This window comes from Panthera onca, chromosome X (genome assembly GCF_046562875.1).
Source record: "Panthera onca isolate mPanOnc1 chromosome X, mPanOnc1 haplotype 2, whole genome shotgun sequence".
NCBI lineage: Eukaryota > Metazoa > Chordata > Mammalia > Carnivora > Felidae > Panthera > Panthera onca.
This window is the reverse complement of record NC_138357.1, coordinates 39,509,498-39,631,393: the sequence shown is the minus strand read 5'-3', so window position 1 is coordinate 39,631,393 and position 121,896 is coordinate 39,509,498. Positions and strand designations below refer to the sequence as shown.

General features: G+C 41.1%; 3 protein-coding genes across 7 annotated transcripts; all 3 read right to left on the bottom strand.

Moving 5' to 3' along the window:
• Positions 1-4,949: 4,949 nt before the first annotated feature.
• Positions 4,950-6,362, bottom strand: KCNE5 (potassium voltage-gated channel subfamily E regulatory subunit 5). Its single transcript, XM_081794315.1, has one exon. It carries the CDS (start codon positions 6,253-6,255, stop codon positions 5,842-5,844), a length of 414 nt encoding a protein of 137 aa, XP_081650441.1. The 5' UTR covers positions 6,256-6,362; the 3' UTR covers positions 4,950-5,841.
• On the bottom strand, positions 4,950-13,819 carry LOC145714641 (uncharacterized). Of its 2 annotated transcripts, none has more exons than XR_014136916.1 (3): positions 11,178-13,819; positions 10,469-10,583; positions 4,950-5,573 (listed from the first exon to the last, which is right to left on the bottom strand). XR_014136916.1 is itself a non-coding variant. In XM_081794314.1 (3 exons), the coding sequence occupies exons 1-3, from the start codon at positions 11,254-11,256 to the stop codon at positions 9,356-9,358; spliced, it is 441 nt and encodes a 146-aa protein (XP_081650440.1). In that variant the 5' UTR covers positions 11,257-13,819; the 3' UTR covers positions 6,621-9,355. The 2 variants fall into 2 exon arrangements, 1 of the variants encoding a protein (XP_081650440.1); XM_081794314.1 differs by lacking the exon at positions 4,950-5,573 and adding an exon at positions 6,621-9,602.
• Positions 13,820-16,567: 2,748 nt separating this feature from the next.
• ACSL4 (acyl-CoA synthetase long chain family member 4) lies at positions 16,568-116,348 on the bottom strand. Of its 4 annotated transcripts, XR_014136864.1 has the most exons (18): positions 116,036-116,348; positions 84,613-84,663; positions 71,075-71,602; positions 70,654-70,831; positions 69,193-69,302; positions 68,935-69,073; positions 66,694-66,844; positions 66,415-66,538; positions 63,163-63,234; positions 59,248-59,387; positions 57,695-57,867; positions 55,625-55,699; positions 52,050-52,241; positions 50,806-50,920; positions 47,616-47,773; positions 32,501-32,680; positions 20,957-21,236; positions 16,568-17,656 (listed from the first exon to the last, which is right to left on the bottom strand). XR_014136864.1 is itself a non-coding variant. In XM_081793982.1 (16 exons), exons 3-16 carry the CDS (start codon positions 71,423-71,425, stop codon positions 32,523-32,525), a joined length of 2,136 nt encoding a protein of 711 aa, XP_081650108.1. In that variant the 5' UTR covers positions 71,426-71,602; positions 84,613-84,663; positions 116,036-116,348; the 3' UTR covers positions 29,759-32,522. The 4 variants fall into 4 exon arrangements, 3 of the variants coding, with proteins under 3 accessions (XP_081650108.1, XP_081650109.1, XP_081650110.1); XM_081793982.1 differs by lacking the exons at positions 16,568-17,656; positions 20,957-21,236 and having other exon boundaries at positions 29,759-32,680; XM_081793983.1 differs by lacking the exons at positions 16,568-17,656; positions 20,957-21,236 and having other exon boundaries at positions 29,759-32,680; positions 71,075-71,314; positions 116,036-116,093.
• Between the last annotated feature and the right edge of the window lie 5,548 nt (positions 116,349-121,896).

Here is a 121,896-nt window from a genome sequence, read left to right as displayed (position 1 = left end):
CATGTCCTACAACACAGATGTCACTATACTACTCTGAAGAGACAGCATACTTAGCAGGGGAAGGAAGAGGCCACAGAATATACTAAGCTTTTGGCCAAGGGAATGAAAGAGGCCAAAGAAAAATGCCAGGAACAGATTGCCAAGAGATGGGGGCTATCCTCTTGGAGAGCTCCTTCCCCTGAGATTGGGGTCAGTCGAAATGGAGATTTTCTAAGCGTAACAAATAAGATCAGACCTCAAAACAGATGATTCTTGGGGCACCTGGGTGGCTCAGTTGGTTAGGTGTCTGGCTCTTGATTTCAGCTCAGGTCTTGATCTCATGGTGATTTGTGGGTTCGAGCCCCGCGTCAGGTTCTGTGCTGACAGCACGGAGCCTACGTGGGATTTTCTTTTTCTCCCTCGTATTCTCTCTCTCTGCCCCTCCCCACCTTGTGCTCTCTCTCTCTCTCTCTCTCTCAAAATAAATAAAAATTTAAAAAAAAGATGATTCTTTGGATCATCACTGAGATGAATAGCAGATTAGACATAAATGAATATCATTAGCCCTTGGCAGCAGGGAAGGAACAGTTTTGGAGGACTGGCATGGCAAGTGATGATGACACGTGGAACAGGAAGGGACAATATAAGATAAATACCAATCCCATAGTTTTGCCAAGGGCTGGTCCTGACCACAGTGCCCCCAGAGAAGCTGTGCGTGAGAAAAGGAGTGAAATTAGCGTGCCTCTTGTCTCCATTCTTTCTCTTCCAGGCCTGCTGGAGCTGCAACCCCTCCCTGCTAGATCACACTGAGATCCTAGAAGAGCCAAAGGGAGGCCCCCTGTTTCCTCAGGGACCTGAGGTATTTTCATGAATGGACATCTTGTGGGTCAGGTATGTGGGAATTCAGCAAATTCACAGTAGAAGCCACCTAGTGGCTCCCTACTGACCACCCTAGTCTTCCCCAGGGTTCTGAGAGCATCTGGCAGTAAGAGGAGGATGTGGCTTGAGACGCCGTGGGAAGTACCGTATAGCCCTCCCCCAAGCACCTTCTGCAACACACATAAACATTTCAAGATATTGCCCTTTTCCGATTTCAACAAAATCCACAACTAGGGATTCTTTCCTTGGGCTTCACCTTTATCTTGTCCTGAGTGATCTATTATAAAATCTTTTTTTAATGTCTACTTATTTTGAGAGAGACACAGAGAGAGTGCAAGAGCAGGGGAGGGACAGAGAGAAGAGAGAGAGAGAATCCCAAGCAGGCTCTGCACTGTCAGCATGGAGCCTGATGTGGGGCTCGAACCCACGAACTGGGAAATAATGACCTGAGCCGAAGTCAGACGCTTACTGGACTGAGCCACTCAGGTGCCCCTACCTTATGTATATTTTACCACAATTTTTAAAAAATGTAACTGAGGTATCTCCCTGTCTGCTCTGAGTGTATTCTCTTCAGAGGAGGAGGCCCAGGTCACAGTTTTTACCAAGACCCTGCCCTCCATCAAAACATAGCTGATTGAGGGACTGGTGGGGTCACCTAGGACCTAAGTGTGCAAACTTCTGTGTCTCGGTATGCCATGTATCCTGCAACATGAATATGGGTGTACTATTCTGAAGAAACAGTGTACTAAGACAAATAAGGAAGAGGCTAAAGAAAGAATATGCCAAACATTTGGCCAAGAGAAAGAGGTCATAGACAAACACCAGGGACAGATTGCCAAAAGACAGAGGCTGCCTTCTCTGAGAGCTTGGTATGCCTCATGTACTATGCTCTGAGGTCTAGCACAGAAGGAAGAGTTGCTTTAATCACTTTGTCTTCCTGCGTAGGCTGTAGGTTGTGGTAAGTAACAATAGGGGTTGAAAAGTGACTTCTCATCCAGCTTCTTCTCCCAAAGCCACTTTGATAGGTGATTCAAGTTCACCTAGGGTTGGCCATTGACCACCATAACCCATTCACCCTGGTGGTCCTCAGTCATGCTCCCTTACCTTCATAGAGCATTCTAGATTGCTCTTCCTCCTAGCTCCCTCATGAAGCCTGTGATTCCTTCCCTTCCTTCTCTTCTCTTCTGCCCTCTCTCAGTCCTTGACCTGTTGTCTTCAAGGTCTACATTCCAGTCTTGGTGGAACCCTGAAAATACACAGTATTAATTGTCGCATTTCTTTTTTAAAGAGGGCACTGTGGGCCTATGAGTAAAGGGAATGAATAGGATGGGGAGACAGTTATGCACAGATCCCTAGTCATCCAAGATTCTGAGAATGGGGGAGATCGGCTGAGAAATTTAGGAACCAGTGGCCAAGTCCCTACAATCCTCTTCTTTGAGCAATAAGAGCAGACGGTACATGGTGGAGAATTTTCTCTCCCCTGCCCCACCTTCCACCCACACAACTATCCAAAGGCACTGACTGCCCCAAGGAAGGAAAGGGAAAATATAAACTTAACGCCTTATGCTTCGATAGCTGTTATAGGTCTAGCTTTTTCCCATACATGATCTTACTTGATCCTCAAATCCCCACAGCTGTGGAGACAGGCCCAGGAAGGTTAAGCAGCTCTTTCTGAGAAATGAAGCCATCTAATTGGCAAAGCCAGGGCTGGGCCTCAGTCCTTCTGATTCTGGTCCTGTGCTCTCCACCACACTGTGGGACATTTGCTTTAGCCATCAGGCAAGATAGTTTGGAAAGCTGCCCAGTCCCTTTTCTCTTTGTTGGTACAAATCATGTGCAGATCCTTGCTTTCCAAAAGAGATGGCAAATTGAAAAGGAGAAGATGGTAATTACAAACTAATGAAAGACCCCATTTATATCCCTCTAGAAAAGTCAATCAGTCGACAACACAGAACTATGTGCATAATGGAAGAAAAGTTTCCGTTTATTTTTGCGCTGTCAATGAGCACTTCCAGACATCGGAACTCAAAACATCTCCTAGTCGTGCTCTGTTGGAAGCCTCGAGTTACAATTAAGGAAGCATGGGTCTTTCTTCATTATTGTTATGGAGCAACGATCTGACCTGACCTAAAACAGGTTCTGCTTACACAGAAGAAATAGACTTGCCGGGTGGGTTGATAAAAGAAGTCACTCCAATTTATTAGAATCACATTCAGGAGAAGGCTAACATTTTCCCAACTTGTACAGTCAGCTCAGGCTATTCAGGTTGTCCTTTCTGCCAAGCCCTGGTTGTCCTTTCTTCTGTCTTTTGCCGACCACAATATGATCCCTTCCATGCTGTTGACACCCCCATTGGCTGGTAGAGATTCGAGTGCCCAGGCTTCTGGGAAACTTTACTCTCTGGGACACAGTCTCAACCCTGAATGTATTTGGAAAAAGTGACCGGACAGCAGAGCAAATCGCTCTCCCGGGGCCAGGTCACTTTTCTCACTGGGAGAGTTCTGTCACTCCTCTTGCTACGTGTTCTTCACAGGTACTGTAATCATCATTTAAAAAAATAATATTTTTAAAAACAGAAATATTTTTGCAGTGGGATTTGTTTGCCCACAGCTGGCAATTAATGTTAATTATGGGCATCGTCCCAGTGGCTCCCAGCTTCCTTTATATATACATCTTGGCAAGATGTTTAATGTCTATGAAAAATGGTACCGATTTGTCAACACCTAACCAGTGATTACACTTCATTGTCAGAACAACCTTGTGTCCCCATTTATGCAAGAAAAATGATGGTCATGGTTGTACTTGAAATACATGGCTGGGGATTGTTCCTCTCACATGCCCCTAGCATAGCTGGGTATCTGTGCCCTCCCTGTACATCCCACCCTGGCCGCCATGATGGCTCTCACAGCATCCCCTCTCTTCCTGTCATTGTCTTGGACTTCTGCCTAACCCCTGGCCCCCACTTGCACAGCCTTAACGCTGAAACAAAACTAGAGATCAGCCAATGGGGCAAGGCCAATCTATCTTCAAGGAGTGGATCCTGGAAATGAAAGTAAGTTCATTTAACTTATTAATAGCTCCAGTAAAATACCAGATGGGCTACAAGGTCAAAACCAATGCCTTGAATGAGGTTTATGTACTATCAACTCATTTAAGTGCCCCATAATATGCTTGCCTTGCTGTCACAGCTTCCTTAAGCTGTGTTTAAACAAGTTGGCTTGATGCTAAAAGGTGATTTTTATCTGTGTTTGATGAAACCCAACAGCCACCATCAGTATAAGCATTTAAGCCCTAAGCAGGCAAGTTCTGATCACTTCTTGAGACAAGGAGAATAAACCAATGAACATGCACCTGTAGCTTTACCCATCATTGGCTAAGATGGCTTAGTTGAAGCATTGTCCCTCTGACTTGAGATGTACAGCATTTGATGGATTTTTCTCTTTTAATAAGCCACATGATTAAGACTTACAAAGGTGGAGGGGCACCTGGGTGGCTCAGTCGGTTAAGTTCCCGACTTCGGCTCAGGTCATGATCTCACGGTCTGTGAGTTCAAGCCCTGCGTTGGGCTCTGTGCTGACAGCTCGGAGCCTGGAGCCTGCTTCGGATTCTGTCTCCCTCTCTCTCTGCCCCTCCCCTGTTCATGCTCTGTCTCTGTCTCAAAAATAAATAAACATTAATTTTTTTTTTAAAGACTTACAAAGGTGGCTTCTAAAACTTACCTTTGATAATAGTTAATAGGGATGGGTATGAAAAGACTTTTTTAAGTGTATCCTGAAAAACTACTTAAGTGGGAAACCCTTACTTAGCACCGTGGTATTTCAAAGTGGTTCAGAATTAAAGGGGAAAAAAAAAAAAAGAGAAGAAAGCAGTTACAACTTTTGAAACAGCTGAAAAAAAATAAAACCCATTTAACCATATCAACCTTTTCTTCACCCACAATCACATCTGTGGTATTGGAATTGAATATATAGATCTAAATATTGCAACAATCCAACCCTCAAATCTAAACATCATTTTCAAAAGCAAAAAGATTCCTTTTCTGTATAGTACTGGGTCTCAAGGCTGGGATTGTTGAGAGAAGAGTCTTAGGCTATTGCTTAAATAACCTTTATTACCTGCCTCTGATAATCCCCAGGTTACAGGGGAGGGAAACGTCTGAGCCTCCTGTTCCATACATGAAACACACAGCTGCAATGGCAACTGAATCGATACAGGGGAGGCATTTGGAGGTATGGAGGTGACACACCCAGGGACGGTTACCCACACCAGAAGATGGCCACGCTGCTAAAAATCAGGCCAGTTACTTTTGGGATGACAGCGGGATGCAAGAAAGGCATACAGTTAGGGTCATAGATCTTCCCCTCCCCTTGCAGCTTCCCTCCCCCTTCAGTCCCCATGAAGTCCATTCTAGCCCACAGACTGGTCCTAGTGTCCTGCTAGCTCCCTGCTGCAAGAGGGAGGGAGGGGAAAGATGTCTGGGGTCTCTTCATTTTTCTTTGTCTCGGTCCCTAAGGCAACAGGAAGCTGGAACTGCCGCCGCCCGCCTGGCAGCGAGGGCAAGCCCGCTGGCTCCGTGGAGTGAGCAGTCCCTGGCAGCCGCTGGAGAAGCTTAGACGGCCCAGAGTTCTGATAGACTTCATTGCTTCACTTCAATGCCAAGTGCTGGACGTGTTGGATTCAGTTCCCAGGGGGCTGGAGCATGGTGTCAGGGCTGTCTGAAGACAAGAGAGCAGAGGGAGTTTAGTGCAGTTGGGTGTGCGGGGTAGGGGTGTAGGCATGGGGTGGCCGGGTGGGAGGGTTAAGAGGGAAAAAGCGGTCTGGGGGGTGGGTAGGGTGGTGCTCCTTCCAGGGCCTGTCAGACGAGGTCTGTGGGCCTCTCCCCGTCTGGGCCTCAGGTGAGGCGGCACCTGGAAGGGGAGGAAAGGAGAAGGCGGGCGCCGCGCCCGGGGACGCGGGAGACCAGGAGCAAACGGGGCCGCGGTTCTAGACCCCCTCGGCGCCCTGGGCCGGGGCGGGCGGCGCCCCGGGGGCAAGCTGGCGGCGGCCCTGGGCCGGAGAGCCGGCCGCAGTCTCGGCGTCGGCGGCGGCCCACTCGTGCGCCGCGGAGGCCTGGGCCGGCTCGTCCTTGGCCTCGACGAGCTTGCGGGAGCGGGTGTAGGCCAGGATGAGGCCCCCGGCCAGGCAGGCGTAGAAGATCATGATGAGCAGGATGTAGAGATAGGCGTCGTCGCCCTTGGCGCTGGTCGCCTCGCGGCCCACGAACGGGTCGGGCCCGACCCCCATACCCATGCTCGGGCCGGGGCCGGCGCCCAGGCCGCTGGCGTTGCCCCGGTGGTGCAGCTCGAGCAGCAGGCGGCTGAGGAGGGTGCGCAGCCGCTGGCTCTCGCTGCAGTTCATGGCTGTCGGGGAGTGACACGGCGGCTCCAGGACGCTGCTGACCTTTCCCCCCTGGGCGAGGGGAAGCGAGCGGGAGGCGGCGGCGGCACCCGGGCTCCCGGGCGGGCAGTGGCTGGGGGCGCGGGCCGCGCGGGCCTCCTTATCCCCTCACCCCCGCCCTCCTCCCCTTCCCCACCACGCCCCCTCCGGCCCGAGGCCGCCTCTTCCCAGGCTCCGGCTGTCTCGGCGCTCTGGGGAAAGGGGACAGCTGGTGGAGGGAGGAGAAGGGGACAAGGGAGGGGGCGAGGCCCGGAGAGGCGCGGAGGGGCGGGGGCGCGGAATGCGCGAGGCCCCAGGCGGCAGAGGCTGGCGGGGCGGCTTGCTGGGGCCAAGCCTGGACCCTGGGCTGCGGAAGAGAATTCCTTCCAAGTTCTGGCCACCTGCCTTGCAGGCCCGGCTTTGGCCCAGAGACAGCATCTGGCCCCCCAAGGCAAGCCATGCCCCAGGGTTCCGTCAGCTCTGCCGCAACAGGGGCAGGCCAGACGGCTCCCGCGCATCTGATGGCGTCTGCTCCCATAGACCAGGACCTTGGCCTATCTTTCCAGCCCTAATTCCGTCCCCCGCGCCTGGAGGAGAGAGCGTGTTATTCTGAAGATGCTCAGGATGGATTTGGTGACTGAAGCAGAGGACGACCCCTTGGCCTTCCAGAAAGGTTTCTGACAATATAGGAGCCTCCTTGGAAGTACCCCTGCTCTGACCTCCTATCACGTGTTTAGAGAGGCCTATACATCTTAGCATGTGACTATACTATCCATGATATGACCCTGTTTCCCTCTGGCAAGCCCTCTTCCCAGAAATGAAACCAAGCTCTTCCATTAAAAGGAACACAGACCGTAAGAAGGCCCATTGACTAAACTCTCTAGACGTCTCAGGACCTGAAAAGTGCAAGTTCTAGAAAATATGTGCACCTGCCGCCTGTACATCCAGTTAGGTCAGCACCCAGCCCTGTGCCTCCCCAGGGCTTGGTAACAGGTCTAGGCCCTGCGGGCTTGTGGGGCAGCCATATTTTCCCCAGAGGGTATTTTCTTTTAGGGGAAAACAAGGCACTAAGACAAATGATGAGACCACAGTATGTTAAACTACAAAAGGTCTGGGCTTCACAAAAGAAGCATGCTCAAAGGATTAGTTTGTAGGCAGTGAGTAGAAAAACACAGGAGGTAGTGCTGATCAGATCTGGTTGTCCAGTGAGAATAGAATGAATGAAAAAAAGGATATGCCCTTATGCACACCTTGAAAATCAAGCTGCCCACTCAAGACTTTTCGGTCCAGGGACCATTCAGTCTGCAGGAGCCACGGGTTTAAAAAGGAAGGTTTAAAAGAGAGAAAGAGAGAGAGAGAGAGAGAGAGAGAGAGAGAAAGAGAGAGTGAGAGTTTTCATGTGCCTCTGCCCCAGCCATCCTTCAGGGATTGCAGTCTTCTGTGTGTTGGGGTGAGGTTGGCACCCCAGGGCACTATATCCAGGGTCTCAAACAGAGCCGTTCTTACCAGCTTCTGCAGGACTCAGAAACATTCCATGTGGCCCTGACCACTGACTCCCTCCTAACCACCTTTCCTCAGTGTCCTCACCTCAGAGTGGCTGAGGGAACAATTGTTAAAGGGATTTGGCATGACTAATGCCAGAGGACATACCTAGCAAATTCTCAAAACAGTATCAACCTAGGGACAGGACTGATAAGCTAACAGACTCCTCTTATCTGTTACATAATGCCCAGAAATCTCTAGGGTTGGGGGGTGGGGTGAGGGGAGGTAAGGAAGAAGCCCCTTCACTGTAGCATAAAAATAATCGTTAAATTTGTATTGTACTTTCAACAACCTTATGAGCTAATAGGATTATTCCCATTTTCAGAAAAGGAAACAAGTTCAGTTAAGAAGCAGGACTGGAATGAGCAAGTTTGACCTTGTTCTTCTCAGTCCTAACACATTACTCTTGTCACATGGATGCTATCCATGAGCTGCTTCCATTTCTCCACCTCTCCCCTGGAATCTTCTAAAATCCAGGACATTTTGCCAAACCACTCTCTGTAAGTTCACCAATGACCTCCTGACCAAATTCAAGGATCTCTGCTCAGTTTAAGTCTTTGACCTCGAGGATGAATTTGATACCATCCACCACCCACTCTTTCCTGTAAGTGTCCTACCCTTGGCTCTCATGGCATTGCATTCTCAAGTTTCGCTTCTTATCTCTCTGACCCATCATTCTCAGTCTCCTTTGCTGGCTCCTCTTCTTTCCTCCTCTCATTAACTATTGGAATCCCTGAAGACTCAGGCCTCAGCTTTTCTCTCTTAACATCCATTTCCTTGGAAAGTGTCTCCTGACATGGTTTCGCCGACCACCTGCCATATAGTTAGCCAAATTTGAATCTCTGGCTCTGATCCTTTCTCAGATCCATCAGCCCCTTCCTTTCTGGTTTTATTGCCACAAGCTTAATCCAAGCTCTCATTACCTCAAGTCAAATATGCAAACGGCAGAGTCTCCTGACAGATCTCCCTGCCTATAACCCAATCCACCCCACTCTGGCTGGAATACAGGTCTTCCTCGACTTACAATGGAGTTATGTCCCCATACACCCATGACAAGTTGAAAATATCTTAAATCAAAAATGCGTTTAATACCCAACCTACATCACAGCTTAGCCTATAGCCTACCTTCGAAGTGCTCAGAACTCTTACATTAGCCTACTGTTGGGCAAAATCATCTAACACAAAGCCTATTTGATAATAAAGTGTTGGATGTCTCATGTAACTTACTGAATACTGTACTGAAATCAGAATGGCTGTTACACAGAGCATATTGGTTATTTACCCCAATGATGCAACTCACTGCCACTACCCAGCGTCATGAGAGCGAATTGTATACCACATACAGCTAGCCCAGGAAAAGATCCAAATTCAAAACTGGAAGTACAGTTTCTAAGAATGTGGGTCAATTTTGCACTATTGTAACGTCAAAGAATTTTAAGTCAGGCCATCCTAAGTCGGAGACCGTGTGTAATTCTTCAATACCACTTCCATCAATTCAGCCCTATGTTCAGAAACTCAGTGATGTTCCCCATTGCTTCTTTCATGAAGTCCAATCTTTGGTAGGCCTGAGGTCCTCACCACCAATGGGCGCCATTTGGTCCCTCTTGAATCTGAAAAACCGCATTTTCCCTGAGTTCCTCTCCAATGCTCTGTGCCTTTCACCTTCCTCAAAATCCACTGACTGAAGGAAGCCTTGTCTGATACCCCTGTTGGCGCTCTCAGAGTCTTTACCATGCAGCCCTCCTCGTGGTACCTTAACTCGGACTCCAGCATTCAATACAGAAAATCTAGAAAATAGAAAAACGCCCAGAAAAAAATTACCAATAGCATGCACATGTGTGTGCACACATCATTGTTTGGTAACCTATCTGTTCACTTAACATCTTGTGGGGTGCCTGGGTGGCTCAGTTGGTTAAGCATCTGACTTCAGCTCAGGTCATGATCTCAAGGTTGGTGAGTTCGAGCCCCACGTCGGGCTCCGTACTGACAGCTGAGGACCTGGAACCTGCTTTGGATTCTCTCTCTCTCTCTCTCTCTCTCAAAAATAAATAAGCATTTAAGGAAAACATCTTGTGAATTTTTCCTATATCAATTACTATTTTTATAACACCATGGTACTATCCGCAAAGTATTTAAGACCATAGATCTGCCATTATATATGTAAATTAGCTCCTATTGTTAGATCTCTGGTTATCTCCAGGCTTTTGCTATTCAAAATAATGTTTCAATGGATACATACAAAGCTAATTCTAATTCCGTTAAATGAAATAATTGCTAGAGGGAAGGCACATCACTAACTTACAGAAGACTGGCAATGGGGAATGGGAGATGTGTAGAAGGGGGTGGAGACAGGAATGGAGACTACTCATAAAATTTAAAAAGGCCCAACCCTCAGAAAAAAACAACAGGTGTGTGTGGGGGGATCTGGCTTTCTTTTCACTCAAGGGGCTGCTGTGCATCCCTTCAGATCCCAGTTCCAGTCCAGCCCTGAATGGCTGAGATGCCAACCCCATTTCCCCACCACACTTAATGAAATTGTAAATCCATCAGATGAAGATTAGATCTCATTCCTCCCCACCCTTCCACCCCCCCTTTCTAAACCTACCCCATGCCTGTCAAATAATCATCTGTTTATCTATCGTCCAGAACTCACTTATTTCCTGGATGGCAATCGAGTGTGTCGACAGAGGGAAGTAATTTTGCCAAAGGACGGGCACAGATGGTAAGCCCTGTTAGAGTCCAGAAGGCCGGCAAACCCATAACGGGCCCTGAGGAAGGGGAAGAAAGAAGGCTTCATGAAGCCTGAAGTACAGACTGAGAAAGAATCATTCATTCATTCATGCGTTCAAGAAATATTTATCACGTGTATTTATCACATGTTCCACTGGGCAAGGTATTGTGCTGAGCCTGAGACACACAGATGAACGAGTCACATTGGTGGACTATCTGTGGCTTCATAACACAGCCGCTTTGTGAACTGCAAAAAAGCAGGGGGCACAAGATCTGGAGTGAAATGAGCAGTGGGCTTGAAGTCTCACCAGAATTCTGGCTTGGAGAGAATTCTGACTCTGGACCCAAACTTTAATCACTAGAGCCCAAAGCCTTGTTTGAGAAAGGAAAAGCCCAGGGGCTCCTGGGTGGCTCAGTCAGTTAAGTGTCCAATTTCAGCTCAGGTCATGATCTCAACGGTTCATGGGTTCGAGCCCCACATCAGGCTCTCTGCTGCAGAGCCTGCTTCAGATCCTCTGTCTCCCTCTCTCTCTCCCCCTCGCTCCGAACTCATGTACGCACACACACTCTCTCTCTCATAAATAAATAAAAAATTTTTTAAAAAAGGAAGATCTCAGGTGGTCTGAGCTCACCTTTTTGGCAAACTGCCCTATGTGCTCCTGGTGGCACCATCTTGAGGGTGTGGCCTGCCAGCCGCCACAGCAGATCCATTCTCAAAAGACAGAGGAGAATAAATGAGAGACTGACTGGGTCCAACTGGGGCTTCTCAGTTGTTCCATAGGAATATGCATGGTATTTGGGTGGGGGGTGGGGTGGAGATGGGTTTGATAAAGATCACAATATGTGTGGGTTGGAATGGGCCTCAGGGGCTTCAAGTGCCTTCTTTAGAGACTATTGGGGGTCTTGGTGGGCTTGTGCTGAGGTCACCCTATATCCAAGCCACAAACTGGAGCATCAGATATGGTTCCCTGACCTCATCTATTGAAGACTTAGCATGTGCTGGGCAGATTACATACATTATATTAATTAACCTTGCAGCAACCCTATGAGGTGGGTAGGAGTGATGTTAAAAATATTTAACAGCAGGACACCTGGGTGGCTCAGTCGGTTAAGTGTCCAACTTCAGCTCAGGTCATGATCTCATCGTTCATGGGTTCTAGCCCCGCATGGGGCTCTGTGCTGACAGCTCAGAGCCTGGACCCTGCTTCAGAATCTGTGTCTCCTCTCTCTGCCCCTGCCCCACTCGCACTCTTTCTCTCTCTCAAAAATAAACAAACATTAAAATTTTTTAAAAAATATTTAACATCATTATGTCTTGGGAACTGACCATTCAGAGTAGACTAACAATCAGAATAGATGCTGGCCAGGGGCGCCTGGCTGGCTCAGTCAGAAAAGCACAAAACTTTTTTTTTTTTTTAAATCTCTAGTTCACATACAGTGTAGTCTTGACTTCAGGAATAGAAACCAGTGATTCATCTCTTACAACACCCAGTGCTCATCCCAAAAATGCCCTCCTTAATGCCCAGTCACCCGTTTAACCCACCCCCATCAACCCTCAGTTTGTTCTCTGTATTTAAGAGTCTTTTATGGTTTGCCTCTGTCTCTGTTTTTATCTTATTTTTCCTTCTTTTCCCCTATATTCATCTGTTGTGTTTCTCAAATTCTACATGAGTGAACTCATATGATATCTGACTTTCTCTGACTGACTTTTTTCCCTTAGCATAATACCCTCCAGTTCCATCCACGTTGTTGCACATGGCAAGATTTCATCCTTTTTCATCACTGAGTAATATTCCATTGTGTATATATACACCACATCTTCTTTATCCATTCATCAGTCAGTGGACATTTGTGCTCTTTCCATAATTTGGCTATTGTTCATAGCACTGCTATAAACATTGGGGTGCATGTGCCCCTTCCAATCAGCATTTTTTAATCCTTTGGATAAATTTCTAGTAGTGCAATTGCTTGATTGTAGGGTAGTTCTATTTTTAATTTTTTGAGGAACCCCCATGCTGTTTTCCAGAGTGGCTGCACCAGTTTGCATTCCCACTAACAGGAGCATGAAACTCTTGGTCTCAGGGTTGTGAGTTGGATCCCCATATTGTATATGTAGAGATTACTTAAATAAATAAAAACTTAAAAAAAAAAGAATAGATGCGAGCTATAAATAACCATTATAGCCTTACAGAGCCACAACATCATGGAGCAAAGGAGGAAGAGAGGGGCATAGACTAAACAGCTGCCTGTTTCCATGAAGGTGAAACCAGAATCTCATCCCTTTGTGCCCTGGGTCATTCTGAACTTCCCTCCTCCCCATGGGAGCTTCCATCAGTTCCCTCTGCTCATTGAAGGTACATGAAAAGCTCCCTTGCCTGCCAACCCCCCTAAAGCAAAGATATCTATTGCGGCTACCCCCTTTCTCCCAGCAATTTTCCAAGGATGTTACTTGTTGCCTTAAAATTCTTGAATGGGCCCCACTGGATTGCCAAATTATCACCTCAGTGTGGCCTTCGAGAGACTCTCTGTGGGTTCTGGCTTGGAAATGCCTTCCAATCATATTTGCAGCAATAACTACCCACATGTCTTCAATGCCAGGCACTTTTCCTTTTTTAGTTACTATTTTTTAATTGAGCTATAATTGACATATAACCTTATGTAAGTTCAAGGTATATAGTGTGTTGATTCGATATATTTATATATTGCAATATGATTGCCACTGTCGTGTTACCTAACACGTCAATCACGTTCCATACTTATCACTTCTTTTTTTGTGGTAAGAATAATTAAGACGCTTTTTCTACTAGATGAAATTTCACTCGCCTTAGCATCTCCACAGTGTAGGATGACAGTGACATGTGTGTTTGTCAGATGGTCCCTACAGACCCTTCGAGGGCAAGTGCTGTGTTCTTCCTCTTTGTAGCCTTGGCCTAGTCTGGCACGGTGCCTGGTGTATCACAGGTGCTCAGGAAATATTTACCTAGGTTTGTGGTCTGCCTTCCTCCAATGAAGCCTTTTTACATTTGTAAAAAAAAAAAAAAAAAACAAAAAAAACCAAAAAACACTCCATGCAGGATACAAAACCTTGTGGTTACATTTTTTTTTCCAAAAAGAAAAACTTCATTTTTTGTTTGAAACACACAGCAAAGTTGGAAGAATTTTCCAGTGAATACCTTGTTACTTACTGGCTAGATTCCACCACTAATGTTTTCCTATCCTAGCCTTTATTCATCCATCAGCTATCCATCTCTCCGTCTGTCCACTGTCTTTTTGTCTTTTTTTTTTCAACGTTTTTTTTTTTTTTTTTTTTTTTTTTATTTTTGGGACAGAGAGAGACAGAGCATGAACGGGGGAGGGGCAGAGAGAGAGGGAGACACAGAATCGGAAACAGGCTCCAGGCTCCGAGCCATCAGCCCAGAGCCTGACGCGGGGCTCGAACTCACGGACCGCGAGATCGTGACCTGGCTGAAGTCGGACGCTTAACCGACTGCGCCACCCAGGCGCCCCTCTTTTTGTCTTTTTGAAACTGCAGACACCAGTACACGTCCCCACTCCTAAACACTTTCCACATGCCTATCCTTAACTTGAATTCAATATGCGCTTATTCTTGTTTTCCTTTTGAGGTAAAATATACATAAGATGAAATGCACAAGCATTAATTGTACCTTTGCTGAGTTTTGACAAATGTAACGGTGTAACTTAACCACCTACTAAAATATAGAACACTATCATCTCTCAAGAAGGCTTCCTCTTATCCCTTCTCAGATTTTCCCTTCCCTTCACCCCCAGAGGCAACCGCTCTGCTGATTTTTTGCCCATCATTGGTTGGTTTGGCCTGTTACAGACCTTCATATAAATGGAAACATATAGTATGAATTCTTTTGTATAAGAGTTCTTTTACTCAGCCTGATGTTTTTGAGAATCATCCCTGTCATTGTATATACAGTATTTAGCCCCTTTCATTGATTTGTTTATTTCTTTATTTTGAGGGCGAGAGAGCACAAGGGGGAGAGGGGCAAAGGGAGAGGGAGAGAATCCCAAGCAGGCTCCGTGCTATCAGCACAGAGCCCAAGATGGGGCTCGATCTCACGAACTGTGAGATCGTGAACTGAGCCAAAATCAATAGTCAGATGCTTAACCGACTGAGCCCCCCAAGCGCCCCAGTGGTTTACTCCTTTTGATTGCCGAGTGGTACTCCATGTTGTGATCATAACTCAGTTTGCTTATCCATTCTCCCTTCTCCTGCTGATGGAAGTCCAGTTTTTGCTATTAAAAGTAAATCTGCGGGGTGCCTGGCTGGCTGAGCTTATAGTGTATGTGACTCTCGATCTCAGGGTTGTGAATTTGAGCACCCATGCTGGGTGGGTGTAGAGATTGCTTAAAAATAAAATCTTTTTTTTAAAAAAGTAAAGCTGCTAAGAATGTTTTCATACAAGTGTTTTTGTGGACATATGTTTTCCTTTTTCTTGGGTAAATACCTAAGGGTAGAAATGCTGGGTCATAGGAAAAAGAGTTTTAGAAGACACAGCCAGACTGTTTCCCAAAGTGTTTGTATCTTGTATACTCCTACCAACAATGTATGAGGATTTCAATTGATTGTGGTTACTTTTAGCCTTGCTTTGTACTCACGAAACGCATTTGCCCTTACACTTCTGAAAGGGCCAAGCCTGACTGTGGTTTATTACTTAAAGCCTTCGCCCTATTTTGCTGATTACTAAATGCACATCCAAACTAAGTGTAGATAGAGTTGCTAAAACGCGAAAGTCAGTTCTGTGTGACAATAGTTTTCACTGAAAGCTATTCAGTGAATAGCTGTGTGCCAAGCACTGGGATAAGACTTTATACCTCACTCAGTCCTTGCAAGAACCCTGTGAGGGACGTACAGGACCATTCCCATTATACAGATGAGGAAACAGGCCCAGAGAGGTTAAGTAACTTGCCCCAAACCCCAGAGCTTGTAGGTGGCCAAGCTGAAACTTGAACCAGAGTCCTTAATCTTTATTACTGCCATGCTATAATGCTGCTGTATAATGTCCTTTGTACAGAGGCTGGTAGGGTGGGGGGGGGGGGGGTAGACGGGTGGAAAACTTCTGTGTTAGAAGCCTCATCTCACCTCCTTATTTTTCAGCTGAGGATATGGAGGTCCAGAGAGAAGGGACTTGCCTGAAGTCCCCCATTAGTTCATGGCAGAGTCATCTGAATCCAGCCAGGGAGACTTTCTACTCCACAGCACAGCCTTCTTCAATGATTTGTGCAATTCAGATTTTATTTCTGACTTTTCGTTGGTGACAAGAGTCTGCAAACCACTTTGAGGTCTTTCAAAGAAGTGCATAAATCTGAAAGGGTGGAGTAGAATCAACCTTCCCTTTGGGGCCAAAGCATAAGGTCATAAATTAAATTGTCAGATGTGTGTCAATACATGCCTGAACATTATCTCAAAACTGTTCCTCCCACCAACTCGCTTTTCTCTGGAAAGGGAAAGAAAACAGTGAGAATGCTTGGGATATTCTGTGGGAAAGGAGTGGGAAAGGAAGAGTCCCGAGGGCACGTTTCTCTTGGACTCCCACGCCGCCACCTGGTGGAAGCCTAGGGTTTTGTTTTCTCTTTGTTCAGAATGTTTTTCAACTGGAGCGTTTAATGCCAGTTTCTGTGCCAGGACCTGCTTTATTTAGATGGTTAGGCAGGGGGGAGATCTACAGGAGATCTGCTTCCTCCCATGATAGAGCTAACTTTCTAGGGTTCAGGGGTTACCTAGACCATTGCAGCAGGGTGTTGGTAAAGACCCTATTAGAGGCAAATAGTAAAGCACAGTACTTAAAAGCAGCAGATCCAACAAATAAACTTTAAAAAGCAGGGGCTGGGCACCTGGGTGGGCCAGTTGGTTGTCTGCCTTTAGCTCAGGTCATGATCTCACCATTCGTAAGTTCAAGCCCCACATTGGGCTCTGCACTGACAGCACAGAGCCTACTTAGGATTCTCTCTCTCTCTCTCTCTCTCTCTCTCTGCCCCTCCCCCACTCACGCTTTCTCTCTCTCTCTCTCTCTTTCTCTCTCAAAATAAATAAACTAAAAAAGAAAAGAAAAGAAAAGAGCAAGAACTCCAGCCTCAGATAAATTGGCATTTTAGTCCTGGCTTGGCCACCTACCAGCTGTTACCTTGAGCTGTCCCTCAGTTTCCTCTTCTGTAAAATGGCAATAATAATAAAAGTGCTTATTATAGGAGTGCCTGGGTGGCTCAGTAGGTTGAGCGTCCGAATCTTGATTTCTGGTCATGTTGTCTCAGGTCATGATCTCACTGTTGGTGAGATGGAGCCCCGAACCTGGCTCTGCGCTGACAGCTCAGAGCCTGCTTGGGATTTTCTCTCTCCTCTTTCTCTCTGCTCCTCCCCACTCGTGCTCTCGCACTGTCGCAAAATAAGTAAACAAATAAATACACTTAAAAATATCTTTTAAAAAGTGCTTACTATAGAGGCGCCTGGGTGGCTCAGTCGGCTAAGCGTCCGACTTGGGATCAGGTCATGACCTCACGGTTCGTGAGTTCGAGCCCTGTGTCAGGCTCTGTGTTGATAACTCAGAGCCTGGAGCCTGCTTCAGATTCTGTGCCTCCCTCTCTCTGCCCCTTCCCCACTCGCACTCTGTCTCTCTCTCTCAAAAATAAACATTAAAAAAATTTTTTAAAGTGCTTACTATAGGATTTTGTGGCAAAGGTTGAATAAGATAATGCATGTAAAACACTTAGCCTAGTGCCATGAACATATTAGATGCTCAATAATGTCAGCTGGGCTTATTTCCTCATTAACAATAAGCATGTGGTGTGTGGAACCCATAAGAGGAGCATTCAACTCAACCTTAGAGAGCTCACGGCAAATGTCCCTGAGGGTGCGACACTTGAGATGTCTTGAGTAGGAAATAACTACTTGAACCCTTTCTCCAAGTGGGAAGCAATATCCACAACATATGGGCAAGCAAAACGACAGGACTCACCTCCCTTCACCCCTCCGTCATGAGGGATTTCAGGGCGGGCCTCTGAGCTGGAAGATGATCTGGGAACATTTAGGAATCACTGGAATGGGGCCCCAGTGAGTAGGAGCAGCTTGACTTATAATTAGATGCTAGGAGAAAAATCAAGACCAGTTTTATCAACTACCATGTGTTTGTTTTCATTTTGGCTTTGTTTTGGGGCAATAATGCTTCAGTGGCTCTTCATTCATCCAGCATTATGCTAAATAGGCATGATGGGGCTTGCTAATTTCCCACTGCCTCAAAACACAGTTCTGGGCGGGGCGCCTGGGTGGCTCGGTCGGTTAAACGTCCGACTTCGGCTCAGGTCATGATCTCACGGTCCGTGGGTTCGAGCCCCATGTCGGGCTCTGTGCTGATAGCTCAGAGCCTGGAGCCTGTTTCAGATTCTGTGCCTCCCTCTCTCTCTGCTCCTCCCCTGTTCATGCTCTGTCTCTCTCTGTCTCAAAAATAAATAAATGTTAAAAAAATTTAAAAAAAAAAAAAAAAAAAAAAAAAAAAACACAGTTCTGGGCCCCTCAGCTGATTTTCCAAATTGTGCCTGGCACACGCCATGACCGTGTGGGACTTTTTCTGTTTTTCCCTGCAAACTTTTTTTTTTAATGTTTATTTATTTTTGAGAGAGAGACAGAGAGACAGAGAGAGAGACAGAGCATGAGTGGGGGAGGGGCAGAGAGAAAGGGAGACACAGAATCCGAAGCAGGCGCCAGGCTCTGAACTGTCAGCACAGAGCCCGACATGGGGCTCAAACCCATGGACTGCAAGTTCATGACCTGAGCTGAAGTGGGATGATTAACCGACCAGCCGTCCAGGTGTCCCCTCCTTGTAAACTTTTAACCCTTCCATATTATCCAAATTTTACTCGTTCTCCAAGGTCTAGACTTTTTCAGTCATCCATTCATGAAATGTTTTCTTTTTTTTTTTTTTTTTTTAATTTTTTTTTTTTAACGTTTTATTTTATTTTTGAGACAGAGAGAGACAGAGCATGAACGGGGGAGGAGCAGAGAGAGAGGGAAACACAGAATCTGAAACAGGCTCCAGGCTCTGAGCTGTCAGCACAGAGCCCGACGCGGGGCTCGAACTCACAGACTGTGAGATCATGACCTGAGCTGAAGTCGGAAGCTTAACCGACCAAGCCACCCAGGCGCCCCTCTTTTTTTTTAATTGAAACATAATTGACATATGAGTTTCAGGTTTACAACATAATGATTCAATATTTGTATATATTGGGCGGCTAACTATCCAGCTTTGGCTCAGGTCATGATCTCATGGTTCATGAGCTCAAGCCCTACATCGGGCTCTGTGCTGACAGCTCAGAGCCTTGATTGAGCCTGCCTCAAATTCTGTGTCTCCGTCTCTCTGTGGCCCTCCCCCACTCTCACTCTGTCTCTGTCTCTGTCTCTGTCTCTGTCTCTCTCTCTCTCTGTCAAAAATAAATAAACATTGGGGCACCTGGGTGGCTCAGTCTGCCTGAGACCGCATATGTGAAAGCAAAGGATTGTGACCACGTGTTTCCAATGCCTTCCAGGAAGAGGGATATATCCAGAAGAGTATTTCCACGAGCTTTCACCACATAGCACACATCAGTAACACACAGGATGCCCCGGGATCAATGAACAAGAAAGCAACCACCTGAAGGGCAGAGGGCATCGCTATCTCAGGCACACCTGGAATCTCTGAAAGACCATTGGTCTAGAATGTCAAGCTATGAGATCGCTGTTGCTCTCACCCCACTTTGTTCTTGCAGGCTGATGGGCACAGGAGGGATGCTGCTACAGATGAATATGCCCTCTTTGTTATTAGCTAGAAGCCGGTGAGAGTCACTCTGGCCTCCTCAGCATCAGGCTCAGACTGGAGGTTCCAAAGAAGCCTTCCCAGACAACTGAGGCCTGAAAGGATCTCTCCCTTTTCCAAATTCCTATACACTTAGTCTTCCGCTCACAGTTCAGCTTCTAATTCACCCCCATAGGCTGATATTGTGCACTGATGGCACAAGACCTTCCTCCTGCCTGCCCTGTAGCCACCTAGCAATACTAAACAGGACAGGGCTCAAAAGTATGGCAGATTAAGTGCCGTGCTTTAAGACAGAAGAAATTTCATTGGAATTTAAGAGGGCCTTGCCACAGAAATGTCTACTATCCAAGAAGAGTCCAGTGCCCAATCCATGTTTAAAAACTTAAAAAAAAAAAAAGTTACAGAGAGGGAGGGAGGCAAACCATAAGAGACTCTTATATACAGAGAACAAACTGAGGGTTGATGGGGGCTGGGGGAGAGGGGAAAGTGGGTGATGGGCATTGAGGAGGGCACCTGTTGGGATGAGCACTGGGTGTTGTATGGAAGCCAATTTGACAATAAATTATATTAAAAAATAAATATATTAAAATTAAATTAAATTAAATTAAATTAAAAAAACTTTAAGAGAGGGGCGCCTGGGTGGCTCAGTTGGTTAAGCATCTGACTTCGGCTCAGGTCATGATCTCACAGTTTGTGAGTTCGAGTCCCGCGTCGGGCTCTGTGCTGACAGCTCAGAGCCTGGAGCCTGCTTCGAATTCTGTGTCTCCCTCTCTCTCTGCCCCTCCCCCCCCCCCACACTCTGTCTCTCTCAAAAATAAATAAACATTAAAAATTTTTTTTTTAAAAAAAGTAAAAACTTTAAAGAGAGAAAGTTACAAAGTTTTAAGAGGATAAAGTCACAGCCTTCTTCCTGGAGACACGATGCTGAATCCCCATAGCTCCAGGCCAGTTTGGAGTTTTTCTTCTCTGAGCAAAACCAAAGGCCAACTGAGACCACCCACAACCCCGGGAGATAGGATCGAGGGAGCTCTTATTTCCATCATAAGCACAAGGGAAGAATCCAGAAGCAAAGAGCACCCAAGGGACCTCTTGCAGACCAAGCAGAGGCTCCTGCTGAAATGAAACAGAAGACTCTTCCTTCACTCAGACTCCCTGTGAGAGGTTAATTCTCTCACCTTCAGGAATCCTGATGGCTAATGAAAGGCAGATCTGGATTAGAATTCCTTCCCAGGGGAAGGCTGGGGATCCAACTGGACAGATCTTAACTCCCTCAAGTTGTTCTTGCTTCCAACAGTCACTGTCTGGGCAGAAAGACTTCCTGACTTCCCTCTCTGGCCCTGTCCCCTACCCCTTCTTGGGGAGCTACGTTACTACTGCCCTGGGTTGATGTGTGCCATTCACCATCCCACACAGAATGTGGGCGTTAGAGTGCCCGATCCCAAGGAACGTTGAAGTCACAGCTAAGGTAGGACTGTTGGCCATAAAGAAGAAAGTATACTTGGACACATCTGTACTAAATATAGGTGTATATGTATATCTGATTCTGAGCCTCCTGTAATACCATGGGCTGGCAAAGAGCTGGGCACATGAAGAAATACCTGACTTTGAAAGAAATCGTTTTCAGATTTCTGCTGCAGAAGTCTCTCTGGAGAGATACAAGACACAGGAGTCTCTTGACCTTTGTTGTTTGATTGATTCCTTACCACTCCAAAGCAAAAATACAAATTAGGTTGAGTTGAGTTGATGTTGAGTGGCCTCACCACTGGAGCCTGTTTCTGATCCTTGCCACCCTTCAGGAATGTCTCCCAAGAAACATCCTGCTTGTAGATCTCATTCTCTCGGGAATCTCTCAGGGTTTCAAGTGTCAAAGGAAATAGTCTGCCAAAGCAAAAGAAATACCAATCTCAGACAAATAAGAGTGGGTTATGGGAGCCAACGTTTAACCAGGAGCCTCCTTCCTTGGTAACCTATGAAGATTGTTCTCTCTTATGTGAATTCATTTTTGGTTTAGTCCGAAAAAGAGGTGCTTTCTGTTTGTTTGGGTTTTTGTTGTTGATATTGTTAATCTTCCCATATGATTATTTAAAAAAATGTTTATTTTTGAAAGAGAGCATGTAAGTGGGAGAGGAGCAGACAGAGAGGGGGACAGAGAATCCCAGCAGGCTCTGTGTGGAGCTGGAACTCACAGACCATGAGATCATGACCTGAGCTGAAATCAAGAGTCGGATTCGTAACCGACTGAGCCACCCAGGCACCCCCTTCCCATGTGATTCTTAAGTGCAGCCAGGGTGAAGAACCACCTGAAGGGATGAGCTTGACATACTGGAGAATACAGAAGTGAATTGAATGGAGGATCCCTGCTGGAGAAATGAGGTAAGATAGGTAGAGAGATCTCTCCATCCAGAGACTTGAATACCAAGATGACATTTTGATTTAAATTAGAATAGCATCAACAAGGCAGTATCTTAGCAAAGTCAGTCTGGTGGGTTTATATACAAGATGGAGTAAACTGATGGAAGGAATAGATAGACTTGCCACGAAACTAGTTAGGAGGTCAGTGTAGTAATTCTAGGTGAAAAGGAGTGAGGGTCTGATCTGGGGTAATAGCGGGAAGAGAGAATCTCCCAAAAACTAAGCCCAAGTGAAACTACAAGTGGGTGCAAACATTGAAATGTAGCTAATCTGGGGCACCTGGGTGGCTCAGTCAGTTAAGTGTCCAACTGTCTTGCGGTTCGTGGGTTTGAGCCCCGTGTCAGGCTTTATGCTGATAGCTCAGAGCCTGGAGTCTCCTTCGAATTCTGTGTCTCCCTCTCTCTCTGCCCTTCCCCTATCTTCTCTCTCTCTCTCTCTCTCTCTCAAATAAACATAAAAAAAGAAATATGGCTAATCTGCATTTAGTGTTTAATTTTAGGCACGTTGTCTTGGCCCTTTACATCACAGCTGTCTAAGCCCACTTCTTTCCAATCAGGCCTGCAAAGATGTTCTTCATCACACGAGCCTTGGACCCTCCTGCACCATTAATTACACACACTTGTTCCAAAGAGTGAGCAGTTGGAGGATTAGCACATTTCAGATGGAATATGATGAACCGAGTTGGTTCATCCTTTTCTCCCTCGATATATGCAAATACACCCACCCTTCACCTTCTTCACTATAGCACCCATCTTTCCTGCCCGGGCCAGGCACATCCAACTCTACACAGGATACTCCTATAAAAAAGATACAGGATGCAGCTCCTGGGTGGCTCAGTTGGTTAAGCATCCGACTGCGGCTCAGGTCATAATCTCACAGTTCGTGGGTTCGAGCCCCGCGTCGGGCTCTGTGCTGACAGCTCAGAGCCTGGAGCCTGTTTTGGATTCTGTGTGTGTCTCTCTCTCTGCCCCTCCCCTGCTCATGCTCTGCCTCTCTCTGTCTCTCAAAAAAAAAAAACCCAAAAACAAATGTTAGGAAACAAAGATACAGGACATTTCCAGCAGACCTGAAGATTCTCTCATGCTGCTTTCCAGGCAATAATACCATCCCCTTCAGAGAAAAACCATTATTCTGGATTCCATCACCATAGGTCTGTTTTGCCTGCTCCTGAACTTCATATAAACGGAATCATAAAGTACTCTTTTGTGACTAGCTCCCTTCATACAACATCATTATTTGCAAGATTTATCTATCTGTATGCATGTAGCAGTAGTTAATTTTTTTTTTATCTGCTCTGTAGTATTTCCTTGTATGGATATATCTACCACAATTTCTCCCAATAATGGATATTTTAGTTGTTTCCAGTTTTAGGTCATTATGAATAGTGCTGCTACAAATCATTCTTGTATGTGGACAAAAGTACTTATTTCTCTTGGGTACATCCCTAGGAGTGGGATGGCTGGGTCATTGGTTAAATGTATATTTAGTTTTATGGTCAAATAGCTTTCCAAAACGGTTGTACCAATTTCTACTCCCTCCAGCAATGTATGAGAATTCAGATACTTTATTGCACATTTTCACCATCCCTTAGTATTGTCAGTTTTTCTAAGTGTAGCTATTCTGGTGTGTAGCTAAGAATTTCTTCGTAACTTAGATATAGACTTCATCGTATTTGATAAACTTTGGGGTGATTTCTGGGTAAACAACAAAGGAATTCCAGAAAGAAAACCCACTAAAACTACTGTAAATAAAATCTGGTAAAGGTGCAAACCCATGAGGACAGGGAAAATAGAAATGGCAACAATAACAATGTTTTGGAAGCCAGAGGCTGATGGAAAGTCAAATCTTAACAGAATCCTAAGTGCGTAGTAGGGAAAACAGAACCAATCTAATTTATATATCATAAAATGCCCAAAAGGCTCCAGAAATGGCAGCACCGGGTGCTTCTAAAAGTGGAGGTAGGAGCGCCTGGGTGACTCAGTCAGCTAAGCGTCTGTCTTGGGCTCAGATCATGATCTCGCGGTTCGTTGAGTTCAAGCCCCATGTGGAGCTCTGTGCTGACAGCTCGGAGCCTGCCTCGGATCCTCTGTCTCCCTCTTTCTCTGCCCCTCTCCCACTTGTGCCCTTTGTCTCTCAAAAATAAAGAAACATTTAAAAATAAATAAGTAAATAAAAATAAAAGTGGAGGTAAAGAGGGTGGAGCCAAAATAAGGACTGGGTAAAAGCTGCTGTTACGGACTAAACGTTTGTGTCTTCCCTGCCAAATTCATATGTTGAAATCCTAACCCCCAATGTGATGGTACTAGGAGATGGGGCCTTTGGGAGGTGAAGAGGTCATGAGAATGCAGCCATCATGAATACGATTAGCGCCCTTATAAGAAGACACAGACATTGCTTTCTCTGCTGTCTGCCTCATGAGGACATAGCAAGAGGCCGGCTGTCTGTAAATCAGGAAGGGGGCCCTCACCAAGAACCTAACACTATGGGCCCCCTGATCTCAGACCTCTAACCGCCAGAACTGTGATAAATGTTTGTTTACGCCACATAGCCTACAGTATTCTGTTATAGCAGGCCAAAGCCTGGGGCAGCTGTTTTGTTTTGTTTTTGTTTTTTTTTTTAAAGAAATGAAACAAAATAAAACCACATCCATCAACCACTTGCCTCATCCATACCACGGGGCTGATGGCTGTCCCTCATCTCACCACAGCAGAACACTGAAGCAGAAAAAACAGCAGACATTGGGCACAGCACAGGGGAACTGTGCAGAAAACAGGGTAATTAGGTAATTAAGCAATGGTATGTGTGATGAATGTAGAAACCACCGACCCCCAACCTCCTTGTACATGTTCCCCCAGAACACTGGTCATTCAAGGTTAACCCTCCATACAAGAGATTGGAAGAGACTTCTCTGAAGGGGGCTGGCCCTAGAGGAGAACTCCGAAGATACTGACATGGGGTTTGCCAAATGGCGCGGCCAAAATCACCTGATAGCAAAACTCTTTTCATGAGCTCCACCCACACTTTCAGACCTTCCAGTCAGCTTTCTAGTACTTTCTTTTTTTTTTTTTTAATTTTTAAAAAAATGTTTATTTATTTTGGAGAGAGAGACAGAGACAAAGTGCGAGCACGGGAGGGAGAGCAGAGAGTAAGTCGAGATAGAGGGAGACCCAGAATCCGAAGGAGACTCCAGGCTCTGAGCTGTCAGCACACAGCCCAGCATGAGGCTGGAACCCACAGACTGTGAGATCATGACCTGAGCCGAAGTCAGGCGCTTAACCGACTGAGCCACCCAGGCGCCCCTCTAGTACTTTCTTCTTAAATGAACAGGCAAGAATTGTCAAACCTTTAAAGAACAGAGAAAAAATCAAGCATCAAGCAGGAAAAAGCAAGTAGTTGTAAACTGGCTCTGCAGAATACAGAAAGCTTAAAAACTTAAAAAAAAAAAAAACCCTACCATTCACTAACAGAAAGCTTCAAAAAAGGAATGTATAAAAAACAAACAAAAAACTCCAGCTCTTAGCAATTGTTAACATGTTATTTTTTATTCCCTTCCTCTATGTTCATCTGTTTTGTTTCTTAAATTCCATATATGAGTGAGATCATATATTTGTCTTTCTCTGACTGACTTATTTCACTTAGCATAATACACTCTAGTTCCATCCATGTTGTTGCAAACAGCAAGATTTCATTCTTTTTTTCCACTGAGTAGGATAAAAAATGAGAGGGAGGCAAACCATAAGAGACTCTTTCTAAAAAAATGTTTTGATGTTTCTTTATTTTTGAAGAAGAGAGAGATAGCACAAGTGGTGAAGGTGCAGAGAGAGAGGGAGACACAGAGTCTGAAGCAGGCTCCCGGCTCTGGGCTGTCAGCACAGGGCCTGACACGGGGCTCAAACTCACAATCTGTGAGATCATGACCTGAGTGAAGTCAGATGCCCAACCGACTGAGGCACAAGAGACCCTTATATACAGAGAACAAACTGAGGGATGCTGGAGGGGAGGTGTGTGGGGAGATGGGCTAAATGGGCGATGGGCATTTAAGGAGGGCACTTGTGATGAACACTGGGTGTTGTATGTAGATGATGAATCACTAAATTCGACTCTTGAAACCATTACTACACTATATGTTAACTAACTTGGATTTAAATAAAATTAAAAAAAAAAACTAAAACCAAAACCAAAAGAATAGCCATTTACTGATAGTGAACTGTGTTTATCATTAAATATGTCTTTGTTTGAAAAAAAAAAAAGAAATCATAAACACAATACCAGAAATAAAAAAAAAATCAGGAGTTTGAAAGAGCCAAGAGAGGAAATCTCCCAGACAGAATTTTTTAAAAGATGAAAAATAGGAACACAAAGAATATTAAAGGATCAGCCCAAGTGATTCACCATTTGAACAACAGACGTGAGAGAGAGAACAATGAAAATGGAAAGAAGTCAATGAAATAACTCGGGAAAATTTCCCAGAACAGATGTACATGAGTTTCTGGGTTGAAATGGCCCTAGCACAATGGATGAAAACATACAGCAAAGCTCAGTCATGAGATTACAGAGAACATGGAGATTTTATGAGCTTCTGGGGGGAAAAAAATCAAGTCCTAGGGAAGGGGTGGGAGAAATCAGAATGCCCTTGAACTGCCACAGTAATACTGGAAGCTTAATGTCAGTGGAATAATGTTTTCAACAGGGAGGGGACATGTTCTATCTAGAATTCTACACCCAAGCAAATGATCAATTGAAGGTCTCAAATGTACCTCCCATATATCCCTTCTCAGTAAGCTACTGTGGGGTGTGTTCCATCAAAAAGAGGAAATAATCCAAAGAAAAAGACATGGGATACAGGAAACAGGAGGTGCAACCTGTGATTAAAGGTGACGGGAACTCTCAGGATGATAGTGAAGTTAGATTCTAAGTTAATGGAGGGATAGTCTTAAGGTAAAGGAAGGTGAACGATCTAGCTTGAAATTGGTCGGAAGGTTCTAGGAGATACTTCTTCCAGGGATGAAAAATTGTTCGAATTCTTATTGTCTGCAAACATTGAAAGGAGATATATGGACGCTTGGTGGAGAGACTGGGGTTAAATCCTTAGAAAACCAAGCAAACGCATGAGAGACTTCTTATGAGCACTATGGGGTTCAAAGTGCAGGAAAGGAGAATTCATCATAGCTTTCCTCCACACGTTTCAGCCTTGACTAGCATAGTTATTCTAACTGAAACTTACTGATTTGATTACACTTCTATACTGACAGGATGGGAAGTGTGCCCCTGTATCGCGAGGTCAATGGATAAGGACAAAGCAGAGAGGTAGCAACACACGCACGTTATTTAGATACAAGTCAGTAAATACCAAAACAATCCACTAAGAGTCAAAAGTGGATGGGCTGCCTGGGTGCCTCGCTTGATTGAGCTTCCGACTCTTGATTTCGGCTCAGGTCATAATCCCAGAGTCGTGGGATCAAGTTCCAAGTTGGGCTCCATGCTGAGTGTGAAGCCTGCTTAAGATTCTGTCTCCCTCCCTCCCTCTTTCCCTAAAATGACATCATTTTTTAAAAAGTGGTTGCCTCTGAGGTAGAGGAAGCAGGAGGAATGAGGGCAGGGGATGGCTTTCTTTCACAAACTTGGTAGGGTAGTGGGCTTTAAACCTATGCTTTCCAAAAGTGGCTTGCAAATTCCCTAGAGGTGTGCTAACAGGAGAATGAAATTAGAGATTCAGTTCCTCAGTCACACTAACCCCTTTCAAATGCTAAGCAGCCACACGTGGCTAGTGGCTACTGTAAGGGATAGGAGAGATCCAGGACATTGCCAACTTCACAGAAAGTGCTGTTGCACCGCAGTATTTTACAGGGTTGTGAAATCAATAGGGGGGATCACAACCGGAATTTAAATAAATGAAATAGAATAGAAAGTTGGTGAGCAAGTCAATACTGTTTTTTCACATAAACAAACAGTTTCACAGAATATCGCTTTACGTACATGTCAGTGGGTGTGCACAGCTTTGTGAATCACGGTAAAAAAAATGTTTGAAAGCCCTTCTTTAAATTATGTGTACAGAATGTGGATGTTTTCTTTTTTAAACAAGAGAGTGGCAGACTCCTTGTACCTGGCAGAATCCTCACTTCTTGTGATGGCATCATCCACAGCCTCACTTCCTTGAAGGAAACTTTGGGACCTAGGGCATCATTAAAAAAAAAAACAAAAACAGGGGCACCTGGGTGGCTCAGCCAGTCAAGCATCTGACTCTTGATTTCAGCTGGTCATGATCCCAGGGTCGTGGGATCAAGCCCTGTGTCCGGCTCCATGTTGAGCATGAAGGCTGCTTCAGGTCCTTTCTCTCTCTCTTTCTCTCTCCCCTTCTGCCCCATGCTCACACTAAAATAAAATAAAAAAACAAAGGGTATCTTTTTTGAAGTTTGGCCTTTGTATTTATTTTTTTAATATAGGAAGAAGAAAGTAAGGCTAAGAGGGTATTTTGGGATTTGCCCATGGTTACAAAGCCAGTGATAGAATGAGCCAGGTCTCCCTCACCTCTATATCCAGAACTCTCCACAGTCTTCAGGGACTGGCGATCCTTTTGGGCAGGAGTATGTTGATATGTTAACCTGACTGACAAAGATTGGCTATAATGATGATGATGATGATAGCTAACAAAAGCTTACTATGTTTCAAACATTTTACCTGGACTAACGCGTTTTAACCCTCACAACCCCCCTGTGAGGTAGATCCTATTATCAACCAATCCCATTTGTTCAGATGGAAGAATGCAGGGGAGGGGTGTAGATTAACCTGCTCAGTCACCCAGCTAGTGACCAGACTGAGGCAGTCTGGTCCCAGGGCGCTAACACTATATGACAGACACCCTCATAGAGGTGCCTGGTTGGTTCAGTCCATGGAGTATGTGGCTCTTGACCTCGGGGTTGTGAGTTCGAGCCCCCATTGGGTGTGGAGATTACTTAAAAATAAAATCTTGTGGTGCCTGGGTAGTTCAGTCAGTTAAGTGTCTGACTCTTGATTATGGCTCAAATCATGATCTTAGGGTTGTGAGATTGAGCCCCGTGTCGAGCTCTGTGTTGACAGTGGAGCCTGGTTGGGATTCTCTCTCTCCCTTTCTCTCTGCCCTTCCCATTGCTCACGCTCGTGCTCTCTAAATAAACGTTTAAAAAATAATAGTAATAACATACACCCTCATATAACTCAGATAAACTGACTTCCTAAATTTTAAGTAGCCTAAAGATAACAGTTATCATTTATTAGCACCTACTAATAATCCACACTGACAGGACTGTGTTTTGTTCCACAATTAGCAGTGTTACAAAGGAGGTCTACTCTATGAACTGTATCAATGTAACAGCTTTGGGTTCCAGCGCTCCAAACTAATGGATGGGATTTACACAGGCCAGGTTAGCTGCTTAATGCAATTCCATAAACCTACATTTGAGTACTTTTTATTTTTTTTTAATGTTTATTTGTGAGAGAGAGAGAGAGAGAGAGAGGGCGTGAGCGGGGTAGGGGCAGAGAGAGAGGGAGACACAGAATCCAAAGCAGGCTCCAGGCTCTGAGCTGGCAGCACAGGGCAAGATGAGGGGCTCGAACCCTCGAACCACAAGATCATGACCTGAGCCGAAGTCGGTTGCTCAACGGACTGAGCCACCCAGGCGCTCCTACATTTGAGTACTTCTTAAATATGTGTTTAAAAGTCTGGCTAACAGGGGTGCCTGCCTGGCTCAGTCAGAGGTGCCTGTGACTCTTGATCTTGGGGTTGTGAGTTTGAGCCCCATGTTGGGTGTAAAGATTATATAAATAAATAAACAAACAAACAAACAAACAAACTTTAAAGAAGAAAGGAAGGAAGAATGGGAGGGAGGGAGGGGGAAGCAAGAGAGAGAAGGGAGGGGAGGGAAGGAGGGAGGAAGGAAGGAAGAAAGTCTGGCTAATATTCTGGATTTTTATCTGCAGATTTTTATCTTGGCACATCATTAGGCACAAACTGGCTTGATATGGATGGTTTTATTTCTTAAGATTCGAGTGCAAACTTAAAAACAAGAACAAACCAAGTTTTTCATTAGGAATAAAGACAAAAATCAAAGTAACAATCCTGCGATCGTGCATTTTTAACAGAAAGTACAAAATATGAATACATTATCATTTGTAACTACATTTGAAAATTAAAATATTTCTCTCCAAGTTCCAAATACCACACAATCATTAACCTGTCTTCTTCTTGTCACCTCAGAGACATTTGTCATGTGCTATCAGGAAAACATAGGCAAGGATTATTATGAATCAGTCTTTATGCCCCAAAGAAACATTATTCTCCTTAACTTCTGACTCTTTGAATCATTCACCTGTATCTCGGTTTTGAAAAGCCATACAATTATATCCTTCCACTCTAGGAAGAAAAACAAGAAAGAAGCAATACAAGTATCAAGGAGGCAAGATATTTTCATGTAATTAAAGCAAAAGTCACAAGTGTTCGATTTAGAAATATACAGAACTGTAGTAAAATCTTTAAGTACAACTTCATTTGATGGCTGACATGTCAGAATAACAGTGAACAATTTAAATAGGTATAAAAATGTAGGATTAAAATCTTTAGCCTCAAATACTCGAAAAGTCACTATGAACATGGAAAGACCGGTTTACATAAACATGTATATATATATATTTTTTTTTGGGGGGGGGGGATGAAAAATCAGGGGGTAGTGGCATCTCCCTGGTCCCTTAACAATATTTGGATTTTCCCAAAGAATTAGCAGCACCCAACTTGAAGTGTTAATTCCATGTTTCTAAAGGACCTATACAACAGATTAGTTGGCAGTGTTCTAGCTTTCTGGAGATGGGAATGGGTCAGGGTGAAGACACTGGGGTATGCATGCATTCACATATTTAAAATCACCATTCCAAATGGGGCGGGGGGGGGGAATTCACATATTGAATAAAAGATCTAAGGAAATCATCCTTAAAGGATCAACAGTGGGCCAGAACAGCAGAAGCTGACCAGTAGTCTACTTGATGATGATGGTTATTCACTCTTCAAAGGCAAGTCGGGAAGAATGACAATACTCACATACACATAACTTCAGAGTGCTTGCCTTGAATTTGACATTGCAGAACACTGAACAGAAATCTCAACAAAAACCTTCATTCTTGCTTATAACAACACCAGACTATTTTTTCCTTTTCACCACCATATACAGAACATTTAAATATTTTCATTATAAATATCTTAGAGCAAAAAGAATGTATTTTGTTGCAGTGGTGGCCCATGTCTGTACAAAGCAATGTCAGCAACATATATGTGTGTGTATGTATATATATATATATATAATGATTAAGAAAAAAGTGCAAAGAATAACAGTATTAAGAAGTTTTGCTTTTTACAGTAACTATGGTTCAAGTGTGAAAATCTGTCAGATGTAGAATCCCAGATCTTAATGAAAGATTCAAAAAGAAGCCCGCATTGCCAAGTTACTGCACAAGTTATCAGTCCCTTATCGAGTATCTTCCCTTTTCCCTGATCTAGCATTTCCAGTTTCTCAACTCTTCCCACAGACAGGAAAATAGGGGTAACAGTGTATCCTTCCCTTTAACTTCCCCAAACTCCTCCGAGCAAATCATTCAGAGATTCAAACAAAATACTGGGGAGGTCATTCATCATCACCCGCTTTGCTCAAATTAAAGCTAAATGAATCAAATCAGCAACAGCAAGCAGACCTTAAATTACAAGGCTAATTTAATATGAGTATACTTTCAAATCAATCCCTGTTATCAAAGATAAATCCAGAACTGAAATTCTTTCCCAGGTGGTAATTCTAATGGATTTCATCACCTTTTTGAACACAGAAAATAAAAATACTTCCTGTTAAAATGTGATTTCACTTTTTACCATTTTACCCATGGTATCAGTCCTTTCTTTTGAACAAACCTAGAAAGACAACTCTCGACATTCTTCAAAATGTACTTTACTCTTAAGTCGTTCCAATAATTACAGTTACTGATTTCAGACCTCTGAGTTTCCAAAAAAAAAAGAAAAAAAACCAATTTCCCTTTAAATATATCACTAAGTAATTTTTGGTGCATTTAATGTTGTTGTATTCAGACTTCAGGCACTGTAATTATTCACAACATTACAATGATTCTATGTCTAACCTACGCCAACAATTATGAATCCTAAAATGGTTTCCAAGGTACTGTTTGATTCTGTAGATTATATTATGATTGAATTTTGCCTTCAAGATAAATTGTTGGAAGAGAATTTTAAAGCCCTGCAACACTTCTGCTTTGAAGTAGTGTTAGTACATATTTCTTTTGTCATACTTAATATTTAAGCTTCTTCTGAACTAGGAAGACAGTAGACATTGGAAGATGCAAATTACCTCAAACTACATTCTACACCAGCTCCAGTTCATTTTGTTCAACATTCAATATTTTCCTTTAAGAGAGCAAGCAGATGGTAGGCTAATTTTTAAAAGCAGAATTTTTGCTCTAAAATTAATGACACAGCTAACGGGAAACAACTTTTCGATTTCAGCTTCATGAGAACTAGGCAAAAACTAAGTTAAAGTAGACTCCATGACTATTTTAATCACTTTGGGTTTCTTTCTTTCTTTCTTTTTTTTTTTTTTTTTTTACCATGTCTTTAGAATGATACGCCCCTTACATTCTAACAGACAGCTCAATAAGGCTTAAAACTCTAGAACTGAAAAACCACCAGACAACCTCCCACACACCTGTAAATGACAGAGCAGCATTTTATTTGCCCCCATACATTCGCTCAATGTCTTTGAGGTAATGGTTCTTCAGTTCCTTTCTCTTCAGTTTGAAAGCATCAGTGACCAAACCAGTTTCAGGGGTCCATGGCTCTGGACTCAAGCGGACCTTGATAGGAATTTCAAATCGCTCCAGATTCACTGAAATGAGAAAGGTAGGGGGAAGGTGGGAGAGAGGGAAAGAAAGAGGAGATGGGAGGGAATAGTTAATTAATGATTCCGGTGCCTTCCAATTTCATCGTAGAGTTCTCAAACTATACCTGAATTGTTTCAGTTGAATACAGTTTTAGCCTACAGAGATTTTATTCTACCATATTCCTACCATATGTAGGAAAAGCCTTCAGAGCCTTCCTATTTGTTGTTTCTTCTGCCTGCGATGGTCTTCCCTTTTGGTAGCTGCATGGCTCATTTCCTTACTTCATTCACGTGTCTACTCAAATGCTACTCCTCGGGAAGGCTTCCCTGACCCTTCAGAACAGATGTCCCCGTACCCTCTTTGTCCATCCCTTGGCACGAGATTTTCTTCAAAATACTTATCGCCACCCCACACATCATGTATATTTGTCTCACCTGCTAGAACATAAGCTCCATGAAAGCAGAGTTTTTGTTTCGTTCACTGCCATCCACGGGGCCACATTAAGAGCCCTCAGGAAATACATACGTATGTATTTATTCATTCTGCAGGGACCTAAACCGCTAGCCAGCCGTTCTTCTTGAGCTTTACTATGCATTCAAATTAGAATCAAAAGGGGGATTGTGAATTTCACACTTAAATGGTCTCAAGAATTGAGGTGGCACATACTGCACCTGAGTTAAACAACTCAGCACATGCTGAGATGTCAGAGCACAGAAAATAAGGACACAGAATCAATCAATAGAGTACTCAGTAATTTTAAATTCAATTACACTCCATCAAGTTATTATTAGTACAAGCTCATTCCTAAAATCCTGAAGACCCATTAACAGCAATGCTAATCTACAGATGAGCTTTATTTTTTTATTTATTTTGAGAGACAGAACGCGTGTAGGAGGTGCAGAGAGAGGGAGAGACAGAATCCCAAGCAGGGTCCTTGTTGACAGTGAGGGAGCTCCCAGATGAGGTTTATTTTATATGCAATTATTTAAAACAGCAATTTTGGGGCACCTGGGTGGCTTAACTGGTTAGGGCTCCAACTCCTGGTTTGGGCTCAGGTCATGATCTAAGGGTTGTGAGACTGAGCCCCGTCAGGCTCCATGCTGGGTGTGGAGCCTGCTTAAGATTCTCTCTCTCCCTCTCTCTCTGCCCCTCTACCCCTTGCTCATGCTCTCTCTCAAAAAAAAAAAAAAAAAATTAAAACAGCAATTCTGAAGGAGCACACATCTGCATGTTTAAAAACTACTGCTAGACAGCCTAGGTGACTTTAGAAACAACTTGGTTTCAGTGACAAGCACAAAAAGAAATCAAACTCAGGGATGTTTTTGACCTACTACCAGTCCTGAGTTTTTCAAAAGCTGGATTAAATTACTGAATTTCTCATTAAAATCAGAGAAAAATATAAACTGGAGTGTGGAAAAATAATCTTTCCCATTACACAGAACCAAATCCCTAAAAGTAATACCTGAACAGGAACATGAAACTTGCCCAAATTAACCAGGTCTGCTCTGTTGATACATTACAGCTCAGATATGGGGGAGGTGCCAGAAATAAGCCCATCTGTTCCCAAGGTCACATCTGGATGTTAAGGATACAGTTACATCCTCAGCTATAGATTTGGCTCCCAAACCTTTTATTTCATAATACAGTAAAACCTTGGCTTGCGAGCATAATTTGTTCCGGAAACATGTTTGTAATCCAAAGCACTTGTATATCAAAGCAAACTTCAAGATCCATTGGCCCAGTTGTGATCATGTGACGTTCAGCATCACGGACTATTTGCATTGCAAGACATCGCTTGTTTATCAGGTTAAAACTTATTGGAAATGTTTGCTCATCTTGTGGAATGGTCACAGAACAAATTACTGGCAATCCAAAGTTTTACTGTACTTCCCTTATTTACATAAGTCCTATTCCGGAAACACTGATAAAATCAGGACAAGGTAGGCATATTATTTCAGTTGCACACAAGCAAATTTAGGTATATTTATAAAAGTGACTCTTTTTAATCTTCATGAACTAAATTCCTGTTCAAAGGGGGAAAAGGCTACATTCTGGGAAATGTACATTTTGGGAAATTTCATTTTGGGAACTCCTAAATATTATCTAGTACCACAAGCTTCAGAGAACAATGGGTAATACCCCAGTTTCTTATAAACAGGATACACTGCCAACAAGTGAGAAAGAGCAGGGGGAAGAAAAAACAAACAGGATTTTTACACGTGGCATTTTATATGAATTACCTGCAACATTATGAAATACAGCCTGCAGGTGGCAGCAAATATTGTTGGGTTTTTTTGTTTGTTTCCCTAGCCATTGGTAGTTGTCAAATCACTACAAAACTTTCCAGTTTGTATTCTTATGATAGGTAACCTGAAAGCAAGCCCCACTGGGGTTAATGAGGTTGAAACTAACAATTTAAAGCTTGTTTTTCAGAGACGTGTTTCTCCCTAATCAGCTATGGTTTCTTGCCAGACCCCACTAGCAAACCCGCTAGATGTCTCTGCAGAGGTATAAACTGAAGGTCATGGATATGGCTCCAGCCTGTGAACAAGCATTCCTTCCCCGAGATAATGAGCTTGACACCGATCCAGTTTATACTGACTCACAGAGCATGCACCTAGCCCCTCACCTTGTCCTAAGAGGACCTCCTGAAGGCTGGGGCCATATTTTGTCTCCTCCTAATGGTAAGTCTGCACCGCAAAGTGAACATGGGATGTATGTTACTTATATGTGCAAGCTCCATCTTTCTTCATTCAGTTATAAGTTTCCCAGCCCTTTTCATCAAGGTGCATGTAATCCCAACCCGTATGATTATTTTTTAATAATTTTGTTTGAGAGAGCGAGTGAGCACAAATGGGGGAGCGGCAGAGAGGGAGACACAGAATCTGAAACAGGCTCCATGCTCTGAGCTGTCAGCACAGAGCCCGACATGAGGATTGAACTCGTGAACTGTGATATTATGACCTGGGCTGAAGCTGGACGCTCACCTGACTGAGACACCCAAGGTGCCCCCCAGCCTCTATGATTATTAATAAAGAAAAGAAAAGAAAAGAAGAGAAAAGAAAAGAAAAGAAAAAAAAAGAAAAGAAAAAACCTTGTCCTGTTCCCCTTCAGGAAGGCAGATTTGAGGCTTGCCCTTCTGTCTCTTTGTCTGGCTGCCTCTTAAACCCTTTCCTTGCTGCACAATGTCTCAGTGATTGGCTCTGCTGAATGTCAGGCACGTGAACTCAAGTTTGGTTACAAATGTGGTGAGCCAGCCAGGAGCTCATTGCACATGGTTTGTCGGCTCCCAGCCGGGAACAGGAGTCTGATGATGAGTCCAAGCAGCTGCCTAGGCTCCTTGTTGCAGGGACAGTTCCTGGGGCCCCAGCTGGACTGGGCACCGGACCTTTGCTGCTTAACTTTTGCAGCAATAGTTTTGGGGTTTGGTTTGGACAGACCTCTCTTGATGAGTACTTCACGTGGGATGGCACGTGAGCTTATTTCTTCCTCCCATTCAGTTGCCTTCAAATAGGGGGTTTTGGTTTGGCTCTCTTAGCTTGAGTAGGAAGCCATGTGGTTGAGTCAGTAAACCTCTGACTTTTAAGAAGAACTAGCAAGTAGGAAGCTGTTTCGTTCAGTTGGCAAAGTCCCGACTTTTGACGAGGACCCAACACTCTTCTGGGCTTTATTTATTGTGTTTCTTGCTGCAGTGTTTGGTATCTTTCGATCAAATGGGCCACATGCTAATTGGAAAATTGGAAATGCCTATTCAGTTCCCAAATGCAACCCTATGGGCTGTATTTCCCCAAACTTGACAATGTTTCATTATGAACCCATGAAAAGGGGGAAAAAATGGAGGCACGTGGGTGGCTCAGTCGGTTGAGCATCCAACTTCGGCTCAAGTCATAATCTCACAGTTCCTGAGTTGGGAGCCCGGTGTTGGGCTCTGTGCTAACAGCTCAGAGCCTGAAGCCTGCTTCAGACTGTGTCTCTTGCTCTGTCTTGGCCTCTCCTCTGCTGGCGCGCTCTCTCTCAAAGATAAATAAACATTTTTTTTTAATTAAAAAAATGATCTTCTTTTTGCAACATGCAACATTGCTTGGCCACAATGTTCATTAGACTCTGGAGAAAAATAATGAACAGACCCAGAAATTATAATGTTATCTTGCAATTAGCTTTGTTCTGTAAAAGGGAAGAAATGGGATGAAATACCCTATGTTCAGTTTTTTAGGATGCTGTATTAGAATAAGCCCATGCAGAAGAAATGTAATATTTTATTTCAACACACAGAGACAGACTTGGAAATTGGGCTTTTAATGTCCTCTCCACAAATATTAGTAAAACAAAGGCTATAAGACTTTGTTTGTATCTTGTGTATTTGTAGGTGTGTCCATAGATGTTGTAAATATATATTCTCTACCTCTGGGTGGTACTGTTAAGATTAATTCATAAAAGAGCTCTATTTAGTTGGTTTATAGGCAAGAGCTTGCTAAGAATTGGGCATTCTTGGGGCTCCTGGGTGGCTCAGTCAGTTGAGCTTCTGACCTTGGCTCAAGTCATGATCTCACAGTCCATAGGTTGGAGCCCCATGACAGGCTCTGTGCTGACAGCTCAGCCTGGAACCTGGAGCCTGCTTTGGATTCTGTGTCTCCTCTCTCTCTGCACCTCCCCCACTCACACTCTCTCTCAAAAAATAATTGTTAAATTTTTTTTTTAAAAAGAACTGGGCATTCTTAAAACTCAGAAAGATAGAAACCAACCCAAATGTTTTTCAAGTTCACATGATCTGCAAAAACAGTCAGTATTAAAGCTAACTTAAGGTTGTTTGTTTAATTAAAATGGAAATGTCTTTCAAGTTGCCAGCATTAGATGTAAAACTTTTATTCTGCCTGCATTTACTTAAGTCAAATAAGTTGATAGGATCTGTTACAATTTTTTTAAAATATGCCTTGGGAGAATGACTGTGATATCTTATAAAGTTTTTATGGGTGATCAAAATATAACTGTTGAGAGCAAGTAAATTAAGATAAAAAGGTTTCTAGGTAAACTTTTAAATAGCTTCCACAATCTTTGGTAACCTGAAACCTTAAAGTTAAATTCATTAAATATCCAGATCATTTCCAAATAAGAGAAAATAATAAAACATTCCTTACCGACCATAGGTTTATGCACTTTTGGTTTCTTTATTACAGAGAATCTAAAGATCAAGTGGGGTCTCGGGGCACCTGGGGGGCTCAGTTGGTTAAGCATCTGACTCTTGACTTCAGCTCAGGTCATGATCTCATGGTTTGTGAGACTGAGCCCCGCATCAGGCTCTGCGTTGACTGTGCAGAGCCTGCTTGGGATTCTCTCTCTCTCTCTCTCTCTCTCTCTCTGCCCTTCCCCCAGTCATATGTGCTCTCTCTCTCTCAAAAATAAATAAACTTAAAATAAAATAAGACAAAACTAACAAGATAAATTGGGGTCTCTTAGTAAACATGTTTTGTGCTTTATTAAGAGATTATACTATGAAAAGTCATAGGTTTCTAAAAATTATTAAATAAACTCATAAATGTGCTGAGCTAAAAAATTCTGGTGTAAGAGTCAGTTCACAATCGGTTACTATTAGTTTTCACTAGAAATTGAAGTTTATAATAGTTAAGAATTCTAATAAATGTAATTAAGGCTACTGGAAAAGGGGAACAAGTCTGTATGCAAAGAAAATGGTGTATAAAAGTGTTGAATCACTGTATCATACCCCTGAAACTAATATTAACAGTGTATGTTTACTATACTGGGATTAAAATAAAATTAAAAGAATAAAAATAAACCAAAAAAAAAAAAAAACCAAAGGAAATGGGATATATAATTTTGGTTAAAAAAAAAAAAAGGTATGAAGAATGTGAATACATTTTTGTTGAGGGAAAAGGATTTTGTCCTAAAATAATGAGACTAGTTATTTAAAAAAAAAAACTGAGGAAAAAAATCTTTTCTTTCTTTTTTCTTTCTTTCTTTTTTTTTTTTTTTTTTTTTTTTTTTTTAAGAGAGAGGGGGTTGTGGACAGAGAGAGAAAGAGAATCTCAAGCAGGCTCCATACTCAGCATGGAGCCTGATGCAGGGCTTGATCCCACGACCCTGGGACCCTGACCTGAGCTGAAATCAAAGGTTGGATGTTCATTGGGTGTTGTATGTAAGCCAATTTGACAATAAATTATATTAAAAAAAAAAGAGTGGGACACTCAACGGACTGAGCCACCTAGGCGCCCTGGAAAAAATCTTAATGTAAAAAAAAAAAAAAATTATGGAGGGTTTACAAAGGGAAAGTTTTGAAACAGAATTTTATGTGTGGTCAGGACTAAACTTGTAATAAATGAGTTTTAATATTAATAGTACACTAGTATAAGACTGGAATTTGTTTTTTCTCTGTGTTAGGATAACAAAGTTTTCTTAGATTGTTGGTATGCTCTTGATAGAAAATTACAAACAAAGGTTTTCTTCATCTGCCTGGAAAAACAATTTGTATGTTTTGTCTTTATCAGGCCATTGAAAATACTTAAGAAAGCTGAATCTTCTCCATATTGAAAAAGCTAAGTTTTGCTAATGCCTATGCAACCTTCTGTGTTTACCTTTAAAATCTCGTATTGTCATCTTGGTTAAACAGATAATTATTAAGTTTTGTAATGATCTGTAATCATATTTTGGTATGTATTTTAAAACGTTCTGATATTTTTGACAAACTTCTCCAAATTCAAATTCTAAATGAAATCTTTTCAACCAATTAGGCTTATTTATTTGGTTTGTCCAATTACACAAGAAGCATTGTCAAATAAGTGCTGATAAACTTTCTTTTTTAAAAAAATTTTTTTAACATTTATTTTTGAGACAGAGAGAGAGAGAGAGAGAGAGCATGAACAGGGGAGGGTCAGAGAAAGAGGGAGACACAGAATCTGAAACAGGCTCCAGGCTCTGAGCTGTCAGCACAGAGCCCGACGCGGGGCTCGAACGCACGGACCGCGAGATCATGACCTGAGCCGAAGTCGGACGCTTAACCGACTGAGCCACCCAGGCGCCCCAGTGCTGATAAACTTTCTTAGGCTATACTGTGTAGATAAATGTTATGACTGTTCCAGAAATTATATAAAATTCCTAAGGTCTTGATATGTCCTGGTATAATGTCATCACTTGTAATTCTGATTACTGAAATGTTATGTGTTTGCAGAAGTAACCAAATTTGCCTGTCAATTGCATTATAATAAACTCTTATCAGATTTTTAACCATGGCCAATTTTTACATCTTTTATCATTTACAGACAGTTATACTTTTGCTCAGATGCTTTTACAAAAGCATCCTGCAAATGTGTTTCATCATGAGAGAGATTCATAAAAAAGACTTTCAACAATTACAGGTTTCTGATAACCTTAAGATCATAAAACTAACACTGGTTAAGAATCCAGAAAAACTGGATTCAAACAGAACAAAAACAACATGGGCCTGAAAGAACTGACAAAGAGGATTATATTTTTTATGACTCTTGTTTGAAACATGCTGGCTCTCTAATGTTGGCTCTTCCAAATTTAAAAAAAAAAAGCTTTTTTTTTTCTCTTAAGCTAACTGGTCTATAGCAATTTGATGAATTATACCTTTGTAAGCAAAATCGAAACATTTATCTTTTCCTCCCCACTTGGTCCCCCCAAAATTCAAAACTCCCAGTGATTATTCTTATTTTCATGGCAGTTACAATTGTTTGCTGAAGTTCAATAAGAATCTGTTCTCCTTGTAATAAGACACTACTGGAAACACTGGTTATATTACCAAGGCTTTGACTGGAAAGTCATATTTGAGGGCAACATGCACGGACCCGAACAGGACCAGACAGCTTTAAAGAACTAAGGTTCAGGGGCACCTGAGTGGCTCAGTCAGTTAAGCATCTGACCTCAGCTCAGGTCATGATCTCCTGGTTTGTGAGTACGAGCCCCACATTGGGCTCTGTGGTGACAGCTCAGAGCCTGGAGCCTCTTTCCAATTTGGTGTCTCCCTTTCTCTCTGCCCCTCCCGCACTTACTTTCTCTCTCTTTCTCTTTCTTTCTCAAAAATAAATAAACATAAAAAATAAAACAATTAAAGAGCTAAGGTTGAATTTATGGATCCAATAGCGCCCCTGGGAAATATCACCCTGATACCTTGCTCACAGAGTTCCCTGCAGCCATTCCAGGTGAGTAAAGAAGTCACTTCCTGGCAGGTGCAGGAACCTCAGGATATCTTGGTGGGGCTAGGGGGAAACCTCAAGAAGGGAGGAATTCACCCAAATCTATAGGTGTTGCAGGCAAGTCTGAGGGCAATTATTTGGCTTGGCTTCTTAGCCTCAAGAGGCTCTTCAAAGTTCAACTCTGGGGCACCTAGGTGGCCCGGTCAGTTGAGCATCCCTTGATTTCAGCTCAGATCATGACCTTGATCGTGGGATCAAGCCCCTCATTGGGATCCTCGCTGAACCTGCTTGGGATTCCTTTTCTCTCTCCCTCTGCCCCTCCCCCACTCGAATGTGGGTACATGTGCTCTCTCTCTAAAATAAAAATAAAATTAAAAGTTCAATTTGAAACTTCCTTATGAAAAGTTCCAGCAAAGCAGATTCAAAAAGAACATACATGGCCAATCACTATTCTTGCTGCACTTATGTAAATAATTAGGCCAAGTTAAAACTGGATTTATTTTACAAATAAATTTGTCTAAATGTGGCAGATCTTTGATGGAAATGAGGGTGATTTAGAAAAATTATGTTTCAGTAACACAGCTTTGTGGATGTTACATGCTAGTTCTAATTACCTGTTTTTTTGAGTGTTTGCTGTCTCCCCATAAAACTGGGCTGGATAGTCAATTCTTCTGGTTTCCTCGCATATCTAGCCATGACTCTTCAAACTAAGGGTTCCAATTTTCTCCCACTCCCTTGACTTGAAATCATTTAAAACTAAAACTGGGGGCGCCTGGGTGACTCAGTGGAGCATCCAACTCTTGATTTCTGCTCAGGTCATGATCCCAGGGTCGTGGGATTGAGCCCTGTGTCAGGCTCTGCACAGAGCATGGAGTGTGCTTGAGGTTCTCTTTCTTTCTCTCTCTCTCTCTCTGCCCCTCGCCCAAGTTTTCTCTCTCTCTCTCTCTCTCTCTCTCTTAAAAAAAAAATAAAAACCAAATAACTAAAACTTCCCTTTTCCTCAAGTGCTCTGAACTGAAGCTAGACTGCTCAAAGTAAACTTCAGAGAAATTGCCACAATAGCTCATGTTTGGAAAATCTTCTTGCCTATTGCTGTATCAAGGCCACCCGGAAAGGTCGCCAAAGACATCTGAACTACAAACTAGGAAAATCTGTCAGTCTGCCACTGCCTGCCCTCACTCCATCTAAAGATGCTTCAAGCCTGGGGATGCCTGGGTGGCTCAATTGTTAAGCATCCAACTCTTGATTTTTGCTCAGGCCATGATCTCACGTTTCATGAGTTCGAACCCTACATAGGGACCTGTGGTGACAGCGTGGAGCCTCCTTGGGATTCTCTTTCCCTCTCCCTCTCTCTTTCTGCTCCTCACCACCACCCCCCCCCCCCCCGCCACATACACACACTCTCTCTGTCGAAATAAATAAAAACTTTTAAAAAAATGATGCTTCAAGACTGACATCTAGAAACCTTCTCACTGGCAGCACTGGGTTTGTAATTTGCTACAACCACTAATAAGGGGTTTTCTTTTGTTTCCATAGAAATTCCACTTAAAATTAATTACTTGCTTGCTTGCACAATATAGCCCTAAGTTTGAGATCCTGCTGGCATGACTGCCTCCTGAAATGGGACAAGTGTTCTAACTGAGCTGACCTTTTCTCAAGACTAAGACTGGTTCATGCGATATGGAGCAAACTTCTTACCTAAGGTCCAGAACAGTTGAACCCCAGCTACTAGTGAACCATGTTGATCTGTGTGATGTTTTTCTAAGAAAAATCTTGGTCAAAGGGGGTATCTTCCAATTACTTCTAACCAGCCCTGGGTTAGCCATGCCTTGGCAGTTGGAAAATAAGAGAAATCTACTTATTTAAAAATTAGGTTTCCCTTTCTCTATTCGCAATCTCAATGAAACCAGTTATTGTACCAACCCTCTTAAACCTTTTTATCAAACAAAAAGGGAATGAACACCAGATGGGAGTTACCTGCCTGGTTACCAAGAGGACAGATTTTGACATCTGTCTGGGAAAACATTTTTACCCTGGAGGGGAATCAGGGCTCATGATCAAGAATCTTTCTATCACCTTAGGCATGCTCACCAACAAAACTGCTGTTGTTGTTGTTGCCCAACAAAAAAGAAAATAAACGTGTTAGCCAAGGTAGTGTTTGATAAGCACGCTGCTTTGGACTATGCTTGCAAAACAGGGTAGGATATGTGCCAGTGCTAACACAACTTGCAGTGTTTATATAATGCTTCAGATTAAGAACAAACTCATTCAGATAAAAGCAGAGAGTAAGCCACTTGGCTACAGTAAATTTCCCCAGAGGGGTCTAGAGAAATTGATTTGGTTAGTGGACTCTTTTCCCAGATTCCTCAAAGGATTGGGTCAGTGTCACAGGGAATACTAAGATTTGGGTTATCTACACTTTACATTAATTAGATAACGTAATAATCAAATATGCTTTCCAATGTTGTTTCAAAACAATCAAAAAAGGAACTGATATTTTGGTCATGCCAAATGTACATGTTAAGTCAAGTACCAGGGAATATTCCCAAAGGGGTACAAAGTTGCTTCATTCCTCAAATCCAGAAACTGTGCCCTTTTGCTGCAGGAAGCAGCCAGAGTGGCCACTGTCCCAACTCCTTCAAGACACAAGAGAAAGCGAAACCATGCCCATAAGGTTAATGAGGTTGAAACTAAAAGGAAATTTGAAGCTTGTTTTTCAGAGATGTGTTTCTCCCTAATCAGCTATGGTTTCTTGCCAGACCCCACTAGCAAACCCGCTAGATGTCTCTGCAGAGGCATAAGCTGAAGGTCACAGATATGGCTCCAGCCTGTGAACAAGCATTCCTTCCCCGAGATAATGAGCTCGACACCCAATCCAGTTTATACTGGCTCACCGAACATGCACCTAGCCCCTCACCTTGTCTTAAGAGGACCTCCCGAAGGCAGGGGCCAAATTTTGTCTTTTAATGGTAAGTCTATACCCCAAAGTGAACATGGGATGTATATTACATGTATGTTTGCCAAATGTGCAAGCTCCATCTTTCCTCCTTAAAACTCATAAGTTTCCCCACCCTTTTGATCAACATGTATGTATTCCCTGGCACTATGATAATTTAAACAAAAACGAAAGCAACAACAACAACAACAACAACAACAAAACAACAACCACCAAAAAACCTTGTCCTGTCCCCCTTCAGGAAGGTGGATTTGAGGCTTGCCCTTCTGTCTCCCATTTTGGCTGCCTCTTGAACAAACCCTTTCCTTACTGCATACTCGATATCTCAGTGATTGGCTTGGCTGCGTGACAGGGCACACAAACTTGGGTTTGGTTGCAGACCTCACACTTCTATTTAAAACATGAAGAGGCCCGCTATAAAAGTTGTGTGCTTTCAGGCAGTTTTAGCTGAACACAGTCAAGACTATTTTATACTTTTTTGCCTTAAGTCTCTGAAATTATAACTGGAAGCAAAAGGTTGGCAAGATAAATATTTCGTGGCACAGAAAAACTAGGACTTATACATTTAAGCTCATGATTACTGTATATTTTCCAAATCACTGATTGTTCAATTTCATGCCTCAATCTAGGAAAGTTATGGGGGTCCTGCAGATCCTAGAACCTTATTCCATTTTTCACCTGATTGTGATCCAGGTTGACTTTCCCCATTATTGCTTTTACACAGTGAAATACACAATGACAAATTATTCAAGTCGCATTTTACCCATTAGTACATTCAGCGGGTGACTAAGAATAACAGCCTATTTGCTGAAATACTTTTTGAAATACTACATGAAAAAAATTCTGGTAGCCTGGTGATAACAACATAAAAAGTGTGATATGTCAATAATACTATAACTGACAAAGCCATCTTTGAGAAAAAAAAACATTAAGCCCCTGTCTTTATGGTCATAAAGCAACCTACCTTTCAATCTGATTATGTTAACAGGCATCTGTTATGTAAAACTTTATAGTGTCCACAGTTAACTACAAGCATGTTCTTCTTGGGGAAAAATAGTTTTTCAACTTCCACCCAGTAGCTACTATTACAAACCATATTTTTAAGCCAAAATGGAACCTAAGTAGTTAATTAAAAAAAAAATAAATTATATGTAGCCTAGTTAGGGAAATAGGAGTGCTTGTGTACCTCTGATAAAGGTATAAACTAGTCTACAGTTTTTCTGGGAGAAGAGGGAGTTATGTGACAACAGAGAGGAAAAAGCCTTTTAAAAATAAACATTTTCTTTGACTCTGAAATTCCATTTCTAGGGATTCATAGTAAAAAAAATAATTAAAAAAATAATTTGAGTATGTAAGATATGTGTTATATTTGTTTACAGTGCAGGACAGAGGAACTCACTTAAAAAGTCCAACAAAGACTTAAGTGGATACCCGGATACTGGAATACTATTTAGCTGTTAAAAATGAAATGCAATTCTGTATCTACTGACTTAGAAACAGGTCAATGATGCTGATGGGTTGGGTATGTTTACCAGAATGTAAGGTCACCACCCAAAATAACTACTGTAATCACGTGATTTTTACTTCCTCTTTTATAATTTTCTGTACTGTCCAGCATTTTACAATGAATATATATAACCTAATCAGAAAATGATATTTTCACTTTTTAGGAGGGGAAGCAATAAGGTTAAAAACTGGGTTAATTTAAAAAAAAAAAGAAAATTTATTGGGGCACCTGGGTGGCTCGGTCGGTTAAGCATCTGACTCTTGGTTTCAGCTCAGGTTATGATCTCATGGTTCGTGAGTTTGAGCCCCGCTTTGGGTGACCTCGAACCCTGCTTCGGGTGAGTCCCAATTCTCTCTCTCTCTCTCTCTCTGCCCCTTGCTCACTTGGGTCCTCTCTCTCTCTCTCAAAAAAAAAAAATTAGGTTAACAGCCTCCAATTAAGCATGAGGAGTTCACAGTTTCTCTACGTTCCCCTTGGAAAATCATGTAAACAGTTTAAAATAATTTTTAAAGTGAAAAAGTTATTAACCACAAGGAAACACCTGAAAGGAGAGAAAGAAGACACTGGATGAGAGTTCAACAAAATTTTGGAAGACCTAAAGCAAGCAAACTAGCAGTAACTGACGGGGAGCCGAGAGAGCTAAAAGCTAACGGCCAACAGAGGACACTGACGAGAGGCAAATGGACCCCCTGAGCCCATGCCTCTGAAGACAGAGATGAGGGATACGCTGAAGAAAGAGGGTTGGCCCTCAGCTTGCACAGAGGACAGTTCTTCTCCCTGATCCTGCTCTTCCCCAGCTGGGCTGGAGACAGGTTTTCTTTTCAGAAAAGCGAACGAGAGAAACTCTGGACTCCAGGACACTAGGTACAACAGAAGGAGGGAGTAAAGCTGAGACGAAAAGGATGCTGTGGGGGTAAGAACCACCCACCCTACCCCCAGCCCCATTCCAATTTCCTCTTTTTGGCTACCGGAATAGGCAGTGAGGCTAATATCCTCCAGGCAAGGGACTGAAGAAGTCTGCTTTGTAGAAATGGAATGACTCAAGACACCAACATCTGAATAGCCTGTTGGTAAAGCCCAGTGAGCTTTCCAAACAGTATTTTAGTGCCTCGTTCTCAAATATGAATGGACAGACAAGGATCTGCAGATATAGGAGAGGCTGTGACCAAAACAAGCAGGAAGTGGAACTTGGAGGAGATAGGCAATAACAGGAGAAGTATCCTTCATAAAAGGAGTCCCTTGAACATCCTCGAAGGAATAAGAGACAAACACACTGACTGCATTCATGAAAGAGCAACAGGGTGCTACGAAAAGAACATGGAGGAAATGGGAATGAGCTCTTGAAAATTAAAATTCTGATACTGGAAATGGAAAATCCAATAGCTAGAAGAAGTGATAAAGTAGAGAGGCTCTGGGGGCGCCTGGGTGGCTCAGTCATTTAAGCATCTGACTTCAGCTCAGTACAACAGAAGGAGGGAGTAAAGCCGAGTAAAGGAGGGAATAAAATTCATGGTTCGTGAGTTCAAGCCCCACATCAGGCTCTGTGCTGACAACTCAGAGCCTGGAGCCGGCTTTAGATTCTGTGTCTCCCTCTCTCTCTGCCCCTCCCCCACTTATACTCTGGCTCTCAAAAATAAATAAACATTAAAAATGTTTTTTAAAAAAAGTAGAGGGACTACGCCAGAATGTAAAACAAAAAGGATGAGATGGAAAACAAAAGATAATAAAACCAGAGGATGAAAGCAGGTGGTCCAACAGTCACAGAAACATAGTCCCAGATAAAGACACAAAGAATCTGGATGGGGAAAAACTATAAAAATAAGAAGGAGCAAACAGACAAAAAAGATAAATGGGTATTTCCCAGAACTGAAGGGCAGAGATCTCTAGATTGAAGGGGCCCACACCAAGTTAGTATCCACAACAATAAATGGTAAGAGATCCACACCAGGGCACCTCATCATGAACTATCAGAACAAAGATGGGCCATTCCGAGCACAGGCTGGGTGACCAGTCAGCAGGGATGGTTGTAACATGCAATAAGGAACTAGATAGGTTATTCTACTCTACGACATTTAAGGATCTTTCCGACATACAAATACATTTATATATGTTTCTATATATTTATTATAGTATAATACATAATGTACATATAATGTATGTGTATATACAATTTTTTTTCAAGAGGCAGGTTTTTAAAGCCCTGTATTTTACCATTAAAACAAAGAAATAGACGTCTCAAGGAGACTAATGCACAAGACATCATTAAATGACATCCAGGGACTTCAACAGACAAGTGATTTCTTACTTACTGGCATTGGCAGCTTCTCTAATTTCTTTCAGTATTTCAGCTTCCATGGCAGGGTTATTGCAGATATCGACCCAAGTTCCTTCCACTCCTTTCTGTTGTGCCAAAAGTGTCAACCTTTTCTGATTAGGAACCACAAAACTAATCACATACGACTGATCACTAAAAAATTAGAAAATAACACAAAATAGAAATTAAAACATTGAGAAAAATTGTAAGTTACTGAATGGAACAGTATACATAATTCCAAATACATATTTCTCTTATGTGTTACAGCTTCATTAAGAAGTAATAAAACCCATAGTCCTGGCATAAAGACAGACATTTAACCAATGGAACAGAACAGAGAGCCCAGGAATAAATCCTTGCATATATGGTTAAATGATCTTCAAGAAGGGTGCCATCACCACTCAGTGGGGAAATGACAGTCTCTTCAACAAACGATGTTGAGAGAATTGGATATCCATATGCAAAGGAATAAAGTTGGGCCCTTAGCCCATACCACTTACGAAAATAAACTCAAAATGGATCAAGGACCTAAACACATAAGAGCTAAAATTATAAAACATCTAGAAGAAAGCACAGGGAAGAAGATTCATGACACTGAATTTGACAATGCTTTTTTAGATATGATACCAAATGCATAGGCAACAAAAAATTGATAAATGGGACTACAACAAAAATTTAAAATTTCTACGTTACCAAAGGACACAGTCAACAGTGTGAAAAGTCAATTTATGGAATTGGAGAAGATACTGGTGAGTCATATATCTGAGAAGAGGTTAATATCTAGAATATAGAAAGAACTCCTATAACTCAATAACAACAACAAACCCCCCGAAATAACCCAATTAAAAAGTGGGCAAAGACCTGAAACTATAAAACTCCTAAAGGAAAACACAGGGGGTAAGCTCCCTTGACATCAGTCTCAACAATGTGTATTGTTGGTTTTGACACCAAAAACAAAGGCAACAAAAGCAAACATGAACAAGCGGGACTATATCAAACTAAAAAGCTCTGCACAGCAAAGGAAACCATCAACAAAATGAAAAGGCAACCTACAGAATGGGAGAAAATATTTGAAAACATATATCTGATAAAGGGTTAATATCCAAAATATGTGAAGAAGTCCTATAACTCAAGAGCAAAAAAAAAAAAAAAAAAAAAAAAAAAAAATCAAAAAATGGTCAGAGAAACCAAATAGACATTTTTGCAAAGACATACAAATGGCCAACAGGCATACAAAAAGACGCTCAACATCACTCATCATCAGGGAAATAAATGCAAATCAAAACCACAATGAGTTATCACCTCACAACCGCGAGGTTGGCTATCATCAAAAAGACAAGAGATGACAAGTGTTGGTGTAGATGTGGAGAAAAGGGACCCCGTGTGCACTGCTGGTGGAAAGGTAAATTGGTGCAGCCACTGTGGAAAACAGTATGGACATTCCTCAGAAAATTAAAAAGAGAATTACTGTACGATCCAGCAATCCAATTGCCTAGACAAAGAAATAAAAATCCAAAGGAAATGAAAACAAGATATTGAAGGGAGACGTGCATTCCCATGTTCACTGCAGCATTAGTCACAATAGGCAAGGTATGGAAACAACCTGTGCTCATCAGATGTGGGATATATATACAAGGAAATATCATTCAGTCATGGTAAAGAAGAAACTTCGGCCATTTGTGACGACATGGATGAACTCAGAGGGCATTATACTAAGCGAGATAAACCAGACAGAGAAAGACAAATACTGCGTGGTATCACTTATATGTGGAATCTTAAAAACAGGAAAAGAAGTCAAACTCCTGAAAACCAAGTAGAAAAGTGGTTTCCAGGGGTTAGGGGAAAGAGGGACAGGTTGATAAAAGGGTACGAACTCTCAGCTATAAGGTAAACAGGGCCTGAGGATCTAACGTAAAAACATGGTGACTACAGTGGAGAACACTGTATTGTATAACTGAAAGTGAGAGAAAAAATGTTTAATGAGCAAAGGACTTGACATTTCTCCAGAGGTGACATACAAATAAATGGCCATCAAGCGTATGAAAAGATGCTCCATGTCACTGATCAATAGCAGGGAGAGATCCCCTCGCACCCATTATGATGACTATCAAAAAACTAGAAACAAGTGTTGGTGAGGAGGCGGGGAAATTAGAACACTTGCGCATTGCTGGTGAGAAGGTAAAGATGGTGCTGCTGCTCTGGAAGACGGTACGGCGGGACCTCAAAACATAAAAATAGAGCTACCCTATGATCCAGCGATCCCACATCTGGGTAGATACCCAAAAGAATGGGAAGTAGGATCTTGAAGAGATATTTGTCATGTTCATAGCAATATTATTCACAATAGTCAAGGGGTGGAAGCAACTGAAGTTGTCCATCAGTGGATGAATGGATACACAAAATATGGTCTACCTGCATAATGGAACATTATTCAGCCTTAAAAAGGAAGGAGATTCTGACACATGCTACAATATACAACCCTGAGGACATTATGCTAAGTGAAATAAGCCAGTCACAAAAAGACAAATACTGTACAATTCTATTTATATGAGGTATCCAGAGTAGTCAAATTCACAGAAACAGAAAGGAGAATGGTGGGGAGCCAGGGACCACAGCCAGGAAAAATGGGGAGTTGTTTAATGGACAGAGAGTTTCAGTTCTGCAAGATAGAAAGCTCTAGAGATTGACTGCACAACAATGTGAATATACTTAACACTAGTCACCTATACACTTAGAAATGGTTAAGATGATAACCATTATATTTTGTGTTTTTTACAGTTACGTTTCTTAAAGGGTGTAATAAAGCCCATAAAAATAAACCATATTAACGTATAAAGAAAAGGATCTAACCTCTTAGGTTTCTGATTTAGAAAACTTTGACTAGGGGTGTTAACTTCTTAGGAAATTTACTTATGCTATGTCTCAGCTGTTAAGGATGTTGAATGAAGTAAGTGCTGTGGCATAGCTAAGTACTTAGCAAGACACAGAAGGTGTCCAATAATTAGTTAAAACGTCTCAATCATCTCAAATGATCTTCAAACTGTTGAACTTTCAGAAATGCGTAACATTCCCCATTGCTGATGAAAATTTGATGTTTCCCTTATGATTATACATAATCACAATTTTTTTTCCAATCATCCTTTTTCTGGAATAATAGGAGACACAAATGCAGCCTTTAAAATTACCTTTTGGCAAAAGCACAGATGTTGTCTATTAGTGGACAGTTCTTCAATGCAGCTTCAACTTTCCCAAGGGATACATATTCTCCTGCTTGTAACTTCACCAGATCTTTCTTCCGATCTAGAAGTCATGAAGAACGAATGGTAAATTATCCGGTCCATTTTATTAAGATCCGCACAATTCTGATTTTCCCTCAATCTCATTGCCTTAATCTTTATTTACACAGATACTTCTTCTAAAATTCTGTTATAGAATAATGCTTGTTCATGCACATCCATTACAAGGAAAACACCTAGCTGAAGAAGTACTAGCTAAAATGCTCAGTATTTTATTATAATCTTAAATACTATGATAAAGTTAATGGAAGGGACAGGGTCTTACAGCATTAGATTTGAATGACAGCTCTGCCCATTACAAGCTACATGATCCTGGGCAGGTCAGTTGACCCCACCAACCCTCAATTTTATCAGAGATACTGACCCCTACCTCATATAAGCATATAGGACAATGTCTGGCATACAGAACATGGTTAATAAATGTTAATTCCCCATTTTCCTTATTTGACATTTCCTTATTAAAATGACAGTGCTCTAAGAAAGAATGTGCTGGCACAGGATGGCACAGCTTGAATAATCATCAGTGGCCTTACAACTCCATATGAATTCTGACTTGCCTACCCATAGCCTGGGAACCCACTCTACATGCTGACAGAAACCCACCTTTGATTCCAGTGCAATTAAGGATCAAGAAAAAAAAAAGTGGAGGGGATTGGTTCTAGATTAAATCATGTTTACTGGGGATTTCCCCAGTAGATCAAACTTCAGGATGAAGAACCAATTTTCCCAAGAAATCTTTAACTACATTCAGGTCAGGTACAGGTCCAGAGACAGATTTAAATGGACCGACCGCTAGATATATGACTGAGGAAATTTTATGGCTTAAAAAGGACCTGAATGGGACTCTACAGAGTGGTCCTTCCCAGCTGGCTAGTCAAATTTTTATTTTAGCTTTTGCCTGATTAAAGGGAATAACAGAAGGGCTATTTTGGAGCTAAAAGTCTATTTCACTAGGCTTAGTGAGGGCAGTGCCAAACCAACTGACATTCTCAGAAGAACAGATTACTGTTGAGGATTTACGATTTTCTAAGGTTCTAGGATAGCTGGAGCCATATGTATAGATAGCCACTAGGGAAAATAATGTGTCCACACTGCCTCTTGGATAGGAAGGAAAATGATGAGAATATACTGACCTATAATCTGTAAACATCCATCAGGGTGAAATTCTCCAATATCTCCAGTACAAAACCACCTTTGGCCATTTTCATCCACAGAGTAATCCTCTGCCGTTTTCTCTTCATTTTTAAAATACCCCATGGAGATATTCTGTCCACCAATTACAATTTCCCCTCTGGGGTTTGGCTTGTCATGAATTGTGTAGCCGCCTGGAAGCCATTAAATTAGTTATTGTTCTAAAACAAAATGTACTTGCATTCATTCTTAACACTCCTGTGCTAATATTTTTCTGCAGATCAAATTTTGTTACTCCTTGGGAGAACATTAGTTTCCATGTATTCACATTGACCTGAGGATAATGGGTAACTGTAATTTGGGGGGTACTGAGGAAGGCGCAATGATAATAACCAACCACCACCCATCCCAAACCTTCCCAATGACAAAATTTCACACTTAGAACGCCACTGAAGCTTGGGGTTCATAGAGCTTTAAGAAAAAATTACCCCCAAGAAGGGTAACGCTTGAAGCTGTTTTAAGTAAATTAGTAATATGCTGGTATCAATGCATTTCAGATTTTTTTCTAAGGAGGTTTTAATACAGGGGCGCCTGGGTGGCTCAACTGGTTAAGCATCTGATTTTGGCTTAGGTCATGATCTCACAGTTTGTGAGTTTGAGCCCTGCATTGGGATCTCTGCTGTCAGCACTGAATCCGTTTTGGATCTCATCTCCCTCTCTGCCCTTCCCTCTCTTGTGCTCTCTTTCTCTGAAAAATAAAAAAAAAATAATAAAACATTAAGGAGGTTTTAATACAAGAGAGCAGGTAGGGAGTGTCTACCAAAGGCAACACCATGAAGTGAGAGGGAAAGAGAAGCTATGGGAAACCGGCAGGAAGCTGGATTTTCTTAACTTTGGCCTATGGCCAGTCACGACTTTAGACTTTTTAAAAAATTTTTTAATTTATTTTTGAGTGAGAGACCGAGCATGAGCAGGGGAGGGGCATAGAGAGAGGGAGTCACAGAATCTGAAGCAGGCCCCAGGCTCCAAGCTGTCAGCAGAGAGCCCAGTGCAGGGCTTGAACCCACGAACTGCAAGATCATGACCTGAGCCAAAGTCAGATGCTTAACTGACTGAGCTACCCAGGCACCCCACCCAGTCACAACTTTAAAACACTGAAATGACTTACAAGAGCTCTAAAATATTTTACCACTACTCATTACCTATTTATTATTGAATAAAGCTTAAGGGAAATATACAAAAATCTGAATTCATAAACTGAGATGTTGATTACGTTTTATGTTTAATTTTGTAATGTTTATTTATTTTTGAGAGAGAGTGCTAGAGGAGGAGAGGCAGAGAGAGAGGGAGACACAGAATCTGAAGCAGGCTCCAGGCTCTGAGCTGTCAGCACAGCACCCAACGCAGGGCTCGAACTCACGAACTGCAAGATATGACCTGAGCAGAAGTCGGACGCTTAACTGGCTGAGCCACCCAGGCGCCCCTAGGTTTTAAGTTTAAAAAGGATTCAAGCAGAGTCCTTTCAGCTGTTAGCTGCTCTTAAAAATTTTAAACTATTCAATATTTAAATATGAAATCCATTGCATATAAAATATTAAGATCATTCCTATTATATAAAACAAAGTTTCCCTCATGGCAAGGAAAACTCCAGAGGCATATGCAAAAATGGCCCCACTCCCCAAAACTGATAGATACTGAAGTACAATAACAGAAAATAAAAATTAGGGGCAAAATTTGCCTTACCAAGTTGTACGATATACCTGCTTTCTCTAATTTCACTGCCTAATAAATAACCCATCTAATGAAACAGTTGTGCTGCTGAGGCTCAACACACCCAGACACATATTGTCTATGATGTCTTCAGATTTTCATCCTAAAATCGGAACAGCATTGCCATGGGAGACAGAAGGAGGACTTAGTCCCAGGATGTAAAGATCTTGGGAATGCAACTGGATTTTAAATGTGGTTTTTAAAAAGAAGTAGTTGTAGGGCACCTGGGTGGCTAGTCAGTTAAGTGTCTGACTTCAGCTCAGGTTATGATCTCATAGTTTGTGGGTTCTAGCCCCACATCAGGCTGTCTGCTCTCAGCACAGAGCTCACTTTGGATCCTCTGTCCCCCACTCTCTGCCTCTCCCACGCTCACATTCTCTCTCTCTCTCAAAAGTAAAATAAACGTTTAAAAATAAAATAAAATAAAGGGGCGCCTGGGTAGCTCAGTCGGTTAAGCGTCCGACTTCGGCTCAGGTCATGATCTCATGGTCCGTGAGTTCGAGCCCCGCGTCAGGCTCTGTGCTGACAGCTCAGAGCCTGGAGCCTGTTTCAGATTCTGTGTCTCCCTCTCTCTCTGCCCCTCCCCTGTTCATGCTCTGTCTCTCTCTGTCTCAAAAATAAATAAACGTTAAAAAAAAAAATTTAAAAAAAAATAAAATAAATAAAATAAAATAAAATAAAATAAAATAAAAAGAAATAGTCATTTGCTCTTTGAGCACTGACAATAATGCACATAGGCAGAAAGTCATAGAGGAGAAACACTTAGGAACTCCAAGTTTATGTCAGATACAGCCCATTCACAGTCTTGGGTTTGAACAACCTAAGAGAATTGTCCTAGAAGGTAACTAACTGGTCCTTTAAATTTTCAGCCTATGGCTCCATTCAACAATGAATATTCCCTTTTAAGATCTTAAGTTTTTAAAAAAATTTTTTTAAGTTTATTTATTTATTTTGAGAGACAGAGAGAGAGAGAGAAAGAGCACATGTGGGGGAGGGGCAGAGACAGAGGGTGAGAGAATTCCAAGCAGGCTCCACACTGTCAGCACAGAGCCCCACGTGGGGCTCAAACTCATGAACCGTGAGATCATGACCTGACCTGAGATCAAGAGTTGGACACTTAACCAACTGAGCCACTCAGGCACCCCTAAATTCTTAAGCTTCTTAATTACTTTTCCTTTATCTGGCAAGGCCAGGCTGTTCATTATTTTGCAGTTAATGCAACACATTTAGTAGTTTTCAGTTTTACCAGGAAGACTGGTTTACTTCTGCCTCCAGCTGCTTTATAGAAAGGATTATCACCAATGTCTATAAAGTGCAGCCCTCCCTTTGCAATTAAATATAAAGATAAAATCATACAAATGGCCTGAGAACTGAGTCTCATCTGTGAAAATGTTTGCGGGGGTCAAGAGCTAAGAGGTTGGAGCATGCATGTGTGATTAGTCAGTCCCTCAATCCCTTAAAAATCTGGGGTTTCATTTCCTGGCCCAAATGTCCTCGCTAGCAAAGTCAAGCTTACAAAGATCGGATATACATCCTTCTCCAGACCAAGGGAATGCCCCACTAAGAATGTTCTTCCTCTTTACCATCAAGTATTCTCAAGTTCAGAATCATCATGCCTAAATTCCAGAGGTTTTTCTTTTCCTCTTGGGACCCTCTTTACTGAGGAAAAGAAAGCACCAGGAACCAGCAACAGCAAAGAGTCCCTTGCTATCACAGACGACCTAACACTTTAAAGACTGGGTGTCTTGGGGCTCATGGTGGTTTTCAGCGTATCTAGAACCAGTAGAGCTGGTCATAAAACTCTTACCTTCCTGCCAGTCTTTTAGCTTAATTTCACAGCAAATAAGAGGGGCTCCAACTCTGCCCGTAGTATAGTCAGTAACTAGGAGGAAAATGCAACAAATATATTAGCATACCACATTTCAGACTCGTGCCCATGGGAGAACAGGGATATTGGAGTTAGAACCAGAGTCTCACAGATGATAAAAGAGAGGCCACTGTGAGTGCAGCGCAACGTGTGACCATGCTTCAGTATTTCAACTCTATTTCAACAGTGCAATCAGTACCAATGTTGTTACATCACTTTCGCTTCTCACGGGCTCTATTTGAGATAATAAGTACAAAAATCTCTGTAAAAGGAGGAGAGCTGCCCCTACCATTATCTACCTAAGATTCCAGGAGGACAGGTTTGGATTGGAATTCCTTTTCTGCCACTCACTGATTGACTGTGTAACTTGGACAAATTACTTAACCCCACTGGGCCTCCATCTCCCCATCTATTAAAGGGGGAGAGTAACAAAACCTACTTCTTATAGAGATATGCTGTAGGGATTCAATGAGATGATGCGTGGATGGTGCTTAACACTTCTTGGCACAAACTCAGTTTTCAATAAATGTTAACTGCTATTACCAAACAGGATGATGACGATATTCTCCTCTTGTAATTTGTAAGTACTGCTATCAATAATCAAGTATTTATAGATACCCTATAATGTACCTAGCATTATATTAAACACTGAAAGGAGGAAACACGTAAAAGATAAGGAGACTATGCCCTCAATGAGCTTACAAACAAACTACCTGGGACAAAATGCGCATGAAGCAACTCAGAGCACATTTAAATACTCAATTGCATGGTACTGGAAGTGCACACAACGGTACCTCAGGGACTTGAAAGATCAATGTGAAATGAAATCACTGGCAAAGACTTAATTGAAGAGTTGGGCATTAAAAGGTGGCTGTGTCCAGTTAGCAAAAAGGGCATTCCAAGACAAGGGAACAGAAAATACAGAGAGGTGAGAGCAAGAATGCCCGTAAGAGAAAGAGAGGAGAGCAGAGCCAGGGTGTGTGTGTGTGTGTGTGTGTGTGTGTGTGTGTGTGTGAAATAATGGAAAATAATGATGGATGGGGACAACGGCAACAGATTAAAGATGTCTGGAAGCTAGATCCACCAGGGCTGAAGCAGTGAGTGTTTGAGGTGGAGATGCCCAACAGAAATATACAGGATCAATCACAAGTGATACAATAGAGGCAGGAATGGCTGCCGAAAGGCTGTTACCTCAGAGGAGTGTGAGGCAATAAGAGGCCAGGTACGAAAGGTGGCATGCAGGGGAGGGAGCAGTCCAATGAACAAATGGGAAGATCCAATTGAAGTTAAAGTTTTAAAAAATAAACAATTAGAAGACTTCAAAGCTAATGCTGTGAATGGTTTTAAGGATGGTAATACCACAGTCACCAACCATCTGCCAGGTGGACAGAAGGTCTGGGATGATGGCGTTGATTTTGGGCACATGAATATAAAGTGAAAGTGGGATGATCCAAAAAGTATTACCTACCCCAGTGTTTCCCAACCCAAGATGATTTCACCCCTCAGGGGGTATTTGGTAATGTTTCGATTTATGTTCCATTGCCACAGCTGGGAGGAGTGAGTTACTCCTGATACCTACCTGGCTGATAAACATCCTATAATGCACAAGAGAGCCCCACCAATAAAGAATTATGTGGTTTGAAATTTCCATAGTGCCAAAGTTGACACGGCTATCGGGTTTTGAAAAGAACAGAAAACAAACAAGAAGTCATGGCAGGAATATACATTCAAGAGGGAGCATAAAAGTGATACTTTCTTCCAAGAGTGCAGTTCTCTGAGGAAACAAGCATTTAGACAGAAGAGACTAAAGGACCAGGGTGACAGAATTTTGAGGACTGACAAGATGGCATAAATACAGACAAGGCTTAAACATAAAGGGCACACATGATAGTTCAACTGGAAGTTTCTAGAACTAAACCTGTTCAGGATTACACTGAATCTGTTATTACTTAAGGGGTATAAACATTAGTGGCAACAAACAGAATTATTTGCCATGTTACCAGTACTTACCTTCAGTAACTGTGCCGGCACCACATGATTCTGTCAGTCCGTAACCCTGACCCACAGGGCAGCAGAAGCAGACATTCATGAATCGGTGTGTCTGAGGAGACAGCGGGGCTCCACCAGACAGCATCATGCGGACATTCCCTCCCAGCAAAGCCTTCACCTTTTTAAACAGTAACCTTGAGAAAAGCACAAGGGGCAATAATTTGAATACATGCATACATTATGCTTGGTCACATCCTACTGTATAAGCTCTGGGAACTATTTCTTGACTTTGGTTGGACACCTACATTTCAGAACCATGGTGGTAATTAATGAGAGGTTCACAAAGCAACGACTAATAACATCTTGAAAAAAAAATGCCAGAAAATGACAGATGGTAGCTATACTTGTGGCGAGCACAGCATAATGTACAGAGTGGTCAGATCACTATATTGTCCACCTGAAACTAAGGGAACACTGTGCGTCAGCTATACTTCCATTTTTAAAATGCCAGAAAGACTCTTAAAAATTAAAGAAAAAAAAAGAGGCAGTGTTGGGAAACTGCTCTCACATACAGCAAATGAAAGAAAATGATGATGTCAAAGGAAACAAAAATTACAATTGTCTTTAGAACATTTAGTTATTGACCTTATCTCCCTTTTAATGAAAAATGTTTCCCTGTATCCACCCTCCAGCACAACATTTAAAATAGCTCTTATGCTCAGGGTGCCTGGATGGCTCGGTCGGTTGAGTGTCCAAGTTCTGCTCAGGTCATGATCTCATGGTTTGTGGGTTCGAGCCCCACATTGGGCTCTGTGCTGACAGCTCGGAGCCTAGAGCCTGCTTTGGATTCTGTGTCTCCCTTGCTCTCTGACCCTCCCCCACTCGTGCTATGTCTATCTCTCTCTCTCAAAAATAAAATAAACATTTAAAAAAATTAAAAATAAGGGGCACCTGGATGGCTCAGTCAGTTAAGTGTCGGACTCTCAATTTTGGCTCAGGTCATGATCTCACAGTGTGTGTGGGTTCAAGCCTCTCACTGGCTGTGTGCTGAGAGCTCAGAGCCTGAAGCCTGCTGCGGATCCTGTCTCCCTCTCTATGCCCCTCCCCTGCTCTCTCTCTTTCTCTCTCTCTCTCAAAAACAAACACTAACCAAAATAGCTGTTATGTTCATATATTTATTACACTGTTTTATGAATACAATAAATCAGAAACCTTCCTGCAGATTAAAATCTTGAGTATCACCTTTTGTCAGAACTGACCCTTTGTAAACTCACACATTTTGATTCCAAAGTCTAACCTGGTTTTTCTTCATAAGACCAAATTCTGCAATAACGTCTTAAACATTTACTCAATTATTAAAATCTGTTCAACTGCCAAGATCAGAGCTCAGAGTCTTCTGTCTATGTTTGCTATGGAAGCAATGAGGGTTAGAAGTGAATAAAAGGGAAATGCAACCTTATGATGATGGTGGTGATGCCCAAAGTAAATTAGCTTGCCATTTACTTCTTCATCTTCCAGATGTAAACACACAATATCTCCAGGCTCACACTACAGAGTCTATGAAATGTACTTACATATTGCAAAGTGGTGCATCGTATCCCTTTTTGATCTGTTCCAACTTGTAATCATACCCTATCTTGAACAGTGTTTTCTGAATATAATTCATCTCTTGGACTTTGCTCATAACATTCTTATAAATTCTGTCCATGATTTCCTAAAAGGCAAGCAAAATATTCAATAATCTGAAAAGAATTACACCAACACGGAGATGGTCTTTAGTTGAAGATACCTTGTTTCTGACCTCTTAGGTCAAAGTTTTTAGTATAATGGATATATTTACTTTATTATATAATTAATTTCACTGACTTTACTTGTTCACGATTTCAAAAAGACTAGGGACACGTATAGGGATTTTCCGGTTCTATACACTAAGTTTATCTAAAAATTTTAAAAAATGTCTACTAGATTGTAAATAATTCATTCACCTCCCACATAAGTATCATTTTTAATTCTTTTTTTCAAATATATTCACTTATTTTCCAATAGCACCGAAAAACACCCAACTATGTTGAATCTAATTCTGATGTTTTTCTCGCTACTACCTTGTGACTCTTATAGCATGGCAGAGAGATTTACAGAGTTTCTTAAGAGTTGTCTTACAGAATTTTCTAGAGTTCCTTAAAATTCTTATGTCCCTGTAATTTAGGCATTTCTACTCCCTTTCAGTAGAAGCTAAGATTACAAAAACGAACAGGATTCTTGCTCATGGCTCCTTGGAAAATTCAAGGAGGACTAGGTTCGAGATACAGTGACTCCCAAGGTAATACACAAAACAACAACAAAGAACCCTGAAACAAACCAGCAAAAAAGCCCAGACTATCACTAAATGATGTTTTCTTGAAATGAGTAACCACAAATTAATAAGAATTATTGCATAAAGCACATCTATTTATAAACACCTAGTTTTAAATAGTTAAAGTGGCAATTAGTGGAAATTCAGTTGTGCTACCATGAATAGTTTTATGAATGGCTCTTTCGATATCATAACAGAGCCATTCACAAATAAGGACAGCAAAAACATCTCTTGCCTTATGCTATGGGAAAGTAGTCAGAAAGGAAAAGACAAATACTATATGGTCTCACTTCTATGTGGACTCTAAACCGGCCAACCTCAGCAACAGAGAGTAGACTGGTGGCTGCCAGAAGCTAGCGGGTGGGGCAAATAGGGAGATGTTGGTCCAAGGATACAAACTTACAGGCAGAAGATGAGCAAGTCCTGGGGATGTAATGTACAGCACAGCACAGGGAGTATAGTTAACAAGACTGTATTATATGCTCGAAAGTTGCTAAAAGAGTAGATCTTAAATGTTCTCATCACACACATACACATGGTAACTTTGTGAGACGATGGGTGCGTTAACATTATTATAGTAATCTTTTCACAATACATACATATGTCAAATCACTGTACACTGTATACCTTAATTGACACGATGGTATGTGTCAATTATATCCTGATAAAGCTCATGGGGGTGGAGGGAGGCTGCAATGGCATTCAAGGATGGCACAATGTTGTCCTGTCCATTTCCACAGATGGAATCATTGTGTTAACTGACATATTTGTCTAGATCTGTGATTGAGAAATTCCAAAAGTTCCCTACAGGACTTTAATATCCTGTAACTATCCCACTTAAGAAAGTGAATAGGATGTCAGGTGGAGGAAAAAAGCCTACAGGAGTGAGACAGATGTGACAGAACTACCTCCACTGCTCTTTCCAGTAGATAAGAGTCATGGGCACTGGAAGGCCTCTATGAGTAAGGAACACAAATGATAGTCGTAACAAATTGGCAGGATTTATTATTAGCACAAGTCACCCTTCACTTCAACCTAATGTTACATGATGTTCAACTGAGTCAGTGCTTACAAGAAGCAGTGATGTATTCTAAATTCTCAGCCTGTGAATATGTGACTGTACAATACTAAATGGATCTTTCATTCTGATCCAGGAAAGAAACAAACTCAGATAATAGAATCTATCGATTTTCAGTAAAAAAGATTTTTTAAGGCCTATTTATACAGGAGGGGGAGGAGTTAAGGGAACCAACAAAGTTCAGTGAAACACCCATGGACCAGCAACATGAGAGTCTGTTTACTATCCTCAGGCCTAAAGAACCAAGAGGAGAGATGTATTATTGGAACCCGGTGAAGACTGTAGCCACGGGCAAGACCTGGTTACAGCCAATGGGAAAGAGATTGTTCAATGGACGCTTGACAACTGCCCCAAATCGCAGCCCAACAGGGAAGGAGCAAAGGCAGTAAATATGCAGAACCCCTCCTCTCTCCCTGCCCTGTGATCTCTCCTGAGCGCCAGTAATTGGCTGAACCCAACAAAAGACAAGCAAGCCCTGGTGATTCATCCACAGAAGTTAGCCTTCCAAGGCACCAAGTAAAGAAGAATGGACCATGGGCAATTAGAAGATACACAGCATATCCACAAACTCCTGCTTATCCTTCAGGCCTAAATTCAGACATTGCTTCCTACAGTCCTTGGTCTTTTTCCTTCCCTATGTTCTCTGATAGGGTTTACTAGGGACTCCTGTACTTTGAGTAATAAACCCAAAATATTATTTCCCAAAACACCAAACACAATCACAATCCTAAACAGACAGGCATAGTAGTTAAGAAAAGTCTGGTATCAGACTGGTAGAGTTCGGGCTCTGTGACTTTGGGAAAACTTTTTTTTTTCTTTATAAAACCAGAAAAATAGGATCCACCTAGAAGAGTCTTAGGGAGGATTAAGTGAGATAATCCATCTAAAGCCCTTAGGGACAGGTCCTGAAAACAGCAAGTACTGTAGTACCTATCATTAGCATCACTTTATTATGTTTTAATCAGAAGCTTCTTTCAGTTTCCAAACTTGCCGAATTCTTCAGTACCTCTAAATAAAAAGGCAAAGGCTACTGTGCCCTCTTTTAATTCTTTCGTTATTTAATAATTTTGTAATAAGAAGCTTAAAAAACAAAGTGGCTGAACACTTCATTATCTCATCTCCAATTTTCCATGTACAAAAATAATTCTGGGAGAGATACTGGGATGAGACTTAAAATCTGATCGCAATACAAGCAGTCACGGTATACAGTCCCGCTGGAGTTTCCAAGCCTAAAAGTGCTAGAACATATCTGATTATGCACATTTGAAACACTGTGTGAAATGTTTATCATTACAAGGCCAAAAACGCTGTAACATCTTATTTTGATGAAAGGCAGTATTTCACATAAGGATTTTAAACGTCTGGAACTAAGCTTTTTTCTTTGGAAGATCTCTCAAGTGCCAGTTTTCCTAGTCATGATTAGGGTCAGGAGGCTTGGATTTGAGACTCAGTTCCATAACTTTGGATATGCTGCTTCAGTTCTCTGGGATGATCTACGCTTCCTCATTTGTTTGAAATTTGTGATTAGGGGCGCCTACATGGCTCAGTCAGTTAAGCGTCCAACTTAGGCCCAGGTCATGATCTCGCAGTCCATGAGTTCAAGCCCTGCATCAGGGTCCACGCTGTCAGTGTGGAGCCTGCTTGCGATTCTCTCTCTCCCCCCTCTGCCCTTCCTCCGCTCATGTGCACATCGCATGTGCACACTCTGTCTCTCTCTCTCAAAATAAACTTTTAAAAAGTTCAAAATAAAAATAAAATACAGTTTGTGATTAAACAAAAATGAGATCTAGAATATCTTCTACCTTTGAAATATTATGGCCACTTCTCACACTAGGTAATCTGAACTAGGTCATGTTCATCACTAATTTTCCAGGATCAGCAACACTAACAGGCATACGTGTCAGAAGTTTGCCAATGCTGATTTCAGATTTTAATGAACACACTTGCCACGATCTCAATTGAGTGAAGTTGTTTAAAACTGTATGCAAAACCCTGAGAACATCACCTTTAAAAAAGTCCAAGTGCAAGCAATAAAGGACATTTATATTCTGTACTCACCGGAACGGCCGCCATGAGTGTCGGCTTCAGCACAGTACAGTCTCCTTTGCTTCCCTTTTTAATTTTGCTGGACTACATGAAAGAAAAAGCAAATAGGATCAGGAGAGCCAGCCTCAGCAAAAAAGTGTGATAATTCAAGTACTGACAGTGACAGAAATTTACACAATGGAATCTGATCTTCTATGGCCCCGTTGAGTTATTGGTTACAACTCTCATAACTTGCAAATGTCTAAAGTGGAAGTGGCTTTAGTGCTTTATCCTGGAGATGATTTCTTCTAGTACATTTCGGCTTTCCTTAGAGGAGAAGCTCTGACTCATAATAAAGGAGAGTGGGATATTTGGGTAAAGTGCGCATTCTTATCTCTCACGTATCAAGCACAGCACAAATCATCCATTAAAAAAAGAGAATACAAAACCTCAGCTAAGGTACACTGAACACTAAAAGAAAATGGAAAATATTTTAACTTTCTTTGATTAGCCAAATGGCAAAGCCACCTCTTGAAGTCACTGCCGTTGATGAACACGATGGAAAAACACTAATTCGGTAACATTGTGGTTGACAGAATACTGAAGACCCTGCCAGTGACCATGTGGGGATATGCACATATATATCTAAGTATGTATATATTTCTCCTTTCTTTTGTTTTCTTTCATTGCTTACACACATAAATACTATTTGGGATTTCAAATATCAGAGCAACAGGTAGAAAAACTGATAAAGCAGCCCACTGAAAAAGGGAGATGAAAGGAAGAAAGAACCAGCTATAATGCAGTTTATTAGTCTGTAAGTTTAGATGTATGATGTGTCTATTAGTCACGCTGACATAGGCGGGAAGTAAACCAGCTCTTAAGGGACAGTGTGATATGCCAGGACCACCGGCTTCGTCATAGAAAACTTTCTGCCAATAGAACCAAATTGCTTTTATCCTGCTTTTCTTTAAGATGGATAAAGGAAATAAAATAACTGCTTGTTGTTTTATGTATGTGCGAGTGTGTGCACATTTGCAAGTGGAAACCGATGCCTGCACGTGCATATGACACATGGGAGGGCAGCTCTGTAGAGAGAAAGATGGGCTCTCATGTCCTGCAAGTCCAAGCTGCCCTCCATGTAGTGCTGACCAGTTGTCGCTTTAAAGAGCTGTTCCAGGGTAGCACTAGCCACAAGGAGCCCTTCTTCACTTTCTTTATGACTCTATGTAATGGTATCAGTTCTCTTCTTATGATCGCAATAATCTCAGGACAGCATCACGCTTATCTGTTGGCTTCAAATGTGGCACCTCTAATGTCCCACCAAATTTCTGATTTCCTATCTGAGGGAGATTCCTGGGTTTTTGATTCCTAGGAAGATTGAGACTTTTTATTAGGAAGTTCGTGAAAAAGACAGGTGGGCATTCACTCCAACTGCCCCCCCTTCCCTACACTGAGGCTATTATTTCCAGAAAGGCAGTGAAAGCTAGGGTTGCTAGTCCCTGACTTCTGAACTTCCCTAAGGTGGGGGGGAATCATACTCAAAGCTTATTGAAAGGTGTTTCACATTTTGAAACATTTCTAAATACAAGAAAAGCCCACTACAGTGCATCAAAAACATAATCGTTGTGGATTTTTTTTTCTTTTAACATTACAGAGTTTTCTAAAATTTTTATTTTACAGTTCAAGCCCCAGTCTTATTCATAGATCAATTTTAACTTGACTACATCAAGTCTCGTTTATTACTTTACTTGATCACTTCTTTTCTCCATTACTGTTCTAGCAGATTTTAAATGTGAACTTTCAGCTGAGTAGTTCATACGGCAGCTCTCCATCTTACAATGAGGTTGTGTTCCCTAAAGTACCAAGTAGGTAGTTGTCTAGAACACAGAACATTTTTCTCATGATAAACCCACTTCAAGAGGTGGTTGGATTATCCTGAGAAGTTGCAGGGAGGTGGTCATCATTCAGAAAGGACACAAGGACGTTATGGAGTTCCAGGAATGTTCTTTTTTATCTTGATCTAGATACGGATGGTTACAGGGGTCTATGTGTGTACATTAAATGCAATCAAGAAGTGTACTTAAGATTCATGTCCTTTAAGTTATACATCCAAAAACAATTTTTTTAAAAAGATGGTTGGAATCTCAAATCTAAAGACATCCATTTAACTTTTCTGCCTTAATATCACACAACCTACCTAACCTCTCCCTAAAACCAAGTCATTCCTATCTATACTCAGAAACTCTTTTTTGCCTCAACCTCTGGTTGACATTTTTCTATAGCAACAGGTCCAAAGAAGAAATTAAACAACTGTGGACAGTAGGTATTAGCTGTGTAATTTCAAATGCACGTAAAATACGTGAGTTAGCTCTAGCCATTGTTGGGCTTCCTACTGTGAACAAAGGAGAAGGGAGAACCCAGTTGGACTCCAGGCACAAAGCTGAGGGCTGCCTTTGGATACTCAATAGAACTTTCCATGATGATGGAAAGGTCTGGTACCTGTGCTGTCCAAAGTGGTACCCACTAGTGACACTTAGCTGCTGAGAACTTGAAATGTGGCTGGAGGGGAGGGGGACAAAACATAAGAGACTCTTAAATACAGAGAACAAACTGAGGGTTGCTGGAGGGGTTGTGGGTGGGGGGGATGGGCTAAATAGCTAAGGGGCATTAAGGACGATACTCATTGGGATGAGCCTTGGTTGTTATACATAGGGGATGAATCACTGGAATCTACTCCTGAAATCATTATTGTACTATATGCTAACTAACTTGGATGCAAATTTAAAAATTAAAAAAAAAATAGAAAACAAAAAGAAATGTGGCTGGAGCAACTGAGAAATGAGATTTTTCTCATATCATTGGAATTATCTCTACTTCAGCGTGCTGTTGTGGACAGCACAGTGTTAGAGAAAACTGAGAGCAAAACTGGGCCACGATCCTACCACCACATCTTCTCCCAGAAAACCTATCCCTGTTTATGGGTAATGTATCCAAAAGACTCGGTGCATTTATCTTCTCTACCCAAGCTATCCAGAGTCAAAATCTCATAAAACAAAATGAAAGTAACTGTAAGCTTCAAAATCATGTAAGAAGATGTAGATGAAACAACGCCAACAAATCCATAACTCTTTTTTACAGCTACATATTTGCCCACAGGGGCTATTTTTGAAGTCGAGGAGAAAGCTGCCAGTGAACTGAAGTGTCTCACATTCACAGTAATACGTTCTCAGCCAAACAGCGCAACTTAATAGGATGGCGCGGAAAGAGTAAAAGGCTTGTCACCTGGTCAGAGAGTGTAAGTGGAGAAGAATAGCCAATCCTACAGCCGTAGGTAAAGCAGGATATCTCTGCTGTCAGTTCTAGCACATGAGCCAAAGGCAAGTAGCCAATGTAAGTGTCCTTTGGTCTAAAATGAAATAAGAGAAACATGTAAGCCGTCAGGAAAAAGGCATGGTTAAGTAGAAACATCAATAGCCTTCTCGTTTCTACACAGATGGAGTTTAGACGATGTCGAACAGGAGCTCTCATCGCAAAGAAGAACACGGAATGAGTCTCTCTTACCCCAGCCCAGGAATCCTCTCACACTGGCCTGTCATTCCAGCTATCAAATTGCTATGGTGCATCATCACTCCCTTGGGCCGGCCGGTAGAACCACTGGTATACATGACAATAGCCATGTCCGAAGGAGTTGGTCTGTTCGGAGGAATGCTCGCTAAAAGAATGAAAAAGCACTGCGTTTTCTTCAGTTTAGAAGTTCAATTGCTTACACAAAGATTAAGAGTTTTTAGGTATTTTTTGCATAATGATGAACCATGTAAAACAAATGCTCTCTACTGACAACCGACACAAAAAATGGTGATCGAATTTCTGGTTACCTGCAGTGAGAGTCTTGAACGCCACTGTGGCCCTTTTTCTGGGTGTTGAGCCCAATCCCGGTCTACCCCTGCCTGGCTGAGGTGCTGCACACACAGCAGTGCTGTGGAAAGCTAGCCAGGACTTTGGAGAATCAGGGAGATAGACTATTGTGTGCAAGCCCTTCAGGCCTCAGTTTGCTCACCTTTAAAATGAGATGGCTGGGCCTGATTATGGTTCTCAACCACTGGGGGGCATGAGAATTACCTGCAGAACTTAAACAAAATACAGTCTCTGTCTCTGGCCCCCACCTCTGAGCATTCCGGGTCTGGGATGGATCAAAGGCTCCACAGGTGATACTCATACACACCCCTGATTGAAAGCCACTGGACTTGGTATTTTTCTCACTTTTTATAAAAATAATTTAATAATAACTGAACCATGGACACTGAATTAGATAACCATTATACATTTAACAGACTATTTTAAGATTACATTCCAAGCAGCACATATAATCCAAAGAACACCAAACCAAAATGATATTTTCTACTGTTTTTAGTGTTGCTTCTTGAAATCTGTGTAGGAAATCAGTTTTTCAAAGTACTGAAAGTGTACCTAGATAAAAATAACACCAAGAGGTCCTTTCTCTCTCCTCTCTCTCTGTGACTCACTCGCTCACTCACTCCTGTAGTTACAACCCATGTTATGTGTCTGGCTTCAGGACTCTTTTGGGTCTTCCAGATTTAGTGCTTATTGCCCTATCTGGATTGGACCATACTTTGATTCTGTCTAATCAAAATGAGACAGGAATTTTATGATACTGAGAGAGACCGTGTGGAGAGGTTTATAAACACTTCATTCCCTATCAATGGTAATATCTAAATAGTATCTAAATTTCACTTCTCTTAGCCCTCTGTCTGAACTTAGGAATATTATTGTTGTTGTTATCGTAATTTATTGTATTTTCGAAAGAGAGAGAGTGTGTTTGCATGAGTTGGGGTGAGGGGAAGAGGGAGAGAGAGAGAACCTTAAGCAGGCTCCATGCTCAGCGTGGAGCCTGACACAGGGCTCGATCCCACGACCATGGGATCATGACCTGAGCCAAAATCAAGAGTCGATGTTCAAGTGACTGAGCCACCCAGGTGTTCCTGAAGGTACAAATGTTGCATCATCTTAAAGGTCCTGAGCTCCAGTGCTATCTTTGCTTTTACTGAATGACTGGGGGAGGAAAATAGAGAGGTCTTCCCAACAGATTATATTCAGCCATCTTGAGCAGCGGTCGGCAGACTCCTTTTCAGAAAGGACCAGACGGTAAATATTTTAGGCTCTGAGGGCCATACAGCCTCTGCCAAAGGTACCCAGCCATAGACACTTGTTAAATAGTTGTCACGGTATTCTAGTCCAACTTTATTTACAGAAACAGACAGCAGGCTGTAATTTGCCAACCAATGTACTAGAGTCGTGTTTCTCAAACTATGTGTTGTGAGGACCTTTTCCCCTCTAATGATTTATGGATAGATGCTTTTGTAAAATACAATAAAAAGGCATTATTGGAAAAATGAAATGAACATAACACACAAACTTAAAATTTTTGCATTGGGGTGCCTGGGGGGCTCAGTCCGTTGAGTGTCTGACTCTTCATTTCAGCTCAGGTCATGATCTAGCATTTCGTTGAGTTCAAGGCCCACGTCGGGCTCTGCGCTGAGGGTGGAGCCTGCTTGGATTCTCGCTCTCTCCCATTCTCTCTGCCCCTGACCCACATGCACACACTCTCTCTCACACACACACAAAGTAAATAAACATTCAATCATATATGGTCTTGATAAAAATTTTAAAACTTTTTTTTAAATCCAAGAAGTGTACAGTTTTCACTTGCATTACTTCCTTTCCTGCCCTACTGACAACAAACCTTAAACAGACGAATAAATTTGTTTTACCAGCTTTACTTACCGTTTTCGGGCTTGGATCCCAACTCTTCTACTGATTGCATGCTGTGAATCTCAAATCCTTCAGGGTATTCTGCTTTATTGATAGTCTTATTGTCCACATAAATTATATGTTTGACACAGTTGATATCTAACAGTGCAGTCTGTTGAACAGAAACAAGATCCAGCTATTAAATACGGGCCCACGGTAAACTCAGTTATTGGACATTTTCATGACCTATCAGATAACACCATGTTAATTAAGAGAAATATTTTTATTTACCTTAAGTTTACTTTCCAGAAGTTCAACGCTAGTGATCAGGTAGGTGGCCTCGGATTCATTTAACCCATGAACTACAGCTTCTTTGCCAAGTGTGGCATATAAAGTCACAACTACATAATAAAAAAAAATACAAATGTGAACTAATTAAACAGTTAGGAGCTACATTATTTAAGTCAGCCTTTTGTGATAGGAACATTCATGGATGCACACATCTTATAATGTAATTTCATTTCACAGTCTCTGCCAATATCTTTCAACACTGCCTCAAACTTCGAGGTAGCCCCAACTTTTCCTTATAAATTCACAGGATTCTAACATCCTAAACCTGAAGAAACCCAGAAATACTGGAAGTGCCACAACTGTTCAAAAATTAGGCAATCATGATTCTCGAGGTGAGTAAGTTTCTGGCTGAACTGCTAATTCCGGTCAGAGCTAGCCTACCTAGGACTACCCTGTGACATGCAGGTTCACTGGCCATGGCACCAAACAGTGGGTACGTCCTTGAGAATCTTCAGACTGAGGATCTCAAATCTGAATCATGTTCTCACTCCTTCTAGGGAGTTTTTTATGTGGGCCCAACGTCCACACTGATTAGTGACCTCTAAGCCGTAACTGGGTGGCCAAGGAGATCTAGTCTTTAGGAGCTACCAGAGAAAGGAAACATGGGCTGAAACCAGGACCAGTTAGTATCAAAGGACATCTGCTAAACCTAGATCGGATTGGAAATTCAGCTCTAGGCTCATAACCAAAACAGCGACGTGGGTAAGAAGAGCCACTTTTCACAAGCTATTGTTTATTGAAGTTGGGTGATGGGTACATAGGGGATCATTTCATATTCATTTTTGTTTGCCTGAAATTCAAACTCCTGATTCCTACACTACACCTGTAGTGTTCTACCTCATTCAGTAAATAACTTAGTGCCTAGCACACGACAGGCACTATTCTGGACTTAGAATTTTTTTAAACCATTTCATGCACAATTGCAAAAACAAATGTTTGTGAAGCAGGAAGACACCCAACTTTACTTTCTGGCCAACATATCTAATGTGCTCATTTCACACGTAAAACAGAATGAGTCAAATGAGATGCCCTGGGCGTGAAGCAACAAATTAGAATTATCCTAAGCAACGGTATTTTTGTTTTTAATCATTATTTTGTGTGTCACTTCCTAAAAAACACCCCCAGGTCCCAAATATTTCAGGTACAATTCACTTCCAATTGAAAAGCAAAATCCTAAATTCTATCCATTCAGCTGCCAACTAATTCCCACGCTAGCTCTTAGAAATTACTTTAACAGGCATTATCAGATATCTTTTAACTACATTACGTACTGCTTTATGGATACAATGGATGCAGAAAAATTGCTAAAGAACACCTACCTTGAAAACAATAAGGTTGCAGGACAATTTCACATGTTACTAAAACCCTTTCTGTCCCCCTTCAAAAACACAAGGCACTTACGAGGGAAGTTGTACTTAAAGCAGGTCTGTGCCGCAATCATCCATTCGGCCCTGGTCTCACAGAAAATGGCAATAGTGTTCTTTGGTTTTAGTCCCAATGCAGTGAGTCCACTACCAAAATTATTCACTCTGCGGTTCACTTCGAGATAGCTCATCCACTTATAAGTCCCAAGAATTAACTGTTAAGGAGAGACATTCTCTGAATATTAGTACATTCAAGCAAGCAATTAAAATACCATTCAAAGTGTAGAGCTCTAAAATTGCCTTTAAGTGAATATACAGAAGCCATGAGCACCTTCTGAGAATTTGTTATGCAGCATATTTAAATGGAATGGCAGCATATTTAACATGCATTTGATTTATGATAAAGTAAAAACATACCTTCCCCTTAAAACAAATTAAAAAGCACAGAAATGCTATACCTTCTTAAAAACCTTTCCATTTGGCTGCATTTCATTTTCTTCACTTAGGATCTCTCTGGTCCCAAGGCTGTCCTTCTTCCCAAACTTGGACACAGCATGATCAAATAACTTATCCAGAGTGTCTGCTCCAGGGATGTCTATGACAGCTAGCGAGTCGAAGTGCGTGACAGAGCGATATGGACTTCCAGGTTTGTCTGAAGTGGGCTTAGCTTTTATTCTCTTTGCCATAGCGTTTTTCTTCTTCGCATTGGTAAGAAAATACCATGGAATAAATATAAGGGCACTGTATATTGTTATTAACAAGTGGACAGGCAGCAAAATAATGGTGAGCACGTTTAGCCTAAGTTTCATAGTGGCAAGGCTTCTACAATGGTGTTTATTTCTTGTTATTCTTTGGCTGCAGAAAGCCTTATTTTGCTGAAGAAGGCAATAATGGAAGCAGCAGTAAGAGGAGTATAGCCAAGGCAGTTCAATTTTAATGATACAGATAAAAGTTAGTAATCTTTGGAAGCCGACAATAAAGTACACCTGTAGGTGAAGACAATGAACCAGGCAGAGAGCAGGAAAAAAAAACAAAAACAAAACAAAAGAGTATTAACAAGTTGATAGCAACATTGATTTAAATACTCAGGTCTTCAGTAGTTTATATAATTGATTTGATACAGCAAGTTGAAATAACTGGTCTGAAAGACTGGCATTTTCCATTTTAATCATTATTACCATAAACTTCTCAATTTATTTATTTTTTTGGTTTTTAGGTATATTCTGCCCATCACTCTGCAAGTCACTTAAGTGACACTACTTTAATGCGTACACGAATGCATGGATGTGGTATTTCAGCTTGGCTAAACTTCGGGAATGCCAATGATGAGGTTTCTCTTAAGTATGCCCATGTGAACCAGGTAGTTTTAAACAGGAAGGGGTTTTGTAGCCCAAAGGGGAGAAATCCACCAGTTTAAGGCTTACTTCTCAATGCTCAACCCAGAGATACTATTCTGAGTTCCTCATCAAGGTAAATTTCTGCGGTAATGCTATGCATTATCTCCAGTCCCCCAAAGTGGAACAATACAATCATAAAGTCATTTACTAAGTGTCCATTTTGTGCTCAAAATTGCACCCGTGGCCTGGGAGGAGGAGGAGTCAGAAAGAGGTCCGAAGTAGTGTAAGTCCTGGCCTTCGCTCATTACCAGTTACCGCTAATGAGGCCATCTGCACACAAGACAGAGCCAGTGTTTTTCAAATGTTTTGGAGGGAGAGGGGCGGCGAAACAAACCACTCCTTTGAATAAAAACTCCTGCCAACGTCCCACACATGCAAGCAAAGTGGAACTGCTCTGGCTGAACCCAGGGGTGAAGTGTGCCAAGTCCCACCCCGGACTTCCTGGAAGCCTGCTCCCAAAGTGCCCACCGAAGCATTTCCAGTGAAAAGCCTGCTGGAAACACCTAAGTGCTGTGGCATGCGGTACAAACAATGCGACAGACATCGTGAGGAAGTGCAAAATGGCCAGCAGTAACTAAAGGGAGCTCTGTGAAGAGTAGACTTTTAAAGTGGACCTGATGTTGGGGATCTGGAAAATTAAGGAGAAAGAATGGAGAGCATTCCGGGCAGGGAAACCACATGGCAAGATGCAGAGGTAGGAGTGAAAGAGCTTTGGGAGAGTGGGAGTGCCCATAAGGACACTAGACTGACTGGGGCATAGAGTAAGTACATGTTGGCTAAATAGGCTACGGGTAGTGCAGGATCTGACAAATCAGACCAAGTAATTTTGATCTGATTGAATCAGACAGAAAACTGGGGGCCTCTGCAGGTCAGAAAGAGAGTGCCAATTGGAAAGGAATGGCAGAACCGGCCTCAGGGATGATTATAACTCACAGGGAGCTTGCCTTCAGCTGAGAAAGCTATTTTGGTGAGTGGAAGAATATTTCAGCGATAAAAATTAAAATAATAGTTCACTTTGGGACACCTGGGTGGCTCAGTCGGTTAAGCATCTGACTTTGGCTCAGGTCACGTTCTCACAGCTTGTGGGTTTGAGCCCGTGTCGGGCTCTGTGCTGATAGCTCAGAGCCTGGAGCCTGATTCGGATTCTGGGTCTACCTCTCTCTCTGCCCCTCCCTCGCTCATGCTCTGTCTTTCTATCTCTGTCAAAAATAAATAAACATTAAAAAATTTTAAATAATAGTTCACTTTAAGGAGACAAATTGAATGAAGCCCATCCTTCTGCAACTCTGGTGGAACCTATTGAACCCAGGACAGTTGTTTGTTTTAACACCAATTACCATAAAGTGGTTACCTTAATCCTGCCTCCACTTTAGTTTATGCCCTGCAACCTAGTGGGGCAAGATGAGCAAGAAACTACAGGAACAAAGACCTGGGTTTCAGTCCCTATCTCTGTCACCAAGTGGCTGTGGAAGCTTGAGCCGAACAAGCTATCTGAGCTTAAAATCAAACTAGATCGGTAGCCCTTAACTTCTTAGAGGTGATGGACCCTTTTGAGAATCCAACTGCGACCTATAAACCCAAGATATACAAAAGGGTCTATGTGATTTTAGGGGGTTTGTGAGTTCCCTAAAATCCATCCATAAACCCCAAAGGGTGACACCAACTCTGAACTAAGAACTGCTGGCTTATATGATTTCCTGGGGTCCTTCCGACTTTAAATTTGGGGATTTACCCTACCTAGAAATTGCTGCCTTGGTCTGACAAGTCGGGTCATTCATCTCTTCAAAACAAGTTATGTCAAGTGTCCATCATGGTGTCTGGTCCTCAATATGCAAGATCCCCTCTAACAATCCTCCATCATTCATTTCACAATGACTCAAATCCACAATCATCTTTCCTTTTTCTAACTTCCTACATCACTTGAAATGTCTACCACTCATTTCAATCCTTGATTACGGATATTCTAAACATCTAAGCCCCTAAGTCCACAGCAAGGACCAGTAGTTCTCAACCTGATCAAACCCAACACCTTTTTCTTAGAACAAATATTCTGTAATACTCTCTTATCAATCTTGAAAGGTAGTCATAGATGATAACCCACTTACATACATAATTTTAAAAAATAATTCCTTACTGGTAATAGAAAGGAGTACCAAAAGGAAATTAATTCAAGACACAACAATACTTACTTCGATACATAAATTGTCAGAGACAGTACCAGAAGTCCCCCCAAAAAGTCTCTGAATTGATATTATGCCCTAATGAGTACCACCTGACCTTCAATTGAGACATTGTCAGACTTGGGGCTGAAGATATATAGACAGCTTTTGAAGGGTTTATAATCTAATTGTATTAGTTGCATTATACATTTTTATTAATCTTTTACACATATTTGCCTTAAGGCTCAGAAGTAGGACAATGTCTTTTGCTTAATCCTCGTAATACAGAGACACATTGGTGTAAACACACACACACAACACAACACATACACAGCAGACAAGCCTCAAAGAACATCCAGGTGAGGAGAGCTCTGAGACATCAGTTAGTTCAGGTGTTTTCAAATTCTTTCTGGTGGTGATGAGGGGGGCCTGGGTCATCTACTGGAATAAAATCTTATATGAACATGAAAATACAAAGGTAGATAGATATAGATAGATAGATAGATAGATAGATGGATAGATGGATAGATAGATAGATAGATAGATAGATAGATAGATAGATAGATAGATAGATAAAAGGAAAACGCAGAGCTGCTTTGGGAGGGGAGGACTGACAGCCCCTGACAGGACTCCTTGGAACCCCCAGTTCAGCTGAATGTTTGAACCATTGGCGTTTTCAGTGAATGAGTGACAGCTGAGGCCCGTCCCCTGGTCAGTTGCTCATTCAAGCCAGCCTCTGCCCAGCGTCGCCTGTCATCTGAAAATCTTTCCTTGCCAAAGGTTTTCCAGGGTTACATTCAGGTCTATTGATAAATTGATTTCAAGAAAAGAAGAAAACACCTACTCTGTGTAAGTTTTGAGCCCTTAGTACAAAGATGAGTAAAGCACACATGCCTCAATCATTTACATGCATTACACATGTGTTCATATGTATGGTAGGGGGCAGGGAGATCAGTTCACAAATACATAGAAAATGTAGAATGTAATATATCCCATAAGAAGGGTGCCTGGCTGGCTCAGTTGGAAGAGCATACAACTCTTGGTCTTGGGGTCATGAATTCAAGCCCCACATTGGGTGTAGAGATGACTAAAAAAAAACAAATACTAATAAACTTTTTAAAACGTTTGTGTGTGTGTGTGTGTGTGTGTGTGTGTGTGTGTCTGTGTGTGTGTGTGTGTGTGTGTGTGTGTGTACATACACCTCCAGTAAGAACAAAAGGCTAAACATATTCAAGGGGGGGAACTGCATCAGTTTTGGGGGAAAAAGAGATGAAGGAGGAAGTAGAACCAGCTGGAAAGATTTCACAAAAACCATAGTAGTTGAGATAGGTAGGTTTTCAAAAGGAAAAGGAAAAGAAAAAGAGTGGAGAATGAGGACAGTCCTATCAGAGAGAACAAATGGATGAGCAAATGGACGGAAGCAGAACAGCGCAGGATGGAGGTGAGAACCGGCCAGTAGGGTAGCAGGTGCCTGATGCTTTCCATGTAAGATCCTGCTCCACTTTGGGGATCTAAGTCAATGAGAAAACTGCATTTTTTCAGAGCCAACTTCACTAGCATGTAACTCTACTGTAAGAGTCACATGCGTATGATGGTTTAGCAACTCAAGATTCACCCCCTGGCTATCGCATTATGGGGATATGTCCTCTGCAGAAGAGAAAGGCTGAGTTCCTGGGCGGTAAATGGGTTAAACCGAGGTGGGAGATCTGGGTCTGACCTCGTATGTGCTATGAAGTGTGACTCTGAACAGGTAATATGACCTCTCACAAGCTCTGTATCTCTGTCTAAGCTCATGTATAAAACAGGAATACTGCTTGTGCTATTTGGTGGCATTGTTGGGAGAATCCTTCCCCATGGCCAGCTTACATTCCATGGGCAATAATAATCAGTCTCTGGAATACCCTCTTGAGTTTCTGGCCCCTCTCCCATTTTGTTGTACTTCTTCAGCTAAACTACACCTGGGCTGAATCCAATCCTCCACTGAAGTGTGCACGTGCACCCATGCAGCTGAATTTGGCTAGAAAAAAACCGGACGTGCTGAGCATCCCCCCTTCACCCCTATTTGAGAAGGACCTGGTGGTGCTGCTCCACTGGCTCTTCCCTCACCCACCCCGTTAATTTTCCCTGCTTGACTGAATCGTTCCCATAAGCATCGTAACAGGCTATTACCTCTGTCACTTTAAAAACCATTCCCTCTCTCGGAAGCTCTTCTCTGGCCCCAGCCCCCTTTCTTTTCTTCGGGACTCCTTGAGAGTTGCCTACACTTTTCATCTCCCAGTCCTTTCCCCCTATTTCCTCTGGAACCTACTACTCAGGCTTTTACACACTACCACTCCACAAAAGTGCTTTGATCGAGGGCCCCAATGACTTCCATGCCATCACATCCCAAGGTCAGTTAAGGCTCCCACTTCTCCCTTGATTCATCAACAGACTTTGACACAGCTGCCCCCTCTGTTCCTCACTGAAACAACTTCACTTGGCTTCCAGGAGACCACAGTTCTTCCAGTTTTCTCCTGACTTCTCTCGCTGTTCCTTCTCAGTCTTCTTTGCTGCTTCTTCCTCATCTCCCTGACCTCTAAATGCAACAGTCCTCAGTCCCTGCCCCTCCTCTTGTCTTTCTCTCCACCCATGCCATGGGGATCCCATTTAGTCCCACAGCTTCAGATAGCATATATATACGGTGATGACTTCCAATTTTTTCCCCCTAGCCTGGAGGTCTTCCTTAAACACCAGATTTGTCAATCCAACTTCTTCCTCAACAGATCCCTATCAGTTAAATACCTCAGACTTAATATGGTCCAAGTGGAGCTGCTGATCATCTGGCCTCACACCTGCTCCGCCCAGTCTTGCCCATCTCTGTAATTCCAGTCACTCTGACCAAAAAAAAAAAAAACCCTTAGAGATTCACTTCCACTCTTCTTTCTCACACATTCCACACCGATCAGCAGCAAATCCTACCAGCTCTGACAAGACACATACCCAGGTGAACTGCTTCCCGCCACTTCCACTGCTACTGTACTGGTTTCAGCCACTATCATTGCACCTGAATAAATGCATTTGCCCATCTGATCTCCCCGCCTCCACTTTTATAACACATTCTAAACTCAGCAGCCAGAATGCTCTGCTGCAAATGTAAGGTTGATTATGTCATTGCTCTGCTCAAAACCTTTCAAAGGATCCCCATAGGACCCCCTCAGTCCTCACTCTACCCAATGAGACTATGTGATCTTTCCCCTATCTCTGAAATTTCTGACTTCCTCTCCTATGCTTTCCCCTGGCTCATTCTGTTATAGTTCTACCTGTTACTTGCTGTTTCTGAAACACATCAGGCATGACCCTGCCTCAGGGCCTTTGTACACACTATTCTCTCTGCCTGGAATGTTCTTCCAAGATACCTGCATAGCTTATTCTCTCATCACCTTTTTGTCTTTACTGAGATACCACCTTCTCCAGCCATCCGAAAATTGCACCCCAACAACCTGCAGTCCCTTTCTCACTCTGTTCTTCTCCTTAGCACTTATCACCAATATGACATATGCTTTCTTCTTCATATTTATTATTGACATCCCCATTAGAACATAAGCTCCATGAGACAGGGTTTACAGTTTGCTGCTGAACCCACAGTGATTACTGTGGTCTTTCCAAGCATTAGCAGTTCAATAAATTCGTTGACTGAAAATAAGAATATACATGGAACTACTCTAAAATAATAAAGTAAAAATGTATGCAAGGACCACAGCCTGAAGACCACCAACCTTAGTCATCTTTAAAAAAGAAAATCACTCTCTATGTCAAGAATAAATAAAACATTTTAAAAAAGAAGAAAAAGAAAATCAGGGGGGTGCCTGGATAGCTCAGGTAATTAAGCTTCCAACTTTGTCTCAGGTCATGATCTCACAGTTTGTTGAGTCAAGCCCTGCATCAGGCTCTGTGCTGACACCTGGCAGCCTGGAGCCTGCTTCAGATTCTGTGTCTCCCTCTCTCTCTGCCCCTTCCCCCCTCACATTCTCTCTCTCTCTCTCTCTCTCTCTCTCTCTCTCTCATAAATAAACATTTAAAAAAATTTTAAATCACTTGTCCATGCCAACATTCTATGAGAGGGTATCCTGTTAAAATCTGTGCTAATTATAATAAATTTGAACATGTTCTTAGTCACTTAATAGAAAATATGGGGACGCTTGGGTGGCTCAGTTAAGCATCCAACTCTTGATTTCAGCTCAGGTCATGATCTGACTGTCATGAAATCAAGCCCTGCATCAGGCTCCATGCTAGGTGTTGAGCCTACTTAAGATTCTCTCTCCCTCTCAAAAAAAAAATGTATAAATCTGCCTGTTGCACAGAAGTGAAAGACTGCTGTTACAAAAGCCTGAAGGCTTGGGGTGCGCCTGGGTGGCTCAGTCGGTTAGGCGTCCAACTTTAGCTCAGTTTATAATCTCATGGTTCGTGAGTTCGAGCCCCATGTCGGGCTCTGTGCAGACAGCTTAGAGCCTAGAACCTGCTTTGGATTCTGTATCTCCCTCTCTCTCTGCCCCTCCCCAGCTTGCTCACTTGCTCTCTTTCTCTCTCTCTCTCTCTCAAAAATAAATAAAACATTAAAGTTATTTTTTTAAACAATAAAAAATAAATAAAAGCCTGAAGTCTTGGGGCAGCTGGGTGGCTCAGTCAGGTAAGACTCTAGATTTTGGCTCAGATCATGATCTCACAGTTCTTGTGTTCGAGCTAGGCATGGGGCTCCACGCTGGCAGTGTGGAGCCTGCCTGGGATATTCTCTCTCTCTCTCTCTCTCTCTCTCTCAGCCCCTCCCCAGCTCACTGACTCTAAGGAAATAAACTTAAAAAAAAAAAACAAAGAAAAGCATTGAAGGCTACACAATTGGTACTATGTGCTTTTTCACCAATGCCTTTCACAAAGGTTATGCTGTCCTTACATGTATGAAGAGTGATACTGCTGCCCTACCAGAGGACATGAACTCTCAGCTGTGCTTCCTTGAAATCAAGTAATTCACTTGTATGGCAACCAGGAAAGGGAAGGCCATCCTTTTCAGTCACAAAATAATTCACTGTCCCTGCTGATGTTTACCGTTCCACATGGAAATCAGATTAATAACTACATACTGAGCATTTACTATGGGCTAGGCACCATGCTTGATCCTTTAGATGCATTATCTCATTTAATCCTTCAGGAAACCCCTTTGAGGTAGTCCCCTCATTTTACTGATGATGCAACTGTCTCAGAGAGATAATATGCCCAAGGTGACACAGCAAAGCAGGGATTTTGACCCAGGTCTAACAGATTTTAAAGTCTATGCCTTCAGCTATACTGTCTGTGACCCTGATCATACTGGTATAATCCAAATAGGTGAGAGTGACAAACCTTGTGTATGAAGAAATCCTGGCAGCAATTTTGAGCACTGATCTGTCCTAAATCCTAAGGCATTTTTATGGGTGGGGAAAAAAAGCCCTTTAGGCATCTAGTAAGTCCTAGAAGTCTTAGTGGAAAATCAGATAAAATTTTCTTTTACTTTTTGTCCTGAGGTCAAGTTTAATGTTAAGTATTTCATTCCAGTTACTTCAAACGCTCTCAGATAGTTAGGTTAAAACACAAAAGCATTAGTGGTACATTTAAGCTTTAGCATATGCAAAGTAAACACATACTACATATTGATCAAAATCTGAATTTAAAAGAAGAAATCATCTCCCCCAGAAGCATGTGACACAACATCAATTTAAGAATGAAAGAGAAAAACTCATAAACTGAAGTCGATTAATGCCAAGACATTTTTTTTTCAGAAGTTTGAGAAAATGGAGTAAACCAAGCAAGGACCCATGCATTTGCCAACCTGAAATACGCAATAAGGACAACTTAACTTCACCTGTCCTTGCACAGGACTTTATCAAAATGTAAAAGGCATCAATTTGAAAACCAACGATGAACTGTGTGAGTGCTACTTGAAGAAATCACATTTTCAAGTCACACGTTATTTAAGGATAATTTAAATACCAAATAAAGAAACAAGTTGCCTTCTGAAAAGGAGTAGCCATATGCACTAAACATTAAATCAGGAAACAATTATAAAATTTCAAAGAGATTAAACAGATAAAGCGTACCTGTGGCTCTTTAAAAGATCATATTTCTACACAGATGTTGCATCACCAAGACTTTTGTAAAGGGGTGGAGTGCTTTTTTTAAAATCCTAGTTTGTTTCACACATTCTTTAAAAAGTTCCAAACGATATTAACATACAGGAGAAAGCTCAAATGCAATGTTAAAAGAATAGCTGCATTTGGTTAATGAAATCAAACTTTACAGGAGCTATATTACAATAGAATTCACTTAATATTTTAATAGTAAAACTTTAAAAATATTACTGTTTTAAGAAAACAAAAGGCATTAAAAGAATAGCTAGTAGGATCTTTTGCTGTTAGTCTGCAAGACTGAATCATCTTGTGAAAGATATATTCATCAGCCCCTTGTAAGTCTCACCTGATTCAAATTGACAGACCAATCTAATCAATATGGCATAATCTGTACAATCAAGCTTTAAATCCGATACATAGCAATTAGAAGAATACATTTGAAAACTGAAAAAGCAAAACAGAAACAAAGACCTAGGGTGAACATATACATGCCCTATCCCAACACACTGCACCTGTGCCTAGCAAGCTATTTTTTTTTTTTTTTTTTTTTTTTTTTTTTTTTTTTTTTTTTTGACCAGCAGCGTCTCACAACTATGACTGATCTTTGGGTGCGTCTCTAACAAGATTAACCAAGCCTGTCTACTTCATCACCTGGAGAGTTATTAACTCCTGAAGTCGCCATCCTGCCAGTCTCTTCCCAGCTTTTCCCAGCAAAGAAAGCACCTCAGCTGCCATGTTGAAGATGCTCTTTCACACTGCAGCAAAAGTTCCCTCCCATAATGCCTTAAGAACATCCCCAGCATGCATCAGATTATGTTTTTTCTAGGTCATAGGATCTTGTAATTGGGATCCTATCTATATGTGTTGAAATAAGGTGATCTAATGTGTTGAAATGAGGAGATCTGGGAGCCAATGTTGCTGCCTACACATTTCACATACATTGTGTAATTATATATCTATTCCCCATTTTAAGTGATCACCACACACTTGATTTTTAAATATTATGAAGCTTTCAAAAGTCAGGAGTTGGTTGTATGGATTTTACCCAAAGATTGCATTTAAGGAATTGTGAGGATAAACCATGCTAGTAATGGCCACATACTGACAAAGCATGATGTTACCATCCAACTTTATCAGACACCTGGAAAAGGGAAGAAAAACTAAGTTCCGAGAGGTATGTGTTTGGAGAAACATAAAAAAGGGTTCAGTGCCATAAAGGGTGAGTAGATAGCACAGTGCCCATTTCAATGTTCTGCAGCTACTGCTGAAAATTAACTGCTACAGATCCCTGTAAACAAAACCTTGCTGCTGAATTAGGGGGCGCATCGCACCATGGCGTAGCCTTTAATTTTGTCTGTAAAGTCTTCTATTGCCTAGGTAATTTTTCTCCAAAGGAACACAGTTATGGTTTTAACAGATGCTAATCAAAAATAATTGGGTTACAGAACTTCACTTTAAATTAGGGGAGCCTGGGTGGCTCAGTCGGTTGAGCATCCAACTGCAGCTCAGGTCATGATCTCACAGTTCATGAGTTTGAGCCCCACATTGGACTCTGTGCTGACAGCTCAGAGCCTGGAGCCTGCTTCAGATTCTGTGTCTCCCTCTCTCTGCTTCTCTCTCTCTCAAAAATAAACAAACATTAAAAAAATTTTAAAAATCAAATTAACTTAGTTATAATAAATGTATTTTGTCCAAGTGAAAGTTACACAGACTGTATCTCCTGTCATGTTACCTACTTGTCAACAATAAAGTAATACAAACCACAAGTATAGATTACAAAAAAAAAATCTGTGACCAGCAGTAATACTCCCATAGTAATAACTTTGTGTAGCAGGGAGAATTTTGCAACTATACCTTTTTTGCCACATGACTTACCCTCCACATTTGCTAGAGGAGCCAGTCTAACAGGTTAGTTCTTTGTTAATGTAGTTACCCAGTACTTTATACTGTTAAAAATTATGCAACAATGTAATCTTTATTTCTTACAAAATGGCCAAGTAAGTCACTAAAATTCAACCCCATGGCCACCATGTGAAACTGGATGACCCTGTTTTGTTTTTTTTTTAAAGCTCACTCTGCTCTTCAGTATTAAATACATCTTTATAAGTGAGACTAATAAAAGAACTCAAAGACTGATCAGTCTGTTGAAGACTGAAATCCTGTAACCATTCAGTCAACTCTCAAATATTAGCACTGGTAAAGAGAAGGGCACAGATATTCCAAAGACAGATCATTCAAAATGTATATTATGGGGGGTGGGGTGCCTCACATTTTAGAAATTAAAAAATTATTAACTAAAGCATGTATTTATGAAGCTAAATACAAGAAGCCATGGAAAAGTTCTCATAGAGTCAATGTCTCCATACTAGGGATGAGGAATACTTTCCATTCTGCTCTCTTCACGTTCATTTGTTTACCTGGCCCATGCATGTTTCACTAAGGTGAGGGAGGGAGGGAAATGGAATTCGGTATTTCTGTTTTGAAGTGTATTTTGGGATAAGCAAGGCCAAGCTCTGCCAACTGAAGAGGAGTCTCTAAAGTGTCAAAGACACTCCCAAGAACCTGTACACACTCCTGAACACAATTGGCCATATGTTTCTGCTAATGCTTTTTGGCAACTCCCACTCTTTGCCTTGGTAGTTTTTTCTCTTACCTATCTAGATGGGCTGTAGGCCGATTGCTATAAATGTTTATCTATGTTTGCAGTGTGTGTGTGTGCGTGAGAGAGTGAGAGTGAGAGTGAGAGTGAGAGAGAGAGAGAGAGAGAGAGAAGTAGGGAGGGAGAGAGAAAGGAAACAAACTCTCTGTGGATAAATAAATTAACTATACAAGTCTGAATACTACTGCCTTCACAATGGAACCACAGTCTATTTCCCAAAGGAAACACTAACCTCACTGGTATCTTACTTGTTTGATCAATCCCGGCGTAGTGTGCTAAGTAGATGAATTCAGAGACAGTGAATTCAGGTCTGCTTATGAAAATTTCTGGCTGCGCTTAAGGTTTTTCTAATGCAAACTAATAATCGGTCGACTTTAGCACTGAGCTGTACAAGAACATCAAGTCTTGAATTTCTTTACACTTGCAATTCAAAAATAGTTATTAGCACATGAGAACTACCAGTTCGTCTGTTTCAAGTTTATAACCTATTATAATTAAAGCGATTCGTAGAAAGACCAGAAATACAAGAGAGGCAGCATCGTATACAGGGTTTTGGTCCTGGTTCAGCAGCTTGCTGAACTGTAAGACCTGGAACAAATTAAATAACCTCTTGTCTGTTTCCTCATCTGTAAAATGAGAAAGCTGGGTTCTTATTTTAAGATATCACAGACCAGTAAGTTTTTGAAACAAAAAAAGGATGGTGAGAGAAATAACACAGCTGCCTTTTTTTTTTTTTTTTTTTTTTGGCCAGGTATGGACATTTAAAAAACAAAACAAAACAAAACAAAAAAACCCTACCATTTGCTATCACCATCATTTCATAGAAGATAGAATGTATTTAATCCCCCAAATTAGATGGACAGATCTTATAATAACAAGTAATCGTGTAAATGGGAAGAGTTTAGCTTTAAGAAACAAATGGCCCATTGTCCTTACTCTCCTCACTTCACCGTGGACCAATAAAAACTCTTCACTGACCAGCATTTGTCTGAAAATCAATGTTTGGGAAATACTAGACTAGATAATTTTCAACGTCCAAGACTCAAACACCGTGATTCTAATTTAAGTGCTCTGTTGTATTTCTTTGATTCCATGCTATGGTCTAGAGTAGATGCTTCAGCGAAGGACAGGACTAATACTTACAACTCTGAAAATCAGGAATATATTTAAGTCAGTTTTGAGAAACAGTAACTGGAATAAGGTTTAATTTATTAGGGAGGATATATGCTACTACAGATCTATCTTCATCAGTAATAATGAACCTCATTACATCTGAGGAAATTGATGCAAAGGGAAGCAAGATACCTTGTCAAAGACACTCAACAGCCTGTAAGCCTCAAGAGTCAGAACTGGAACTCCAATCTGTGAGTCCATGTTTTGGTATCACTCAAGGAAAAAGATTTTACTTAGATTTCAATTATCACCTCCCCTTTTATAAATGAATGATGATGGTCTAAATTTTACAAGGTGTACAGGGTGAAAAGTTTTCCCACTTTACTTTTCCAAATCCTGCCTTTTTAAGACAAACATTGGCAGGGTTTTTCCACTACAAAATGAGTCAAGATGCCTGTTAGTATGGTTAAAACTTAATTTTCTCCAAAAGTTGATAAAATTACAAAGTTAGAATTTTTAAAGAATACTTACAGATTTCCTTTTTCTCTCAAGAAGAACACGTCTATCTTCTTTGATTTCAATCTGCAATAAAAGACAACACTTATGGCTACAATGACATGAGAAAAGAACTCCTTTAAAAAAAAACAAAACTCAAGTGCTGTTTTGCATTACCTGTGCACCTTAGCTCATGATGAGCCAGGTATCAAAGGAAAACCAAGAAATGACTAGAGATGATCTGGCTAGAAGTAATGCTATTAGAATCTCAGAAAAGTAATTGAGCCTGATTAAGAAACCGTAGTCAAAACTCTGTGGGGAAAAAATGGCAAGATTAAAAAATGAGTGGAGGGGGTATCTGGGTGGCTCACTCGGTTAAGCATCCAGCTCTTGGTTTCAGATCAGATCATCATCTCGTGGTTCATGAGTTTGAGTCTGGGTGTTGAGCTCTGTGCTGACAGTGCGGAGCCTGCTTGGAATTCTCTCTCTCTCTCTCTCTCTCTCTCTCTCTCTCTCTCTCTCTCTCCCCCTCTCCCACTCTCTCACTCTCTCTCTCTCTCTCCTCTGTCTCTCAAAATAAATTTTAAAAACTTTACAAAAATGGGCAAAGGAACTGAATAGACATTTTTCTGAAGAAGACATACACATGGCCAACAAGCACATGAAAAGGTGCTCAACATCATTCATCATCAGGGAAATGCAAATCAAAACCACAAAGAGCTATCACATCACACCTGTCAGAATGGCTATCATCAAAAAGACAAGAGATAACAAGCGTTAGATGTGGAGGCAAGAGGATGTGGAGAAAAGGGAAGCTTTGTGCACTGTTAGTGGGAATGTAAATTTGCACAGCCACTATGGAAAACAGTATGGATGTTGCATAAAAAGTTAAAAACACAACTATCCTATGATTCAGCAGTCCCACTTCTGGGTATGTGTCTAAAGGAAATGAAAACAGGATAGCAAAAAGATATCTGCACTCCCATGTTTACCGCAGCATTATTCACAATGGCCGAGATATGGAAATAACCCAGGTGTCCGGCCAGTGGATGAATGGATAAAGATGTGGTGTGTGCATACATACAATGGAATATATTCAGCCATGATAAAGAAGGAAAGCCTGCCATTTGCAATGACCTGGATGGACCTTGAGGACATTATGCTTAGTGAGATAAGCCAGGCAGAGAAAGACACATGTTGCATGATGTCACTCATATGTGGAATCTAAAAATTCCACGCCTAGGAACAGCGTATAATGGTGGTTATCAGGAGTTGGTAAGGGGGGAGGGGAGACTGGGGAGGTGTTGTTAAAGGGTAAAAATTTGCAAACAGAAAATGAGTAAGTTCTGGAGATCTAATACACAACATAGTGATCATAGCCAACAAGACTGTGTCATACACTTCCAAACTTCAAAGAAACTAGATCTTAAATGTTCTCACGACCAAAAATAAATGATAATTATGTGATGCAATAGAGGTGTCAGCTATAACTACAGTGGTAATCATAACAATATATAAATGTATCAAATCAACATGTACGCCCCACACAATGTTATATGTCAATTGTATCTCAATAAAAAATTTTAAAGTAAAATAAAAAGAAAATGGCAAGAAGCAGGATTCATGCTCTTAACAGTTTTATTTGTACTTCTTATTCCCCCCCATCTCCCAATCAGGACAGGAGCCAAGTTCAGAGACAGAGACAAAGTGTGACCACAGAAAACTAGTCAATCTACCTAGATATCCCCACCCCCAAGTGCCTGCAGGCACCTAGCGATTTCCCCATAAAAACCCACAATGAATAATTTCCTTTAAACAGCAAAAGGTTCTTTCCAAATTAAAATACAGCCCTGGTCTAGGTAAAACCTACAGATATTTTCATCTTTCCTCAGTGAATATACAGATCAGTTTCATGATGTTCTTTCTTCAAGATGGATATGCCATGAAGGTTTAGGGTCAGTTTGCAGCTGAAGATTAACATATTTTGTACAACACAGGAGACAAGGACTTACCATCTGAATACTCAGAATGGTAAAATAAGGTCCTTCAGTAATTTGACATTGCTTACTTATTGCACATTTCAACACTACTGGGGTATCCTAGGCAGGATTACAATTTTGAAGAAGAAATGAGCTCTTATTTCCACGCAGTAGTACTTAAGCAGGACTTACTTAAGCAGGACTAAGAGAAGAACCCTTCAAAAAAATTTTGGCGGGGGGACCTGGCTGGCTCAGTCGGTTAAGCATCTGACTTCAGCTCAGGTCATGTTGTTGTGGTTCGTGGGTTCAAGCTGTGCTGACAGGTCAGAGCCTGGAGCCTGCTTCAGATTCTGTGTTTGCCTCTCTCTCTGCCCCTCCCCCACTTATGCTCTGACTCTTCCTGTCTCTCACAAAATGAATAAACATTAAAAAAAATTTTTTTTTTAATCTAGATGCCCCAATGGAAGTCACAAACACCCTTGGGCCTAATCACCACACTAACAAGCTGGTATTAACTCAGTTCAGTTTCTCCTTTGCTACCATCAGAGAACAATGAAGGGAAGGATGATATATACCAGGACCTATCAGTAACAGAGCATGCCTTTTGTTTGATAGAACTACTTTTCCAATGCAAGTGAATATCCACAATCTACTTTTGGGGAGAGGGTGCTGGGGACAGTGTTCAGTACATGTGTGAACACAGATGGTTAAGACTACTTACAAACAGAAGGCATGCTACTTAACATTTTCTTATTTTTCTCCCACAGGGCTAACGTTTGATATCAACACAAGTAAAGTAAATCTCCACACATACATATTAAAGTCCAAAAAGCTCAGAAACAGAATTATGGGGAGGGAAAACTTCCTATTTCTATATACAAATGGAGAGATTTCCCCCACAGATTAATTTAGGTAACTGATAAATGACAAAGACTAACCTTGTATAAAATCACTGAAAGACCTATGGGTGGCAGGGGGAGATACATTTCCAGTCTCATAGCCCTCCATCAATCGGGCAAGACAAAGCAACTCTAAGAGGTTCTTGAATATAAAAGATAGACTTTACTGCCTATAACTTTAATGGACAGTTCTTTCACCACACAAAAAAAGCAACAGCTGCCCAGCAGATAAAAGGGAACTAAATCACATTTCCTAACATAGCCTAATTTTTTCTGTACAACAGAAAACCTGACCCTGAACTTAACCTCTCTCCTAGCCTCCCCCCTACAAAAATAGCATCCCATTATTAAAGCCATTCTATTAAAATAAATTGAAGAGATAATTTCATATAAAAGGACTAAGCAGATTGTCACCATGCAGGCTCTATTTACAAAGGACTCTGACTAGGAATGATCTAGCAGAAATTAGAATGCAAAGTTTGAACATACTTTTCAGTTCACATGTACACTCAAGTTTTTGTAACACAAGGAAGTTGGAAATCCTTCACAAGGCAAACTTTTAACAGAATACAGCATATAATATAGTTTATTTCCACTTAATGATCACCCGGTGAATGGAAAAAGAGAGAATACAGCTTCTAGAGTTTATCATCTTTCAATTAGGCAATGAGGCAGCCCTGAGAAAATCTTACTCACCGAATACCATGCAGCAAAACTGTGTCCATGCGGCTAATAGGACAGTGATTAAGGAAAAAACAATACAAATACAAGGCAGTGCTGTTCAACTTCAGACAACCCTCATCTTTTGAGGCAGGCTTAAAAATAAACCATTAATGTGTTTAGTTTTTGCCCTCTTGCAAATAAGTTAGTCTGTTAGCCAGCATTTTGAGAACATTCTTCTAGAAGTAAAGTCAATACTGAACTTGTGATAACATCTGCTGTAAATGTTTAAACCATAAGGAATCTTCCTCCTATAATTGATGTCTCAAGGACCCATCCTAGTAAGTTTAAAAGAGAATGTTTCAGAAAACAGTGGAAAATATTAACAAAGTTCTGAGCACTTGGTGTTCAAATCTAAAAGTAAATTCTGGTGAGTCCCTTATAAAACAATGTTCTAAGCAATGGTCTTGCTTCAGATAAATACATGTAAGCCACATGTTAACAAGTGCTAGTGAATGAAAACTGCCATACTAGAATACAGTCCAAAGGTTAGAAATGTTGAAATCAAGAAACAACACAGATACAAAACAGTACATATAAGTCCATTATATACACATATTTGAGTGGGTAGATATTCATAGAAAAATTAGTAAGATATGTACCAAATATTAATGCTAGCTAGCTATTGCTGTGTGGTAGGATTACAGGTGAGTTCTATGTTTTAATATTTTCATATATTTTCATATTCTTTGTGCTGATTTAATAGCTTCCAAAATTCCCATAAATGTTGTTTATTTCAAAAATGATTTTTAAAGAGTCATAAAGGAAAAAGAAAATGACATTTTTTTTAAACGTTTATTTATTTTTGAGACAGAGAGAGACAGAGCATGAACGGGGGAGGGTCAGAGAGAGAGGGAGACACAGAATCTGAAACAGGCTCCAGGCTCTGAGCTGTCAGCACAGAGTCAGACGCGGGGCTCGAACTCACGGACCGCGAGATCATGACCTGAGCCGAAGTCAGACACCCAACCGACTGAGCCACCCAGGCGCCCCGAAAATGACATTTAAAACAGGCCTACATGACTGTCATAAGTCAATCAAACTACTAGAGAGCACTGCTCAAAATCTAAGCTACAGTACAATCTTTTCTTTTCCCTTTAAGAATATATTTGAGTATGAGTGGTCCAAGAATCTTAAATGTTTCATAGGATCATAGGTCACTTGATTCATAAACAACTAAAACGTATTAAACAAATGTTATAACCTAAATAAAACGACCCAAAATTTATCATGTAATAGTGTAAAGAGTATGGAGATAATTCCAGACTGTCACAGACTAGAATGTTGCTTCATGGAAAAGTTATGTAACCTAAAACAAAATGTGTTTTAAAAATATTCATGATATCTCAATAAAGAGGTTTAAAACCTCAAACATTACAAAATATAAAATACAAAGTGAAAGCATGTTTCTTATTCAATCTTGTAGAAGTAAGAGCTTTTAATAGTATGGTGGGTACCCTTGGAGACATTTTTGTAAGCATATTCTAATACACTCACACATGCACAGCTTTTCAGCAAAAACTGAATCATACTATCTATACAGTGTGCAACTTTGTGAGTTCGAGCCCCACATCCGGCTCTGCGCTGACAGCACAGAGCCTCCTTGGGATTTTCTCTCTCTCCCTCTCTCTCTGCCCCTCCTCTGCTCTCTTACCCTATCTCTCTCAAAATAAATAAACTTTTTAAAAAAAGATGGAGACATACCAAAGGAACACAGGGGCCAACCCAAAAGAGCTCCCAATGGTCAAATCTGGGACAATTTGAACAAATAATGATAGTGTTAGCCTAAATCCCAAAGAATAAAATAAATATCCATGAGGGCATACTAATAAAAATAAATGATTGAATAAATAAGTACACAAGGGAGAAGAACAAATATTCCTTATACATAAATTCTAATTAACAAATGTGGAAGAAATAAAGGAAATAGAAAACCTGGTGAGTGAAAGTTTTAAAGTTAAAACTGGTCTCAAAGTATTATCCCCAAATATGTATTAATACAATATAATAAAGTAGAAGCATTTATAACATTTATTAACTACAAAGAGAAAAACTGTAACTTTACTGTAGAGAAACACAATTGACATCACCTTAACTAGGTGATCAAGGTTACCATCACTGATAATAGGGCACATCGACATCGCATACCCCCGACAGGACGCACTTAGAAGGAGACAACATTGCTTCTGTGGTATTCTTGCCCAAATTACATCATCTCAATCTAACCAAGAAAAAAAATTAGGTAAACCCAAATTAGGGACATTCTACAAAGTAACCAGTATTCCTCAAAGCTGTCAAGGTCGTAAAAGACAAAGACTGAGGAACTGTCATGGATTGGAACAAACTAAGGAGAGCTAGAGTCTTATGCTAAATGAAATAAGTCAGAGAATGACAAATACCATGTGATTTCACTCATATGTGGAACTTAACAAACAAGCAAAGAGGAAAAAATGAGAGAGAGAGAGAGAGAGAGAGAGAGAGAGAGAGAGAAACCAAGAAACAGATTCTTAACTATAGAGAACCATCTGATGGTTACCAGAGGGGAGGTGGGTGGGGGGCTGAGTGAAATAGACGATGGGGATTGAGGTGGGCACTTGTGATGAGCACAGGGTGATGAATAGAAGTGTTAAATTACTATATTATATATATGAAACTAATATAACACTGTAATCCTACGGGAATTGAAATTAAAAACTTAAAGTTAAAAAAAATGGAAGAGACTAAAGAGATACGGCAACTATATGAGAACCTAGATTGGATCCAGGAACAGAAAAAAAGATGTTACCGGAAACACCAATGAAATTTAAACAAAGTCTGTAGTTTAGTTAATAGTATTATACCAATATTAATTTCTTAGTTTTAACTAATTGTACTATAATTACATAAAATGTTACCACTAGGGGGAGCTAGGTGAAGGATCCACGGAAATGATGTACTAGGTTTTGCAACTCTTTTGTAAAAGTTTAAAATTTATTCCCCTCAAAAAATTTTAATGCTCTATAAAATAGAATACATCATTTCACATTCCCACCAGGAATGTGTTAATATGCCCATTTCTCCACATCCCCTCCAACACTGCATTGAATTCTGTTCAACAGGCACCAAAAACACTTTTGTGATATTTTTCAATGGATGTATTAAATTATTTACAGTAGTCACTATATCTGAATTTCTTATATGAATGAATATGAATCAAATCCTTTGCCCATTTTTTCCACTTGATTATTCATTTTTTCTTAGTGATTCATAAGAACCCTTTATATATTAAGGAAATAAAGCCTTTGTCTGCAGTATTCTTCCCAATATAGTTTTTCTGTTGTTTTGGGTGCTTAGGGCCAAATATTGGTTCTCAAGTTTTAATAACACATATTGGTAGTCTCATTTGTGGCTTGTAGGTTGTTTTTCCACTTCAAGATTATAAAAATTATTTCCTCATAGTTCCTAAAAGTGTGATTGCCAAGTCAAAGGCAGATTGAGGGGGTAGGAAGGGTGGGAAAGGAAACTATTAATATATAATAAAAAATTATTTTCCAGAAAGGCTGTACCTATTTATATTTCCATCAGCAGCATTAAATATTTTACTATGAAATAATTTTTAATAGGAAAAATGTCTACCTTACTATTCCACCCAAAAGAAACCATTTATCACCTTGAAAAAATATATATCATATTCATATTCTCTGGAATTCTCCTGTGTCAAAGACTTCATTCATGTCCTTCTTTCTACCCAGAATTCTGCTCAAAAGCCACCTTTTCTGGGATATCTTCACTGTACCTTGAGCTAACATTTCTTGCCTTCTTTTGAATTTCTACAGCTTTTCTCCAACAGCTTGAAACTTCTAACATTTTTTTTAAATGTTTATTTATTTTTGAGAGAGAGAAAGAGGGACAGAGACAGAGCTCGAACAGAGGAGGCGGAGAAGAGAGAGGGAGACACAGAATCCGCAGCAGGCTTCAGGCTCTGAGCTGTCAGCACACAGCCTGACGCAGGGCTTGAACCCATGAACTGTGAGATCATGACCTGAGCCGAAGCCAGACGCTTAACCTACTGAGCCACCCAGGTGCCCCAACAGCTTGAAACTTCTATTACATTACCTTGTATTATTTATGAATTTGCCTTAATCACTTATCTAAACAGTAAGCTCATTCAGGGCAAGGACTGCGTCTTACTACCTCTGTATCCCACCTTGGTTTGAAAATAGCATCAAATACTTGTTGGAATGGACAAAATAAATAATCTAACACTTGTCAGAGAATACAGCTGGTTTAAGTCATTATTTTTTTTTCCCTCCACAATTCATATCAGCCTTCACTTTATTTGTAACTATTTTTTTTATTTATTAATGAAGTATAGTTGACAAAATGTTCTATTGGTTTCAGGTGTGCAACATAGTGGTTTGACATTTCTATACTATACTTAAGCTAGAATTTCTGTTTACATTATCATCTTCGGCAGGTATTTGGTAACAAAAAACTACCATTATATTTTAGAATGATTATAATCACTTTTAGCCAAACAGAAAGTCCTTTGTTCCACTCCTAACTCAAAAATTATTCTTGTCACAGTACCGGGAAGAACATATCACCCGTATATCCATGACAACAATGGATATTTCTTCACATAGTTAAACCTGCAGTATTCTGGGGTAGTTTCTTTGTTGTACTTTCTCGGTTTTGAAGCAATGCTTATTTATGCTACACCCATTGCCTTTACCCAAGCTCAAAGACAGAGTCTAGTTTCAATGCCAAGAGAAATACTCCAACTCTAGAATTATGTTACCACCCATTTTGGTATACAAACTCTCCCCCTATAATTAGTATCTTTACACACACACATACATTTAGTTTTACCATTAGTATGATAAACTTTATACACATGTGCGTGCACACACACACATCTATGTAAACTCTGTGTGTGTGTGTGTGTGTGTATAAAAATAACAAGTACCTGAACTACAATATAGGTACTAGACTTCATCTGGAACAGAAAAATAAACTAGATGTATATAAATTCCTCTCCTTACTTATAAAGTTACAGATTTTTCAGAGCCAAAATAGGCATTAAAATGAGAGTAGTGAACTAGTCTCTAAAATGATTCTCTTCTCGGGGCACCTGGGTGGCTCAGTCAGCTAAGCGTGCGACTTTGGCTCAGGTCATGATCTTGAGGTCTGTGGGTTTGAGCCCCATGTCGGGCTCGCTGCTGTCAGTGCAGAGCCTGCTTCATATCCCCTGTCTTCCTCTCTTTCTCTGCCCCTCCCCTGCTTACGCTATCAAAAACAAAAACAAAAAAAAAAACAAATAAACATTAAAAATATGTACATTAAAAAATTCTCTTCTCTCTCTTCTCCAAATGACCATAGGAGCTAAAATAAAGTCTACTTTCTAGAACATTAGGAAAGCATCTTATGTGCTTCCCTATGCAGGAGAATTAAGAATTTCTTTCTCATCAGTATTGATTATTCTTTACTCTTAAGATGAATGTGAGAATATTAGAACACAGGGGCACCTGGCTCAATCAGAAGGGCATGTAACGATCTCAGGATCATGAGTTCAAGCCCCACATTGGGTGTAGAGATTACAAAAATAAATAAATAAACTTTAAAAAAAGAATATTAGAGAACAACAAAAAAGTTCCAATCCTTTCTGCTACCTAGGATTAAATTAACAACAGCATCAAGAGGGAAAAACACATCTTATTTAAAAGTTCTCAATACTCAATTGCATTTAAATAAGAATTTCTTTAAGTAACAAACACCAATAAATCCTTGTAAGGTCTGCCTAAACATATAGCTTCACTATTATGAAACACCAATAGGGGAAAAAATGTTTTAACACATGAAAATTGCTGTCGCACTGGTAATTCTTGACTTGGGACCAACAATGTTATAACACTGATTTTTTAAACATTTTGGCCAAATAGATTGCATCATATCAAAAATTGGACATACCAAATCCCTTCCTTCCAAGTTTATTCAAGAAATGTTTTGATACACAGATGGTTCTGGATTTATAAGGCTTTCATTAAAATACTAAAGACCCAGGGGTGCCTGGGTGGCGCAGTCGGTTAAGAGTCTGACTCTTGATCTCAGCTCGGGTTATGATCTCACAGTTCGTGGATGCAGGCCCCCCATCGGGCTCTGTGCTGATGATGTGGAGCCTGCTTGGGATTCTCTCTCTCTCCCCGTCTCTCTCCCTCTGCCCCTCCCCTGCTCTCTCTCTCAAAATAAATAAACTTAAAAAAATTTATAAAAAAAAAAATACTAGAGACCTAAACAATACTTGAATGCAGTGCTTGTTACTCTAAGTGATTCTCACCAGAAAGTACTCCAGTATAACAATTCAAACTTTCCAAAAATTCATGTAATTTTTTTCCAGAAGTTACATTTTGTTTTTAAAGACAACAAAAGCATGAGTCTTAATAAACAGTATGCACAGAAAGGGTAAGTCATAAACGATAAGCACTCATGGAGCAATAATTTTAGGAGGAAAAAACCTAGCACTTTCCCCTAAAGTTGAGATTGATAAACTACTTGAGGAAGGAAAAAATATATATTTTTAGAAACACAGACTCTTGGAGCTAAAATATGGTCTGTTTTGATGGTTCTCAAAGTATCCAGGGCCACCAACTCCTTGCACTACTAACTGTTGATATTATATACCCACTTTCATTTCACCAGGAATAATTTTTATTTACTAGAACAGCAATGTGTGGAAGTTCCATCAGAGAGAATGCCAATTAAAAATAAAGAAAGTACTCAGTGCTGCCAAATATATACAAAAAGGCACTTTATATACTGTTGACAGAAGCATAAATTGGTACAAGCTTTACAGAAAGCAATTTGGAAATATGCCTCTTACATCATACTCCCAACCTAGTTATTTCACTTTCTACTTCTAGGAATATCCTAAGGAATTAATCAGAGGTGCACACACACAAAAACGTAGACAACACTCATCACTGTTACAAAAAGAACTGAAAAACAAAGAATTGCAAATGCCCAAATGGATGGATATTGGTAAAATAACGATGCATCAATATAATTAAATACTACACACTCATCAAATGCAGCACTGCCAAAGCGTATTTAAGGATATATTCAAGATATATACAGTTTCATTGGCTTAAGAGGAAACTTGAACAATATCAACCTCTTCAAACGGTATGCAGACTACAAGCTGAAATGTTAACCCCACCCCCCACCGACGTTGTAGAATTATCAGTGATTTTTAGTTTTATCCTTATATTTTTCTTACCCTTTCTAAAACTTCTGCAGTGAACATATTAGTGTCATCATTTAATAAATAAGGAGAGAATAGAGCACTAGTCTTTCAATTAATTCTAGTGTGTATCTGTGTTTGTGTGTGTTGGGAAGTGACAATGAATAGGGCCCCTAAGGCATTTGGTGCTACTCAAGTGGGGAAGTGACACTGTAAAAGGATCCAAAAGTTGACTTCAACTGTGCTACCGAAAGATTAGACACTTTTGTTCCTAAACTACCTAGACTCAAAATAAAAGAAACTTCTTTTGCTCATGCAACATAATCAACAAAGCAGAATAAAGTTCCTTTTTTCTTGCTATAACTACAATGTTAAATGTTCCCTAAAGCTAACTGTCCTCGTGGTCCCCTATGCCAAAATGTGACTAACAACCATTGACGACTACTGGCAAGTGAATGCACGATATCAAAAAAGCAGACAATCCTAAGGGGTTCCACACAGAATGAAATACAAGTAACTTCTAAAAAGCCCAGGGTTCCACTCGCTTATCCTATTAAAATAAGCAGGAACTCAAATGCCAGAGGATATTTGCGTAAGATTTAATAGACACCCCGTCATACTTGCCAACTCTTCTGCTCTCATAAAGGAAAAGGGTTTTTGTCTGACCAGCATCAGCCCTTTAAGGGAAATCAAGGCCTTCTCTCCAAAAAGGTATCACAAGCAAAAGGCACCAAGTGGAGATCACCTCGTTGCCTTCCACTCAGGGGCTAAGAAGGATTTTGAAGCAAGGGCACTTCAGAACTGAAGTCTCCATCAGTATCCAGTTGTTTACAGCCTCAACTCTGGGACCAACTTCTCTGAACTTCAGAGTGTATCATCTTACCTAAGACTGTCTTGCTTTAGACATTCCAATCAACTGTGATATCACATTACAAACGCGTACTTGCTTCAAAAAGAAGCAGGCAGAAAAGGCTGAATCATCTCTTTCCCTCAAAGTTTTCATTTCAAAATGTTTCGGGTAACAGTAAAGTATCATTAAGTAATCTCACTTCCTGTAAGGCCCAGACAGCTAGGAGCGTGTCCTGCAATAATCTCGAAAGGGCCTAGCAGCAGAGTCCACAATACTAAACACTATCAAAAGACTACAGCTGATACACATACGATTGCACTGCAATATATAATAATATATCTACTTGAAAATTAATGTTTTTACTGTAAAGTCAAGGGAAAACGATCTGTGGCTGCTGGTTAACTCAACTGGGTTGACCCAGTGCTCCTGAAGCTAAGCCCACAAATTTGATGCTTATGTGAACAGGTTCAAATGATGGTGGTCACACTTGCCAGTCTGCCAGAGTCTGTCCCCTGGTTTACCTGTTGGCCCAGTGTAATTATTGTCAGAATCCTCACCCGTTTTTGGCAAAAACATTCCTAGTGGTGACTCTAGTGATAACTCTAACTCTGGTCCCACAAGAGAACAAGGCAAGAATATATGCTACATCTGCAAAAGCCAACCTTCACTAGTGGAGAGAAATACAGACTCCTGATTAAATCCACTGTCATATAGAAAAGGGCAGGTAAATGAAAGTACCAGCTTTGTGCCATTAAGCATACATATGCGTACACACATGCACAATTCTTTATCCCCAGTGTTTCAACAATGTAAAATTATGACAATCTCAGTTTACATACAATGCAATATTTATAATCCAACTTCTGAAATCTAGATTAAAACCCTAATTGATAGGGGCGCCTAGGTGGCTCAGTCAGTTGGTTTAGCATCCAACTTGGACTCAGGTCATGATCTCATGGTTCGTGAGTTCGAGCCCCACGTTGGGCTCTGTGCTGACAGCTCGGAGCCTGGAGCCTGCTTCAGATTCTGTGTCTCCCTCTCTCTGCCCCTTCCCCGCTCAGTCTCTCTCTCTCTCAAAAATAGACAACATTAAAAAAAAATTTTTAAACCTTAATTGATAAATTCAAACTTAAGTATTCAATTCCTCATCTTACAAAACACATGCTTATATTTTAAGTACATAAAAGGATAAATCACAACCACTATAAGATCTCTCCATTTATAGGTTCTTAATTTATGACTTTTAAAGACTATAGTCCTATTTAAGAAGTTGTGTTTACCCTTTAACTAACTTTAAAAGTCAGAGGAAAGGATATTGCCAAATTAACTGTAGCAATCAAGCAAAAATTCCAGCCTTGCAGGGATACATATTTCATTACTCATTCTTTTTTACAAAAAAAAAAAAACAAGTAATTATAACTTCCCATCAATGATTCTCTGGAAAATACAGGGTAGCAACCTTAGAGCTGCATATCAAATGAAGTACTTGGTTCCCAATCAATGGTAAAAGACCAAAGCAAGCTGGAGAGTTTCTGGGCTAACCCAGATGCTGTAAGCTTAAAGAATTTTTCACATGTTTATAAGTTCTGGCTCTTGGAATAGTCTGCATCTAGTATAACCTCATATTCAGCTTAGTAAGAAAAATTGTATTTCACCTGGCCAATCTGAAAAAAAAGACCACAGATTAACAGGATAAGGTCCTATGCTTCATTGAAGGCTAAAGAAATAGACCATGAAGCTCCAATGTAACACAATGCCCTGCTGAGAGGCAGTCTACCATGGTAGTTAGGAGCCAAAATGCTGGAGCCAAATGGCCTGGGTCCAGCTCCTGGCTGTGCCCCTTTCTAGCGCTGGGTGACCTGGGGCAAGTTGTTTAACCTCTTTACCCCATTTGCCACAATTCTAAAATGGAGGAAGTACTATTACTACCTGTTGTGAGGACTTGTGTGAGGCTCAAATCAAGCTGATCTCACAAGCTCTGGCCATTATAAACTTTAGTTTTTCAAAAGAACCAAGCTTAATCTCTCACCTTGGAGTCTAACACATGCTTTTCCTTCTGCCAAGGACATTCTCTTCTCCCTTTTCCTGGCTTCCTTTAGGTCTTAGTTTAAATAGCACTTTTAAAAAGCCTTCCTTACCTCCCCACGTTGTCAGGTGTCTCTGCTATTTGCTCTGCGGGCACCCATACAGCACAGTACTTAAACTTGTTCAAGTTTCTGTTCCCTTGCTGGGCTGTAAGCTCCTTAAAGGCAGAGGTCATGCCTGTCTTGATCCCCACTATAATCCACAGGACCTAGCACAGTACAGGTGCACTGTAAATGCTTACCAAATAGTTTCTGGATGAACACAGGATGAATTAACAAGTCCTGCTACACAGAAGGGAAACTAAAGAATGACTTCCAAGTTAAATCTTTCACTCTTAGGTAGATGTGTATGCCCTTCAAATCTGACCTATATAAAAGCGCTTCCCCCCATACAACTGAGAAGCTTGAAATTAAACACAAGAAGTGTCATATTCTGACAGAATACACACTTAATGCCCATTTTGGGTAGGAATCAGGACTTCATAAGCAGACCAAATAACAGTCTATTCGGTGTGTTTACTTATTACTTCTTGACTAGTGTTCCAAAGCCTTTATTTAAATAAGGATTATCACTGCAAAGTTATATAGCTAGTATATGAAACCCAGCTAGTATAATGAAACCCAGAAGTGCCATTGGCATAGATTGGGAGAAGAAAAGGAAGGGGAGACCATGAACATGGAAGTGCATAAAAGAAAGGGGAAAGAATGAAAATATTTGATATGTTGGAGGGTGGTAGAGAAACATGAGCCGTTCCTCTATAAGGCACCACTGGGTGGCACCTGTGTCCCTGGCCATCCAATACAGATCTGCAATTAGGAGACCAAGCTGTTGGGCTATCTTGCAGAGAGCTTAGGTTGAATGTTCAGCAGTCAATTTTGAAGGGGGAGTGTGTGAACACTCTTGCCTGACAAAATGTGTCTGCTCACCATTCTAAATGCAGGCATACTCAGTAGAGTTAGAGGACAGGGATTCTCAGATGAATGAGAATGGAGGAGGAGAGCGGGAAGGGATCAGAATAACCTAGAAAGCTTTTTCTTTTTTTTTTTTTTTTTTATTTTGGAGCGAAACAGCATGCACGAGCAGGGGCGAGGGGCAGAGGAGAGAGAATCTTAAGCAGGCTTCATGCTCAGCACAGAGCCCAATGCAGGGCTTGATCCCATGAGCCTGGGATCATGACCTGAGCTGAAATCAAGAGTCGGATGCTCAACCAACTGAGCCACCCAGGTGCCACCTGCCCACCCATTTCTTTTTTTTTTTTTTTAGAAAGCTTTTCCAACTATTAGGCTGACCCATATAAAACGGCCAATAGTCAAAACCTGTTACATTAAAAAAATAGCAGTTTCAAATGATTCAACCTAATACATAGATATTTAGAATCACTCGCTTAATGAGCCATTGTTACTGAGACTAGTGTCCTATTTCTCAGGTTTATGGGCAGGGCATTAAGAACACATGCATAGTTTGGCCTTAAGGCATGAAGAATTAAGCTCAGAAATGGAAACAACAAAATGTCTTAAGGGTAGGGAATAAATTAAACTATGTTAAAAGCATTAGATGAGGAAAAATGTAAACACAAAAAATGCTATATTAAGTGTAAAAAAGCAAATTACAACACAGTTTGTAACTTGTCTCTTAGGGAAATATGAATAGTTTTTTTTTTTTTTGCAGGGGGGGAATGTTCTATAGGGAATATATTCTCTATAGAAAAAAATATGGAAGGATGTGTATTAAAAATATCAGTAGTTGTCTCCTTGTAGGGGGATTACCCATATTTTGTCTTTTTATCTAAACAGGTTTTTTACAATAAACATGTGTAACAATTTCAGATCCTGGAACAGAAAAAAAAAAAAAAAAAGACTGGTAGAAAAACTAGAGAAATCCAAACAAATTGCATAGTTTAGTTATGAGTACTATACCAATGTTACATTAAATGTTAACATTAAGGGGGAGCCAGGTAAAGATATACAGAACCAGTGAACTATGTTTACAAATCTGCTGTAAATCTAAAATTGTTCCAAAATGAAGCACTGTTATTTTTTAAAAATAAGCCATCTAGTAAGATCACATTTGAAAAATCTAAAAGAAAAAATGCATTTGGTTAAGAGATCCTGACATATAAACAAGAATATGTTGTAATAAAACTTCTTTGACAGTAAGTCCCTATGCCCTCTAGCATGACAAGAGAAAGGTGTGAAGATTATTACACCACATGGCCTCTCCTGAATATGATAGTGATGTCACCCTATTGTGCACAGACTCACTGATGCAGGAAACAAATGGTTCAGTCTCTCTTTTCTTTGATTTTATAATCATCATTGCTGAAAACTAACCACCATAATAACATTTCTATTTGAGGAAAGTAATTAAAAATACATATAGCCGGTAACAACCAATTTCCTTTGTAATATTTTTTTTTAATTTTTTTTAACGTTTATTTATTTTTGAGACAGAGAGAGACAGAGCATGAACGGGGGAGGGTCAGAGAGAGAGGGAGACACAGAATCTGAAACAGGCTCCAGGCTCTGAGCGGTCAGCACAGAGCCTGACGTGGGGCTCAAACTCACAGACCGTGAGATCATGACCTGAGCCGAAGTCGGACGCTTAACCGACTGAGCCACCCAGGCGCCCCTGTAATATTTTTCAAAACCTAGTTTCTTAAATCCTGGGTGGTCACAGGTGCATGCACATTCATCTGTTCAAAAACAGATCTGTTCAAACATCTGTTCAAAAAGTATTCCGTGAGCATATACTCATGGAGCTTACTATTCAATAGATAATATTGTAAGTGGACATTATACTAACACTGAGAGCAGACATATAGGTAGAATCGGAAAGGAGGGTCGCCTATGAGGCAACCCTTGACCCTATAATAATGGCCCAACCAGACAATTACATACTTTTTTAAAAGCTAATAATAATAGCTACCCTCTGTCCAGTTATGTACGTATTACTGCTTAGGTATTCATTGGCTTGCCTAAAATGTACTTTTTAAAAACTTCTTTCAAATACTGGGGCAAGGAAAAGTCTGCAAAGCCAAAACATGAAAGCAAGGTTCTGAAAAACAATCAAGGAAAATGCAGAGCTGGAAAACACAAACCAGAAACTGAAACTCCAGATCGATTTCACCTCCAGACGACTTGCCAGCTTTTACAAATGACACTGCCTTTTGGCTACACCACTACTCTGGCAAGCATAAAATTTGGAATAGGCTAGTTCCACTGTGGAACATATCTAACAGAGGTTTTATTACTTGGGAGGTTTCATTACTTAAGAATTTAAAATGCCTCAAAGTAAGGAAATTATGCACAGGATGAGATCTGCAAAAAGCATCTCAAAAACAGATTTAAAGGGGCACCTGGGTGGCTCAGGTGGTGAAGCATCCGACTTCAGGTCATGATCTCACAGTTTGTAAGTTTGAGCCCCGCGTCAGGCTCAGTGCCGCGACAGCTCAGAGCCTGGAGCCTGCTTGGGATTCTGTGTCTCCCTCGCTCTCTGCCCTCCCCCACTCGCGCTCCGTCTCTCTGTGTCTCTCAAAAATAAACATTTTTTAAAAAATTAAATAAAACAGATTTAAAGAGAAGCAGCAGAGCACTAAAAACTCCCAAGGAGAGCAGGAGTCTTTCTATCTCCGTGAAACACTACTGCTTAAGGAGGGGTACTAAGTGTCATATAAAGGTCAGCTAAGAAACTTGCTACAAGGTTAACAGTGCTGATATTTCCTACTAACAGGTACTGCCATTTATCCCTGAAGCATTTAACTTGTGCTGCATCTGCAATGTAATGTGCCTATAAGACACCCTGTTGCAATTACTTCTGAAACACTTAATCTAAAATATGTCATCATTTTTTAATGTTTATTTTTGAGAGAGAGAGAGACAGAGAGACGGAGCATGAGTGGGGGAGGGGCAGAGAGAGAGGGAGACAGAATCTGAAGCAGGCGCCAGGCTCTGAACTGTCAGCCCAGAGTCCAATGCGGGGCTTGAGCTTACAAACCACGAGATCATGACCTGAGCCAAAGTTGGACGCTTAACCGACTGAGACACCCAGGTGCCCCGCTTTTTTTTGTTTTGTTTTGATGTTTAAAATATATCAGCTTTAAACTAGGTTATAATTCAACCCTCCTTTAAGCATCTGTAACCAATCTGAGCAGCAGTAAACCATAAGAAGGCAGTTTGCTTTTGTATGTACATGGGCCAATCTGCTGCTTACTCTTCCTCAAAAGCAAAACCAAGGTCAACCCAGAGGAAGGTCTGAAAGCAATAGCTGTCTGTTACTATACATCTTCGGGTCTGATACTTATGTGACAGTGGCTTACAGGCCAGATTTTTAAAGAATAAGAAAAGGGATTAGCCAAGCACTTCCAACACCTCTATCTTAGGGTTTCCAGGGTTGCCGTGCCTGTAAGTAGAAGAGGAAGGCAATGAGGTTCAGTGCCTGGTGCCAAGCCCAGGCAACATCCTGCTCTTTCAACAGCGATGGGGCAGTGCCGGTAAAAGCAGGAAAAAAAAAAATTTTTTTTAAGGTCTAGCAATAGCAGAACGTGGCCCCAGACCTGGCCAAGTACCAAATTCAACACAAATTCTAAAAGTTCAGAACATCATTCCACAGAACAATTTTATGCAACCCAAATATGTAACTATGCCACTCTGAAATGTCACTGATTTTCTTTCACACAGGAGGGAGAAGTCAGCAGCAGAGGCAGCAACAAATCTTAAGAACTGATTTTGCATCCTAAACAAAGTCTGAATCACTCTCCCCAAAGCAGAAGAAACTTTTTCTCATGATTTCATCACAAAATGTTGTAACATCTAGAGGAGAATGGACACAGAAAATTACCTTAGTGGTACATTAGAAAAGAAGAAATCAAGTCCAGGTTGAGAAACAGTTCTTTCAGCCAAAATTAGCTGCTTCTAAAGGAATCGCTTGCGTTTGGCTGACAGATGGTAACTAGACATTGTGGTGATCATTTTGCAGTGTATACAAATGTCAAATCACTATGTTGTACACCTGAAACTAATACAATATTGTGTGCAACTGTAAGAATAACAAAATAAAGGATATATCTTTGATTACCTACTCAATAAAACAATAATCACACCTTTGAAAAAAGACAAGACTTTTGTCTCAATTGTGCAGATTTCCACTGGAGACTGTGGTATCACCAAAATAAACACAGCAGGGCTTCTCAATATACTCTTAGCTTAAAGAACCCTATAGGCTACAACTTGTTTTTAAAATATGTCTTTAGAGGGAGCGCCTGGGTGATTTAGTCGGTTAAGCATCCAACTTCGCCTCAGGTCATGATCTCACGGTTCGTGGGTTCAAGCCCCACATCCAGCTCTGTGCTGACAGCTCAGAGCCTGAAGCCTGCTTCAGATTCTGTGTCTCCCCCTCTCTTTGCCCCTGCCCTGCTCACACTGTCTCTCAAAAAATGAATAAATGTTAAAATATATATATTAAAATATGTCTTTAGGGGCGTCTGGGTGGCTCAGTTGGTTAAGCATCTGACTTTGGCTCAGATCATGACCTCACAGTTCATGGGTTCGAGCCCCAGGTCAGGCTCTCTGCTGACAGCTCAGAGCCTGGAGCCTGCTTCGGATTGCATGTCTCCCTCTCTCTCTGCCCCTCCCCTGCTTGCTCGCTCTCTCTCTCCCAACAATAAATGTTAATTTAAAAAATTTAAAAAATAAAATAAAATAAAAAATGTCTTTGCAGCACCAACTGAAGTTGAGATCCCTGATTTTCAAACCTTAAGGTACACTCTGGGTATAGATCATATATTCACTGCCTCCTCCCACTCCTTTGGCAATGTCCTAGTATAGCATCCACCTCCTCTTTCCTGCCTGCGGTGCCCTAAGTGACAGGTCCCTTCACTCAAAGGCGGGGAGGCAGATGGCCAATCTTCCCCAGTTGAGGACAACTAGAAACAAGATTGTACATAAGCACTTTCTCCCTAAGAGGTTTAAAAAACTGCCATCTTCAGGGTTAGGGGCTTGTTGAGAAAAAGATCAGCTGTCTGAAAGTTGTGTTAGTGTTAGGGACAGCTCTCCCATTTCACCAAATGTTATCATTGCAAGCATAGGCCAATCACTCTACACAAACATTTCATGTAACCAAAGAACAAGGACATAAATGCAGGCTACCATAGAGATGAGAAAGGGAGTGGGTGACTATCTGGGCACTGGTATGTCTTCTTCCAAGGGCCAGGGTGCCATGGTTATGGCAGTCCCCAGGGTGAGCCCAACGCTTATGGTTATGGCAGTCTCTAGGGTGAGCTCACTGAGCTAGGATTCGAGACAGCCAGCAGGGCTGTGTCGTTTTAAGCCCACTGAATAATCTGTATTCCTGGGGTCAAGAATCATCCCTCATTCACTTCTACCCACCCAGTCCCCAAAGAAATGCTGTGAAAGTGAGGTGGGGGAATTCTATTTCAAAACAGAAATTAAAAAAACGAGGCAGAGGTTTCATGAAGATTTCCATTTTGCAGCTGTCTCTTCTAAAACTACCTTAAAGGAAGGCGCCTGGGTGGCTCAGTTGGTTAAGTGTCTGACTCCTGATTTCAGCTAGTCATGATCTCATGGTTCTGGAGTTCGAGCCCCGCATTGTCAGGCTCCACGCTGTTAGTCTTGGGTGTGTGTGTCTCTCTCTCCCTCCCTCCCTCCCTCTCTCAAAACAAACAAACTTAAAAATAAAACTCCTTTAAGGGATACCACTTGTAAAGAATAAATTATTTGGGGGATATTTCCTAAAGAAAGCTACTGCCCTGCAAACATTTTAATACTCAACAATCTCTTGGTGGTCAAGAGAATATTAAAATTAATTAATTTATATACATATATAAATACATATATAAATTAAAAATCTGCTTCCACATAAAAATCCCAGGCTCTATACTTGGCACTAAAAACAAACTCTAGGAATACAAAAATTTCTGGGGGAAAATTTAGAGTTGTACAACATCCTTATGAGTTCAATCATTTTTCTTAAAAATGTGTAATGTAACTGTATTTGAATGGATATGCCAATGCTTATACTTCTATTTGGGGAAATAAACACCACATAGCTTCCCATCTGCGGCTTGCTATAATTCACCAACAGTGAGCCTGAACCCTGCACCTTTTCTAATTTCCATAAAACTACTTGCTTCACAGAAATTCTAATGGACTCCTGGTAAGCAACTGCCTGGGCACCAAGGGAATCCCAAATATTTTCCCAAAGACTTTAAAACATCTTAGACCAACCCTGCAATTGACCAAATGCTGAAGGTTTCTGTGGCTCCAGGTATGAGAATACTGATTTCCCTGGTCTGCTTTTCTCTTTTCTGCTCTACTTGTCTGAAACACATTCAGCTAGTTCTGCCCAGTTTGACCCCTTGGTCCAGTTGTGATTTTTCAACTCTTCTTTTAAGCTACTTCTCAACTTAGTTATCTTCAGTGGTCATGTGGAACATAGAATCTTTTACTTGGATTCACCCCATGAGATATTGGTGAGGGTCCTGTCTTCTCTTCTGTGTTCAAAGCCACAACTGAATTTTAAGCTCGTTGACCAAGTTGCTGTTTCCTGTGTGAGGGAAGTTTGCAGTTTTCAGTTCATTTGAGAAGCAGAAACAACTAACATATTCCGGGCATAGTGATGATCACCATCTCAACAGTAAGAGCTCTGCTCGTTTCTCCAGATTTTCTTTTATGACTCATCACTCAGGTACCCCAAGGGGAGTGGTCCTTCAAAACCCTGTCATTACTTTTTTATAGCATTAAAATACGTTAACCACATATTAAAGGTAATAAACAGAATACCTAAGAGAAAACAGTAATGTTTCCAACACCCTCTGTAATAGCCGAATCTTGCAAGCTCCCCTCTCGTTAATCAAGTAATACAGAATGTCTATCCTGACTCCTGTGTAAAATCTGCTACCCTGACAACCCCGATGACAGAAAAAATCCTGGTAATGCAAAATCAGTTTCCAAAAAGCCAAGATGCGCAGCTTTCAAGAACAGTGACGCTGTTCCGATCGCCATAACAAAAACACGAGCAGGTATGCCGTTGGTCTTGACATTCATGCTATTGTCTATGGGGTAAACTCTTCTTCTGGTACTCTACTGCATTCATTAAAAATGGCTAAAGTTATCAAAAAGTATTCAGTGTAATGTAAACTAAGGTATTTCCACCTCTAAATCCACAGCACAAACCCGGAAGAGGTTATAAAGGAACCTTCGATGGATGTGCTTAATAAGTGCTTCAGGAGGACATGAGAGAGAATACATGACATATTTGCCCAAATCAAACTTGATCCTCCAACACAGTTCTCATAATATTCAATTTTATATACCACAGACTGAGATGCCACAAAGATTCATGCTGCTACAGATAACCTAGACTTTCTTCACTTTTATAGGTTGTAAAAGAATACAAGTATGCCCACACCTTTGCCAAAAATTAGAGCAGCTGGGTGTTCTCTGAGTCAAAGCAACTGTTCAAGCTCAATTTTAAAATCCTTATTAAAACCAAACTCCACCGAAGAGAGATTGCTAATGACATTTTGATATATCACACACTTACACATCATTACTAGTAACTACAATTTAAAGAACATGTTCATGGTTAAATTCAAAACAGAACTGAACTGGTTCAACATCGAGAATTTGAGTGTTTTTTAATGTTTATTTACTTTTGAGAGAGAGAGAGAGAGAGAAAGACAGAGCGTGAGTGGGAGAGGGGCAGAGGGAGGGAGACACCGAATCCGAGGCAGGCTCCAGGCTCCAAGCTGTCAGCACAGAGCCTGATGCAGGGCTCGAACTCATGAACAGTGAGATCATGACCTGAGCCGAAGTTAGACGCTTAACTGATTGAGCCACCCAGGTGCCCCAACATTGAGAATTTTAAAATTCCTTGGTTATTTGTTTTTTAAAAAATTTTTAATGTTTATTTTTAAGAGAGAGAGACAGAGTGTGAACAGGGGAGAGGCATAGAGGGTGACACAGAATCCAAAGTAGTCTCCAGATTCTGAGCTATCAGCACAGAGCCTGACGCAGGGCTCAAACTCAAAAACTGAGATCATGACCTGAGCTGAAGTTGGACACTTAACTGACTGAGCCACCCAGGTGCCCCTTGGTTATTTGTTTTTAATTTTTTTAATGTTTATTTATTTTTGAGAGAGAAAGAGAGAGGGAGACAGAGAGTGAGCGGGGGAGGGGCAGAGAGAGGGAGACACAGAATCTGAAGCAGGCTCCAGGCTCTGAGCTTCCAGCATAGAACCTGACGCGGGGCTCAAACCCACAAACCATGAGATCATGACCTAAGCCAAAGTTGAACGCTTAACCGATTGAGCCACCCAGGCGCTCCAAAATTCCTTGGTTATTTACTTATGGTGACCACGGCTTTTTTTTTTTTTTTTTTTGGTAAGATTATAGTTTGCCCTAGAAACCAGTTATTTTAACTGGAACACTATTTACATGGCAGTGTTTTTCTTTTCCCAACAAAATGTCTTTTTCACTTATTCATAACTACCAATCATGAAAGATGCTCACACAATAATGCCAAGTTGAAGAAAGCAAATTACAAATTGGTATATACAGCAAGAACCCATTCTTGTATAAAGACATGGTTGCACATGACCATACACATGTGCATGTGTGTGTGCAAGTGCCCATACATGTGTGTACACAGTTTTGTGTGCACAAGCATATATACCCAAAAGTTGATAATAGATCTCTCTCTGGGTATGGAATTACAGTGATTTTATTCTTTACGCTTACACTTTCAGTGCAGAAAGTTAGAAAATACAAATAGTACTTTAACAAAGAAAGAAGTTACCCTAAAAAAAAAAAAAAAAAAAAAAAAAAAAAAAACCTCTGTGCTCACTAAACACAGGGCACTACATTTCTAGTACAGTGTCATCGTATAATGCATAATAATGGGATCATAAGTATCCTCCAGTGTGTAAATGTTCCATACTATTATCTGTATAATTACTATCAAAATAGTAATCACAAAGTTAGAAATTCACTAGAGAATTGTACAGGGTGAAAAATAAACATATCCCTTATACTGCCTTTCGTTAGCAACACTGCCTTTTCCCCCAGAGGTAACTACTCATGGTATGTATCAATCAGACCTTTTTGTATTATCCATACACATAAGGAAGGTTCTGTTTGCTTTTAGAAAAGTGGAATCACGGTATATGAAGGGTGCAGACTCCCTCCTTCCCCTCCCTCCTTTAACAACGTACTTTGGAACTCCTGTGTCAGTCAAACATAGGTTTGAAGGGGTTTCTTTCCTTCAAACACCCTATGGTATTCCATAGAACAGCACATTATTTAAATCATTCCTCTATTGACAGATATTCAGGTTGCCGTTAAGTTTTCACTGTTATGACCAGTTTCAGTGAAACCTTATACATATCTAGTTTCCTAACAGTATTGCTGCATCAAAATATACCGTACATTTTTTAAAAAATATATGTACATTTTAAAATGAGAGGATTTGGGTATTTTTTTTATCAAGAAGCCATACAATTTGTACTCTAAGTAACAGTGTATGACAGTTCCCATGTCTTTGCTAAAAGTGGATATTATATTTAGTTTTGCCAATGTATTTGGTGAAAAGTGGTTTTCATTTCCTTAATTACTAGAGGGAATTTGAGCATCCTTTTTCTTATTCATCATTTTTATTTCTTATTCTCAGAAATGCCACTTCATAACCCTCTGCTACTTTCTCTAATGTGTGCCTTTTTCTTATTGACTTGTAGGAGCTCTTTATATACAATGGATATTACATAGTAAAAGTCTTTTTCATAATAGGTGAAAGATTTATGTGATCTGAAGAGAAGAAAACAGAGTATATAGCAGAATCCTTTTAATCTAATGTTAATTAGTTAACCGAAACAGTTGATTAGTTAATCGAAAGTGTCAATTAAAACAAACAATCATAAAAATATGCACATGACAAACATTTCATCTTCATTAGTAGTAAATGTACACCCATCAAACTTTTTTTAAAAATTTTTTCTATGTTTATTTACATTTTGAGAGAGAGAGCACAAGCTGGGGACAGCAGAGTGAGAGGGAGACATAAAATCTGAAGCAGGCTCTAGGCTCTGAGCTGTCAGCACAGAGCCCGATGCAGGGCTCAAACTCACAAGCTGTGAAATCACGACCTGAGCCGAAGTCAGACGCTCAACCAACTGAGCCATCCAGGAGCCCCCAACTCATCAAACTTTTGATACAGGGCCAGGAGGCCAAGAGGCCAAGAGGTTTTTTTTCTTTAACTCCAGGCCCACTGATTGTGAACATTTTTAAACTGAATTCTTAGAAAATGTAGAACTTCAAAGAATTTAAAAGACACTTACAAAGCACAATGAGTGAAGAAACACTTAGATTTTATAATTTTTTTTTATATAAATCTTTTATCTAATCTTACCCACACTTAACTGAATGGTAGTAACTTGCTTTCATCAAGTCTCCAAAACACTGGATTTGTTTTGTTATAATGACTTGAATGTAACTATCACCCAACTTCAACAATTATCCACATGTGCTGACTTTTCTTTCCTTTACCACTGGATGCACTCCATACTTCCACCCCATCCCCCCAGACATCATATCATTTCATCTGTGAATTTTCACAGGTTAAGTATCAATAGCATCTGTTCTAATGGTAGGTCCTCAAGCATACTGGCACACTAGAGACAAACTTACTAAATCCCAAGTGTTCAGTGCAGTGTATTTTACAAAGGAAATGAAGAGCATCATGTAATGTGGTAGGTCAGTTAAGAAGTCAATTAAAGCTTCTATCGCGTATGTAAATGGTATTCTCCCCTAGTCTGTCTCTTGCATTTTAACTTTGTTACAGTTGTCTTATGCTTTCCAGAAAAGCATTAAATATACAGTTAAAATTTTAAACTACACCCTTAATTTCTTTCTGTATATGATGTGAGGTAGGGATCCATTTCTTTCCAAATATACGGCCAACTGTCCTAACTCAATTTCCATTTTCGACATCACCCACAGGGCGTTTAAAAAAAACAAAACTAAAGTGTCAATTTCTAACAGACAAAAGAAAGCTATGCAAACAAAACAGTAAACCAACAGTCTAAGTTGAGCTTGATAAGATCAAACTCCTATGTATTTAAAGGTTTGGGAGCCAGAGCAACAGCACTGCTGTACCAGGCTCTGTCATTACCACTCTGGCTTACAGTTAGGATCGCCAAAGGACATCACAAAAGGGATGGACATCTCTCTGAATCTCACGGGTTGCCCTACCTGAAAATTTACATCACAACGAAATAGCCCACTTAACAAGAACAACAAAATCAACTTTCCCAACCCTCTATCCGTTCCTTAATGCTACTCCTGGACCCAAAAGCCTTGTAGACATAGGAAAGAAAATGAATACACTCTTCTGAACCACAATTTCCCATAGAAGTGTAACTAAAAAGTACTAAAAGACAAGGTGAAGTTTGTTAAATTTCCTTTATAACTCAGGGATGTGATAATTTAGAAGGCTGTTTTATCTCTGGGCAAACTTTTTCTGGAAAGGACCAGAGAGTAAATAGGCTTTCAGAGCCATACATTCTCTGTTTTGACTCTGATGTTGCATTTTGAATGCAGCCAGACAATACATAAATGAATGGATGTGAATGTGTTCCAACATAAGTTCATTTATAAAAATAGGGTAGGATTTGGACACCAGCACTGTTTTGCCAGCCTTTGCCTTATACCAATGATTGACCTTTATCAAGTAGGAATCCACTACCCTAGCTGTCTACTCTTCTGAGCAAATATGGTGACACTGAAGAGACAAGTAATAATTTCAGTACCACCTTACAGAAATGAATACTCTCAAAATTAATCACTAGCCTTTTCCTGTAACTTCTTCTCATAATTTGAGCACATCCATTTTTCAAAGTATCAAATTGTAAGTCACCTTAAAGCTAATGCTTATTTTTAAACAAAACGAACACTAAGTGGCTACTATACAAGGAAAGCAACAGTCTAGACATACACATTCAAAAGTCTGGTATTCATTATTCTGAGAATCAATAGTGAGTATAAAAAGCCTCTTAAGTATATGGTCATGATTTGTGACCTCACTACTGAGAACATAGAAGTGAACTTTTAAAGTATGTTTAAATGAGAGCCCAAATTTGTTCTTTGGATCACTTAACAGAAACCTTGATTTAAAAACCATACATACTCTTTTACCCAGTTTTAATTTAGAAAGTGAAACCAAAAATCGCCTTGGCACATCAGCATCTCTTTAATTTTAAAAGATTAATTTTAACACTTCACAGCCTGGTTGAGGCAGAAATTATATTTTCAAGGCACAAAAGATGGCAGCCATTTTAATATGGCAAGAGCATGTGTGAGTATGTATTCACACTCGAAGCCATCAAGGCAACTTATTCAAAGAATGCATTTGAGCTCCAGGATTGCTGAAAAGGAAAACTGTTTACACTGCTTACAGAAATACTGAGTGTCATGCAGACCAGCAAGGAATAAAATTAAGGGACAAAGGCACACCAGACCCCTGGACACCCAAGGCCCCATCCACAAAAGGAAAAATTGATAAACTGGACCTCATCAAAATGAAAGGCTTTTGTTCTTTGAAACTCCCTGTGAAGAAGATGAAAGACAAGCTATATAGACTGGGAGAACATATTTGCAAGCCACGTACCTAACAAAGGACTAGTATTTAGAATATATAAAGAACTTTCAGAACTCAACAGTAAAACCAAAAACAAAACAAAAAAATAAATAAATAATAAATCCAACTAGAAAATGAACAAAATATGTGAACATACATTTCACCAAAGAGGATACAGAGATGGCAACTCAGCACATGAAAAGATGTCCAACGTCATTAGCTATTTGGGAAATGCAAATTAAAACTATGACAAGATATCACTAGACAGCAATCACAATGGCTAAAATATAAACTAGTAACCACAGCAGCTGGCAAGGATGAAAAGCATTCATTCATACGTTGCTGGTGGTAATGTAAAGTGCCACTCTGGAAAACAATTTGGTAGTTGCTTTTAAAATGAAACATACAGGTGTCCGGGTGGCTCAGTTGGTTAAGTGTCCAACTCTTGATTGGCTCAACTCATGATCTCATGGTAGTGGGATCGAACCCTGTGTCAGGTTCTGTGCTTGGCATGGAGCCTGCTTGGGATTCTCTCTCTCCCTCTCCCTTTCCTCCTCTCCTGCTCATGCTTGTGCGTGCTCTCTCTCTCTAAATATAAATAAAAATAAACAAATAAATAAAATGAAACATGCAATGACCTTACAACCAGCAACTGCACTCTTGGGCATGTATCCCAAAGAAATGAAAACTTACGTTCACACAAAAAGCAGGACACAATTGTTCACAGAAGCTTTATTTATGATAGGTTAAAAAGGAAAAAATAAAAATAAAAAACCATGAACCAACCAGATGTCCTTCAACTGGTGAATGGTGAAACTGGGGCACATCTACACCATGGAATAGGACTCAGCAATGAAAAGGAACTGGATACTAGAGTCCCTACCGGAATCTCCAGGGAATTACTCTGAGTGGGGAAAAAAGCCCATCTCAGAAAGTTACATACTGTCTGATTCCATTTATATACCATTCTTGAAATGACAAAATTATAGGCATGGAAAACAGATTTGTGGCTGCTTGGGGCCAGCGAGGGAGGGGGACTGCTGTGGCTATAAAAGGGCAACACCAGGCATCCTTGTGGTGATGGAACTGTTCTGTATCTTTACTGTGGAGGTGGTTACATGAATTAACCCATGCGATAACATTGCACAAAACTAAATACACACACCCAAATGACTGCATGTAAAACCGGTGACCTCTGATTCAGGTGGATGAATTGTATCTATTTCTTTTTTTTTTTTTTGTAATTTTTTAATGTTTATTTATTTTGAGAGAGAGAGAGTGAGCAGGGGAGGGACAGAGAGAAAGGGAGACACAGAATCCGAAGTGGGCTCCAGGCTCCGAGCTATTAGCAGAGAGCCTGACGCGGGCTTGAACCTACCAACGGTGAGACCATGACCTGAGCCAAAGTCGGACACTTAACTGACTGAGCCACCCAGGCACCCAGAATTGTATCTATTTCAATTTCTTTGTCATGATATTATACTACAGTCCTGCAGATGTTACCACTGGGGAAAATTAGAAAAAGGGTATTATTTCTTACAACTGCATGGGAATCTACAGCTACCTCAAAATGACCAGTTAAAAGACAAAGAAAGAAAAAGAATATATAAGGCCAGCCAGTGATAGGAGCGGAAAAATAAAGCTTTTATTTTTGCTAACATCTCAGGAATTGAAAGTCAAGGAAGGGGGGAGGGAAGGAACGCCAAGAAGAGAATCTATAATACAATCATCTCCTAGTCCACTATGGGGGTTTAAGTTTCCCCAGGATTTTGTTTATGTCCCTGATTTGAATGTTCTTGTTGTTAATAAATATAAACTGTATATACATCTATCTCTTCACAGCCCCACCACAACCACCCCAGGCTATAAACTCACGAAGAGGGTTTTCTTAACCATCATATCCTGGTGGCCTGGCACCAAAACCAGGGACAGCTGAAGGAATGAGATAAGTTCAATGAGTGATAAATGAATGAATGAGATGCCAGCATATTCTTTAAAGTTCCTAGTCAATTACAGTTACAAGGCGGTATGTATATATTCACTTTCAAATTTCTGAAAGACATGAATGTTTTTTAAAGTGTTCTATGCACGTTTCACTTGCAAGCAGAAGTTAACAACACCCAACTTTTGTAAAATGCCTCCCAATTTATAGACTTCCACATATACTCATTTGATAAGATAGGTTATGAATTATGCACACATAAATTGGAGCAAGCATATGCAGATGTTTGAGAAAAACATTCTCAACAACTGTTATAACTAAGGATTTAGGCCACAATGTTAGTGCTGTTTACATCATATAATCATATATCTATCAGTATAAGAACAAAGAATTCAAATTGGGAGACTTATGGCTCACTCTGCCAACCATCAAGAGGCTTTTACAGATGCAAAAACCAAGAGAGGTTAGGTGACTTGTTCAAGGTTATACAATTGGCTAGGGCTGGATTCAGAGCCTCTCCAGAGTCCCAATTCATTTCTCCTCTTAAATTGAATTGGGCAAGACTCTCTTATCTCCACCCATCCCACACCTACCCAAAACACAAACAAAAATGTTAATCTGAATCATTAATTTTCTAATAGGGTTTTTAGGGGAAAAGCTTTTAATTGTTGCAGTGCACCTTCCCATGGATGTTTAAGTGTCAAATTCCTTCTAGTATCAGAACAATATGGTACTTTATTCTATGGTGCGAGTATACTAACGGTGTAATGTTTCATCCTCCACCCAAAGAAAGGGTGGAGAGGGTGTTAACTCCAACAGGAGTCTTACATGTCTCACACATTAGTAGCTTCAATCGAAAAAGAGAGCTATTTTATAATTCAAGAGGCCTTATGCTATAAAAAGCTTGACTGATATCCTCATTGACAGTCCTGTAATTGAATCTTCCATTGCATGCTGCCTTAGGTATCAAGAACAGTTAAAAGTATTAGAGGCAGAATAAAAGAAAAACTAAAGTGACGAGCAACTACCAGGAAACGGGACTTTAATTAGGTTAAATCTCTGTTACGCAGCAACATGTAACTAAGCATGAATTTAGAGGTCCTAGAATCAAAACACTAGAGGAACCTTATTTGTGCTCTAGTTCAACATCCTCATTTTTGCAGATGTAGAAACTGAGGCATTGATTAAGGACTTAACCAGTAAAGCAGCCCACTTACTTATTCAGCAACTCACCGTCGTTTCTTGGAGCCATGGCTGATTTTTTTTTAAGGTGAGAGACTATAGCAAAATTAATTTCAAGAGGGTGGGGAAATGCCTTTCAAGGAGGAGATGCTGGAGTGCGGAGAAAATATGACGTCCTTTTTAAAATATGTAACCCCTTGATGGGGGTTAGGCAATGAATCATATTCTCCTCGATTTTTCTATGTGCTACAGACATCAGCCGCAATTCTTTCTGTAGGGTCCTCAAATGAGAGGAAGAGGAAGTGAATGAAGCTGATGCTAAATATAAGGCATTCATGAGGACAGGGATGTAGACAGAACGGGGGGCGGGGGGTGAAGAGCACGCTTCTGCTAGAATTCAGCCGTTTTCTAACGCACCTAAAGATACGGAAGCCAGGAAGAGCTGGGAAGGCAGGGCATCCCTCAAATCCGAAGGGCGGATGCTGCTAGGACCAGAGGGACCACAGAGCACTCGGAGACAGAGCGACCCCGAAGGGACAAGATGGAGTTGAGGTCTAGGGGCGCCCTAAAGGTCGTCTGGAGGTCTGGCAAGCACTTGATGTGCTCCTTCGCAAAGGGTAAAGGCAACGCACAGTAAGCCCGGTCGGGAAGATGCTTCTGGCCCTCGGGGGATGGAGGACGGTGGGTGGCAGGAAGAGAAGGAGGCAGGGCTCTCGAGGACCCTGGACTTCGGAGGAGAAGACACAGAGACCCCCGGGAATCTTCCCAGCACCGGGAGGGAGGCGGGCGGGTAGATCGGCCGGGCTCCCAAAGAAAGAGAGCCCATTCCGGGAACTGGGACGTCCTCTCCACCTCCGCGGGGCTCAGGTGCGGGACGGCGGCGCCGCCGGAGCTGGGGCCCCTACCGCGACAAGGGTCAACAGCCGGGGCTATACTTACCGGAGACGCGGTCCACACGGCGTCTTCGCAGCCGGCCCGCGCCTGGCACCCGGAAAGCCCGCGGAAAAACCGCGTGCCCGCTAGCGCTGGGGCGAGGAGAGGCGCGCCACGGAGGCCGGAGAAAAAGCCGCAGCGGCCCGCGCGCACCCGGACGGCCGGCGGAGGTGGGACGAGGCGCGGCGCGGCGCGGCGCGAGCCCGGAAAAGACGCGCCCGGAGGGGCGGGCGGAGCGGGGGCGCGCGGTGGTGTGGCTGAGCCGGCCGAATCGCGGGCGGCCGACGTCTCGGCCCACCCACGCTCCCGCCTCCGCTCGCCCCGGACGTCAGCCGAGGAGGCGGGGCGAGAGGGCTTCCCGAGGCGAGGGAGGGCGCTGCGGGCGAGCCGAGTCGACTAACGGCTCCTCGCTGGCTCGCCGCAGCCTCTCGCTCTGGCTTCCGAGTCGCCGGGAGGGCGGGCCGGCTGGCCGCGTTATCAAGTGTGCTTTCGGAAGGGCCTGGAGCCTATCCGATTTCAGCGAGGTCTGGGACGCGCCCATCGCCCGCACCTGTGCTGGCTTCCTAGGACTCACCCCCAGGATGAAAGTTCCCCTCGGGTCATCTTCCAGCTGCCCTTTACAGATACTCATCTTTGGACCTAGCCTCTCTTTCTTCTGAGGGAGATCCTATTCTTTGATTAAAGGCATACTGCTCCTCCAAGCCTGAGCCAATGTCCTCGTTCCTTTCACCTCGCCTCTCACTGCGTTAAGACCCCAGCTCCCTCTCGCTTATGAAATACCAAAAGAATGGGGAGGAGGGGGGGTTCACTTTATGTCTTTCCTTCCCACCGTGGTGTAATGGCAAAAGAGCCGACAGCTGATAAGGGTCACCGCGGCATTTTGACATTTTACTGGCCATGATCGTAGCTCATGAGCCAGTCCTACAAAGACCGTTCCCAAGAGATTCAAGAAATTGCTGTTAAAAATAGAATGCTGGTGAACTGCCTCAAGACTGCAAAAGGGACAGACCATAATTGTAAATGAGCCATGACAAACTGCAAGAATATATCACCAGAAGAAGTAAAAAGCACCAATATTCTTCCAAGCTCCCTGATGCATAATGGAGGACTAACTTCCTATTCCTGCTAGCAATGGACATTTCATTTCACTTGCTATTTCCCATCTTCCCATAGAATTACTTGTCACCCTACAGGCTAGAGTCATTGTTAACTTTACCATGCATCCAGATCATCTTGGGTGCTTGTTAAACTATGGGTGCCTATAGCTACAACCTCCGGATACTCTGTTTAGGATCTGAGGGGGACTGAGAAATTTTATTTTTTAATAAGCATCCCAGGTCACACCATGGTGGTTGGAGGCCAACATACTTATTCTGAACTGGGATTACTCAATTTCCAACAGGCCCGCCCACTTACATTTAATATGCCTACAAATATTACTAAGGCAATCATGAACTTCCTTTTTCGAGATTGACCTAGAGAGTTCTGGACTTCAAACGAATTTCTCACGTTTATTTTATGAGATCTTGTTGCTATAACAGAAATAAGTAATAATTTGCCAGCTATATAATTCACTGGGTGTCTGCAGTATACAGAGCCCTGTCATCCATAGCAGGGTTAACACAAATGAAATATAAGGAATGATCATCCCTGCCCTCAACAAATTTAGTGTCTAGTCATGAAATTAAAACACAGACACAGGACAGACCCAGTATAGCACGTAAGTCAATCTGTTGGACCAAGAAGAAAAAGAACTTACAATTAAAGAATACTTTGGTCCATTTCCTTCACTACCTATCATTTAGCTCAGACCTCTTCAACTAGGTAATCTCCTCTGAACACTGAGTCCTCAGTTTACTGAAGTTCCTCCAGCGTTACAAGGTAAAAAGGAAACCCTAAAGCTATCAGGTTTTGTTGGTATGTATGAATTTGTATACATACATACCTGTGCATATGCATGTGTGTATATATGGATATAGATATATTTATCAGACCAAGAAACTACTTGAATGTTTCAAGATCTTTATCACTTAGGTTATTCATTAATACAGACAGTCCTGGCTACCTTTATCACATACCAGATCTCCCCTTCTACGGTTAACCACACCCAGGATGAAGCCGGAAGAAGAGCTACAACTCCAAAAAGGAAATCAAGTGTATCCATACTATTTCTAGCTTTCCTTTCTCACTCCTTCAAGGTCCAGACAAAACCTTGTTTAATTTCTTGTCATCGGAAACCCTCAAGCGTTCCTACCCAGGAACAAAACATTCCTCCCCCCACCCCCCATCCCCCACCCCCCCACCCCCCCGCCACTGCCAGCTGCCTGACATTTTAGAGAGAACATTTGCACGATTGTTTACTAGCTGGGAAGACATGGGATTATTACCCCTATTTTACAGGTGGAGAAATAGATGCAGGTTAAATGACTTGTCCAGTCACATAAGTAACTAGTAACAGAGCCTGGGTTTCCTAACCATGGTTCTCACATCTCCTACACTACTGCCTTTGTGACTACATGAGGTTTCCTGGGTAGTAAGTCCTCCCCAGAACTACCAATCAAATTAGAAACAGAAGAGATAAACATATGGAAATGGAAAACACAGTGCAACTGACAGATTCAAAATACAACATCAAAAGCACTTAAAAGCATGAGAATTAGACTGAAGCCAAATGGAATTTAACACGGCAGCTCTCTTAGCAGGTACCGATATTTAGGCCTTGCTCATTTTACTCTCCTGTAACAAGAAGCTGAAAGAGATAGCCAAGCCGCTCCTGGCATTAGTTATTTATGGAAGGGCAGAAAACAACGTTCTTCATGGACTGTGTAACAAGCCTTTGCGTGTTAAACATACTTCACAGGTTTGTAAAATAATAACTTCCTCCTGTGGCCCAACTACACGCAGCAGGACTTTATCATAATATTTGCATAGACATGTTATGTTTTGTCATTAGCGAGGCCTTGTTTTTTTCAGGCCCCTAACGAGGCCAAATACTGTCTTCAAAGGTATGCCTTAACAACTGGTAAAATCAGAAACCTAGACAAGAGATGATCTTACTGTGAATATCCCAAGCTACTGCATTCAAAAATGGTCAGCAGTGTAGTAGCTAGATCTAAATGTTATCTTTCGAGAAAGGATTCTTTCATCTTTTTCAAATGATGATTTCTTTTCATCCTGGCATATTGTACAGGTTTTTATATGAACTGAAAAAATAAAAAAATAAACATTAAAAAAATTTTTAAGTGAATTCCTATCCCCTCTAAATAAAAGCCTCCACAGTGTCCTTGCAAATTGCTTTAGCAATTCCTTCCCAAAAGTGGGTGGAAAAAAAGAACAAAATATTCAGATTATCTGTAAGGCCAGAGGCAAATGAAATGGGCTGTGGTTGTCATCAGATCTGCATGGAAATTACCTTTAGTATATTTTTGCCCACTTGTTGTAGTGATTCTAGCCCGATAAGGTTAGGGGGAAAGATAGGTCATCAGTATCATAACTCACATTCAATCTGTCTTCATTTTCCTTTCCCTTTCACATTCAAGAAGATTAGATTTCATCTCCCATTCTTAAAAGACAAGTCAAATCACAACAACATTTTTTAATGTCCCTTACTCAGAATCATTGACTACTAGAGCCAGGAGGCCACTAAGAGGCAGACTAACAGGACTGAAAACCATATGGGCTTTGGACATGGACCAAACTAGACCAAGTTACATAATCTCTTCAAAGCCTCCTCATCTGTAAATTGGGGATAATAATGGTCCCTCATTCATAGGACTCTTCTGAGGGAGGTTAAATGAAACCATGCCCGTAAAAAGCCTGGTTTATGGAAAGTGTGGAGAAAATGGTGGCTATTAATTACTAAGTTTGACCTCCTCATTTTACACGTGAGAAAAAAAGGAAACTGGTACCAAAACTCACATCTCTCCATTAGACCACACCAGTCTTTCTCCAGATTCTCCTATTTACTGACTGACTTTCTTTAAAGCCAAGGGCGAAATTCCTTAAGTTTCTACAACCACAACCTTCACTTTCATTTACTAAATCACCCTCTGACCTCCAGGCTTCAATCCTCTAAATATGCCCTTTGCTAGTGCCTTCTATGAAATGGACAAGCCCCTTCATTATACCTAGATATTCATTCTGCTTAAACCTTGAACACTTACTCAAAGCACTCCTTCTCCAAACTAAAATGCTATAATAAAACTGTCTCATTTGAGCGCCTGGGTGTCTCAGTCAATTAAGTGTGCCACTTCAGCTCAGGCCATGATCTCGAGTTTCGTGAGTTGGAGCCCTGTGTCAGGCTCTGTGCTGACAGCTCAGAGCCTGGGGCCTGCTTTGGATTCTGTTCCTCCCTCTCCCTCTCTGCCCCTCTCCGTTTCCCCCCCCCCAAAATAAACAAACATTTAGAAAAAAATTAAAAAACAACAAAAACACTGTCTCCTTCATGTGGAACCCAGTACAGGCCAAGTTATTGTTATTAAAATGAAACATCTTTAGCAACACTTTTAAATAACAATGGCCACCAGGTGTGCCAGACACTGCCCCAAACACTTTGCACTTATTATTTCATTTTACCCTCACAATAAGCTTATGAGGTAGATATATTACTATTTCAGGGGAACATGTGCATATCACTGAATAAGGAATATTTCACATACCCAGCTCATTATCACATAAACCCATCCAAAAGAGAAGCAAGTTCTCATGTGGGAGCATTCTACCTCTATATTAGGCACAGGGGGACCCCTCCTATAAAAAGACACTTAAAGCAAATACCTTGAAGGTGAACTCATAGATTTTGAGAGTCACTTTTAGCTAGGTTATGTATCTAATCCAGACTATCTATACAGACAGCTTTGAGAATCAGGGTCTAACCTCAACTTTCTGCAATCTCATTTCAATAGTATTTATAAAAGAATTCAACAAATCCGATTTTGTTGCCACTGGGGAAAATATTAGGTATGGCAATGTAGATCAGCATATGAATTAGTTCTCTCTTTGTTGAGCCATGAAGCAAATTAGGCCTTATGTAAAATTGTCTGAACTGTTTGTAGCGATAAATTGCTGTCCACAGACTAATACATTCCTGAAAGGCTATTTTTATTTTTTTTAAGTTTATTTATTTGTTTTGAGAGACAGAGAGAGCATGTGTGCACCAGAGGGGGAGGGGCACAGAGAGAGGGAGAGAGAGAGAGAATCTTGAACAGGCTCTGCACTGTCAGGGAAGAGCCTGATATGGGGCTTGAACTCACGAACCTTCAGATCATTACCTGAGCCAACATCAAGAGTCAAACACTTAACTGCCTGAGCCACCCAGGCACCCCTGAAAGACTCTTTTAAAGCAAATTTCGGGGCACCTGGGTGGCTCAGTCGATTAAGAGGCTGACTTCAGCTCAGGTCATGATCTCACAGGTGATGAGTTTGAGCCCTGCATCAGGCTCTGTGCTGACAGCTCAGAGCCTGGAGCCTGATTCAGAATCTGTGTCTCCCTCGCTCTCTGCCCCTCCCCCACTCATGCTCTATTTCTCTCTCTCTCTCTCTCTCTCTCTCTCTCTCTCTCTCGCGTGCACGCATTCAAAAATAAATAAAACACCAAAGCAAACTTTCACACAGTAAGCCCCAGTTATCCACTGATTGCCTCTTTATTATTATTTTGCTTATAAAAGAAGTACATGTTTGCTTCTTTTGTTCAAATAGAAGTTTACAAAGTAAAAGAATCTCTGATCCTGCTCTATGGAGATAATGACAGCTATGAGCAATCTGATACATATCTTCCCAAATGCACATATATGGTCACAAATACTTATTTTTTCAAAATGAGAATATATTATACACATTGCTCTACAAATTGCTTTCATCCACTTAGT

Bases quoted from the DNA above. Each gene is read 5' to 3' on its own strand.
- ACSL4 (XM_081793982.1), bottom strand. From the start codon at position 71,425: ATGAAACTTAGGCTAAACGTGCTCACCATTATTTTGCTGCCTGTCCAC. The intron at 50,921-52,049 runs GTCAGTATATTC...CATGACTTCTAG, and splicing joins TGGATGTTTACAGATTATAG to ATCGGAAGAAAGATCTGGTG. The intron at 47,774-50,805 runs GTAATTTTAAAG...CTAATTTTTTAG, and splicing joins ATCTGTGCTTTTGCCAAAAG to TGATCAGTCGTATGTGATTA.
- LOC145714641 (XM_081794314.1), bottom strand. From the start codon at position 11,256: ATGGATCTGCTGTGGCGGCTGGCAGGCCACACCCTCAAGATGGTGCCA. The intron at 10,584-11,177 runs GTGAGCTCAGAC...CCCCTTCCTCAG, and splicing joins TAGGGCAGTTTGCCAAAAAG to GGCCCGTTATGGGTTTGCCG. The intron at 9,603-10,468 runs GTGAGTTCTGGA...TCTATTTTCTAG, and splicing joins GATTGCCATCCAGGAAATAA to ATTTTCTGTATTGAATGCTG.
- KCNE5 (XM_081794315.1), bottom strand. From the start codon at position 6,255: ATGAACTGCAGCGAGAGCCAGCGGCTGCGCACCCTCCTCAGCCGCCTG.